The sequence below is a fragment of the Orussus abietinus genome, unplaced genomic scaffold (genome assembly GCF_000612105.2).
Source record: "Orussus abietinus isolate OABI.00-Male unplaced genomic scaffold, Oabi_2.0 scaffold15, whole genome shotgun sequence".
In the NCBI taxonomy this organism is placed as follows: Eukaryota; Metazoa; Arthropoda; class Insecta; order Hymenoptera; family Orussidae; genus Orussus; species Orussus abietinus.
The window spans coordinates 1,884,236-2,028,414 of NW_019396010.1; the positions used below are offsets into that span (position 1 = coordinate 1,884,236).

Here is a 144,179-nt window from a genome sequence, read left to right on the forward strand (position 1 = left end):
CAATGTAGTTTGGCAATATTTTCGTACGCTTCATCATTTTTTTTTTTTCTAACGATAGTTTGGCAATTTGGTTTGGCAATATTTTAGCAATGTCATTTTACGTACGTTTCATAATTTTTTTTTTTTAACGATACTTTGGCAATATCGTTTAACAATACCAGTGAAATAATTAGATAAGAACAAGTGACATCAAGATCAGGATTTTTAGCTAAAAGAAGAGGTTTCGAACGTCATCCCGGTAATGAGAAACTCGAGCTCTATTTGCGGATTACTCGGTACACGATTAAAGTGGCGTCTAAGATGTGCAACTAGGGGACAAGAAATGCGCATTACCATATTACATGTTACGTGCACGACATCTTTTTACCGCCGACCGTTTAACTGGAGCAAATCATCTGGTCGGCCATCTCTCCCTTAACAACATTGGACATAAAAGTATTACCCAACCGTCTAATCAATATTGATCCAAAGAGGGGATTTATTAATCCCGAGCGCTGATAACCGAGGCTCTTTACGAAACTCTCGAGGAAAGGAGTTCGCCTCCCGGGATATCTTTTCTCCCCCGATTTTAATTCTAATTATATAGAAATTCTCGCTTTATCGGCGCATTTTCAATGTTAGCCAGGTCGTTGGATTTTATTCCACTGCCGGGAATTAATTATAATTAACCAAGGCGAGACGGGCGGCGTGCTTTTTTTTCTGAGCCCTCGGCGGATCCTCCTCTTTTTTCTTGCTCGAGCCACAATGGCCACTGCGGTGGAGGAAACCGGGATTTTGCATAAAAGAAGGATGAGACCCGTCCCGAGGAAATCAGTGCGATTAGTCCATCGAGAAGAGGCGAGGGACGAGAATGACTCTCGAGAGATTAAAACGGCCTCGACATTATATAAGGTCGCCCGGTTTAAATCGACGTGGAGAGGGATTGTTTGCATTTAAGTGCATCGAGGAGAAGGGATCGACTTGCTTCCTCCTCGATGCTCGCCAAACGGAACCGTCTTTTTTTGCTTCTTTGTGAAGACAAAGGGAAAAAAAAAATAGCCGCGAGATCTGAGTAACATTCCCGAAATTCGCGACCGATTCGCGATAGCGTCAATTTTCACGGAACAATCGATGACTTTTCCACCGTGGAATCGCAAATTGTTAAATGAAAGGCAAGGAAAAAAAATTATTCGCCTCGTAATTGGTATGGATGTTTTTTCTTAATGTTGGACTACTAATTCGAACGGATTTGAGGAAAACGGAGCAGATGAGCCTAGATGAAAGATCATCGATTTTCTGACATATCATGAACTAGTTAATTCAACCTTTCGCCTCGGATCACTTCTCAAGAATTAATTTGAACGGATTTGAGGAAAACGGAGCAGATGACGTTTCTCGAAATTAGGTATAGACATGAAAGATCATCGATTTTCTGATCAATCATCAACTAGTCAATTCGACCTTTCGCCTCCGAGCGCTTCTCGAGAATTAATTTGAACGGATTTAAGGAAAACGGAGCAGATGACGTTGCTCGAAATTAGGTATAGACATGAAAGATCATCGATTTTCTGATCAATCATCAACTAGTCAATTCGACCTTTCGCCTCCGAGCGCTTCTCAAGAATTAATTTGAACGGATTTGAGAAAAACGGAGCAGATGACGTTTCTGGAAATTAGATATAGGCATGAAAGATCATCGATTTTCTGACCAATCATCAAATGATACCACCACCAGTCAATTCGACCTTTCGCCTCCGATCGCTTCTCTAGAATCCCCACCTGAGATTTGAGATTTGCTATATGCCTCCGACTGTTACGTGTATGTCCGGACCAGTCACAGGTGAACGCGTGTACATATACCCATTGCTGTTTGCCACTTATTGACGCATACAACGAGCTGGTTGCGCAATCGACGGACTCGTGAGTAAGAAGTCGTTTCTTGCTCTTCTTTCACTCGGAGTATACCAGCTCGTTCCAATCACGGGAAAGAACATCCTCGTACGATCTGATTTAACCTAAGTACGCCCCGAGAATAAGTGATAATCGAGAGCAAAATCTCCCACGGATGCCTAATTAAAAAAAAAGAAAAGAGGTATTTGCCTAGTAGTCTTTTACTTATTTCTACATTTTTTCATTTAGTCGAAAGTATTTCACTATTAATTCCCGTAAGAAAGTAATTATTTCAACCACCGAAAGTTTCACTCGAGTCAAACTTCCGATTTTTAAATAGGTACATTTATTTCATTTCAAGTACCTCATTTTTCTCAGGATATGCATATTAAGCGGTTAGAAGAGACTCCTTAAGATCCAGGAAAAGAGGTATTTGAAATTTGCGCTACGCACTTGGCATTGCTAATGCCGACTCGGTGTCTAGAATGCGAGATCACGGCGTACCTGGATTTACGATTGACATTATTGGCCGCAATCGGTCCGGGCAAAAAGGAAGAAAAAGAAAAAAAGGAAACCGAGTAGGAGATCGAGAAAAAGGTCGCGAGCGAGGAAGCGGCGAATCGCGGATGATTTCACTCGATGAAAATCGCCACCTTTCCCCGGAGTCGCTTTTTGCGCCTCTTTCTCTCTCTCTCATTAACTTGGCCACGTGCTTCGCGAAAAAGGAGCGGACACTCCGTCTCCGCGGTACTTCGCGAAGATTCACGGAGGGGCGCACCAAGATCGATTCCGATCGATCCTCGGAAACAAGGTGATCGGCGAACGGCCGCGGATTACCGTAAACAGAAACGTGAATGACCCATGTACCGTAGAAATCGCAATGACGAGTATTGCCATTAGTCAAAGGACATGGGAACAGTGTGCCAATTTTCGGGATGCACACCCTAGTAGCAGAAAATATTTCTCCTATATTTTCTATATATTTAACGAATATCGTGCGTTTTGTTAATATTTATCAGACATTTGAAAGATTTGAAAAAGGTTTACCTTNACAATCAAATTCACACGTTTCGCTCCTATAATGAAATAGCGGAACGAAAATCCTAGAAAAATTTCTCGTCTTTCTTGATACCAAATGAAGTGTCCGATAACAGTCGCGAAGTAAAAAATGTATCTTTATATCTAATAAAATCTACAAGAAATCTTGAAAAATCTGTCGCTTGAGATATTTAGCAAAGATTACAAAGAAATATTTAGAAATTATTTTATGTTACTAGGGGATAAACAAAATTAATATTTATGACACAGAGCATGTCCGGGATATTACGTTCCGTCCCAATAAACAAGAAATAGTGCAATACACGTTTACAAGTGTAATCGGTATTCCATTATCGGTACAACACGATTGCAGGATTTCCACGTATGGAATCATCGGGCAAGGTCGTGTCATGGCGTTTAGAGGGGAAAAAAAAAAAATCCGAGAAACTGAGGAATCAACCTTGAACCCTGAGACCGATCTCCGAGGATGAGATCGAAGTCGTGCAATTCACGCGACGTCTACGCGTGAGCGATCTAATCACCTGTGCAATTATGCGTGCACGTACTCGAGACGGAAATCGGACTTCAATTTCCTCCCCGTCTACATAACACCGAGTTACAAAAAAAAAAAAATGTACTTAATAAACATTGAAACCTAAAGGGTGAAATCATTATAATTTCGAATTTAATATACGGCATACCGTAAATACCACACTTTAAGTCATAATTTTACGTCTGAGAGACTTAATAATCCGTGCGATTACAAAAAGAAAGTACTTAACAAACGATAAAAAACTCTACATAACACCGACGAGTTACAAAAAAAAAAGTATTTAATAAACGTTAAAACCTAAAGGGTGAAATCATTATAATTTCGAATTTAATATACGGCATACCGTAAATCCCACATTTGAAGTCATAATTTTACGTCTGAGCGACTTAACAATCCATGCTATTACAAAAAGAAAGTACTTAATAAACGATAAAAACCAAAGGGGTGAAATCATTTTCGAATTCGTCATACGGCATGCGATAAGTCCCACACTTGAAGTGAATTTTACAAGATTCGAAGTAATATTATTATATTAATACCTAGGTAGCAACGTGCAATAAAGCGATATTACTACTCGTAATTACCCGGGAAGCAATTAAACCGGAGTTGAACTGCCTCGGCGAGTAACAACGTGGCCGGCAATTCTCGACATTTAATATTACCTTTCAATACCGGTAAACAGTTACCTTTATAGAGCACGGATGCTTGCGACAACGAACTGTCATTCAATCACCTATTCCTCCTAGTCATTCCTGCACTTGCACTCCTGCATTGCTTAGGTGCGGTATGCACCGCCCCTGTGCACCAACGCACGTAATACCTGCCGTCGCCGATATCAATCAATCTTATAAAAACTACATCCTAAACACTCATTGACACAATATATTTCAATAATTTTACATCCATTACTAAAATAAAAATTAAACAAAAAAAGTCTGAGGCAGCTAAGAGTACCCGAGTTGAAAAGTTGACACTACTTAGAACCTGGAAGGTCATAAATTTCATAGCCTAATTCTTAGACCAGCGGCAAAAAAATGCATTTTTAATTCAAAGAATAATGACGGGCCCAAATAAACTGCGACACTTCGAAAGAAACCTCGCATTTAATTAATTCCACTTCACTTCGGTCAAATAGTAATATTTTTTTAATTAAAATATACCCTTGGTACTACTCAAAGAAATATTTCATTGGTTTAAAGAACAACTTTTCTAGCATATAGAATGGAGATTAAACCACGAGTAGAAAGATGACAATTTTGAAAATTTTGCCGACAGGCTATCCGATATTTTGAAAAAAAGCAAGGATCGTCCTATCGAAGTCGCAAGAGCGAAAGAGGAGCGATGGAACGTTCAAACAACGTATATCCTCCGTCTATGAGGTAACTCTCGTTGCTTTTCACAACGAACATCATTTCCAGCATATAGACCCCGAATGGAAATTAAACCACGAGTAGAAAGATGACAATTTAAAAAATTTTGCCGACAAGCTATAAGGATAAAAATAAAGCAAGGATCGTCCTATCGAAGTCGCAAGCGCGAAAGAGGAGCGATGGAACGTTCAAACAACGTATATCCTCCGTCTACGGGGTATCTCTCGTTGCTGGAGAGCAACGAGTGCCGCAAAGAGCATCTCGCCATGTAACTGGAGTGGAAGTTAAAGAGCCGAGGCGTAAAGTCGAGGTCGATCTCTTACCGAATCGCTTTGAAATTCTGCCCTCGTCGCCGTTTAAGGCCGCGCGGGGTACCTCGGATAGGCGGATAGGTGGTATCAGGAGGAAATCTTGCCGATTATATCCGAGCGGTGCGCACGCCCCCGTAGAACGGTGCCTGGCCCTACCTACGTGGCCAGCATCCCGAGGAGCATCCCGAAGTGCATCCCGCGAGATGCGCCGCTGCACCGTAATATTATTAGATAAACGGCGCATCGGTAGATAGTGTGCGCTCGTATGTGGTTTACATAAGCGGCTGTGACCCTGGGCCCTTTGCCCGTGGTGTGGAAAAGCCCGGTCCGACCGGAGGTGCTGTGGGTACCGAGAGTACCACTGGGTACCGCTCGGTACCGTACCAAGAGCTTGTCGCTCGGTACCGTACCAAGAGCTTGTCGCTCGGTACCGACCTCCTCTCCTCCGCGTTTTTACCTCCTCCATAAATGCGTACGCGTATTTCACGGTTATTCCTCCGAGTCGAAATTTTCATTCTACACTTCTAAAAAAAAAAAAAAAATAAGAACCCTCATTGAACCAAAAAAATTCTACCAAACGTCTCGTTAATTACGAGAATAATTATTTCGCTCAAAATAAATTCCCGCAACTACGAAGAATCCGCGTCCAATTAATATCTCATATTTTTCATTCTCGCCATTGTTGGCAATGATGTCCTTGGAAATCATCGATTTTAAGGCTGACTGTTGGTTGTCATCGAAATCCATTGTCATTCGTCGGACGAAGTGGAAAGCAGTCTGTTCTCGAAGAAGGGCTTCCCTGGTTTCCTCGGTGAAAACGAAACCTGGCAGTGCGTCCTTGTCCCTGCAGTAGGTCCTGCAGGATTCCCATTGGAAATCATCGATTTCAAGGCCGTTGCTTGTCATCGAAATCCATTGTCATTCATCGGACGAAGTCGAGAGCAATCCGTTCTCGAAGAAGGCCTTCCCTGATTTCCTCGGTGAAAACGAAACCTGGCAGTGCGTCCTTGTCCCTACAGTAAGTCCTGCAGGATTCCCATTGGAAATCATCAATTTCAAGGCCGTTGCTTGTCATCGAAACCCATTGTCATTCGTCGGGCGAAGTCGAAGAGCAATCCGTTCTCGAAGAAGGGCTTCCCTGACTTCCTCGGTGAAAACGAAACCTGGCAGTGCGTCCTTGTCCCTGCAGTAGGTCCTGCAGGATTCCCATGGCGGTTCACGCGTGGTCCGGGTTCACCCGCGATCGCAATTATCCAATTCACGGTTCGTGCCTCGGTATCCTTGCGGGCATCGCGGCCATTACGTGCCTGGACGGCTGAGGTAGGTGGCAGGTACGTACATGTAGGTACCCTAGGTACTATCGGGTACGTAGCTGGTACGTAGCAAGTAGGAGACAGGTATGCACGGATGCGTCCGCTCCTCGTAATACGCTCAAACGTGTGAGACCAGAGATAGGTGAGACGCATCGGTTACGGACTGGTCCCGGCCAGTCCTGGAATATAATTGGCTGTCCATCCATTCTGGAGTACTTCTTCGCTTTGGTATCATTAGACGCACGCACGCCTCCGTCCCGAGACGTCTTCATCATCGTCATTATCGTTATCATCGTAATCATCCTCGTAATCATCATCATCGTCATCGGCACAATCTAGTCGGGGGGCTATCCCAAAGCTTTCCGGTAGGGAGAACTCTTTCCCACCTTTCTGGGAACCACCCCCTCGGGCAGGTGGAGAGTCTGGGAAACCTGCCCCCCACGGAGATGAGGTCTTCCCGAGTTTCACTCCCACGGGGTTCGGGGGTTGGTCAGGGGAGATTAACGCTAGGAGTCGTCATTTTTTAGGTACCTCAAGGAAGAGAGACGAGACTCAAATCTCCAGGGGCATGGAATAAATTGAAACAATTGCTCAGGAGGTATTACTTTTAATAGGTACCGAACGGGTCCAGAGTGTTTTGCCCCGTAATTATCCCCCCCCATTACGGATATCCATAATCTGGAATACGAGTCTACATATCGGTCTTTGCCGCAATTCTTAATAATCGACACCGAATTAAGAATGAATCTTATCACCCGATTTATCGCGGGTTCTTAAGGGATTATCCGAAATCTGGAAATCTTATCCCAGGAGACGTGCAAGTACTCATCCAGTAATAAAAATGAATTACACGTAACATACCGTACAGACAATCAGCGTTGACCCCTCGGGTGACCCCGAATAATAATTCCTGGATTCTCCATATTTCATCGTGCCCTCGCTTCCCGATAATAAATACACATCGACAGGTTTTTCGAATTCCCCGCTGAAGATCTGCCCCACCTGAATTTATCCCCGCATCGATGCTTATTTATCCGCGATCGTGGTAATAATTTTCCCATATCGCGGCAATATTTCCGCGATAATACGAACCGGAGACCGCGTACACTAGGAGACATCGATGCCCTCCCGTCCTGCATAGGCGATGTCGCGTCTGTAGGGGAGGCGCCATTGTACGTTGGGCAAGATTCCTCAAATTATAATGGAATTACAAATTGACCGGTCGATAAGGAATTGATTTCCACCACCGGTTACCATGTTCCACTAACGGCAGTCACCTAGGAGTCCCATAAAAGCGAGAAGAGAAGGAGAGAAGGAAAGACGTGGCGCGCGACAGTGAAAAGTCGCACGACTTTGAGGCCAATTTATCGGGGAGAAAAGAGGAGGAAACTGCCGTGGCTTAATGAGCCGATCGCTGCATTTATTAGTGGTCATTCGAGGCGATTAATTACGTATCTTGTCAAATTTGTCAGCGGGCGGGAACCGGCCGTTGACATAATGATCCCAGGCGGCCGGCCGGTCGCGCGCCTTCCTCTCCTGGAGTTGCGATTACGAAACCGAGGGAGAGATCTCTCCCGTGGACCGGGAATCGGTCGCATACGTGGAAATCTACTCGGCCAGATGGTTCTTCCATTTTGGTCCGGTCTCCAATCTCGCGATTCGCCGCCTTTCCCACCTTTGGGAGTATCGAGCCGACTTGGGAGAAGAAATTCGTACCGAGAGGAACTCTCGACGGAATCCGGAATCGAGGAGGAATCGAAATTTGATAACGGGTTGATAGGAAATTAATGTAGACTGGTGAGAGAGGAAGAAGTAGAGGCGATACTGTCGCGGTTAATTTGTTTAGATGGGGTGTGGGTAATTTCAAACTGGTTAAAAGCTTAGAAAGGTTTTGGAATGATATCGAGGATCTCTTCATCTCACCTCGATCACTCGGAACTTAAGAAAACCGATTTCCCTTGATTTCATATGATAAGCGACAATACGATTAGGGAGCAAGTGATAGTGGGCCTTAAGATAGAAGCGGGCTTAGGTGATTTTCAACGATTTCAGTGATTTCCATATGATATTCACGATTAATATCCACGATTAATATCCACGAATAGTATCCACGATTAATATCCACGATATCCTGAGTGAATACCCCCACTAATCCGCCTCGTCCCGATAATTAAAATTCATCCGACCACTAAACTATCCGTTTGGTGATTTCCAACGGTTTTAATCATTTCCACGATTAATATCCACGATATCCTGAGTGAACACCCCCACTGATCCGCCACGTCCCGATAATTAAAATTCATCCGATCACTAAACGTTTGGTGATTTCCAACGATTTCGATGATCTCGACGATTAATATCGACGATTAATATCCACGATATCCTAAGTGAATACCCCCACTAATCCGCCTCGTCTCAATAATTAAGATTCATCCGACCACTATCCATCCGTTTGGTGATTTCCAACGACTCTGATAATTTCGACGATATCCTGAATGAATACACTGATCCGCCCCGTCCCGTTAATTAAAATTCATCCAACAACTAAACTATCCGTTTAGTGATATCGAAAGATTTCGATGATTTCCATCCGACATCCCCGATTAATATCCCCGATATTCCGAGTGAATTCTCTAGGGGGAGTTTTTTTTTATTATCGAGGAGCCGGATTAGGGGATCCGGCTCCTCGATAATAAAAAAAAAATTCTCCCAACCAGTGAACGAGCCGTTTTCGGATGCAGAGGGTGTCGTCGCGCGTCCCGACAAATCCGCCCCCGGTGGCAGTCGGGGTCAGGTGTAGAAGTCCAGGAGTCCGGGTGTGCCCAGACGTGTAATCGACACGTCCGATAATCGGTATACCCGGGGCGTCCGTCGGGTTTCCTTAGGCGAAACCGGGGCCGGCCGGTTCTCACCGAGAGGGCAATCTCCCGGCAGTCGAATTTTTCCTCGAGGAGGTACGAAAGGCTCCCTCCGGGCCGGCGTCGGCGCATCCTCGATCGCCAATTTACGGTCGCCTCGGCGTTAAACGGCGACGGGGCAACGGAGGAGAGCGGCCCAATTACTTTAAATTAAGTTATAACCGGATCAAATTGCCGATAATTGGCGATTGCATAGCTTAATCAGGCACCCCTCGCCGCAACCCTCGGCCGTATGAAGTTATTCCGCAAAGTGGGGCCTTTAAACCCGGGCCCCCCCCGTCCTCCCCCCGGCACCCGCTATCGCCTTCTACCTCGACAATACAAATTGCTGATTATGCGCCCAGCTTTTACGTGCCTTCTAATTGGGCCGCCGAGCTCTCTGGGAAAGATCTTATACGATCGGCCCTCGTTAACCCCGTGCCCGGTCACGGCGTTCGCGGGGGGTCCTGGGGATACGTCAACCCGGGTAACCGACTTCGACGCTCGTGAGCTCCGGAGCTCGAATTTATTACCTGGAAAATCTCGCCTCGTAAAATCTATACCCCGGGAAAGGGATAGGGAAAATATTCAAATGTCACGGAAAATCTACGCCGAGTTACCTCGGTAATTGCAACGTACTGGTATGCAGGATTTATACCTGGTGGAAATGTTATGTCGGGGTAAAAAATAAATGTCTATTTTATGTTATATATATATTTGGTTGATATTTAAGCTCGGCTGGATTTTCCCGTTTTTTTTTAGGCTCGTTATAAATCGTATGAAATTAAGCCTCGTTATGGTTTTATGTTGATTTGATGGATATAAGATGATTTTTTTTAAGTAAATGCAACGTGTCATAGACGTTCGCTAATTTAGTGTATTTTGCGGATATTTAAACGGTTTAAATGCGTCCTCTTTTGTACTTGGTTAAAAAATGTAAAATAGACGTAAATTTATGTAACGATGATTTTATTACACTTCTTAACGTGTATTGCAGTATTTCTTGTTTATTGGGACGGAACGTAATATCCCGGACATGCTCTGTGTCATAATTATTAATTTTGTTTATACGTTTGAGGGGGCTTATGGTACTATCTAGGAATTTCTCTGAAATTTCGAGACCGAGCACTTTTATTTTAGAGACCATTCTCCGACAGGACACGTTGATTATCGGACGTAATTATCACTGACATGCAATTACCGCCTACATACAATAATTACTACCTACGCCCAACGACTCTTGCGACGATTGCGCTTCTGCCCTTCTTCGACTGACGGAAATGTAATCACGTATGGGCGCGAATATTTATACTGACTTCAATTACTGTGGATTGACAGCCAGAGAATACCGAAAGAGAAAGAGAGTCGACCGTAACTGGGAAGCTTTTTCGCAATAAGGGATTGTTATCTGCACTAGTTCCTAATAATAAACCGACAGGCCGTAATAAAATAAAATGAAGGAAATTATTCAAGCCACATTACTCCGTAATGTATTGCTTCTCATTTACAATATTCCCTTTACCTTCGGTAAATAACAATTATTGAATCGTTCCATAAGTTTGCGAATAAATTATTTTCTAAAAATAAAAAAATAAATAAACTATTTTCCATCGAATTTCCCTTGGAAAACAATTGCATTCTTAACTCCGTCTAACAGTGACAAGAAATGATCAACAAAAAAATAAATTGTTGAACTTTTACTAATCTCTAGGTCGGAATAGAATAAAATGAAGGAAATTATTCAAGCCAAATTACTCCGTAATGCATTGCTTCTCACATTTACAATATTCCTCAGTTTTGGTAATTAACAATTATTCACGAATAAATTATTTTCTATCAAATTTCCCTTGGAAAACAATTGCATTCTTAACTCCTCGTAAAAGCGAGGAGAAGTGATCAACGTCCCCGAAGAAGACATTATCAATTAATGTGGTTTGATTTGATGCAAAAAAATAATTGTTGAACTTTTATGAATCTCTGCGCTAACTTATGGATCGAAATCAATAGATCTTGCGACATAATGGATTTTATTTAGAATTATTCATTGAAATTCTTATCTGATAAGTCGATGATTCTCTCCTCGATCATTGAGAAGATGGCAAACGGCATACGACGTCGTTGGATCTTTGTTCACCTCCCTGGATTTTTGTTTACTACGGCACGTCTGTTCTCGTCCCACGTTCCTGATAGACTGACCGACCTTGTGTTATCACGAGCCCCTAAGCCCCTCACCCATATCAGCCTGACACCTCTCGGTGAAAATATCAACAAAGACGTCTCACAGGCCATTCAAATGAATGTTAGACTTTACTCCTTAGCCCGACCAATAATTGAAATAATAAATAGCTTGGATTAATTAAATGAATAGAATTTGCGTAATATAAATACTGATCGAATAATCATTTATATAGTATGCAATGCAATATTAGCAAATGCGAGGTTAATTAAATAAATAAAAATTGCGTAATATAAATACTGATCGAATAATCATTTACATAGTATACAATGCAGTATTAGCAAATTCAGGATTAATTACATAAATAAAAATTGTGAAATAAATACTAATCAAATCGACTATTTATATGATACATAGTGTAATGTACAATGGCGGACATGAATCCCTCCTCTGCAGATACGACATCGCCTGTGCAGGATGGGAGGGCATTGATGTCTCCCAGTGTACAGTAATATGCGAAGTGCAGGGTGTCGAACGAATCAAAGAGAATCTCTAAAGAAAGTAATGAAGGAAGCAAGTACGTAGGTTCTCTGTATCTTCTCCTGAATATCCTCAAAAAGCCATTGACATTGCATCAGACATTATGCTGGTTTTTTATCCCCACGTTATGCCAGTCCACAGGAAAGAGAAGTTCTGATTTCCGCAATAGCTCCTTCTTTCGTATATAGAAAAATGAAATGGCAACGGGAGGCGTCATAGCCTTTCTGAATCAGCCGCTAGTAATGCACGCATGAGAACTGCACATTGCACAATGCGTCCGCGATTGTTTACAGAAGGAATCCGATCGTAGGCAGCAATTATGCGGCGAACCAACAGCGAGGCCCATCGCACTTCAGGGTGTGTTTCCACGGTATGGCAATTTAGTAGTTCCATCGCTATTTCATCTCTAGGATATCTATACGTGACAATTTAATGAACGAAACATTAACGAGTAACAAGAAATTAATTAACAAAACGTCCCAACATGAACTAGAATTTCTAGAGCGTCATCATCGGAGAATCGGCATTTTCTCATAAAATCCCAGAGGCAAGTATTTCCACTCTCCCCGAGTACTTTCTTGATCTCTCATTTCCTTGACTAATCCTCGAGTTCCTGAAATAAATGTCAGGTACGCGAGGAATCTCCAAGGTAATGAATAATGAACCTTGGCTGTATAATTGTGCAATCGCGCATCCACCTGTTCCACGGCGTGCAGAAATTAATCCTGAATATTAATCTTCACCTAATCTAAACAATTCCAGTCCAACTGCATAGTAGAATGGCGGACACGAATGCCTCCCCTGCAGGTACGGCATCGCCTGTGCAGGTTGGGAGGGCATTGATGTCTCCCAGTGTACGATCAATAGGCAGAGTACAATGTACCAGCAGTGAGATTGCGATTCCAGGCCACTTCCTTCTTCGGCACTTCTATATATACAGAGAGATAAGCGACAGCATCCCTATTATCGAGCCTTATCAGCCTCGAATTTCGCCGATTGGATTTTTCCTCGCCATTGGCATCAGCCGGAGGAGCGTGAGAATCCCGGGACACATTAGCGAGGGCATGCACTTGGGAATTCAACCGTAGGCCGCAATTATGCAGAATGCACCTATAACGTGACCGATCTCCGTCTCTGTCGGTCCCCTGGGTGTGTTTCCACCTCTCTTTGTCCCCGGGATCACTCTCGCCAGATAAAGAAAGAGACTCGTGTGTCGCGGTTTCGACCGGTGTCTAACCCCGCTATTAATATTACTTCGCAAGAGAGTCAACCAGGAGTCAATGCGCGGGTTAAGTCGTCGCATATATGTGCCTCGTAGTTGCCCAACGTCATGCATAGAGTCATGACGAGGCCTAGCGATTGCTTATTGCTGGGACGTGGAGTAACCAGTCGGCGAAGAGTCGCAAAGACGCATTGCCCCCGGTAGAGACGTTTGTTGTGCCCTGGTCCCTTCTTTGGAAAGAAATCCCCCCCAGGAAAGACCCCGAAGAAAAGTCCTCACCCGAGGGCTTCGGTTTCGAAACGGGCGGAGTAAAGATGGCGATTCGATCGACTTCGGAGGTCTACCGCTTGATTGTGCAATCGTGCCTCCGATAAGGCAACCTCTTAGAGCGTTTTATGGTGCAGTTTGGAAAGGAGAAAAAACGCCTGACTATAGGGATTTTTTCGTCTTATGACACCTGATTCCTTCCTTTGTCACCTATGCCAGGAACTCAGACCGAGGTCGATGACAAGGAAGGTTCTAATGAACACCAAATGAATAATGTGAACATTTCATTTTTGTAATTACAGTGTAATATCGTCTATGAAACGTCTATAGTACGTATATGAATAGTTTACGTGGTTTAATATGTGTAATTTGGCTACCTACTGTCATCGTGGATTTATTCAGATGATTTCATATCATTGTTCTTGTGGTCAGTAGCGCGCGTCTTCTGGTCTTTCGCGGTACTTCGTTCGTTTAGAAGCGAACCTTAGATTTGTTCTTTCTTTTTTCTTTCCTTTTTTCTTCGGTTAAAGGCAACCTCGCGCATAATCGACCTATCCTTTCCGTCCCGGATGCGAGTCGAAAGACTCGCGATGGAAAGAATCGTGACTTAACCCGGCAAGGCCGAACGTCACGATGGCGGGGCCAGGGCATCCGTAACTCGAGTGCGGATTTCGCAATCGAAGCTACCTGGTGCAATTGATTAATGGCATTCGCCTTGGCTCTCGTGGTAGATGTTGGTACGTACCTGTACCTCGGGTCAGCAGGGACGCGTAAAGGCGTCCACCTCTCAAGGCTGCGCGTGGGTACGGAACCCTTCCAGCATCCTCCTCTCCTCGCATCTTCTCGCTTTCAGGAACGCATCCGCAAGGTGTCGGAATTTGCATCGGTCATTCGTCTCTGGTAGAGACTACGAGAGGGACTATTCACTTGGAAATCCGTGGAAATGATTTCCTCCTATGAAAACAGATCGTTCCTGATTTCATGTGATTTGGTAACAAGGAATGTCGATGTGGAAATGTTAACAGTAATGAATTTGCATCGGTCATTCGTCTCTGGTAGCGACTATGAGAGGGACTATTCACTTGGAAATCCGTGGAAATGATTTCCTCCTATGAAAACAGATCGTTTCTGATTTCATGTGATGGACTATGTAATTTGGTAACAAGGAATGTCGACGTGGAAATGTTAACAGTAATGAATTTGCATCGGTCATTCGTCTCTGGTAGCGACTATGAGAAGGACTATTCACTTGGAAATCCGTGGAAAGGATTTTCTCCTATGAAAACAGATCGTTTCTGATTTCATGTGATGGACTATGTGATTCGGTAACAAGGGACATCGGCATGAAAATGTTAACATTAATGATTTCCAGTGATTTCATTTTGCACTTTTACGTGATTTCCAGTATTAAAATCGACGATTACCTGATTACGTCTTCGGTTCGCGATTTTCCGCTCGTGGAAGCGCGAAGAATGACAGAGAAAATGTACCAATAATTCCGGAAAGGATGAAACTGTTCATTATCATTTTTCGATGGGTCTCCCTTTCTAGGATCCCTAATTATATATTTCAAGTAGGTTTTAACATGATATACTTTAATGTATGAAATTCTCCTTCAGACCTCAATGGTAGAAATTTCCATATCTTCTCGTAGGCATAAAGTAGACCTCGTTGAAATAAATTAGAAAATAATAGAGGGAAGCAGGACGAAAAGAGGTCCTTCTCGGGGTCATGAAATTGTGGCTGGATTAAGGAAGAGCAATGTAAAGGGGGAATAATCAGTAGACGTCGCTAATAGATTAAAGAAAAATATTTATATCGTTGCTTTCGTCGTCGCCATTGCGGACTTACCATAGAATATTTACATGAAGGATCGCATCTTAGCTTAGTGGAGGACATTGCGCCGGAAGTAGAAGCAAAATGGCGATATCGCGATTATAGGGCTCACTAACGATATCCCTGTCCGACTATATACATCGAGGACTATATACATCGACGACCTAATTCGCGACGTTTATCACTCTTCCGGGCGTATCCTCCCTCGGACGTTCCATGGATTCCGCTCGTCTAATTTTTTCTTTTCCATCTTCTTTACTACTGCGGACAATTAGTATGAATTTTGTGTCACATACTGTGAGTCGAAATTCCGTGATTAAAATTAAAAGAAAATTAACAATGGGGAAACTGACGCGTATGACGTCTTCGACGAGACGACTCGATGCCTCGTCCGAGCGAAGTATATATATTTTCTGTATAAGTATACATAGAATATTTATATTTATATATATTAAGGCACTCCGCTACTTGACCAAGTATCCACGAGTCTATGAACGTATATATACACGTATATATTGCCTGCAGCACCCTCGTTCATGTACATATAAACGCGTAAGTATGTATAATGTACCCCCTCATCCTAGGGGAAATCCTCCAAGTTAAAAAACCTACGTCACTCATTCCTCCACGCATCCCTCCTCTCGCACACCGAATGCCCTAGTATCTACTCGGGAAGAAGAAAATAAATTAATCAGCGCGCGTGTATGACAATGGCGATATGTACAGGTTGAACACATTTCATGATGGGGTTGCAACTGGCCCCCCGGCATCCCTCCATCGCGGTGGATCATCTGTCTCCCGAGGATCCAGATCTGCCAAAATGATGGTGGAGACTCGCAAAGATCGGGAAAACATCCCTTGGCAGATGTAGGACTCCGTCAGGTCGAGGAAGTCACCATGGGAAGGGGAGTCGAGGCGACAAAAATCGGGACCAGCCCAGCTCCCAAGGCTAGGGAGATTCCCTAGAGGGACAGGGGCACCTCGGCAGGCCTCTTGACGCCGAGGGTGAGGTCGAGGGGTTTGCTCTTGGCAGCGGTGGTCTCCTCCTTGGCCTGGTCCTGGTTGCCCCCGGAGTCCGGGGCCCCATGATCAGGGCGATGGGTGGGTTGGCTGGGTCTAGGGGAACTCCTGGTGGACCTCACGCTCAGGTCGATGGGCTCGTCCTGTTCCACGGCGAGTCCTCCAGGACTGGGGCTGACCAGCAGCAGGTCGCCACCCCGCGGCGAGTGCTGGGACGCGGCCGGGGTGACCAGTCCAGGTGGAGGGTAGATCAGTCCCAGGCCCTGGTGGGGATGGTAGCCGGTGGTCAGCGTCACCGTGGCGTTGATCTTCCTAGGGGGGAACTCCCTCTCGGACAACGGCGGCGAGGTGCTGGCCTTGAAGTAGCTCAGGGCGGAGTTGCTCCTGGACTCGTCGTGCTCGCCGTCGACGGAGGACGCGCCGCTGTCGCTGGGGGTGTCGGCCGCCCTCTTGTAGCTGGGCAGGAACGGTCTGAAGACCTCCGGGGGACTCGTCGAGGTGTCCTTCTGGGCGAAGTTGACGGGGAACATGGGCGAGGAGGAGGCAGGGTGCTTGTAGAAGCCCGCGGGTGGAGTTGCCTCCCGAGGTGGCGTCCCTGGGGGTTGCTGCTGACTCGCCCTCTCGCGCTCCTTCTGCCAGGCCAGCAACCTCAACTGGTTCTGCAGGGCGATGTCGTCCGGGTGAGGGGACTTGTTACCTCGTTCCCTTTCCTGTTTCAGCATGGCCACGTGCAGCAGGTGCGACTGGAGCGCCAGGTCTTCCTGGCTCGGAGAGGCGCGCTCTTTGCCGTCCTTGGAGTAGATCCCCGGCTGGCCTTGGCCTCCCTGAGGGGGCAGGAAACCCGGCAGAAAGCCTGGCCCGAATGGCCCTCCTGGTGCCCCTGGACTCTGCCCCCCGTTCGTCTGCTCCTGCAGCAGGCAGTGGATCTTGAACCAGTTCGACCTGCGACCGTATCGAGAGCCCGACTTTGACATGCCCACCATCAGGCACTTCCGCAGGCGGCAGGCCTTGCACGCGGTGCGGTTCTTCTTGTTGATTACGCAGACGCCTCCGTTTTTGCACTCCGATATGCTGTTCAGGTTGTTGTACGTCCTTCCAAAAAACGACTGCAACAGATAAAGTTCGAGCTTGGTCATTTTTTGGTCCCCCTTTCAATATTTCATATCAATGATCTTAATAAGTAGGGAATCGCGGTGAACGGCGTTTAATCTACCCCAGTTATCGAATCATGGTTTTTGGTATAGTACTGATTTCAATCGTCGGTACGTTGGACGAATCTTCGACCCTTCCCTACTCGGCCTACACAAACCACTCCATTATGAATTCACATCGTTAATTTTAACGACCCGAAGTACCGAATCGCCGTTAAAGCATTTTGACATTTAAGACCCATTAAAATTAACAATATGGTCACAATATCAATAACGGAAACGACGCCTTCTCGAGGACCCACGCATTGGATCAACGCCATGAGTGAAAATAGAGGATTGCAGCGACACATACTCCACACAATAATCATCCAATCCCAAACTATCAATTCCCTAAAAGATTGCCGACGTGTCAATGATTGATATCATTCTCACTAATCCTACGTAATAGTAATGACTTTTAATCCAGTGCCACGTATCGTCGAGACTATTCAAGATACAGCAAGGTCCATCTCTGTACTTTTGCTTAATTGTGGTACTTAGACGCCAGGTATTTAATGACAACGCTGGTAAGACCCACGTGATTGAAAAATATGGACGAGATAAACGTAACGACACATCCAGGACCTAAAAGATTACCGACGTGTCAATGATTGATATTTTCACTAATCCTACCTAATAGTAATGACTTTTAATCCAGTGCCACGTATCGTCGAGACTATTCCAGATACAGAAAGGTCCATCTCTGTACTTTGACTTAATTGCGCTACGATGACGCTGGTAAGACCCACGTGACTAAAAAATATGGACGAGATAAACGTAACGCTAAGGAAGAGGAATCGAAAGACCCGGGGGGCAGATCGGCAACGAGGAAGCAACCGGGGAAGCTTCCCCGGAGTAACGTAACCAGCCTCCGCGATAAACGTCCGTATGATCTCGGGATGATCTGAAATATCGCTTTTCGAAGCCGCCAAGTGCGCCGAATGGAGCTAGGATCTCTAATGGCGAAGGGTTCGCTGCTCGCGGCGTCTCTGGGCACGGCCGAACCGTAAAGGGTCGACGGTACCTAAACGCCACGCGCGTTTCTACCGGATTAAACGTCAGGATTTAATGTTACGCACGTCACGAGAATTAGCATGCCCGTGCCTAGGTGAGCATACGGCGTGGTCGCTCGTAAAGTTAAACGCTTGTCGGCCGGCGATAAAACTACCCGAAGATCCCGCCGTCCGAAGCCACGGCCCCGAGCTCGCACGGTCATCGAGCACTAATTTACGATCCTGCCTTTGACTCTTTCTAAGCGCTCGGATCCCGTGAGCTTCGATCGACCCGACTTCGATATTCGACCATTTACTAGGCCCAGCAAACGCCAAGAAGAGCTGCGCCCTGAGTCGCGAAGCGTTTCCAGGATCAACTGAAAGTTTAGCGCTCCTTCGAGCCTGCGTATGACCTCTTTTGGTCCTGCTTCGCTCTTTTAAGTCCTCGTCCCAACACGTCCTGTTTTGTTCGAATAAAGTCCTACTTTAGGTTCTTTTGGTCCTGCTTAGCTGTTTTAAGTCTTCGTCCCAGCTTTACACGTCCTGCTTTGTTCGAATGAAGTCCTACTTTAGGCTCTTTTGATCCTGCTTCGCTGTTTTAAGTCCTCGTCCTAACTTTACACGTTCTGCTTCGCTGTTTTAAGTCCTCATCCTAACTTTGCACGTCCTGCTTCGCTCTTTTAAGTCCTCGTCCCAACTTTGCACGTCCTCCTTTGTTCGAATGAAGTCCTACTTTAGGCTCTTTTGATCCTGCTTCGCTGTTTTAAGTCTTCGTCCTAACTTTACACGTTCTGCTTCGCTCTTTTAAGTCCTCATCCTAACTTTGCACGTCCTGCTTCGCTCTTTTAAGTCCCCATCTCAACCTTGCACGTCCTGCTTTGTTCGAATGAAGTTCTACTTTAGGGTTACGAGAAGAAAAAACGGAAATGTCTGCTACATTAAATGTCCAAAGTTGGACCTCAAACCTATGAAAGTATATCTTGTTAAAATCAATTTGAGACCAACAGAGGTCCTAAGTTAATTCCGACTCTTCTGATCCTATTTCAGCTTTCATGCGTTGCTGTTAAATCCCGCGTGTTGTACAATGGCGGACATGAATGCCTCCCCTGCAGATGCGGCATCGCCTGTGCAGGATGGGAGGGCATTGATGTCTCCCAGTGCCCTAGTACAAAAATTAAGTCTGAGTTCAGGTGTATAACTAGAAGGACTGGAAATATCTCGCATTTCAATTAAGGCTAACCATTACAGGTTTTAAGTAGACTTATGGCTCATCTTCCTTAACGATTTCCGGATTGCTTTTCAAATCGATTGCCTTCGTTTGAATTCGCTGCTTCATTAGTTTGTTTTGGATCTTCTGATCTTAGATCAGTAATCTTGAGATCGAAGTCTACTGCGTGGAGGTCCTGGAAGTGACTCGTGTATGTGGAAGTTACGCTGGAAAAGGTTCCTTGGTGCTGATCAGGTGAATTAAGTTGATCTCCAAATTGGACAGGTTTAACTGACAAATAGCCGCCGAGATCGGATCGGGGAAATTGTGCAAATTGCTCGCAATTAGCATAGTGTCTCCCAGACAGAGGACGGACTTCAGGAGTGCACAATTCACGGCGTCGCGTTAAATTGTAAGATCGAACGACCGTGTCGGATGTTAGAAGAGTCGCTGAATGCGAGGGTATCGTTTTATCAATGGTCCCCGGAATGATGGTATGACCGTTCTCGGAGTTCTAAGTGCCGACAAATGTAAAACCTACTTTATGGCAAGCGGGACCAATAAAGTGAACCTTCCATTCGGTGGTATTTAGTGCCTTTTAGCGGGTGAAGCTTCGGATATATGTAATAAATTATAGAATCGATTAGATAAGTACGACTGGAGATTCGAACGGGCCTAGATTGTAGATTCTTCTTCGAAACCACGCAATACCCATCCTGTCGCTCCTAGGAGATTTCCTCAGAAACTGTTCACAGTTCACTCCTATGGAGCAATCCCAAGCAATGTTCGTAACTTAAACTAAGCGATTAGAAATTGCCCCATTGAATTGAAAATCGATAAAGTTCACCCGACAAATCCCTGAGATCATTTGGAAGAATCGTTGGAAGATCATAAGGGATTTTGTGCGCCCAGTTGGAATAAAGGTTTCAGGAAGATGTTTCATGATTAGCGGCCGTAATTAACTATCGTTAACCATGGTTGACCATCTCGTCCATCGATGGCCATCTTTGACCGTCACCGCTCCTTGTCTGAGCACAGGGTCCCTAGATTGCATTAAGACGTCACACGTATGGCGCACTCGTTAAAGATCCTCGAGTCATCAAAGAGTTAAGTCACGTCTGGGAGTAATTAGCGAGGTGGACGTCGCCTCGCGAGTGATATCCCTGGAAAGCCAGAAGGAGAGTTTTCGAGCGTTCGCTTTGCGCAATCTTCCGGTAGCGATCTCGAGATCGTCTGGTCCGAGTGGATGCTGAGGGGAATCGAGAATGGTTCTCGTACGCCAGATGATCCGTGGCTGTCACTGCGGCTGTGTGAAAGAGGTCATGGTGCCATCTTGCCCGAGAAACCGAGCGTCATCGCGTACCTTGCCGTTGCAGCAACCGTTGCTAGGGACGCTTCCTGCTCTCAGGGGGCACCCATTATCTCCCCGGGCGATATCTCGTCGTTTATCCTCAGAGAGAGCTCCAGCATCCGATTCCACGGGCTCGAGGATTCCCATCGACCCCAACTTTGACCCCGGCCAAGTGAAATCCCAATTGTCTATCACCGACCTTTGTTCTAATAATCCCAAGATAGTTAAGACGATTTGGAACTGCCGTCAGAGAGTTCTCATGAGACTTTTCCCCAAACTAATTTCCCAGAATCGATTGAAACATTACTCATGAAATTTCCATATATATATTTTTAAAATTTGTTGTAAACTAAGAAACTTCATCAGCGCCAGGACCTTCCTTACAGCCTCATGTTGGAAGTTTGAAACGACTCGGTACCCTCGATTCGTAATTCATGAATGGCTCTTCGGATGCCACTTTCACATCCCCTTCGGGATTTGTTTAAATTTTCGGACCCTTTTCTTTTAAGTTGGACTTATCAGGGTTGGTCACTTCGATCTGTGGATCGCTGATAGTTTTGACTTGGACGAGCATCTTTCTCTAGGAGCAATCGGAGTGATCCAACCGCGACGTGGAACACAACTACGGTAGCTGGTAGCTACCAGTTCCCGTTGCGTCTCTTTCATCTCCCGAGAACACCTGTTGCCATCTCTATAGAAGTGTCTATTATCTCCGCAGGCGATATCTCGTTATCGTGGCTCCCCCTCGAGGCTTCGATTCGAGTGAACGAGGCGTCGAATTGCCACACTTCGACACCTCCTATAGAAGAATCCTGCGTCCCATGGCGACGCACCTCGAGGTGTAAATCCTGTCACGCTCTCAAATTAACCGCAGTTACTTCTGCAATCTCCCTGCTATTTTCCCCAGTTACATACAATTGTTAAAAGTAGGCCCTTTCTTTGGTGTAATTGGTGGCTGGGTGAATCCATTTTGAGGAATAAACGAAACTAACAGGTTTATTTTAATGTGTGTATATGGCAATGCACCTCGAGGTGTAAATCCTGTCACGCTCTCAAATTAACCGCAGTTACTTCTGCAATCTCCCTGCCATTTTTCCCAGTTACATACAATTGTTTAAACTACGCCCTTTCGTCGCTGGAATTGGTGGCTGGGTGAATCCATTTTGAGGAACAAACGAAATTAATAGGTTCATTTTAATGTTTCGGTGATGTAGACGTTTCTGTCATGTTGAGTTTTGTTTATGGCACTTTTTTTCTTACAACCAGAGCTGTTCAGATAGATAAATTCGGAAATCGTGGAAACTTGGTTTTCTTCGACTCTAATCGGTTCTCTGACTTTAGAGAAATTCAGAACCTCGAAAATGTTAAAATGGTTGGTGGTGACTCTACTACTGACCTAGGGTATAATCTGCCTGAGTATGCCGATACATAAAAAATGGAGCTAGCCTTGACAGACAGGAAAATTCAGAGCCTTCCAGAACCTCAAGCACATTAAAATGGTTGGTGGGGACTCCACCACTGACCTAGGGCATAATCTGCCTGGGTATGCCGATACATAAAAAATGGAGCTAGCCTTGACAGCTAGAAAAATTCAGAGCCTCCCACACCCTCAAAAACATTAAAATGGTTGGTGGGGACTCCACTACTGACCTAGGGCATGATCTGCCTGGGCATGCCGATACATAAAAATAGAAGTAGCCTTGACAGCTAGGAAAATCCAGATCCTCCCAGAAGTTTCTTAAATGTTAAAATGGTTGGTGGTGACTCCACCACTGACCTAGGGCATGATCTGCCTGGGTATGCCGACACATAAAAATAGAGCTAGCCTTGACAGCTAGGAAAATCCCGATCCTCCCAGAAGTTTCTTAAATGTTAAAATGGTCGTTGGTGACTCCACCACTGACCTAGGGCAACGGGATTCGCGGATTGCATAAGGTGGCGGGTTGCACGGACGGTCTTGCAACTTTTTGCAGTTCCTTGAGTCCGGTCCGCCGTGGAACAGGTCCCGCGGCGAACGCGAAAGGACTCGGCTCGGGATCTGCGCCCATCTACGGGGGGCGACAAATCGGCCGCCAAGCCTTACTCCAAGCCGGGGATTATCTCAAATCAGCTGGAACGTAAGGAATCCCGAACCGATTTGTAGCGCCATAACGCGGCCCGGAAAAGCTTTGTCCGGTCTTAGCAGGCGCAACCATCATGGGCCCCCTGGAGACGCGTTTTTTGCCCTCGGCCGACTCGGCTCGCGAGTTTCTTTCCCCGGACGGCTGCGGAAAGGGGGTTGCGAAAATTTCCCGGGAAACTGGAATTCCGGGCGGTCCAGGCCGCAGGGCGGTTGGTCAATAGATGATCCAGCCGACCCGAGGAATGCCATCGGTATGACGGGCCGGTAAGTCGATCACTCGCGCGGCGACAATTTCCTAGGAAAAAAAAGGAAAAAAGACCGCCTAGTGCAGGACATTTTCCCGCGCGTGACCGGAATCTGTCGCGGGTTTCTAAACCAGAAGTCGACGAGGTAAACAAGGCGTCACATTGTGGGCCACCGCCACCGACGACGCCTCCTGGTAATCCTTCGGATTTTTCTAATTATGACAATTCGAGGGAAATAATGATTATCCGAATGAGCAAAATATATCTTTTCTTCAATGAATATTTGTTTTTTCTCCGGGACGGGGAAGAGGACGTTATCGATCACGTGGTTTCCCGATTTTTCCCCGGTCGTCGCGGGGAGACAAAAAGGTCAGCGGCATCATCTCGTGATAAAGGGCACGATAAACCACGGATTCGCCACATTCGGCCGTAAAGACGGTGGGAGAAGCTTTCGGAAATTGGCAGGCGTTAATGTCGCGACCCGCGGGTCGCTCTCGCTCGATCGCGCTTGGTTCCGCTGGTCCCCTCCTCGTCGCTCTCTCCGAGCGCGCAGCACCTGTGCCCCGAGTGTCGCCCTCTCTCTCCAACTCCCGGCGGCCCGCATGGGTGCCTCTCTCTCGCACTCACACGACCCGGCCGCCGCGAACCATTTCTCTCGTCTCGCCTTAATCCGCGGCATCTCCGCCGCCGCCGAGACATCGTTCTCTCCTTCTCCCTCCCGCGCGCGCTCCCTACATCCGTCTCTCTCTGCCGCGCGTATCAACAATCTATATTAAGGACGTGGGAATGTGAAATGGCCTGTCCGGCGTGCTAAGGCCGCGAGAGCTAGAGAGAAGTCGGCGCTGCCGGTCGTGTCCGACGTGAGGTCGAGGTGAGAGGGTCTTATGTCACGCGTCCGCGGGTCGACCTAAAGCCGCTCCTCGACCTCCGACCTCCGACTACCGGGCGCTTCTCCTTCTCAGTTCCCGGCCGAGGGTGGAATCCTTCGAGAGGGAAATTTCAAGGAAATCATTCAAAGAGGCAAAGGGAATTATCAGAGGTCCATGGGCGGGCCTCTTACAAGAATCATGGCTGGGAAAACGAGAGAATTGTTTTTTGCTACATTGTTTAAACAATTGATACGGATAGACCAAGACTGTCCCTACAGTGGACAGGAATTGCACTTGGTCGAGGATCATAGAACGGAACACTTGGATGCATTTTATGTACGTCTCCTTGAGGATTATACATGTGGCTTTGAATAATAAGCCGATTAATATTCTGTAAATATAGGAAAGTATAGACTCGTTAACAGTGGTTTCGCTTCGGTAATTTCACCTACAAATTGTCTCCGAGAAAGGAGATCCATTTCTAGATTCATTGACGGACTTCGTCTTGGCGGGGTCGAGGGACCTCCACCAGGATCAGCTGATCGATGAAGATCGAAGTATCCGAAATCGTTGAAAATGTCCTATCTGGGGCTCAATTAATTGGCAACGTTTGAAATGACCAAAATCATGGAAAAACTTGTAAAACCAAAGCTTTACTAATTCTCAGGGACTTCATTTTATTTCTTGAAGACTCCACTATGGTCGCAACCAGTTCCAGGATGAAGTGCGAGTTCAAACGATTGGGCGCAGGTCGAGATTAAATGTGCCCATAATTATGAAAGTGGTCTAAGTCATATATATTTTGTTTCGAAATTACATTGAATTAATTTAATTTCAAATAATGTGGCGTGAAATAACTGATAAACTCATTTTTTTTTTTTCAATTTTGACTTAGACCACTTTCATAATTATGGGCACAAATGTCCCATCTGACGCTTAATTAATTGGCAACGTTCGAAACGACCAAAATCATGGAAAAACTTGTAAAATCAAAGCTTTACTAATCCTCAGGGACTTCATTTTATTTCTTGAAGACCTCACCGTGGTCGCAACCAGCTCCAGGATCGAGCACAAGTTCAAACGATTGGGCGCAGGTCGACCTGCAGAGATCTCAATGCGTGGCTTAATGTCCAGCTTGAACTTATAGGGAATGATGGTTCGGATGTCCAAGGCCTGGGGGATCTACAGCTGGATCAATTTCTCGTTAGGGAACCTCGAAGGGGTTCACACTGGGTGCGTAGGACGCATCGACACGCGAATGCTCCTCTTCCGTCGCCGTGACCCTGATGTACGATCTCGTGCACGGTCACGACGTCCTCAGGGCTTCCAAGAAAGCCGCGTCATCCGCTCCTCTTTCCCGCTAATCCTCCTTCGTCTTCCTTCCTCGACGGCATTCCCCGCGATGACTCGCCTCTCGACGTTGCCCGACTTTGGACTCGGCGTTAGTCGCCTCGATCCACTTCCAGAAAGGGATCCGGAATCGTTTCTGCCGATATCCTCCTCGAGTCGTTTCATGGAAACACCCGCGGCATAAGTGCGCCTCCGATGATCCCGGCACCGAGATATTAAAACGGGAATTCCAGGAAATTCCGATTAACGAAATGCCTCTCCGGAGAGCCGAGATTTGCCCTTCCTCCACGTCGTCCATTTTATTGTTTGTGTTTTAACGAGCTCTGAAGAGCTTCGGACTTTGCTCTTTCTCTTCGTCTCGACGAGTTGCCTGGTTTCAATATTCCTATTTTCGCATTTTTGTATTTTTTTTTTTGCGTTTTTTACCTCCAGAAACGCTTCTACCTTGCATACCAATTCTCGAATTTATGCGAGCAACTTTCGCACGCGAAATTAATAGTTTCGTAGAAGACTTCCAAATGTTCATCAGTGACGCGACATTGCAACCAAACATGTTTGAAATGGATGCTCGTATAATCTTCATCTCGAAGAGTTGCCTAGTTTCCAATATTCCTATTTTCGTGTTTTTTTTTGCTTTTTTTACATCGAGAAACGCTTCTACCTTGCATACCAATTCTTGAATTTATGCGATTAATTTTCGCACGCGACATTGCAACCAAACATGTTTGAAATGGATGCTCATATAATCTTCATCCCGAGAAATTGCCTAGTTTCCAATATTCATATTTTCGCGTTTTCTTTTTTTTTTCTATTTTTTTTACCTCCAGAAACGCTTTTACCTTGCATACCAATTCTCGAGTTCATGCAATCAACTTTCGCACGCGACATTGCAACCAAACATGTTTGAAATGGATACTCGTATAATCTTCATCTCGAAGAGTTGCCTAGTTTCCAAAATTCCTATTTTCGCGTTTTTTTTTTCTTTTTTTACATCGAGAAACGCTTCTACCTTGCAAACCAATTCTCGAGTTCATGCAATCAACTTTCGCACGCGACATTGCAACCAAACATGTTTGATATGGATACTTATATAATCTTCATCTCGAAGAGTTGCCTAGTTTCCAATATTTTTTATTTTCGTGTTATTTTTTTTTTCTTTTTTTACATCGAGAAACGCTTCTACCTTGCAAACCAATTCTCGAGTTCATGCAATCAACATTCGCACGCGAAATTAACAGTTTCGTGCAAGACTTCCAAATGTTGATCAATGACGCGACATTGCAAACATGTTCGTATGGTCTTCAAGCCCAATACGCGAAACCAAGGAGTACTATACGGAATAGTTGAAGATCTATAGAAAATGTTAGTTAAGTTGGCCAAGCTGTCCATCGGATACTTAAGTCCAGAACAGGCGCTGCAAAAGCATCGCAACCGTACCAGGAATGTACGATAATTATTCGTGGAACGCGGTATGGGAGTGGGAATGTCGAATCCGTCGACGTATCATTTCTCCTTTTTCCGAGGGTATGTGCTGAATAATTTACACTTCGTGCCGAACCACTTGGCGCCGAGTCGAGCGGACTCCTGGAACTCCGATCGGGCAGGATTCCGCAAAAGTTTCGCAACGGATCGTGAGGAGAGTACTCCAGAATCCGCCGATCGAGATCCGGCAGAGGACCCAGAAACCTTGGATGGAGAGCCCCGACGTCTGGGGACATAATTTGAGCTAACTGATATCGATGACAAGCCATCGGTGTCGGTGATAACGAGGAGTGTCACCGCGGTCGGCATTAATCTTCGGAGCCGACCTTTCGAAACTTCCCCCCCGACCGGATCCAGATCCGATCGATCCATCGAGTGCCTTCGAGTCGAGATTAATCATGAAATTATTTCATCGAAGCTAACCTAGTAGCGTAGAATAATTTCTATATATTTCTTTGCAATCTTTGCTAAATATCTCGAGCGAGGAATTTTTTCAGATTTCTTGTGGATTTCATTAAAAGATATCTCAAACATTTCTTCAAAATCTCAATGACATGTTTGGTTTCAATCATTTATAAACATATAGAGATATTATATTTTTTTAATTTATGAACATGTAATAAAAATACATTTTTTACTTCACGACTGTTATTGGACACATTTTTTTTTTAATATTTTCATTCCGCTAATTCATTATGGGAGCAAAACGTGTGATTGTGATTTTAAATATTTTCAAAACGTTTATAATGTATTCGGCAGATAATATTTAAATTAATACTTAAATTGACAATTTCTTGTAGTTGACTTTGCAACAATGGAAACTTCTTCAAGGGAATCATCTACTCGTCCACGAGAAAACAAATCCATGATGATGATATGAACTCGAGAATCGGACCAAGGATCCATCGGAAGTTTCCGAGAGGATCATCAACGAGTTTTCGGCTTTCCGAGGGGACTACGGGGAGGTCTTTCAAAACTAGTCCCCAGGATCTGGTCCGGGTCGGACGAGATTCCAGGAGCTTTCGAAACCGAGGTCCAGCAAGGTCCGCGGGGCCGAGGAGGGGTCCTGGATCTCGACACTCCGAGATGGAGGATCCTGGCGTGGGCGGGTCGCCGATTCGGCGAAGGACTTCGGCAGAGAGAATTCCCGGACACCGGTTGACCGGTCCTGGAATGATTTTTGGCGCCGTCCCAAGAACCTCGGCAACTGGAACACGGCGCCAGCAAATCCTCCGAACGGGTCTGATGTCATCCCGAGAGGACCTTGGCTGCTCTTCGCATGCCCGATCGCTCCGGGGAGCACTCTTGTTTTCGTTGCGTGGCAATTTGCGTGCCAATTTACCTTGTAAATTGGTACGTAAGGTAATAAGAGGTACCCCCGACATTTTGGACCGACTTGTCACGGGACGGTCCCCTCTCGAGATCGATGCTCCTGTTTTCGAGGCACCAACAGGTGCCTCTGGAGATAAGGCGACTTTGTGTCGTCCCTCGGCGAGTATTATCCTCTCACTTGCCGATACATTTTATGGATTCGTGTTGTAAGTAACCAGTCGAGAGTGGAATAAAAGATCCTCTTTACAGAGACGGAGCAGTTCCTCCGAACGACTCTTCGGGAGATCATCCTTTCCCGAGGTCGCTACCAGGGTTGGGTAAGTATAATACGTCATGTAATATACGTGCTTTTCTTCGCGTATATTACAACGTATAATACGTCATGTAATATACGTGGTTTCCTCCTGGTATATTACAACGTATAATAGTCTTCTACGCGAGCGCAAAGTATATTACGCCCTTCCTTTTATAAACAGAATATAACATATCCAATTAGAAATGTGATATCAAACAGGGTTAATATCTTTAGCGGGTTTAATTGCAACGAATAATCCTGGAATACCTTATCCGACCTATCGAAAGAAATGGTACGATGGTATGAAAATATATTTCATTTCTTTGAATGGAATTGGAAGAAATTAAGATACGATCAATGCAATATTCATTTGGATCGTACGCTGGGAGACATCAATGCCCTCCCATCCTGCACAGGCGATGTCGTCTCTGCAGGGGAGGCATTCATGTCCGCCATTGTACAATAGAATTTTGGTAGAAAGATCGTGTAAGAAATGCAAGGAAATATCTGTTCTTCCTCCAAGTAAATGTTAACCTTCGGTGAATTTCTTAATAACTTTATCGGGTTTAATTGCAACGAATAATCCTGGAATACCTTATCCGACCTATCGAAAGAAATGATACGATGGTATGAAAATGTATTTCATTTCTTTGAATGGAATTAGAAGAAATTAAGGTACAATCAATGCATGAAAGAGGTGCCTTAGAGATTAAGGTGGTTTTGTGATCCAGGGTGGATCTTCAAGGTCCTCCTTGTGTCCTAAGATCAATGGACGATCTGGATAGAAGATTCCTCTTCTCGAGTTACGAGCTCCGCGGGGTACCAGTAAATGACAAACGCCATTGAAAAATCATATTTCACTCGGTATACAACCAAAAAAGTGGAACATGGAATCCATGGGGACGAACTCTAAGAGCAAGAAAACCTTCCCCCGCGCGTTAACGGGCACCTAGAAGATTTATGCAGAGTAGAAGCACCAATAAATGAGCGCTTAAGCGTGCGGTAAAACTGATAAACGACCCGACTTCTAACTTGAAATACCTTAAAACGAGCACCTATCACAACAAACGCCTATCGATTCCCTGCGGCGTTAACTTGGCGCATCTGAAAACGTCAAGTCACCTGAGCTGCACTTCGCCGATCGAATGACTCCAATTTGGCCTCCAGTTTCACTTTTAACGCCCGCGTCGCTATTCTATCCCTCCCGGCCGTAATTCATTCCAGGTACCAATTTAAACGAGGCTCCCATCCTGATTTACTGTAATGGAAACTGCGGGAAAATAATCACACCGTCCTGGGCGGTAAGGAGTAAATCTTTTCTCAAGCCGGTCAATTATTAACGTAATCGTGGGATCGAGTGTACGCGCATTTCCTCAGCCAGAATTTTATCCAGGATCCCCTCAGCACTACACTGTTAGAAATATCCATAAAATTCCTACACTTTTACCACACAAGCATTTTATACAACTAGTACACTAGATATCTGAATAATACTTCCAAAGAAAATATTATAATATTATGAAATTTTTCTTTTACTCTTTGGGTACTAAGAGCGTCTAAAGGCGCCCGACGTTCGGTCCAATATTGCCTACACGGTCGGAGGAATTTCGCCCATATGTCGAAATGGTCCCGTGTTCAAGGGGTCGCCAACATTATCAGTCCCCTCGAAACTCCTAGCCAAATCTCAGGATTTCTGGGAGATGGACGATAAAGAAGCGTTTGAAGCCTCGAGCACCTAGGATGACATCCAGGAAGACGTCTTCGGGCAACAGACACCCGGAAGCTGCTCGTTCTTCGGGTCAGAGTGCAACGACTCAATGATTCGCCAGTCCCAGCAGCCTGATCCATTTGCATGGGGTCGAAATAAGAAGTAAACCTTCCCGAGCACTCTCTCCCTTTTCTTCGGTTCCGTCTTTCTCCAGCTCGAGGAAGATGCAACTCTCCATCTCGGCTCGCTTCTTGGTGCAGCCTGAATGCGGAATAAAGAGGCGCCTCGCCGAGAGCCGGTGAAGTTCGAGTTATCCCACGGTTATGGTCAGCCTCGGGAGCGGCAAGATCGTACGTCAGGATTTTTCCTCGGCTACCAATATGGCCGGGGAGGATTTGTCTTCGTACCTATTTGCTTGCATTAGTTTCTCGATTGCCCGTAACCCAGCGGCCCAGGAAAACGCGACTGCCGGCTAGGAGTCTTCTTGAAAGGAACGGCGATCTCGCTCCTGGGGCCTTCGCCTCCGGATTGATGCACGAGCCTGATCCCAGTATGCTCGAGAGATGCATCGCGGCGCTTTCGATGTCCTTAGATATCCTCCGATAGCTGGAGAGCCGCGAGCGTTGCTGGATCTGAGGCATTTCCAGTGGGAACCAAAATGGCAGCGCCAGGACCAATTTCCTCCTTCGTGGAAAATAGTCCCTAGCACTGGATAATTCCTTAGAATAAATATCACTTCCTCGAAGATATCGGTTATCAACTGATTGCCTCAACGCTTAGGGCATCACTGGAACCGATTTTCTCCTTCGCAGAAAGGAGAAGAACCCTCGGAAATTCTTCCCATCAGGATGAATTACATTTCCCCAGGGATATCAACAGTCTGGTCGATTAGAATTTCGTTTCAACGACGGATGAAGATCCTAAAAGTCCACGCGAGTCGCGACGTGCATGTGTTAAGCAATGAGGATCCTTGAATCGCGTCCGTGCAGAGCGTCGAGATCGAAAGGATGTTTAAAAAGTCCGAAGTCAGGGTGAAGGAAGAATTGCAAGGCGAGTACTCCTTGATCTCCTTGCAAGGATGGGAGCATCGGTGCCCACCACGAACGTCACGTTGGTCACCATCCTCATTCAAACTACATGAGGCACCTTGGGCAATGAGGATCCTTGGGATCCATTCGCGGAAAGCGTCGAAATCGAAAAGTTCTTTCAAAATTGGGGGTCAGGATGAAGGGCGAGTACTCCTTGATCCTCTTCCAAGGATCGAAGCATCGGTGCCCACCATGAACGTGACCATCCTCATTCAAACTACATGAGGCACCTTGGGCAATGAGGATCCTTGGGACCCATTCGCGGAAAGCGTCGAAATCGAAGTTCTTTCAAAATTGTGGGTTAGGATAGAGGAAGATCTGCAAGGCGAGTACTCCTTGATCCTCTTCCAAGGATCCAATCATCGGTGCCCAACATGAACGTGCTCATCCTCTTTCACACTACATGAGGCACCTTGGGCAATGAGGATCCTTGAGACCCATTCGCGGAAAGCATCGAAATCGAAAAGTTCTTTCAAAATTGGGGGTTAGGATACAGGATGATCTGCAAGGCGAGTACTCCTTGATGTCCTTCCATGGATCCAATCATCGGTGCCCAACATGAACGTGCTCATCCTCTCTCACACTACACGAGGCACCTTGGGCAATGAGGATCCTTGAGACCCATTCGCGTAAAGCGTCGAAATCGAAAAGTTCTTTCAAAATTCCGAGGTCAGGGCGAGGGAGGAATTCGAATGCGGCTCGGCGATTCCGTTTGGTCCCCCGAAGATTGCCCAACATGAGTGAACGATTGTTCTCGAAAGATCGCGTTCGGTATAATATACGCGCAGGACGAAGACGTGAGGTCATTAGCGTTGCGCGAAGGAACGGCGTAGAATGTTAAGTGACATCTCCAAGGGCGATGCCGCTCAACTTTGCGGGACGCAGCGAGGATCGTGCCTGGTAAACTGGGGCAGCTACGTGGTCGGTTTTGAGCAAATCGTTGCCCAACTCGCCCATATCCTGTCCCGTAAAACACCCATGCCCTGGGATGGTCCGCAGGCTGGTGTCGAAACGAAAAGGAGTTCAAAGGAGCCCCGGATAACTTGTCGAAACCATCCAGAGTGGGTCACAGCCCGGGCGCAATTGTTGCCCCGTAAACGTGGACATCATTCATGTACCCCGAAGATGTAATCGTTCCCCAGGGTACCATCCAGCCTCTTAAGCTCTGTCATATAGAAACAATAAACTCTTAACAACCAATGGGCGATATTTCTTTCCAGCCCAAATACGGTAGCATCGTTATCCCTGGACTTTAACAAGATGGACAATTATCGCTATTGATTTATATTATATATAAAAAATATATATTAATTCAATTGATAGGGATTGTCGATCATCACCGCAGGGATTTGAGGAACCTCTTGATAGCGACCAGGGAAGGGCGTCACCTGTTCCCGCGATCGCTGATCGATTGTCTAATGGCGTTAGGGTTCCTTTCGTGGTCGGCTGCCCTCGATAGACCGATAGATCGCTTCATAGAAGGGAATTTATTGGCTCGTAAAGCCGCAGTAAAGCCGGCGCCGAGGAGGTTTGGCCCACATACGCACTTCGGCTCCTTCTTCCCAACCCCGAGCTTTCCCGGCTCTTGGACTGCAACGGAGGAAGGCCGTAAATCGCTCGCTTATGGACGCGAGATGTGGTTCGCGGTTTCCTCCCCGAGTCGGGACTTTTATGTCCTTTGCCAGCGCCGCCACAAAGGAGTTGGACTCCTTTTCTACGCGGACAAGCTTCCGAGAGGTCGGACCTCTGGCCTCGACGGAGGTGAAGGTACCCACAAAGGATGGGCTCCAAACTTCGAAAGGGACCCCAAACTTCATCCTGGCACTTGATCCCCTATGCGTCACGATAACACGTATCGATTTGAATCCGGGGAGATCATAGAAATTCTACAACGTCCACGCGTTGAGTCGTTGCAGTCACCTTTAAGGGGATGTGAAAATGGCACCCGAAAGCTCAATCGTTCATAAAACATTTCTCCGAACTGGGTGTCTCAAATCGTTTCATACTTTAAAACGTGAATATGGAGACCCTAAGGTAGCTCCTGAAACTCGGGAAATTTCATTTTTTATAAAATATTTTTAAAATACCTAGGAAGAAATTTGAAAAGAATTGAAATTTCATGAGCTTCAGGACCTTCCTTATAGGCTCCCTGTTGAGGCATTCATGTTGTAAAGCTTCAAATTATTCGGTAAATCGAGTTGGGAGAAAAGTTTTATAAACCAACCCTCTTCGACGCCACTTTCATATCACCTTAAGCGTAACTAACATTCGCGAAGAAGAAGAACCTCCTACCTTTGAACCCACGGTAAACGTGAACCCTTTGGACTCACGTGGGAACGCAATTGACGTCTATACGTGCACTTATCTTCTTGGTCTCTCTTATCGGTCCCCCATTATACTTTTTATCGCAACTCCAGAGACACTTAGGCACCTTCCATGCAAGTATGGCGCTAGGGTACGAGATGACAGCCATGACCACCACGTGGGTGCCTCCCTACATTCATATCCTAGATGCACTTAATGATGAATATAATTCTGCAAATTTACCCAGGTGTTTCCCGACCTTACCTAACCTCGGCTTGGGTGGTCAAGGTGCGTTTCATCGGAGATACCTTAACCTAGGTCACCAGCACTCGCGTTGACTCCACGGAGGAGGTCCCCCACCCGGGAGTGGTCATCGCCGGTCAGACGAGTTGCCGTTTCCAGAGAACAATCGGGAATTGACCGTTGCTGGATTTTCCCTCGTAGTTCCTTGTCGGAAGTGCCGACTCGAGGGTTCCTTCCTCGATAGACGTCGACGTGCCCGATTGCGATCTGCACGAGACATTGGCTCCGGTCGGGAATGTATTGCCTTGGGTGGACGCGCCTCGTCCAAGAAGAGGTCGCCTCTTCTGTTCCAGAGATTCCTTCTCGACGTCCGTTCTGACGAGTGGCCTTGTAAAGTCCGTGTCGTCCTGCTTGCAACCGATGTCCAAGGATTTTTCCTCCTTTCATATTTTACCGGTCTCCTACAATTCGACGCCCATCCGACGCGGACTTGCGCATGTCTCTCTATACCCATGTAACCAATTCCCAAACGTCAAATTTCATGTCAAGCCGAAATGAAATCCTTCTTTACATCCCCCACTATGCAATTTCATATTTTAACCATTTCCAGCCCAAAATGTACCATTTTTTCACGCTTCTCGTGAAGATGGATGCGAGAGTCCTGTGTTGCTCGTGTCCGTTGTTGTCCATTTCTCTTTTTTTTTCCCACCTTATCGATTAAATATGAAGTGGAGGAGATATGTTCATGTGCCTCATTTTACATGCAAATAGCGTTGCCAAATCTTTCGTTAACCGCGGTTTCGCACCTCCAGTCACGATCTCGGTCTGCAGATCTAAATTTAGATCAGCATCTATCTCGATTCCTCATCTATCTAGTCCTCCGGGTCTGCAGTCACGATTTATTACCACATTTTTCCCACTATCTTCTTGGCATCTCCAGTCACGCGATTCGCGTCGCGTCTCCGGTGTCTATCGAATCTTTTCCCCGCGTACACAGAGCGTCCCCGAAACGTCACTCTTGCAGATGGTCGTCGTTCAAGAGACGAGGACGAGTCGGGGCCGAAGAGACCGCAACGAGCGGACACGCTTTGACGATTGTCTCCAAAGTCTCAGACTTTACCAACGTGGCTTCTAAAGCGTCTTAAGGTGATATGAAAGGCTCATTCTACGTGTCAAAATATGAAAATGTATATAAAACTTTTCTCCAAACCGAGAGCGAATTATTTGGAAATTTAGCACGTGATAGGAAGACCCTCAGAAAGAAAGTGATGATCGTGAAATTTCATCTTTCAATCTTTAAATTCCAAATTTCAAATTTCATCTTTCAAAAAACTTTACCAACGTGGCTTCTAAAACGTGTTAAGGTCATATGAAAGGCTCATTCTACATGACAAAATATGAAAATGTATATAAAACTTTTCTCCAAACCGAGCAGCGAATCATTTGGAAATTTAGCACGTGATAGGAAGACCCTCAGAAAGAAAGTGATGATCGTGAAATTTCATCTTTCAAAAAACTTTACCAACGTGGCTTCTAAAACGTGTTAAGGTCATATGAAAGGCTCATTCTACATGACAAAATATGAAAATGTATATAAAACTTTTCTCCAAACCGAGCAGCGAATCATTTGTAAATTTAGCACGTGATAGGAAGGCCCTAAGAAAGAACGTGATGCTCGTAAAATGTCATCTTTCAATCTTTAAATTTCAAATTTCATCTTTTAAAAAACTTTACCAACGTGGCTTCTAAAGCGTCTTAAGGTGATATGAAAGGCTCATTCTACATGTCAAAATATGAAAATGTATATAAAACTTTTCTCCAAACTGAGGATCGAATCATTAGGAATTTCAGCACGTAATAGGAAGGCCCTAAGGAAGAACGTGATGCTCGTAAAATGTCATTTTTCACTCTTTAAATTCCAAACTTCAATTTTCAAAACATATATATGTAGATTTACAAATATACAATAGAAAACTGTCGTAGGACCTCCTCCTAAAATTGTTCCTTCATGGAACATTTTTACGCGACGTTATCAGCCACGTCAGAGCCGGATCCGAAGGTCTTCTAGGGCCTCATCGTGTCCCCAGGAAACTCCGTAACTTTACGAGCCATTTCCTCGGCCATGGCGATTATTTATAAAAACGTAACTTAACGCGATGATAGAGTCGTCCTTAAATGCATTAACCTACTAAAAGGACTTTCCCTCCCCATAGAAAAATCCCAAAAGAGATTGCGCGGTACTTTAATTTCTAATTCATTTTTAATATGGAACGAAACCTGGCCCAGCTTAAATTAACATATATATGTAGATTTATAAATATACAATAGAAAACTGTCGTAGGACCTCCTCCTAAAATTGTTCCTTCATGGAACATTTTTTTGCGATGTTATCAGCCACATCAGAGCCGGATCCGAAGGTCTTCTAGGGCCTCATCGTGTCCCCAGGAAACTCCGTAACTTTACGAGCCATTTCCTCGGCCATGGCAAAGTTGGCCGAGGAAAAAGTGAGTCGCGTTAACTCGCGAGCGATCGGCGCCCGGGATGCGACCATCAAAACTTAATGGACGCGGCCGGGCCCGTTCTCTTTGCAATCGCAATTGGCACTTAGGCCCCGCAAGGAACGATAGCGAAACTCGGCTGTCCGCCAGGTGGACGCGCCGGTGCGCCCGCGAGATATCTCGAATCTATTCGCGGCACCGGTATTTAAATGGCGGGCAATTAGGACGTAATAGCACGGCAGTTAGGGGAGCGAGTCGGGGACTTATATCCGAGAGGTTGGAGGGCCTCGTGCCGGTGCGGCCCCTAGGACGCGGAGACGCTCGCGGATTCCCCGCGTGTGTTAACACGCGCCCGGCTTACCGGCGCGATGTCTCTTTATGAGCGAGCTAATTGTCCCGAGAGAGATATCGCGCCGCCGATTGGCTCGGTAATCGAGTTTACGGCACTCTTAGGGCCCCAGAACACATCCGCCCCCCGGACCGGGGGGACCCCGTCCTCTTCCGAGATGACGGGCTCCTCCACCAGGATGCGAGAACCACCGCCCCAAAGATTAAGGGCCCGTCTAGGAAATGATATCAAAGTGAGGGAAATATCGCCCTAAAGGTTAGGGGCCCATCTGGGAAATCATCTCAAAGGAAAATGTCATGTAAAAGTGCAACGCTAACAGCGCGAAGTTTCCTGACCTACGTTAACCTCGTATCTTTGAACTTCATTGCCGATCCGGGGAGAGTCCAGTGATTTTCCTAGACATAAACCCTCTTGCTGATAAAAGGCTAGAAAGTGGCACTTTAAGAGACACTACCGACCTGCCCATCCACTTCAGGAGGAACATCCATTTCCCTAGCGACACGCTGGAAGTCTTCCAACCGAGACGCGAAGTTTCCTGACCTACGTTACATCGTACCTTCCAAGTTCAGTGCCGATCCGGGGAGAGTCCAGTGATTTTCCTAGATATAAACCCTCTCGCTGATAAAAGGCTAGAAAGTGCACTTTAAGAGTCACTACCGACCTGCCCATCCACTTCAGGAGGAACATCCATTTCCCTAGCGACACCCTGGAAGTCTTCCAACCCAGATACAAAGTTTCCTGACCTACGTTACACCTCGTACCTTCCAACTTCATTGCCGGTCTTGGGAGAATCCAGTGATTCTCCTAGACAAAAACCCTCCCGCTGATAACAGACTACAAAGTGGCACTTTAACAGTCACTACCAACCTGCCCATCCACTTCAGGAGGAACATCCATTTCCCTAGCGACCCCCTGAAAGTCTTCCAACCCAGAATCCGGATCAGCGATGCAAGTCCACCGGAAGTCCGCAATGTCTGGTCACCAGCCTAAGTGCCTTTTCGAATCGCCGGAAGCATCGGGAATTCCAGGCTGCGTGCGCAATAAAGAACTCCGCGTAAGCGGCATTGTCGCTTCCTTTCCTCCTCTCGTCTCTCCCTAAAAGACAGCGTCGTCCTCGATTCGCGACCGCCATTGTCAACCCCGAGGACAATCGCGCTGGATTTCTCGGACGCTTTATGAATAACGCGTTTTTCTGAATCACGGGTCCGTTCCTTTCGGGCCCCAGGGTGCGCCGGAATCGCTGGACGAGTGCGGAATCGCCTCTCTTTTCGGCTGAGAGACAATGCCACCGCAATCCGCGATTTGCATCACAGGCGCGACCCGAATCTCCACAAGTTTCCTTAACGAGTCCCCACCAAAAGGACCCCGGACCTTGCAAATTGGTGCACTAAAAGTGCGCGTTAATATTCAGATCTGCTCCTCGGGCCACTTTTGTACTCCGAGGATGAGCACTGCATTCGAGGTCTTGCCATGCACTCGCATGCATCACTCAGGGGTCTTACGATGCACTCGCCTGCATCACTCAAGGTATCGAAAAGGTGGCGAAGGTCGCTAAATGCCGACTCAGAGTTTACGAAAGAGACTAACTTTCGCCTTTGTTAATATTCCTGGGGAAAATTTAGGAGATCGGCTCTGATGAGCCATTTAAACAAAAATCGGGCTCTGATCGGTCTATTCCCTAGTAGCAGAAAATATTTCTCCTATATTTTCTAGATATTTAACGAATATCCTACATTTTGTTAATATTTACCAGACATTTGAAATATTATCTTTATAATATTTACATGATATTACCTCCATGTGTTTTCATAATATTTATCTAGCAGATATACAAAACGTTTCGTTTCAATTTAATACGAGTATTTTCTTAACCTAAAATTGTTCCTTCATGGAACATTTTTACGCGACGTTATCAGCCACGTCAGAGCCGGATCCGAAGGTCTTCTAGGGCCTCATCGTGTCCCCAGGAAACTCCGTAACTTTNGAAACTAAATATGTCATTGAGATTTTCAAGAAATATTTCAAATATCTTCGAATGAAATCCACAAGAAATCTTAAAAGATCTGCCGCTTGAGATATTTAGCAAAGATTGCAAAGAAATATTTAGAAATTATTCCATGCTACTAGGGTTGGAGGGGGGAATTTTTTAAAATTTGTTTATCACTCGAAGTGATTGCGACTCGACGTTTGAGAGATGAGTCGGACCTTCGATAAAGAAGTGGCGAGGAAAGCTGGGCGAGAGTATGAAAACTTTCTCGGACGACCCTCCCACCCATCGGATTTCTACGCGAGGCTGGAATCCCTGACCTAGGTCACGGCGCTGCACCCCGAGGCGGCTTTCCACCTGTTCTTAACAGGAAAGGCGTTTTTATTTCGCCTTATCAGCCCAGAGACTCTCGTCCCGAGGTACAGGACTGACATAAGCAGTCGTTTCTCACCGAGTCCACGTTTATTTTCCACTTTTCCGTCATCCTTCCGGACTCGTGCGCTTCTTCAAAGCCTCCGACGCATTGAGTCGTCGATCAGGCCCAATCAAGACTGGGGATTTAATCGATACCCGGGATTTTCTCGTCACTGTCCAGGGTAATTGTCTTCATGCACTTTTTATACCCACCTTAGGATGATTCACGGATTTCAAATGCAATGAAATCCTACCTAGCGGAGTACGCTGTTAAAAGTGTCGACAAGACTCGTACACTGGGAGACATCAATGCCTTCCCATCCTGCACAAGCGATGTCGTATCTGCAGGGAAGGCATTCTTGTCCGCCATTGTACACATTTGGTACCTCGGACTCTACCCTAGTAGCACAAAATATTTCTCCTATATTTTCTATATATTTAACGAATATCGTATATTTTGTAAATTTTACCAGACATTTGGAATATTTGTCAAACGTTTACGGATTTCAAATGCAATTAAATTCTACCTAGCGGAGTACGCTGTTAAAAGTGTCCACAATACTTTTACACATTAGGTACCTCGGACTCCACTATAACTAAATTAATCCTATCAAAAGTGAATTTTAATATCGATTCCTAAATAAATGTACGATCTTACACCGTCGTGCCATAATTCCCCAGAACATAGTAAGAAACTCAATCCCTTGCCCTGTTTTACGAGAAATTTGTCTAATATTTTCGTTCCGCTATTTCATTATGGGAGCAAAACGTGTGAATTTGATTTTAAATATTTTCAAAACGTTTATACTGCATTCGGCACATAATATTTAAAAAATACTTGTATTAAAATGAAACGAAATGTTTCGTATATCTGGTAGAAAAATATTATGAAAACACATGGAGGTAATATCATGTAAATATTATAAAGANATATATAAAATATAGGAGAAATATTTTCTGTTACTAGGGCACCGTCTAGAGCCGATCGATCGATCGATAAACTAATTATCGACGCGGCGGACAAAGTGGAGCCGCATAATTCGTCGGTCCTCTTCTTCCTCGGGAGAAAAATCTCTCCCAGGCGAGAGAGAAAGAGAGATTCGACCTTCCGCACGGGTTCTCCGTGCAGGTGAGTTCCAAAAAAGGAGGAGCGAAAGGTGGCCGCGAACCGAGCGGAGGGGAATCCTCTGGATGTTACGCGGAGAGTTCGAGGCAGTCGTTAGTATGCTAATGAGCAGAGCCGCTCGTCCGTGGCTGCGAGGAGCGTCCGCTAAATTATTTAAAATATTCCCGAATGTCGTTCTAATTGGTGCTAGAGTCACGTGTGCGACCCGACCGGTGGTCGTCGTCCATCCCGGGGACTCTAAGAGCTTGTGCTTTCGTCTCTAACTACCAGCCTCCCTGGTCCTTCACGTCCGAAATGGACCATGCTCTACGGTGATCTCTAACGAGGAGATACCTCGACCTCGATACCCCATCAGGCCCATCAAACTACGGGGACACTAAAGATCTAATCAGCCGTAGAAACTCGGCATGAAAAAGTCGAGACGGGACTCTTTTCTGAAATCCCTTAACACGGTTCGAGATTAGTCTCTTAACGAGATGGTGCCCCTCAATTCCCGACTTTCCTCTTAAATTAATTGTCTTAGAGGTGTCTCTGCAGATCTTTCGAATTACCTAAGGTGGTATTACGCTTTAATGCATGTCAGTTCGTTTTGCCGTTTGCAACAAAATTTTCTTTTAAGGGTATTGGACCAAACTCTCCGAAACTTTGTCACATGACTGGTGATCATCTAAGAATTGTCCTGACACATTCAAAATTTGGATTTTTGGAAAACATTTCTTAACTTAACCCGGACCAGAACCAAAATGACGTCGAGCTCTCATATTTCGATCAATATACAATTGGAGAGGCAATATACAATCGAAGGCTTTGATATAAGAAACTAAAGGGTCAGGACAATTTTACGACAATTTAGAACACTCTGGTAATTGATAAACTCGCATTTTTTTTCTCCTTTATCGACGTCGATCAAGTTCCTCGACGTCTTTCACTTCACCTTAATCGTTTCAAGTATCAGGAAACGGGAGGAGATATTCCTCCCGATTCAGATTTGTATAATGGCGGACATGAATGCCTCCCCTGCAGATACGGCATCGCCTGTGCAGGATGAGAGGGCATCGATGTCTCTCAGTGTACAATGGCGGACATGAATGCCTCCCCTGCAGATACGGCATCGCCTGTGCAGGATGGGAGGGCATTGATGTCTCCCAGTGTAGACTCCAGAAGTATTATCAGTTTTGGGGGACAAGGCTCACGGATTGCACGGCTTTATCGGAACAATGCAGGACTCGAAAGCCTAGGATATCTTAGGCAGCTCTGATTTCGAACTTCCGGTCGGTTTAATTCCTTATTTTATTTTGTTAAGCCCTTCCTCCAGGCATTATCCTGCGCACCCTTCTAGTAGCTTGATTGCATCTCACCTATCGACTTATTAAAAAAAAAAGAAAAATGTACAAATGGACAAGAACATTGTATAACCCTACCACCAACGCGTCTCCCACTTGTATAGTTTTGATTCAAACCTCAATCAACAAGAAATAAAACGTCAATCCCGAAATTCAGATATCGTCAGAATCATTCACGGGATCATCGCGATCGTCAGAATAATTCAGAATAATTAAGAATAATTCTTTAATCCTTCCCGAACTCCCGCAACAGCAATAGTAAAAAGGAACAAGAATTATCGCATCGTGTAAATTGATCGAGTAGAAGGTAATTTCTATAGTAAGTTGAACGACAAACGGCAAGGATAAATATCCTTGCATCTCGAAACGCACTCTTAAACGGTATGTTACAACAAATAAGCGCATTACAGTTCCGGTGCACGATTCCCGCAAATCGTCCCGACGTTTCGAGAGCCTCTTTCCCGGAGTCGGTTCCATTTCCTCGTCCAGTAAGCTGGAGGAAAGTTATCTCCGAAGAAGGCACTGCGGGAGAGAGAACCGACTTTCTCAGGATCCCGCAAACAGGATTAAAATACATAAGCAAAACGTCACCGGTGGCGTGCGCGGACTCGATAATCAGGAGTAATAATGCCGATACCTCGAGGATAAGAGCAGAGGGCCCAGAGAGAAGGACTGCCTCAGGACGTCCATATTTATTGCTGGTCCAGGTGTCCCCATGTTCCCCGGGTCCCTAATTTACCTAAACCGCGTTATCTCGAGCCTTCAGGAAACGGTCGAACTGTCGCCCCGTTGTTGCCCTAATGAGGTCCAATTACTATCGCATGGTCCGGGACCGATATTCCGCCATGTACCATATTAGTGTCCCAAGAGCCAAGGGTCAACACCCCATCGACTGGAAGAGGCATGGTCGACTCTTAACGAGACTCCGAGGAGTCGATTCTCGTGTCCCTTCCGCCCGTCCTAGCGACGACTCTATCGATAAGATCCCGATAGATCGATTCCCTCCCCCCCCAAATTTTTAGAGATACATCTTCGGACACGCACCCAACGACAAGGACCCCTGACCAATGGAAATGTGATGAATCTTTGACTCTGGAGTTCATTCTCACCCTGACCATGTTCATTAGATCGACGGACAGGACATCTAGTTTCCTCTTCCCCCAAAATGACTTACGCGTCGTTATATGAAAATGTTAATTTTCATTTTTTAACTGGATTTAAGTTAAATTAAGTTCCTCAGATGGGCGATCTGGTCCAGCTGAGTTTGTGGTGGAGGTTCCGCTAGACCCATGAGTTAACCCTTTCTTTATACGAATGAAGACTTGTCATGGGAATCGGCTCTCAAATAAGGAAATCGCTTTCACTGGCGTTCAATTGATTAGACTCTCGGCCTCGCCATATCAGCATTTTCTTCCTCAAATTGTTCATCGAAATATGCAAATCGAGCCCTGATCCAAGAACGAGACTAGCCATCCGGACATTTCATTTTTATTGTTTATGGCAATCGCGCTATTGGAATTTAATTCGTAAGGCAAGGGATTAATCGGGGTTAAACGTGAACAAAACGTGGGAGAGACGTGATACGTCAATCGGGCCAAACAATACGTATGAGAGACGCGTAAGACTTTGTACGTTCAGCGAAACCGTGAAATGGCCCGATGTATGACCGACATTTTTATTGTTTATGGCAATCGCGCTATTGGAATTGAAATCGTAAGGCGAGGGATTAATCGATACCGGCCAGGTGTTTCTAAGATCGTATACACCGGTCTAATGCGAATCCGGCCCCGATCTGGAAACGAAGACGGGCCGGATGCCACACAAGAAGGCAACAATGGCGGCCCGCGATTGCGACGGCGAGTCGATATAAGAGGACGATCCGAGATAATCGATTCTTCGCGCTCGATTCTCCCGTCCACTTATGGATTCGAGACGGGGTGGGACTTTTTTCGACCTATCGCACCTCCACCTAGACGTCCAGCGGCTACCCCGTCGAGCGTGGCCGATTGGTCCCGCCTTATTAACTCTCGCGAGCGAGACTGTTTCCGGCGAAACTGGAGTAACCCTTTGAACACCCTGCCCTTCAATCCAAAGAGTCCGATTTAATAAAACCTGCCTGCAGAAACCATCTGCTCCGAGGCCGAAGATGTCTTCGTCCTCCCCGATCGGATAAAGGTTATGCGATTGTCAGAATAATTCATAATAATTCATAATAATTTATAACAATTCAGAATAATTCTCTAATCCTTCCCGAACTCCCGCAACAGCAATGGTACAATGGCGGACATGAATGCCTCCCCTGCAGATACGGCATCGCCTATGCAGGATGGGAGGGCATTGATGTCTCCCAGTGTACAAAAGGTACACGAATTATCGTGACTTATTTATTTGAAAGGGGATGAGATGGGTGACTTTAAACGCCATGTCAAATGATATTTCATTGTCTCGGGTCTTCAAGGTCTCGGTCCGTTAGATTAAGAACACGTTGAACGGTTTCGAGGGGATCATTAAGGAGCGACGCAGCATCTCCGGACCACCGAGGGCCTCGTACCTCTTTTTGAGGTTAATTTTCACGTACCGTAAGGCGTCGCGTCCCCCCGACGGTTTCAGCGAACCGATTAGTCCGCATCTTCCCGGAATACTTAATTAATTGGCGGCTTAACGCCCGCGATAAACTCGAGCGAAGTGCAAGGTGGGCTTTTATCGAACCTGTCCGCCCGTTCCCCTCCATATTGCCGCCTCCTCCTCCTCGGAAAAATTTATAGCCAAGAATGGCGAGAACCCGGGGAGCGTAATTCCGGACAATCCGAGGCCTTACATCAAGAGCGAACAGCGTCGCGACGTCGTGTTCCTCCTTTTTTCCCGGCCCCTCCGAAAATAAATGCTCCCAAAACGAAACGGAGCCGCCCACCTTAATCGTATCACGATAAGAGCTCACGCGGATTACAGCCTCGGACATGAGCCGGTAATTAAAGAGACGTGGAAGAATTGAATATTAAACATTTACAGGTGGTGATTTTTTATCCTGATTACGAGATAATAGAGAATCTGCTATCGAGGGATTACACGCCGTGTGCGTCAGGTTAATGTTAAATGAGATCTCTGTGCGTGGAACTTTGCGTATAATGCATAACGACGGGTGAGAACACATTTTTATCCGGATAGCTCGTATAATTTGTACCAGTTTCTTTTCTTTTTTTTTTTTTTTTCTGTACTCGAGAGCAGGTTATCTACTCCTCTCCTGTACTCGTATCTTCTCCTTTCTTACCTTGCAACCCTCACACGTGAACGCTCCGAAATGGAAACCAGCCGCCGGCTCGCCGCAGACCTTGCACTGTTGGTTCATCTGCAATTACAGAAATTACATTATTCGTCAGGAGTGCTCAAAGTCTCATGCGGAATCATCCTTGAAGGTGGATGAGAACGAGGATGCAGAATGAGAAAGGGTTAAGGGGCACGGAAGGGAAAGAAAGGAAATCCAAGAGGGAGGAACCGGTTCTCTATGTTCGGATTGGTTTTTACTCTCGTAGAAGACGTTTTAGAGAGTCGAACTCAATTCCGAGGGCGACCCTGACTTGGCACTTGGAAGCATTGAAATTGGATATTAATAACGACGTCGTTATGATTATTTAAATATATTAACATTGATATCCATCTCCTCGCCTCCTCCAGATATGATGCATTGTCAGGCATTTTATTTAAATATATTTTAACTGCAGTTTACCCGATCATTAAGTTACACCCTGGGTTCTATTAAACTGAATCTTTCAAACCCACTCGCCATGAGAATTTATTCGTACAATGACTTGAGAAAAGATCATACTTTTGCAGAGAGCTCTTTGATGCGGTTCAGGGTAAAATGTCCGCCCGTGAATAACGTAGAACTGAAATTTCTATACCTGCATTAGGCGGCTCCGCGTTCGAATCGTCGCCGTTTTAACGAGAAACCGAAAAGAACTTGTTTCTGACGTCAGCCTCCCATAAATCAGCACTATCTTACCGACCGAGCCATCTGCTGTTGTCAGGCTGGCACGATTCAGGAGAGTACGCTTCTCTGGACGCTCCACGGAATAAAATTAGAACGAACGCGATCTTCGATAAGCAGGAGGTCTTTACACGTGGAGGAGTGACGTAATTGGCTAGTATTAATGCCGGAGAAATTTCTTTTTCTAGGAGACAAAGCGCTAATGCACCGGAGACTCTTCGGAGACTTCAACGCGTGGCGAACTGCAAAGGCGAGATCGATGCTCAGGCCATATGGAATTATTTCATTAAATGTAAAATCAAGTCATTATAAAAGGACTTGAACCGTTTAGGCTAGTATTAATTCCGGAGAAATTTCATTTTCTAGGAGACAAAGCGCTAATGCACCGGAGACTCTTCGGAGACTTCAACGCGTGGCGAACTGCAAAGGCGAGATCGATGCTCAGGCCATATGGAATTATTTCATTAAATTTAAAATCAAGGCATTATAAAAGGACTTGAACCATTTATAATTATTAATTGACGTTTCTTTGTTAATCTGAGTGGAAAGGAAAATTAATTTATCCCATAAAAATTGAAAATGATTTCCCTGAACGTTGTATAGGAGGCGAAACGGAACTCTCGCGTACGTGCGCCGATTCCACCGTCTCTTTTTCTTTTTCGGTAATTATACGAGAAGTTGTCAAGTGAAATTACTTGCGTTTGACATCTGGAGTTATTGCCATGACGTAAGTGCATTGGTTTTCCGTTGTTTCATGCTCCGATTACCGCCGAACGTGTGTGGCACACGAACGAGACAGGGATCGGACAAAGGTCTCACCTCGCACTTTCATACGCGATATTAAGTCGAATTAATAATTCTCTGAACATGCCCGATCGCACCTTACCTTTCGCGTCGTTAATGGGGTAATAAATGTTGTCATTAACACTTTTAATTAAGAGTAATCTCGAAAGATGCGAGATCGTCCGATGGCATCCCTATCTCGCGGCGCCTCCGACATTTTACCAGAGTTTAACGGCGGTTATGCGAAGCGTGTAAACATACTAGGAATACCACTAGGTTAAAGTACATCATTAATAATGCCAGAACAGACCCTAGTGGCAGAAAATATTTGTCCTATATTTTCTATATATTTAACGAATATCCTACATTTTCTTAATATTTACCAGACATTTGAAATATTTGCCGAACGTTTACTTTATAATATTATCTCTATAATATTTATATAATATTACCTCCATGTGTTTTCATAAAAATCTACAAGAAATCTTGAAAAACCCGTCGCTTGAGATATTTAGCAAAGATTACAAAGAAATAGTTAGAAATTATTCTATGCCACTAGGGGAACTGACTGTACCCCCTTTTAATTCACCGATTTTCATTATTTGCAATGACAATTGCTTGGACAAATCTGCCCGAAGAATTACTTTAATTGGCACTTGGATAATTATCTAATCCCTGTACCCTCTTATCCGATGGACGTTTCTATCGGAATGTGGATCTGGAGCTTCTGGCAAGGAAGGAATCTGACGAAATTATTAAAAGGACTAAAAGGAAACCCCAGAAAGACAGGAGACAAAAAATCCATATCTGTGTTCGGAGGTCCTGACGAGTTTCCGCGTTTTTTCTCGCATCGCCGCCATATCTTAACGAGGGTATTTTAACGAGAAGTCGCGATGCCGGTAATTGGGGCTCAGGACGCGACCTCGTAACGACACGATGTTCACATTTAAGTATTTATAATTGTCCCGTATAATTACCGCTCGAATCCGAGCCTCCAGGAGCTCGTTAAACTCCTTTTCTTCTCTCAGAATCCTTATTTACACGCAACAAGCACATATCAACTTACAAAGATGAGGACCACGTGCCCAAACATTATCTCCGAATTTTCGCACAATGCAAAAATAAGCGAAAAAAATTATCTGCGATTAGAAAAAAAAAATTAAATTCTGCTCGCTCTAATTTTTACGTTTATCTATACATTTTTAATAATCAAGAAACGAATTTTATCGATGCACGTGCGAGTGGTGGACATGTGACGTTTTTAAGTGACATCGGTAAGCTTCATTAATTAGACTATGATCTCTAAATGCGATGTGATTTACTGAAATCCCATTAAGGTGTACTGTAAATAAAGCAGCTGGTCTCCTTGCAATTTAAACCTGATATACACAATTTATTGTGCCGGGTATAAGAGCAAGGCACAGAAAATTGCTTAGTGAGATAATGTTATTATCGTCGATCCGTAGCGAACACGGTGGAATAGCGTAAGGTAATTTGGCGATCGCGTGAGGTATCGGCTAACAATTTTTCACGTAATCCCAAGGTGGGGGAGAAAAAAAGGAAATTACGGGCCGAGCGGTATAGAAAAAGGGGAAATCGCCATCAATAATCCAGTGACAAACTCGCAAAACCACCTCGGAGAATCGTCTCGGGTTAGAGGTTGTCGCTAAATCGTCCACGTCACGATACCCGCAATTGGAAATAAGATCGACGCAATTGCCCCCAGCATATTGATCTCAGGAATAAACCTAACATCCCGGTATAATCCCGGCATTTCTCCGTCGCCATAAAAAATAGTCACTTTAGGGATGCACCAGCAAGGAAGAAAAATTTTCTCGACCATCTAGGCTTTATTAAATGGCGCTAAACCACTCTTTCTCAGGGTCCACCATAAAAACTAGTCATTTTAGAGACGCACCAGCAAGCAAGACAAATTTTCTCGACCATCCAGACTTTATTAAATGGTGCTAAACCACATTTTCTCAGGGTGCACCATGAAAACTAGTCATTTTAGAGACGCATCAGCAAGAAATAAAAATTTCCCCGACCATCCAGGTTTTACTAAACGGCGCTAAACCACTCTTTCTCAGGGTGTACCATTAAAAATAGTCACTTTAGGGACGCACCAGTAAGCAAGAAAATTTCCCCGACCATCCAGGTTTTACTAAACGGCGCTAAACCACTTTTTCTCAGGGTCCACCACGAAAACTAGTCATTTCAGAGACGCACCAGCAAGAAATAAAAATTCCCCGACTATCCAGGTTTTACTAAACGGCGCTAAACCACTTTTCTCAGGGTCCACCATGAAAACTAGTCATTTCAAGGACGCACCAGCAAGAAATAAAAATTTCCCCGACCATCTAGGTTTTACTAAACGGCGCTAAACCACTTTTGTCGGGGTCCACTGGTCCAGATCCGAAAGTTAACGTCCAAGCTAAACGAGTTGTTAAAAGCCAAACGAGGAAGTCAAATTTGCCGGGATATCTCGGTCCCTACCCCGGCGAGAGATTTCACGAAGACGTTACACATTTAGCACCCTCGAAAGTCAGTCGAAGCAATTATTCGGTGACGACCGACCTCACCGACAAAGCCCCATCCTGACCCAGTCCACCTTTTCCATCCTGGAGGAAGATAAACGCCTCTTACCCCAGTTTCCATAAGCAGAGCGTCAATATTTGCCGACACTTGTACGTTAATGAAGTCGATCGACTCGGCGGTCTCTCTTTGGGCCCCTGCTCCGAATATCGACTTACTCGGTCACCAGAAGGGGAACCAACCTGACGAGGTTCCGACCTTAGACGAGCCCCGGGTCCTGGTGCCTACGTGTGTCTCTTCGGGGCTACCCTGAAAGGCAGCCCCGCTACGGCGCGTTTACGCGCCATTAAACCCCGCTCTCTTGACGTTTATCCCCTTTATCATTTTTTTTATGCCACACGTCACTCTCTTTTCATCTCCTCGACCCTCCGCCGTCGGCCCCGGTGCCCTCCTTCGCTTCTCCGAGTTTTTTACAATGACCCTTCTCGAGATGAGCGCACATGGCCGGCGTCAGATCTCAACAGATCTCAATAGATGTTTGGACGTGATCCGATCATACGTAAATTGTAAAAATCATACATGTAATGGATCTTACGCGTGAATTTCGTTCGGTTTTCAAGTTTAGATGTTGGAATCTAGAGATGACGTTCCTTGGATGATCCTAGATCTTTCTATCTAAAGGAACTTCAAGTACTTTGCGACGTCTCTTGATAGAGCAGCTCCAACTCGCCAGTCAATTTGCGTAACTTCACATCCAAAACCGTGTACATAATGGCAAGGGCTCTCTTAAGTTCTACATGCACTTGTCATTTATTTTATATTACTATTAGACCGTTAAAAAAGGCGGTAAAGTCTGCAGCGACGACCAACAGAAGGAAATTTGGAAAACGGTCGGAACCGAGGAGTCACGTTCAGACCTCGTTTGACGTCCCTTCTCACCGTGGCCCTTGTGAATTCGACAATTGAAAAGTATTTTGTAGGACGGACCACCGAGACCCTGGGTCCCATGGGTCCCTAGGGTCCCTAGGTCCCTCTCCTGGTCCAGAAAATGGGAAAACCCGTCGACACAATGAGGCCATCCTAGACGTTCCTAGTCTCGCCGAGGATGACCATGCGTTTCGCGCAATTTGTATCGGCGGATGCGTTTTTAACGATCCACTTGATGGATGGTCCAGAATATCCAGTCTCCCTCGAGTCCTTGAAAAATGATCCCGGGTACAGAGGCAGAGGGCCTCCTCCGGTTAATGTTTTCGCGATCCACAATGCCCATAGTCGGGAGCCAAAGACAATTAATAACCTCCCGGTGTACCATCTATCGCGACAGTTTAGGCCCAGAAGAGGAACGGAAGAGATCCGGGACCGCCGAATGGGCATCCATCCCGACATTGTTCAGCTCCTCGAGTGCGTGACCGATCCAATTTTTAACAGCACACCGGAGACGCCATGAGACACCTCTACGTGCACCCTGAAGAGCGGACAAACGGAGCGGTTGCATCGCGGAATGAAATCGGAGGTCCTGAATCCTCATCCCGGATGCCCTCGAGGACCTCTTCGTCCAACCCTTTGGACGTCTTCATCCCCGGATTGGCTATGCTCGCGTATAAATCGAGCAGCTGTTCTCCAACACCCTGGGCCCCCAAAGCCGAGAAGAGGGTTGCGTCTCTTTTTTGAGACACTTCGTGCGTCACGTGTCGCCGGGACGCCTTAACTTCTGAGTCCACCCATGAATGCGAACTGCCGATTTGGTAATCCCATTTTAATCCAATGAATAGTAATCCTGCGTATCTTGGCACGAGGTGTGGAAACAGGGGGAACAACTCGCCTCCTCTCTCGATATTCCGACCGATTGATGCGCGTTAACGTAAACGGCCGTCTAAGTGCGACGATGTGCGCAAATTAGCTAACGAGGAAAATTGCCGCGAGCCGGATACTCGGTTTATGCAAAAAAGGAGAAACGAGCGCGGGGATTAGCCTTAGACCGAGCCTCGACATAGCTGCGATACGTGGATGACATTTTATGGTAATCGCCTTTGTGCCTTCGGAGAACTGGAATAAACATTATTCCGGGTTAAGACGTTACTTGGGAGCGATTAATTATTTAAATGCCGCGGCCGACTGTAATTCATTCGTACGCGTGGAAGGGGAAGGTCTCTTTAGGGAGCAATTGCATTGAGGGGTCTTACTTCTGGATCCACGAATTACGTCCCGGATAATGGATTAATGCGCATATGTTAACGTACTGCGTGGTTCTTTATTTATTTATTTTTCTTTTTTAATTATTTAAATGTGAAAATGGTGCAAGCGGGTAGGAGAGATTTTGGCGGGAATTTGTAAGTCGACTCGAGAATTTTTATTTCATTGTTTTTTCATTTTTTCGTAAAATAAATTGCGCAACGGGAGAATCGATTTATCGAGGAAGATCCGTGATTAGAATCGTGTGCTGATGCTGATTCACGAGTAAGTACCTCGGGACGAGGAAACAAACGTGGAAGATGGAGCAACGGAGATGAGTAAGACGGACCAAAGACAACAATCGCGGTAAGTCAGGTTTTATTAACTGCAAATCGCCAGAGGGGATATAACTAGGTAGGCACTTTTGTGAAATAAACAAATCTCGATTGGAATGAAGCAGTCAATCGTTATAATCGGTAATGGCGGCAAACACGATTACCCTGTCCCAACGACCACGATACTTGATCTGTTCCGCAAGAACGTGCTAAAGAACCAACCCAGCCCAAGAATGGAATCTTTGATACGGATTCGAGTTAAGGAATTCATTGATAGTGTAACCGAGAAATCCGAATTATCAGGCTTAACCCTGCAAATGAGACGCTAACTCCTGGCATAGCCTGTAATCAGTCCACTCCTCGCAATTACATATTTCTCCCGATATTTTCCCGTTCCATATCGAATCAATTAGTACCCATCACGGAGCCATTACCCGAAGTAAAATCCGAAATAGAACGAAATTATCAGGCACCCGACTAATTGTCCGTTCACCGCCACCACTTGGGACCAGAATTACAGGTCTTGCAGGAAGATTCCAGAGTCGGGTTTGATAGTTACCTGTAGTACCTTCCACAGTGCATTACCTTGCAGGGCAAATCCCGAGGTGAGAAAATGCTTCCCATAAGACTCGCTTTGTCCTGAGATTTCAAATCCCAATTTCTAGGATTTTAAGTCTGATTTGATTTCACATCAAAACCCAATGAAAGGATCTCTGCGTACAAGAGTGCCCTGGGAGACATCAATGCCCTCCCATCCTGCATAGGCGATGCCGCATCTGCATGGGAAGCACCATGTCCGCCATTGTACATAGAAATCCGTAAAATTCAGTAAAATCAGTCGAAAATTAAATCCCTATCACTAGAAACAAATTCATCCAGCTGATATAGCCATCCGAAGCAGCACATCGTTCCCACGATTACATTGAAATTGACACAATGACGTCGTACTCCAATCAGAGTTGCGCAAAACGCCGTGCGTCCTTTCAATAAAGTAACTTTCAATACATCAGAGCAAATCTCGAGAGATCTGGATTCGTGATATTTTTTTTTTTTTAATATTATAAGTGCGATAGCGCAGTCGAAATTTCCGGGTCCGATGGACCGGTGGGGTCCCTAGGGGGTCACGGAATACGGTATACAGGGGTAAAGGGGTACGTGGGAGTCCATACCGGACGTGCCACCGACATGGGCCTTAAGTGCGCGCCGGTGCAATTTAATCTCTCTCCTTTTATTTGGCGATTAAGCGCGCTCGCGCGCCCGTTGATTTACAATCTCGTAAACGCCCGAACGCGCGCGGGGCCCCCAACGGACGGCCCTGGCCGAGCCGAGCCGACCTGCGAAACTTATAAGCCAGACTATGAATTTCAAAGTAGCCACTCCGAAGCAAACTAAATTCTATTTCCCGATAGTCCTCGTCTGGCTGTCCTTTAATAGCCCTTGGAGAACCGCGGCGCGACCCCTGGATTGCCGTACCGAGTAACGAGCGGATTGCGCACCGCAGGAAAGGGGGAAGACGGGGAAACCGCTAAAAAGGGCATATCTCGCAGTTGGGGATAAAATAGTAATCCTGAAGATACAAGATTGGGGATGGCCAACTTCCTATCAGGCACCCTATCAAGGATTCTGGTACATCTCTCGGCACTTTTTTCCCCGCAGTAAATGATAACAATTTCCGCGCCTCCGAAGCGGTATTTCTCTTTTTTTGTTAAGCCATATGAAATAAATACTTGTTTCTGAAACTTATATGGGGATGGCCAACTTCCTATCAGGTACTCCTATCGGTCACCTTATCAAGGATTCTGGTACTTCTCTCGGCACTTTTTTCCCCGCAGTAAATGATAACAATTTCTGCACTTACGAAGCGGTATTTCCTTTTTTTGTTAAGCCATATGAAATAAACACTTGTTTCTGAAACTTATATGGGGATGGCCAACATCCTATCAGGTACTCCTATCGGTCACCTTATCAAGGATTCTAGTACACCCCTCGGCACTTCTTGGGGAGGTATTCATTTCTCTGGGTGATGTTCATTTTCTTATTTTTATTTTTTTAGAGAGTTATACCCTTTTGAGCAATTACTTAGTGCGCCTACAATTTCGTTTCGCTGTGCAGCATGCCTGGGAGGATTTTAATACCTTCACTTGGGATGCACCGGAGAGCTAGGCCAGGAAGCGTCATCTGTTATGCGTTTACGAATACCAAATGCGCGTAATATCCCGGCCATGCATCACGCCTTGGAGAGTGACGCTGATATTCCCAAGATTGCCGCAATATCGTATATTAAGGAGAAAACGGCCGACCCTTGTACGACAGCAGGGAAATCGTAATCGTAGGTAAAGGACTGTCTGTCGCTTTTACGCGACGTTAAACGTAATGACGTAGAACATTGTTGAGAGAAAAAAAAAATCGTAAAGACAAACGTAATAACGTAGAACATTGTCGAGAAAAAGAAATCCTAGACCTTAAACGTAATGACGTTTAGAACATTGTTGAAAAAAAAAAATCGTAAAGACAAACGTAATAACGTAGAACATTGTTGAAAAAAAAAATCGTAAAGACAAACGTAATAACGTAGAACATTGTCGAAAAAAGAAATCGTAAGGACGTTAAACGTAATTGTCGAAAGAAAAAAAAAAGAACAATCAGCCAGTCGTAATCCATTTACATGTACCACCATGGCCCATGTTGCAATAAATGGGAAGTCACTTTTTAATCGATAAGGTACGCTTTATTGAAATTGTTATTAAATGTTAGATCTTGCCGTAAAAGGGGAAGAAATGGAAAATGTTAGAGTTTATCTTGTGCGACTAAAAAAAGAGAGGGTCATGCCTTAAAGGAAGTGGTACCGTTTCAGGATCTCCCGTTCCTGGACAGAGGAAATCAAAGTGTCCGTCGATACTTGTATAGTGCCTTTTTGTGTAGTAAGGAATTATCTCGAGCAAGTGTCAGATAAAAGCCGAATGATAACGGGGAACGGTACATGTCGTGTGCACGGGTACACTGGACCGTTAACTCTTTAAAGCCCGCGCATCTTTAAACAGGTGGCAACATTCACTGAATTAGGTACAAAAGACCTCTAGAAGTCTGCACGCCGAGAAAAAATGGCCGAAGAGGTTGCCGACCGTCCCCAGGAACAATCTCACGTGGAGACATAATAAAAAAAATAAAAAAAAATGAGGAAAAGAAGACGGAAGAAGCGCGCACCTTATCACGAGGTCCAGTCAAAAAAGGAAATACACAAAGACCCGCTATCACTAAGCAATAAGATATAAACAAGGAACAACACACTGAATAATGTTGAAAGATCAATGCAAAAGCTTCACCTTGCATTTATTGTACTTAATTAAAGTCGGCAGTAATTTAACGTTCAATTTAATCGACCCCAGTCACTGAACGATTGTTATATATCGATGTCAATATGACATTCGTAATAAAGCCTTTATTATTTACTTATTAATTTTTTTTTTCTTTATCGGCGGTATTAATAAGTCCAATGCAATTATTTCCGTGTCGATCGCTCGCTCCGCAGAGAAGAATTGATAAAATGGTGAGTTGGATAAACCTGATAAAAAGGTCGGCGGCAGCCATTATCAGACATACGCGGACGGTCCGATAAGAATTCATTCCTCGTCCTCCAGCTCGTCGGTCGAAGTGCGCGACCGAGTAAGGAAGTAAGTACAATACCGGACAAGGTTACCGACCGGTGCGTCCCTGTCGAGGATACCAGGACAAAGGAGGGAAGAAAGGCCGAGAGTGGGGAGACGGCGCGCGAGCGAAAGAGAAAGAGAAAGCAGGAGAGGGGCGAAAAGGCGTTAAGTCGGATCGCGACCCCAAGGACCAGGGCCGAAGGGGTTAAAATGCAAATGGCGCCGATCTCGGAGTTTCCGCGGGAGTACAAGTGGGGTAATAACCGTATGAAAGGGTAACAATGCGGCCCGACATACCGCAGCCGGGCGGAAGAAAGAACACCGAGGGGTAGGGGGCAATAAATATATTTTGACATGGGAGAGCCCACGACGGCCGCTCTCTTGGCCGCGGGCCTCGAATAATAATTGCAACTCTCTCTCTCTTACCGTGGTGTCACTTTACGCGCCCTTTGTCGGGACCCGCGAGGCCCGAATTACGATGTCGCCCGTGTTGGGCCAAATATTGTAACAACAGCTGAGGGGAGATGGGTTATGTTTTCATTTGCGGCGGGGAAGCGGAAACGCTCGCGAGTGCCCCAACCTATGGGTCTCTCTCACTTTCTCATTCATTTTCAGACCCCCCCGAAAGGCGCTAAGTCGACCCATTGTCACGAATTTCATACACCGATAAGAAAATATTAACATACTCAATCATTGGTTACTTCTAAGTCACAATAAATTCTGGTAAAATTACCATTTCTATGTAATATATCGCGTTCAGAATAAAAATTAACGAAAATTACAACGGAATATTGCGTCAATTAGATATCAAATCGATGCACCGGCACGAGGTCACGTAAATCCAGGGACATGGATAAAAATTTCCATAACCACCGAAACCGTAAGAAACAATCATTAGTTCCCCCCTCGGAGACTTCAATGCGCGCAAGAAGAGTCGGAGTTCACTCAATCATTGGTTATTCCTAAGCCCCAATAAATTCTGCTACAATTACCATTTCTATGTAATATATCGCGTTCAGAATAAAAATTAACGAAAATTACAACGTAATATTGCGTCAATGAAATGTCAAATCGATGCACCGGCACGAGGTCATGGGTAAAAATTTGCATAACCACCGAAGCCGTAAGAAACAATCATTAGTTCCCCCCTCGGAGACTTCAATGCGCGCAAGAAGAGTCGGAGTTCCCGCGGTCCATCGTGAGACTCGTAGATGAATTAAATCAAGACGAGGAGGGGGGGAGGGCAGTTACCGATAACTTTTTCGAGATGGAAGTGGACCGGCGGTAATTAGAGAGGAGACTCGAATTTTTCTTTCTTTTTTTTTTTTCATGGCGTGACGTCAGAGGCTATAACAAACCCGAAGGACCACTTAAAGGGCCCTTTGCGCAATCCGGGAGGACTTGGGGGGCATGAAGGGGGGCATGGGGGGGGGCGGTCCTTGGCAAAGCATTAGTAGCGTAATCGCGGTGATTGATTCGCCCGGGTCTCGGGTTTAAAGTCTCGCGTCCTCCGGTTGCGCAAGTGCCATTAATCAGCACCCGAGCGATATTCCTACCCTCTCTAATCCAAATGATTAAGGTCATGTCTCACCTTTGCATTTAAATAAATGAAATTGTACCCGGGGTATAATTACGGACTCACGCGCGGGGAATACATCGGCTTTATCCCTTAATATAAATCAAGAATACGAGCGTTTCCCCCTCGTCGGAGATACGGCGATAAAAATGACTCATCCCGGGATCTATTTCATCTCGGCTCGCTTTCCCGAGACCCTCCGCGTCTCGTGTGAGACCTCCTATGCCCTCCACTCTTTGCTCCGTACATTGAACCGACGTTCACTGAAATAAGTCCAAATCCTCCGCGTCCCGAATTGCCGCGCTGAGAAAAAATGAGGCACTTGAAAGGAAATAAATGTGCAAGTGAGATTTTCAATGGTTGAAATAATCATTACTTTACGGGAATTAAAAGTGAAGTACTTTCAACTAAACGAAAGATGTAGTAATAAATAAAAGCCTATTAGGTTTGTATATGGCTAAAATTTATTCGCCTCCAGTTGAACATTTTTCTCAGAGCGATCGGCGTCGCGTTTAAATCGTTGCAAAGGTGAGACGAAGTTAAAAGGAAAAATTGAGAACTCGATGCATCTAAATGGATTGTTAAACGTTATGGTTGAATGTCTGCTCGAGTGCGATGTACCTTAAGGGAGCACTTTTTATTGGGGAAACCATGCTGGAAACGATAATTCGACTTTTTGTAGGTATTCGTAGATTGTTAGGGATATCCTGGGAGCACGCCGCGAGGTAAAATCTTAATTTACTTTCTAGGCACGGTTTAATCTCGAATTAACGCGTATTCTGAATTAAGGGACACGGTGGATGGCGACACGCGTCGCGTCAGATCGCGGAGACTTCGACGCCCGGTCGCACGTGCGTCGCCCCACCCGAGTCGCCGCCATGAACGGAGGATACAAATGCCCCGATCGCTCTTTTTCATATTTTCTAATAAAGAATAAAAAAGGAAAATAAATAAAATGCAAAGAAGGGAGGATCAAGAGCGATGCCCGAGAGACGTATCGCTTCTCACGGTCGATTATTCCGAATTCTTATATTTTCTAATAAAGAATAAAAAGAAATGAATAAAATGCAAAGAAGGGAGGATAAAGAGCAATTATCGAAAGACGTATCGCTTCTCACGGTCGATTATTCCGAATTCTTATACTTTCTAATAAAGAATAAAAAGAAATAAATAAAATGCAAAGGGAGGATCAAGAGCGATGGTCGAGAGACGTATCGCTTCTCACGGTCGATTATTCCGAATTCNCCATTACCCCACGAGTGCCCGAGAACAAATGTTTAACTCTTCTAAAATAAAATTCCCTCCAACTTGTAATTTTTTGTTTCTATCAGAAAATTTCATCCGTGATTATCAGTGATTACAATTACGATGGTACCAAAAATCATCTACAGCTGCATAAATACCAAGAGCGATGGTCGATAGACATATCTCTTCTCACGGTCGATTATTCCAAATTTTGATATTTTCAAATAAAGAATAAAAAATAAATAAAATGCAAAGAGAGGATCAAGAGCGATGGTCGATAGAGATATCTCTTCTCACGTTCGATTATTCCAAATCAAAGGGAAATAGATAAAAAAGGATCGTCCCCGTTCTCCGTCCCTCAAACTGACTGCCGGTCGATTCGGAGTTCTAGATCGATATCCTAAATCCATAGATCCTGCCACGGGGTAGCAGGTCGCAGGTCGCAGGTCTCACCTTTGCCGGGGCGAGATGAAGTCCTGGTTGGTGCCGGCGCGGTCCAGAGAGGTGCCGACAGGTCCTAGGAGGTCCTTGGATCTCGACGAGGCCCCTTGGTCCTAGCTGGCCGATGGACAGCGATCCCAGGAACGAGGTCCCCGTCAGTATTACATGGCACGCACCGAGGAACGCGATCACGAATCCCGGAAGTCAACTTTAACTCGGTTCCTTGGGGGTGGAGGTGGGTGGAGTGTCCGGAGTGCCCCAAAGTCGGGGTCGAAGGGTCCCAGGGGGGCTCAGGATCCGCGGCCCGACGACCCACGAATCCGACGAACCTCGACGATCCGTCAGCCGGGCCTTCCGTCGGGCTTCCTCCGCGGCGGCTCACTTCCGGTTCGCCGCGCGGGGCAACCTGCCCCCGTAGCTCGGTTCTGCGGCTGCGCAGACGTTAACTCCTGCGGCCGAGCAGGTGTCGCTAATCGATTGGCTGCTCGATCGGCCGGCCTTTCCACGCGAAGCACGATGCAGCCGCGTCGATGGACGGGAGAGGACTGCCGCTTCGCGATCCGCGACCTGTTCGACTGCCGAAGGTGCCCGACCGATCCGATTTTACCTGGGCAGGGGTAACCTGCCCGCCCCTGTTCACGCCTGCCGATGGGCCCGCCAATGGCACACAGGCCGACGGGACCCGGGACCAATCCCCGGGTCCAGGTTCCCCGAGACCGGTCCCCGGCCCTCCCATCTCTCGTTCTCGGCCCCCCCAGTCCCGGTCGGCAGGGGGACCCAGGGTATGGACCCCGGCTCGTGCCCAGGTGAGCTCCGAGACGCCGACCGGACCCCTGAAACCGATCGCGCCAATCCGTCGCTCGTTTGCCCGGGATTTAATCGCCGTTCTTTCGGGATATTTAGGATCCTACTTTTAAGAGACAACGCCGGGACTATAATGGAAACTTTGGATATTGCCGTTTGTTGCGCGGAAGACGCAGGGACGTTTGCGGAAGCGTGGAAGCATTCGACTCTGCGTTTCAAGTCGGTGGATGTTTAGTCACGGTATTTCCTCACGTCGTGCACTTTTTGACGTTTAGGGTGTACTTTTAGGAGATGTAATGTTAGGTAAATAATGGAAACTATGGCTGGCCTCTGGATATTGGCGTTCGTTGTACTGAGGACGAAGAACCCTCGTGACCGCAAGTCTTGGACTTTACATTTGATGTTGTTATATTTAGTGACAAACGTCGTACACTTTTTGACGTTTAGGATGTACTTTTAGGAGATGTAATGTTAGGTAAATAATGGAAGCTATGGCTGGCCTCTGGATATTGGCGTTCGTTGTACTGAGGACGAAGAACACTCGTGACCGCAAGTCTTGGACTTTACATTTGATGTTATTATATTTATTAACAAACGTCGGGCATTCTTTGACGTTTAGGATCTTCTCTTAGGAGATAACACCGGTTAAATAAGGGAACGGCGTATAGTCTCCATATGTTACCGTTCGTGGTGCCAAGGACGAAGGACGCTTCTCTGCGCCCGACATTTTGGACTCTACATTTGAAGTCATTATATTTATTGACGAATGTCGAGCATTCTACGGGTCCCTTTTTCAGTATTTACCTGAGTACTTTACCTGCTCCGAATGTCCGAATAGGAGACAGACGCGAAGAAAGCGAGTAGCTTAGGAGCGGTCTTAAAACGATGAACGATGGGACTTTCTCGACGCCAGAAAGTTTAAACATCGTCCCGAATGTTCCTCAAAATGAGGAAAAAAGATGCTAATGAATTATATCCAGGTGTGAAGAGGGTCTTGATTTAATATTCCTTCGGGAAATCGAGATTCGGTGAAGTAATTCGGGCACGGCAGGACATCGGAGCGACCCGCCGGATCTCCGACGGAGACTTCAATGCCGGCAATACCGACCGAATTAACTGTACAGCAAGTACGGAGTCATTGTCGGGCGTACTTACCACTACCGTTTGGTCAACCAGCCTTTATGGGGATTTTCTACCCCCTGAATCGTTGGCATAATTTATTGAAACTTCATTGAAACCGGACGTACGATTATTGCGCGCCCCCGCAGGGCCGCCACAAAGGGCCACTTCAGAGAATGCTCCAGTTTCGTGGCACCAAGGGGCCTAATTGCCATTGTTAAGAGACGCCACGAGCGGAGTTCGCAATTGTCAACCGAACAACACCGAGAATCGCTTCCTTGAAGGAAGGTGTCACAATTTCGAGTTACGAGCCCACTCCCGGAAGAGTCCTCGAAGTCCCGAATCGTAAACTTCGACTTTAATATCGAGTATTCCAGTATTTCACGAGATGACGCTTTCGCATTGTGTAATTTTCATTATTCTTCGATAATTATAGATATAATTAATTAATATACTATATACTAATAATAATAAAATAATATAATACATAATTCACGGGATAACCCATTCTAATGTTCGTTCAAAATGGCTCCGTATCCCTGCTTCGTCCTCTCGCAGGGAAAAGAATTTAATTCCTGTTATCAGGGGGCAGTTAAGGTATCGCGGCTATGTAAATGACAAGAATGATAAGGCTACCCACATCGAGTGATAATTCTTTCCTACCTTTTATCGTAAATTCTAACTTCTCGAGTGATATTAAAGGACAACGTGCCCGTAATGTCGGGGTTAATAACTGTCGGTCACATTGCGAGATATGAATTTCGCAAAGTGCCTAAGCACCGACCTTACCGATCGTTAATTCCACGGGAATTAATTACTCATCCTTCGATGACTAATTTCCCAATCGGCCGTGTCCCAGAAATCAGGAGGAATTCCGTCCTCGGGTTCGTCATTTGACTTATTTTAAGCGGTTCTCCTTAATCGAGGGAATTTATCGGACCGTTTCCTGCGAGATGGACGCCATTAAAGCGCTCGTTTTACGAGCCAATTATCGGACGAGTTGTCACACAGCGTGCGCTAATTACGAGGGAGAGAGTAAGTCGGATGCGCGGGATCTTGAGAGGGAGAAAAAGAAAAAATGAAGAGGAAGAAAAGAAAAGGAAAGAAAAAGGGGCTTGCGAAATGCCGGGGCGATTAGAGGGGGGATTTATTTATTCCAGAGGAACCGGTCCCGTTTTCTCCTCTCCCCGGTGGGCCGGAGAGATCTTCCCGAATGGTCCCGAAAATGCCCGGGGAAATTAGGATTAGGAACTGGAGGATGCGATAAAAATACGGTGGCCCGAGGATTCCAGGACAGCGGGGGGAGGGGACCACGCGATAAATTAGACGAAGACGTCCCACCTGTAGAAATTAACCGAGGGAAACTGGTTTCGGGATGAGGAACCCTCGGGAGCTCCGGCTCCTCCACCTTCTCCTACGTGGTTCCTCGCATTTGGATTTGCGCCTTCCTTTCCGATCTCTCACGCTCGTCTCGCTCCTTTTCTCCCCCTTTATCGGCCCCCCTCTCGCCCGATTCTATTCGTCATTACCTCGCCTCCACCCTTCTGGGTGAATGGCACCGACGAGGAAGCTTTGACCTCGGCCTTATCCGACAGAATTCACGAAATTCCAAGGCGAAACCCAGAAGCCGGGAACGGGTCGAGGTGCGATCTCTCGTACGGGGAGAAAGGAGAGACCGGGACCGTCGTCTACGTTTCTCGACCTTCCTGGTATCGGCTTTAGTTAACCAAGTTAAACCTATACGTTGGGTATGAGTTCCTCGGATAAAGTTAAGCCTACACGTTGGGTATTAATTTTTCGGATAAAGTTAAGCGTATACGTTGGGTATTAATTCTTCGGATAAAATTAAATCTATACGTTGGGTATTAATTCTTCGGATAAAGTTAAACCTATACGTTGTGTATTCATTTCTTGGATATAGTTAAACCTATACGTTGGGTATTAATTCCTCAGATAAAGTTAAACTTATACGTTGTGTATTAATTTTTTGGATAAAGTTAAATCTATACGTTGTGTATTAATTCTTCGGATAAAGTTAAACCTATACGTTGAATATTAATTCCTCGGATAAAGTTAAACCTATACGTTGTGTATTAATTTAGTTCACTCTGAGAAGATGAACATTTGATTACAATGTCAATCTCGGATATATGTAATTCCATCTTTTCGTGAACAATTTCGCTGCTAAACCAATAGAAATCCTATCGGAGGAATAATCGCCTTAACTACTTAACGACGTAAAATATAAACATTCCATATTAATTCCTCAAACAAGCGACATACAAAACCAAGTTCCCTATCAAATCCCTCTGAGAAGATGATAACATATAAAAAGAAAATGGCAATCCCGGATATATTTAATTCCACCTTTTGGTGAGCAATTTCGCCGCTTGAGAAGCTTAACAAATAATTGAAAAATCGAGTCGATTTAAAAAAACCTCCAGCAATTTCCCCTAGCGAATAGATAGCCTGCATAGAAAATCTGTCCAAGAGGAGAACCATAAACTATGCGGCTCTAAACCAATAGAAATCCTATCGGAGGAACAATCGCCTCATATAAAAAGAAAATGGCAATCCCGGATATATTAATTCCACCTTTTGGTGATCAATTTCGCCGCTTGCGGAGGTCAAGAAATGATTTAAAAATCGAGTCGATTAAAAAAAACCTCTAGCAATTTCCCCTAGCGAATAGATAGCCTGCATAGAAAATCTATCCAAGAGGAGAACCATAAACTATGCGGCTCTAAACCAATAGAAATCCTATCGGAGGAATAATATGGACCGCGGCGGCGACCCTCCGACGCGCGCGGTATGTCAGGCGAATCTAAGATCTCACTTGCGCGGGCATTCCAATAAACCGCGGTACCTTATCCCCGGTCACCCGCGAGATTTAATCGAGCCCCACGCGGCCGATTAATCCCCGGAATTAACGGGTAGGAAATTTCCTAGGAATCCATCGGGGGAGGGGAAGCCCTGGAAGGCGTCCCGCGTTCCAGAGGGGGACGCCGCCGGTCGTTCCTCCGCATGAGAAAATAAAAAAGGGAAAAAGAAAAAGGACATTCGCGCTCCCAGCAAAGGCATTGCCGATCAAATTCTGCTCCTGGGACAATAATTGCACCAACGATAGAAATCTTCGCAATAGTCTCTACGTTCGGAGCACTCTCGAATATGGAGACTTCAATGCCACGGATGAAAACAGAACAAACGTGTAGGTACCACGTTTCGATAAAGTGTACTGACAAGTTCCGGAGGAAATGGGATGATTTTCCTGCGTCGAGCAGGTGGAATTTCTTCGGCATGATTTTCTTTTTTTATTTCCGCAGGGATTTTTCATTTATTGGGGTTATCTCCGATGAAAGGAAGCCCGCGTAAATCCGGCGATGTATGGGCAACAGGAGGAGGCACGCCGGTCAATTGGCTGTGCATAATCCGGATGTAGTTCCATGGCGCGATCCAAAAGCACCCCAATGCACCAGGGCGGTCATGCAGAAGCGCATCCACCGGCAGATGGGACGCAGCCTCATAGTGCGGACTCGATTCCACCCGAAGATGAACTCATTCTTCCGCTCGGCGAGGGAAGGTGTCGCGTGTTCAGCGACTCGTGAACCGAGAAGATTTATCTCGCCGCTCTCCTTCGTGTCCTGACTCCGAAGAGTCCTCCGGATCCTGCAGGGGGATCGGCAGGACCCACTCCCGGAATGCCCGGACTCGAAATTCGAGAGGTGAGACCCTGGGATGGGGATGGGAATAGGAAATAGGGATGAGGATAGGAGATGGGGCAAGGACGTCGCTCTGGTTCCGACTAGGGGGTTGTTGGAGGGTTGCCATTTTGGAGAGTGGACGGAGAGGAAGGGTGGAATTCAATTTTTGCACGGAGGAATGTGCGAATAAACTTGATAAAATGATGAGAAAATAGGAAATAGGGATGAGGATAGAAGATGGGGCAAGGAGGAAGCTCGGACGTCGCTCTGGTTCCGACTAGGGGGTTGTTGGAGGGTTGCCATTTTGGAGAGTGGACAGAAAGAAAGGGTGGAATTAAATTTTTGCACGCAGGAACGTGCGAGTAAAACATTTGATAAAATAATGAGAGAGGTACATTGATAACTGCAATCATCAAACGTCAACTATCGATTCGAGTTTTGTCATGAAGGAAGTATAGAGTCGTACCATTTTGCAAAATGTAGAGAGAGAGAGGAGTGCAACTTTTGAAACATGGAATAACATTTTCATAGAAATTGCAAACATGAAAGGATGCGACGATATCATTTAGTATCGCAGAACACGATTATTATATATAGCCTCGGGTTATCATTTACCATGGAGGACTGGAGTTAATTTTTTAATACACGGACATGTACGTATAAAATTCAATATCAAATAAAAGAATACAAAATTACGGTAGGAACATGACAAGGATCATGGAACGTGAAGTATTCCCAGCATCCGGAGGTTCGTCTCGGCAACTTTGAACTCGTTGCGAGATACATTGTATAATTTGAGATATAGCCGAAGCGTTCCGTTACAACGCCTAGACGTCACTCTACCTATAGGTCAACTCAATTTTCATTGGTGAGGAATAAACATTTCTCCTGGTGGAGATGAAAACCAGGAGAGGTGAGGCGGAGAAATCGGCGACGCGACCTGCGGTCGCGGTATTTCACGGTGTCGCGCTTCTAGGCGATGAAAACGCGCCTTCGGGAAGAAACCGCGAGGCCAGACTCTTTCACGCTCGTAAAATGGACCGTAAGTGTAAAAACCCTCCCGGGGTCGTCGCAATATATATTTCCTCGGTTTGCCGAACTCGAGAAAGAGTTCCGAGAAAGGGATAAGAAGAAAAGAGGCGAGCGAGTGTGCGCTCCTCGAGCGAGATGAGAACAGGGTCATGGAGATGACTGAAACCTCCTCCATTACCCCACGAGTGCCCGAGAACAAATGTTTAACTCTTCTAAAATATAATTCCTTCCAACTTGTAATTTTTTTATTTTTTTATTATCAGAAAATTTCACGATTTAATTTCATCCTCGAGCGAGATGAGAACAGGGTATGGAGATGACTGAAACCTCCTCCATTACCCCACGAGTGCCCGAGAACAAATGTTTAACTCTTCTAAAATAAAATTCCCTCCAACTTGTAATTTTTTGTTTCTATCAGAAAATTTCATCCGTGATTATCAGTGATTACAATTACGATGGTACCAAAAATCATCTACAGCTGCATAAATACTCACGATCGAGATGAAAAATCGAAAAATGGATTTTATGAAATCATCCCCTGCCCCGATGAAGATGCATGGAAATTCCCATCGTTTTTTATCACCGTCCACTTTGAGTGAATAATTCGCGGAGTGACGTAAAGTTGTAAAAAGTCGCTTGAAATTATTCACGCGTCCTGGGACATTCGGCCGTCCTCGATCGAGGCGATTACTTTTCAACTTTATTCATTTACTTTTTCGTCCTCGTTTCACGGGATCGTCAAGTACCTGCGAAAATCCGTCGCAAATTGTGCGAGCGATATCGGTACGGCGAGCCGGAGAAAGAGTTCCGAGAAAGCGAGGAGGAGAAAAGAGGTCCGTCCATCTTCCATACGAGGACGAGGACGAGGACGACGTCGAGGTGGAGGCACCCTCAATGGGAGCATCCACACCAAGAATGCGAGGTTACACAACCGTCTGATTCCAAGCTTTATGAGCCCTAAATCCTTGAAGTGGACCAGTTGTCCCCGAGGCTGGATTTTACGAGCGAAGAAATCCTGAACAAGCCCATGGGAACGAATGCTCTTTCCATACGAAACTATTCATCTAGTCCCATCTCCCCCAGCCAATCAATTCCTCCGCCATCTTAGAAAAAATGCCCGCAAAATCGAGCCCCGCAGTAAAACCAAAAATTTGCAATAATTCCTTGCGAAACGGTACCACCATAAATGGATTTTACGAGCGAAGAAATCCTGAACAAGCCCATGGGAACGAATGCTCTTTCCATACGAAACTATTCATCTAGTCCCATCTCCCCCAGCCAATCAATTCCTCCGCCATCTTAGAAAAAATGCCCGCAAAATCGAGCCCCGCAGTAAAACCAAAAATTTGCAATAATTCCTTGCGAAACGGTACTACAATAAATAGCAAATTACGTGGACTTATTAACGCCATTTTGAATAATTCCTGTATAAATGATAATTAACAGTGGTTTGATATGTACGCCTTAGGGTATGGAATATCTACGCGAGAGTTAACAACAAATTGCGTTGCCGGTAATCGGGTGGAAAACAAGGCGGCTAGTTTTGTTGCAGCCGTATAAAACGCGACGACCGCAACGCCGTTGACTTACTGGGCACTATAATTACAAGTATTGCGCAGCTAAGTAATTAATTAGCCGCCTCTGCGGCGCTCGTAAAGCTTCGGTAGGAAGCGTTTCCCAGTCCTCAGCAAACGTCCACCTTTCGTCCTGAATTTTTTTCCCACCGCGAAAGGGACTTGGCATCGACGGAACGTACACTGGGAGACATCAATGCCCTCCGATCCTGCACAGGCGATGCCGTATCTGCAGTTGAGGCATTCATGTTCCGCCAGTGTACAGCAGCGGTTTAGCGAAAGTATTATTCTCGGTACGAGAAAGCTGCATAATGCAAATCGACCGTCTTACGACGAGGAAGTCCCGTCGAGTGGGACTCTTCGTGCAGAAAAAAAAAAAAACACAAATGACACTTGCACAGGCCGCAAGGAACAAGTATATGAATTTCAGGAGGCATGAACTCCAACCCCAAAGCCTTTTAACTACAAATTATTGATCATATCTCTATGAAAATTCACAGAGAATAACGTACAATGGAAAATGTTTGTCAGCCATGAGACGCGTACATGAAAACTCGGATACTTTTGTACACCGGGAGACATCAATGCCCTCGCATCCTGCACAGGCGATGCCGTATCTGCAGGGCAGGCATTCATGTCCGCCATTGTACCTTGATATTCAAACATGTACACATATGCAATTGTACGTATTTTAGAAAAACTTGTTGCAGTACATTCCTAAATATCAATACTAATTTCTATTCTCATTGCACATGATAGACTTTCATGTTTGCGGTTCTACTTCAGAGGTTAAAGGTGGATTCCCATTTCTTCGACTCATAGACCTCCATTAGGACTTCATTCGAATAAAGTAGGACGAGAAAAGGTCTCACTTGCGTTCCGCGAGTTTAAAGACATACATTTGGGATAAATTTGCATACGAAAGCGTTCGAGATATCGGAACGTTAGCTTTTTACGTATTCTCCGAAGTTGCTATCCAAAAGGATCCGCCGTCCGGCTCGGAGCGATCGTAAAAACCGTCCTAATAAAAGAAGGACTCGCCCGGTAGGAAAAGTCGAAGGTGTGGAAGAGGGAGAAGGAAGACCAGGGAAAGAAGGAGAGGGAGAAAAGGATGTACGCGGTAACCCGAAAGGTTCACTCGACAAGGACATGGGGCAATAAAGCCGCGATTGAATTTATACGAGAGGTGGACCTCCTTTCGGGATACCGTCCGCACCCTCCCCAGAAGACCGGCCACATCCTGTGGGCAAACATCCTTTGGTCACGGCTACCCTGTCCAGGACCCTGCCTCGAATTGACCCCCTAACCCGGAGAAAAAGAGGGAAAAAATAGGAGGGAGGTCCTGAAAGTGGCGAGGATTCTAAAGCCGACAGCTCGAAACGCCACTTAGCTAAGGACCTTTCGACAGGATCGGATGGACCTCTGGGAGATCTGCGGTCTGCAAAAGGGATCCTATTAGGATTCGTTAAAGCGTATTTCACTCGGCTGCTTTGACTCGGTCCTGGAAACGCCCTAAGCCCGGCTTGGCAAGAGGTCCTTTTTACCCCTTTCGACTCTTTCCATCGAAGAAGGAAAAAGGAAGCTTTTCCGGTGCGCTTGTTTACAGCCGACAGGACGATCCAGTCCTTCCTGGGGCCTTCCGTTCCCTCGTTCCCGTCTTCAAGGACCTGGAGGGGACTTCCTGGCGTCCCGCGAAGCGGTATCATACGTGAAACGCGAGGCGAGATACTTTTAAAGATGCACCGCGTGCGCAGTTGCACGTGCGCAGATGAGCGCTCTTCGGCGTCGGGGCCGCGACTCGGATGTCGCGGGTAACGCGAGCCTCCCGGTCGCAACCGGATACGCGTCTCCAAAATGGCGGCGTAATTGAAATTCAGCCGCGAAGAGGGCTAGGTGGGTTCAGCGATTCCCGATTTGCGGGGCTCTCGCGAGCAAGGGCGTGGGCGAATCTCCGATCTCGCGAGCCGAGTTGGAAGTCACCCCGAGGACGACCCCGCGGGAACTGGAAGCGGGCGCGTATCTCGAATCTGCTTTATGTCCTTCCACCGTCGAGCCGGTACAGGTACACACCGCCGGAGATACGTTTCAATGATCTATGGCTAACCTGACCGACAACTCCAGGCGCACCACGCGTTCCTCCGGTTCCACCGGGGGATATCCCAGATCGCGGAGGATCTCGGGAACGCGAGCCTGCCTTCGATTTAGGGACCTCTTTTTTCCCAGGACTCTGAAGAAGGACTTCCTCCCCTGGAAGATGGAACGACGCTACCGTAGAACGGCTGAGATATTTAGAGGTACACTGGGAGACATCAATGCCCTCCCTTCCTGCACAGGCGATGCCGTATCTGCAGGGGAAGCATTCATGTCCGCCATTGTACTTATGAGTCTTGCTCCGAGTTCATCCGAACATCTGACTCGAAATGAAACACACGATTTCCTGAATTAGGTATCGAAGCAGACAAGTCGTACACTGGGAGACATCAATGCCCTCCCATCCTGCACAGGCGATGCCGTATCTGCAGGGGAGGCATTTATGTCCGCCATTGTACACTGGGAGACATCAATGCCCTCCCATCCTGCACAGGCGATGCCGTATCTGCAGGAGAGGCATTCATGTCCGCCATTGTACTTTTACCACATCTTCGAGGAACTATTCGCTCGAATATCCGTCAGGACGATGTCCTTCGAGAATCGCTTGTTACTAATTTCGCGTGACAAACGATCCTGCAATTAAGAAAGAATTCCGATTTTCTTCGTACCAAGTGACAAGTCCTGACAAATCCTCCCGGATTGATGACAATTAACAGTCGCTTCCAATAACCGTACAAATGATCTCAGATTATTGCAGGAGCTAATTGACTTCTCCAGTCCTTCTCTAAAGTACAAACGTGAGAAGACCTTGTTCACCCTGGCGGTAAAAAGCACCCCGGACGGTTCGCGGAGGAAGTGGTTGAAAAATCGTCTCTGTCGCTATATTTCTCCCGGTGTATGGACCCGGTTGACAACGATGACGCACGATTTTGGCACCCAACGATTGTTTGGTGCAACAAAGTGCCAACTGAACGAGGCCTAACGAGGCTCCCGACATCTGTCGATTCGACGCGGCCCGCTTTTCCGCATGATATTCCAGGACGCGTTTCGAGGTGTCCTGCCTGTGAATAATTGGTGAATGACGCTAATGAGAGTCTAGTGTCGATCCGCGAATCGATCATGGCCTCGCGACCCTGACGAATCGAGGAATCGACCCTGTTGCATTGGTTTCCTCTCTCTCGAGACACATTGTACGCACATCTTTCCCTCCCTTCGCGGTTCGTATGCATTTATGACTCGCGTAATAATGTATGTTCATACCGGAAGATTGATGCCGCCAACAATACGCACTAACAAATCGAACCGATCGATTGTGACGGAACGACTTTGGAGATAAGTCTTTGAATAGAGGCTTTGCTAATTATCCACCACCGGCATGTACCAATATTGAAACAATCTCTCCAACAATGGTAATTACCGTAATCAAGGGGATAACGACTGCAGTGCTTTCCTTGATAGGCAATATAAATAATTAATCAAAAGTGGAGCTTAAGTTGGATTTAGGAAATCAAGGGGTGAAACTTGACAATTGTTGCAACTATTTTCTAAGTGAAGATCCGAGGACTTGTCACTCGGTGATAAGACGCGTTGTACTTATTTTTGCGATATCTCCTTTTGTAACTGCACTTAAATTCCATAATAGGCAATATAAATAATTAATCAAAAGTGGAGCTTAAGTTGGATTTAGCAATCAAGGGGTGAAACTTGACAATTGTTGCAATTATTTTCTAATCCGAGGACTTGTCACTCGGTGATAAAACGCGTTGTACTTATTTTTGCGATATCTCCTCCTGTAACTGCACTTTGCTCGAGATAGATTCCAAGTCGGCTAAGAAATGCATTGATTTTTAATATTTTTACTAAATAATAATTTGTCAGGGTAGCTCAGATTTAAAATCCGCAAATAGATAATAACTATAGTGAAGTAATATCTGCCCCTAATTCATTCGAACTCGTTTGCATCGCTGAATCTTCCCGCTGGGAAACGCGACATTCCCCGCCATTTACGATGAGATCAATCAAATTTACGATGCAGGTCGCAATTAACATTTTTTAAGCCCACAATGGATACATTTCCTCACCATATCGCCGCGTTGTGCCCGTTCCACCCATTAAATATAATTAACTCCTATACATAATACATTTCCTGTGCACAACGCGGAGCTACTTTGTTAACCAAATGACAGCGATGGGCTTAACTATGGGCCTAGACATTTACAGGCTTATGGACTAGCCACAAGTGCAGGACCAACATTACGGGACTAACAGTAAATTAAATTAAAAATGAACGGGGTTCATTATTCATCTTCGGTCACTTAGGAGGAACCATTTCGATCGCGCGTCCGCCATGTGCGATCGGAAATGTGAAAGTCTGCCGAGTAAACAGCGTTAAATTAATTAAACCGATTAAACAAAGTCCCTGGCATAGAAAAACTGTGATTTAAGGGAACTACACCCAAGCCCCCCCTTTTAGATCCACCCCTAGTAGCATAGAATAATTTATAAATATTTCTTTTCAATCTTTGCTAAATATCTCAAGCGACAGATCTTTCAAGACTTCTTGAAAATCTCAATATTTAGTTTCAATTATTTATAAACATATAGAGAAATATTCATTAACTGGTTAACATAATAAAAATACATTTTTTACTTCACGACTATTGTCGGACACTTCATTTGGTATAAAAAAACACGAGAGATTTTTCTAATATTTTCGTTCCGCTATTTCATTATGGGAGCAAAACGTGTGATTTTGATTTTAAATATTTTTACAAAGTTTATAATGTTTTCGGCAGATAATATTTAAAGAATACATGTATTAAAACGAAACGAAATGTTTTGTATATCCGGTAGAAAAATATCATGAAAACACATGGAGGTAATATTATATAAATATTATAGAGATAATATTCCAAAGTAAACGTCTTGCAAATATTTCAAATAATATTAACAAAATGTAGGATATTCGTTAAATATATAGAAAATATAGGAGAAATATTTTGTGCTACTAGGGACCGGATGGCAACTATAAACTACGAGTAGAGGACATGTTCCTGTAAATTGAACTAAAAATGAAGGCGGTTCATTATTCATCTTCGGCCACATCAAAGGAACCATTTCGATCCGTTCGGTTTCCGGCATCCGAGTTTATAGTTACAGTTGACGTCTCGTCGGTTTTGGGCCCCCTTTTAGATCCACTTAACGGATGACAACTATAAACTACGAGGAGAGTACATAACACGGAACCGCATACACGAGGGTCGTCGTTCCGGACGATTGAGCTCCCTTATGCGAAACCGGAGTCGACACCAAGCCAGGGTTGCAACCCCTGGTCCTGGAAGAGCCAGGACACCAACCCCAGGGTCCTATGAAGAGCCATGACACCAACCCCTAGGTCCTATGAAGAGCCAGGACCCACCCTGACGTCCTCTGCAGTGTCATTACCAAGTCCACATTGTTTCTGTCCCGCTCCCCCGAAATCAAATGCACCCCATCGAATCGGTCCTTTGGCCCGAAGGATGGGTCAGTCCCATGAATACCGACATCAAGGTGCGATCCTGGGAGTAACTCCGATCGAGGAAAAGAAAAGAAGAGAAAAAAAAAGAAGAAAACCACCGTTGAAAGGGGGAAGAAAGGACCAGGAGGAAACCAAGCGGAAACCCACATCGAAGTCACCCCTTTACTCCTAGGAAGGGTAGCGTCACAAGATGCCCGGTGAAGAAGGACCTTCCAATATCTCCACAGGGTTTAATGCGATAAAAGGATGTCGGCAAGATTATCAGAATCGCGGTTTACATTATAATGTCAATGGAGAAATTTGAGGCGTCAAGTCCGGGGAGAAGTTGATGAAAGGATATCGTCCAAGGATCATCCGAAGAATCAAGCAGGAGACACACGTCAGTGGATCATCTTTGATATTAACAGAAAGTTGATAAATCAGTATCGGGGATATTATCATCTGATAAAACGTCACCGAATGTGAAATTTTGCGCATCAGCGGAAACACTTGCGATGTTGGGTCCAGTTTTGAGGAAAAGTTGAGGGAACGGCATCGGCGAGATCAGAGGCCGCGTTTAGGATCATCGACTTTTGCCTCGTCCTAGGGATTAATGGTCGGTACTCTCATTATCAGCAATAAGAGAATGTCTCGCAATGAACTTTCCAGTATCAATGGCGGACTCTGAAAGCTCCCCAAGCGTGGTCGCTGGCTCGGAAAAGGCCCGATGGCCGAGTACATTAATTTCCAGCGCATCGGGGCAAGGATAACATCGCGCCGGCGAACAAAACGTCGCGACCTGCGTAATTGCCTTCTGCTCGAGAGGTCCTTTATGCTCGCACAAAACGTCAAAAGCCACAAATCCCGACCACAACGCCGATGTTTCGTAGGCCGGCGGCGACACATCGCTCGATAAATCTGCGAGGCCGCAATGTCGCATTGAGTGAATGGCGTTACGGGCCGACGAGCATGCTGAATGCCGTCCACAGTTGACATTGTTGACACCACTGACACCGTTGACACGCGAAGTCAAAATATTGGGGGAGTGCGTGGACGCCGTTGGCCATTTTTTCTTTTTTCTTTTCGGGGCCCCCCATTCAGCAGTTAAATTCATCGAAAATTGAAAGACCGTGGATCGCGAAGGATGCGGCGAAAATCGACCCTGAAGACCGAAGTGGCGGGGAAAGGACGAATCCAAAGAGGCTGGTCGCGAGTCCTCGAAACCTTCGGGTCGATTTCCAAAAAAAACCCGTAAAATCGGGAAGAAGTCCATTCGGGGAGACCGACCTCCCAAGAGTCCTTTCATATTTCATTATTTTCCCCGATAATGGATTCCCCACGGCATGAAAAAACCTGTAGGTTCTCAGGTCTCAGACATAGAAGTCTATTGAATGCGTACGCAGTTGCGTGCATTTGGCGCGAAACTCTACCGAGTTTCCTGACAGGAAGGATTACGTGCACGGATATTTGCAACATCTTTCTTAACTGTGACACGAAATCAATGGAAATTTGCCCTGGGAGACATCAATGCCCTCCCATCCTGCACAAGCGATGTCGCATTTGTAGGGGAGGCATTCACGTCCGCCATTGTACATACAATTTTGCGGCACTTTATCGTGGGATCAAAATAACCAACAATTCAGTGTGTACATTTACACGTGCATTCTTATCAATGAACGACGTTTGTCCAAGTGAATTAATTTTGATATTTGCAACATCTTTCTTAACTCTGGCACAAAGTCAATGGAAATTTACCCTGGGAGACACCAATGCCCTCCCATCCTGCACAGGCGATGTCGTATCTGTAGGGGAGGCATTCACGTCCGCCATTGTACATACAATTTTGCGGCACTTCATCGTGGGATCAAAACAACCAACAATTGAATGTGTACATTTACACGTGCATTCTTATCAATGAACGACGTTTGTCCAAGTGAATTAATTTTTATCCCCCGGAGATGTGACTTTTCATTATTTATCGTTATATTAACGAGCGGCCAGCAGTAAAGTGACCGGGGAAGAAATGTCTGCATTAACTCTCGATTATTAATCGAAGGGTTTAACATTTTCCGCAAAAGGGTTACGACTTCCATATTCGGGCGTTAAGGCGGATCGCTTTTATTGCGCGAGTGGGATATGGTCCTAAGGGCATATTTGCCATTAACTTTATGGGATCGGTAAATTCCCGAAGCCGTAATTAAAACTGCGGCGCCGGCGTAATTCTATACAAAATGTACTCTTTACGATTTCGCCGTGTAATGAAAAAAACCTCCTGGTGCTTTATTTCGGTCTCCTCCGAGGCTCGCCCCACTCTTCCCGTAACCCGCCTCGTTGAGGACAAATTACAGCGATTATTATTATTGCAGAGCCATTGTAAATTAAGGTGCGATCTCGCTGTAAATAATTCCTCGGCCGATCGTCGCTTTACGAGCGTTCTCATGGCCGTCGTCCCTTCGCGGCCGCGTTTTAAGTGCGGCCGCGTTTCCAACGCACGTCACGCATACCGGTGCACGGGTACACGACTTACAGCAATATAAAAAAAGAGAGAGAGAGAGAGGAAAAAAAATAGCAAACCGCGATAAAAGAGGGGGAATTTAACGATCATCGGCCTTTAAACTAAAAAATCCCCCTCCTGAGGTCAACAATTATAACTTCTGGACGGAGGGGATTCTTCCCTGGGATGCGTATTTCTAAATTTCATTAACCTTTCTCCCCATAATTACAAATTTCAACATGCATATACATGTATAATTTCTAAATATTTCTTTGTAATCTTTGCTAAGTATCTCAAGCGACAGATTTTTTTTAAGATTTCTTGTGGATTTCATTCGAAGATATTTGAAATATTTCTTGAAAATCTCAATGACATATTTAGTTTCAATAATTTATAAACATATATAGAAATTATATTTTTTAATTTATGAACATAATAAAAATACATTTTTTACTTCACGACCATTATCGGACACTTCATTTGGTATAAAAAAAAACGGAGAAATTTGTCTAACATTTTCGTACCGTTATTTCATTACGGAAGCAAAACGTGTGATTGTGATTTTAAATATTTTTAATACGTTTATAATGTATTCGACAGATAATATTTAACAAAATAGAGATAATATTCTAAAGTAAACGTTTGGCAAATGTTTCAAATGTCTGGTAAATATTTACAAAACGTACGATATTCATTAAATACATAAAAAAATAAGACAAATATTTTGTGCTACTAGGGTAATTTCATATATGACTAAAATTAATTCCCCACGATTGGCAATTATTTCAAATGTCCGGTAAGCATTAACAAAACATACGATGTTCATTAAATATATAGAAAATATTTTGTGCTACCATGGTAGGTACATATATGACTAAAATTAATTCCCCGCCAGTTGTACATTTCTCTCGGGGTACGTGGGTAACATATCCCACTCAGGCATTGTTAATACTAGAAATAAATAAAAATGCCACGAGGTCTCGCATCAGCTGGCCGTATTTCCGCGGCCCACCCCGGTAACTCCGAAGACGGACGTCAGGATATCACGGATGGACATCCGTTATTGACCCGTTGAGAGCTGGCGCATTTGTCCTTGATTTATGGGGGATTCGGCGTAAATTTCCTCGGCATTCTACGTAGGATAATCGGTCAGCGACGATGCGAGTCAAGTGCGATGCAAGTGTCGTAAATTTCGCGAGGAGAGAGACCCGAGCGCCGTGGGCGGCCCTGCCCCCTAGACATACATTCCGGCCTTTCGGTAAAGGGTTAAATAAACTTGTTAAACGGGGAGCGAGGGACTGCCAAGGGGACCCGTGGGTGGCGCAAAACTCTTACGGCGTCAAAGGGTTAAGGACTTGTGGGTGGAGCTCCGTTGTCCCTATCGAGAGAAGCTTCGCCGAAGGGCCGAGGAGAATTTGTCGTACGCCGACCAGCTGTAGAGACCCCCTTCTGTCGATTTCCCTAAATCCCGGAATAATGCCTAATCTCCGAGACAATCGACACGGGCCATGCACCTTTCATTAAGGCTTAAGGTTAAGTGAAACGCGTCGAGGAACTTGATCGACTTCGATAAAGAGTTTTATATGTACCTACGTTGCCGACGTTGGTTTTTATATTGACAGCTGGGTCGAATTATATTGGGTGTTGTACTAAATGGCATACTCCACATATCGTTTTCGTACATTAATTGTAAAGAATACATACGTTGCCGACGTTGCTTTTTATATTGACGGCTGGGTATTTTCAAAAGTGTTGGGTCGATGCATAATGGCGTATCTTTTTCTTTTCTTTTTTCTTTATATACATTACATGACGCCAATATTACATGTGTTTGACTTAACTGGCGGTAGACTTCTTATTTATTTTTCTGAATCTTTATCTGAATCCGAAATTGCAAACAATGGCCCGGTGAAAATAAATCAAAGGAGCGGCGCAGCGGAAAAGAAAATCGAAATCCGTGACGGGTACTTGTCTAGGGACGTTTAGCTTAAGTTTGTACTTAAATTCATTAAAGGGGACAACCCACAGTCCCCGGGGGAGGCGGAAAATTCTTTTAGTGGAAGGCCGTAGTCAAGGGTTGGTGGGTGGAGCAGTTGTTAAAATCGGCGAAAGCTTCAGGGAAATGGTCGGGAATTTGTCGTACGTCGAACCACAACCCTTTCCCCCGATTTACCTGACGAATTACGCACTCGAAATAACCGGAATAACTAGAGTTAGAATAACCGCAAGACAACCCCATAAGGCCAGCAGCTGCATCGTTCGCGTGCACAAGAAAAATAAAAAACAAAAAAAAAAAGAAAGAAAACTATCTGTACGAACTGTAAATTATTAATATCCTCAATATTGTACCCTGTTAAAAGTATGCATAAAATTCATACACTTCTGGTACGTAAGATTGTGGTGAAATTTTAATTACACGTCAGAAAAGTGAATTGTTATACATTCATGGCAAACTTCAAGATATATTTGTTATCTAGAAACGCCATGTTGGAAGTTTGTGAAATTTTGCGGTAAACTGAGGACACTTGCGTCTTAGATTTATAATATGTGATATAAATGTTGTTCGGGCATGTGGTGAAATTAGTATACCGTGTATGAAGGTTTTGCAACTTTGAGGGAAAAAGAGGATACCTCCACCTTTACTGCAATTGGCTTCTAAGAAGTGCAGGTATTACTAATTCCTGCAGTGCCACCGAACTACCGCAGTGCTAGTTTAAGGGGATGTTTGAGGCAGAACGAGACGTCACTTAAATGTCAATACAAGGTGTTAACGGTATGTCGTCTCAAGATACCCCGTCGGTATACAAACAGCGAGATTAGGATGCCTTGATAATGGGAATTCCTGACAAGTATGGTCTCCTTTTAACTAGCCTTCCTCGTATAATGGCGGACATGAATGCCTCCCCTGCAGACACGGCATCGCCTGTGCAGGATGGGAGGGCATTGATGTCTCCCAGTGTACCTTCCTAACGAACCCCGTTCGGCCTACATACAGTGTACTTGATATTTATACAAAGTAACTCTTAAGCAGAATTTAATATTCCCAGATATATGAAACAAGTAAAAGTCGAATAACCTTCCAGCAACACTGACGGTAATGCCATTTATAAAATCCTGAAAATTATTCCTAGCCGAGGAATGGCATTGTCGAAATCAATTATCTCAACCTTTCTTATCCGCGTCGCCGATTTTATTTACTACTGAATTTTTTCGTAAATAAATTAGACACTGAAAGTACAATGGCGGGCATGAATGCCTCCCCTGAAGATACGACATCGCCTGTGCAGGATGGGAGGGCATTGATGTCTCCCAGTGTACATTGTGGACATGAATGCCTGCCCTGCAGGTACGACATCGCCTGTGCAGGATGGGAGGGCATTGATGTCTCCCAGTGTACCTTCCTAACGAACCGCGTTCGGCCTACATACAGTGTACTGGATATTTACACAAAGTTACCCTTAAGCAGAATTTAATATTCCCAGATATATGAAACAAGTAAAAGTCGAATAACCTTCCAGCAACACTGACGGTAATGCCATTTATAAAATCCTGAAAATTATTCCTAGCCGAGGAATGGCATTGTCGAAATCAATTATCTCAACCTTCCTTATCCCCGTCGCCGATTTTATTTACTACTGAATCTTTTCGCAAATAAACTAGATACCGAAGGTACATACAACACGTAATTCTGATTTATAGTAACAGGTGAAATGAAAAAAAAAAGAAAGCGTTCCAATCGAACTAACTTAGAACGTACCTGCGATTATCCTGCTGAATTCTCCAGGCTGGACTTTTTCAGATCCATCGGGATGGTCGGTTGAGGCAGGTCGTTGAATTCTTCCATTTTCGAGGGCTTTATGCTTCGGTGTTGACGGTGCCGGCATTTTCTTCCCGAGATCTTACCCGTGGGATTAAACCTAATCCCGATCTCTGGTGCCCCGCCCAACGGCGCGCTAACCTTCTTTGTGTGATCTATTTAAATTGGGATTAGGATTATACCCGGGCGTAATTCCTCTCTCTTTTGGCATCTTCTATCTCCCTCTCTTCCCCGTCGAAGAGCCTCCGGCTCTTCTTCTTGTCCTTTTCTCACCGCCAAGCCGATACGCATCCGTCAGGTTACTCCGGTCTTCCAATTTGCGATATTGGTTTAAGATTAGCCGGGCTCGAGATCAGTTGGGATTTCGGTCAATACGAGGATTACCTTCGACCTCAGCGTCGCAGTTAACCAGATTGCTGGTCGAAGTCCTGCGGATTTATCCTGAGGATGAGCACCAAGAGACCCGAACAATTTACAGCCGCGCCGGAAGGTGTTGCCCGAGGAAACAAACGTCGACTTTAACTCCAGATCTGTAGAAATAAAATGACGTTTCTTTGAATACGGATTGCACATTCATATCTAAAATGCGGTACGACTTAAATCGACTCGAGTGAACATGACATTCAGTGCATACGCTATTATTAATTATTTATTAATGATATTCAAAATCTTTATTTTCCGGGGCTGACCATGATGCACCAACATGTACCAAGGAATTATTCTGTTACACTTTACTCATCGACTTGATGTGAATAAAGGTTACAGGCAATACACTCAGAATTTTTTCGGTGATTCGTTTATTCTTTAATTTCATTCATTAGTCTAGTTCCTCGATACTAAAAAAGATCCGTTCGCCCGAAGAGGATCATTATTCTACCAAATGATCCATCGCTTCGTGTCTTGCCCAATTGGCGTTGATCTTATTCCTTAATTTCATTTTTCTATCAAATGATTCCATCGCTTACTGCCTTGCCCAATTGCCTTCGATCTTATTCCTTAATTTCACCCTTCACCCAATTTCCTCGATACCAAAAAAGATCCGTTCGCCCGAAGAGGATCATTCTACTACCAAATGATCCATTGCTTCCTGCCTTGCCCAATTGGCGTCGATCTTATTCCTTAATTTCAATCTTCTACCAAATGATTCCATCGCTTCCTGCCTTGCCTAATTGCCTTCAATCTTATCCCTTAAATTCATTCTTCATCCAATTTCCTCGATACCAGAAGAGATCCGTCCGCCCGAAGAGGATCATTCTTCTACCAAGTGATCCATCGCATCTTATTCCTTAATTTCACCCTTCACCCAATATCCTCGATACCAGAAAAGATCCGTCCGCCCTTAGCGCATCACTCTCCTGGAAAATGATACCCCCGCTAATTGCAAAGAGCCGCAAGAAATGGCGTTCCCAAGGTGCGGAGGATTCGTCTCGACCCCCTTGCCCAAATTGGCGTCTTTAACGGTAGTAGTCCAAACAATGCTGCGAAGAAACGGCGCTTAAGTGCGTCCCCCAAGGGAGCTGGACCTTGACCCGTCTGCAGAAGAGACGCGGCGTCAGGGCCGAGGAAGAGTCGGGTCGGGTCCGTCGAGGGACACGAGGAGGCCCAAAGAGGCGTCGCCAGGGAGGAACATTTCGAAATGGGATTATCCTAATACTGGTAAATACGCGGAGGAAGGGCCCCCAGGCGACAATAGTGTCCTCTGGTGGGGCGAACTCCCCCCGTGGGGCGAACTCCCCCGTAACTGTACAGCGCGTGGTGCGCAATCGGGAGGTGCAACTGTAAATCTCCGTCCCGGTGCACGCGGAAGGCCATTATGCAGACCGGACAAATTTTATTTAGGGCTTTCGCCCCCCTGCAACCCTTTGTCGGGGGGGGTCCGGGTGCGAGAGAAGGACGGCGCGTGGTTTGGAAAGCGAGAGCGAGAGAGAAATCCGAGACCGTAACACTCGCGGTTAGGCTGCGCTAATCTCCGTCGCAACTTATTTACGACTGGCAAACCGCGCTCCTTTCGTGCCCTTAAGGCGCCCTTAAGGTGCCCTTAAGGTGCCCTTAAGGTGCCCCGCAACCGGTACCCAAGGGGCGGCCCCTAATCCGGGAACTCATTTCCAGACTTCGAGGAAGCTGATACTCTCCCTAGATATCAGACATGAAGTCGGTGATAAGGTACGATAAATTAAACTTGTGTTCTTTCCCTTTAATTCAAGTCGATCTCTGTACATATCGTTTTGTAAACTCGCAAATCAATTTTTGTATTAGTCTTTAACTTGATCGTCTCGTTGATTAAATTCTCATTCGAGATACCCCGTATTCTCGATAAAAATTACATTTAATTACGATCACTCTAATTAAATTCTCATTCGAGCCTTCTATGACGTAAATGGACTGAATTCGTTTCGGCTGCTAATGACACATTAATTAGTCATCGAATGTGACAACAGACACTTTCCAGTGTGGGTCATCGCGGAGTACCCGGTATTCTCGATAAAAATTACATTTAATTACGATCACTCTAATTAAATTCTCATTCGAGCCTTCTATGACGTAAATGGACTGAATTCGTTTCGGCTGCTAATGACACATTAATTAGTCATCGAATGTGACAACAGACACTTTCCAGTGTGGGTCATCGCGGAGTACCCGGTATTCTCGATAAAAATTACATTTAATGGCGATCGCTCTATTAAATCCGAGACCTCGTTCAGATGTTTTTTGTCCAGCCTTTGAGATCCGGCATAAAGGTCCCTAAGAGATTTTTTGGCTGGCACCGTCCTACTTTCTAATTACCCGTAAATTATAGTATCCGAGTCTAATGTACTCCCATGGAGAAAGACGGGCAAGCTTTCCTAGTAGCTTCCAACCTCTCGATCCTTTAATAGTCGAATATGTATAACGGTAGCCGGGCATTAACCGAGCGAAATGACTATTAAGAAGTCTGTTGACTTCTTGCCGTAATTACGATCGGCACATTGCGCCGCTCTGCAAGCCGTCGCCATACCTCCTCTCTAATAACACGGTCCAGATCGTTTTGCAATCCCAGACTGGGAGAAGGAAAAAAGAAAAAGAAATAAAAATGAAGATAAAAATCGACCAGGCGGAAGAAAAAAACCTCGAGAAATGTCTCTCGACTCCCACCGCGGAAGAGATCTCTCATGCCCGTGATTTATGGGAACGGCAATAATTATTGATTTATGAGTTCCGAGTCGAAGGCCCCTGATGGAACGGAGGAAGTCCCTGGGCCGCTCCGATTTCTTCATCGGGCGAGATTCCGGAGCCAACGGCCTCTTTTAGTTGTTTAAATGGAGTTTAATGCTCCCCGCTGTCCATGTCTGGTTCCCAACCGTTCCGGACACGTTAGATGGATGGACGTCCGACGTCGTTGCGTTCTTCTCCGGACAAACTTTCGACCCCCGGGTGCTCCTTCATTCCCAGACACGAGCGGTCTTGAGCGGATCGACTTTACAGGAGATTACTATTCTATGTTGACTCAACAGAGTCCCGGCGAGAGCAAGACGGATCGACGGATCATCGGATATCGATGGAGATCGATACGTGTCGTTGACATTAGCGTGTAATCATCCCTGTCGACGACGCCGGACCACCCGACCACCGTCCTCGTAACGTCGATCTGGTAGACGAAGTTTTCAAATTTCCTATTTCCACTTTGCCCGATCCAGTGTTGTCCATGTATGGATTTCTCACTTTGGATGTTCCTACAGGAGTTACTTTAGAATCCGCATCTCGATATCTACTTTTATCCGTCCTTTACATCACCAGTCGATCTAGAACCTTTCTGGTCCCTAGGTTACCACGATCAAGGTGCTGTCCGACATACCGTCACAAGACGTTCCAATGAAGGCCCAATTCGCGTTTACATCGATATCTATATCAGTCTAGTCTACTATTACATATAAAAGAAATGAAATCGAAGAGATCGACCAGGGATACCTTCCTTGTTAGAACCTTCCTGGTCCCTAGGTTACCACGACCACGCTGCCATCCGACATACCGTCACAAGACGTCCCAATAAAGTCCCGATTCGCGTTTACATCGATATCTATATCCGAGTTCCTTAAGAATCTGCCTGGCCGTCGCATCTCGATATCTACTTTTATCCGTCCTTTACATCTCCAGTCGACCTAGAACCTTTCTGGTCCCTAGGTTACCACGATCAAGGTACTGTCCGACATACCGTCACAAGACGTCCCAACGAAGTCCCGATTCGCGTTTACATCGATATCTATATCCGAAAATGTACGAAGGACGAAAAATCGCCTCTCTCCCCCGACTCTCCAGGAACAAAGGCCGAGAAGGAAGTGGAGTCGATCGAGATCGTCCCGGAGGATCTTCCCCGATATCTCGGTATCCAATCCCATCGTTTAACACCTCGGTCGCGTATCTATGGCCGATCTAGCGTTTCCTCGGTTCCCAGGTTAGCCTTGGCCGAGGGCTTGGGCGAAACGGAGGATGCCGTGGAGAACGGGAGCCGGCTACTAGGCACGAGGCTAGTTAAGATAGCGATCCCCACGGGACGTGGAACAATGCCGTAAAGAAGCTCGGTGGCAGTGAATCAGGCCTTATGGCGAAAACGTGAACGATTAGTGCCGATCTGCGTTTACACGGGCCCGGGAGACTTGAGGCCATACGCCACCGAGGTGGCCCAGCGGGGCCATGAGTCTCCCGTAGGTACGCCAAGGAGCCTCGGCACCGTATGGGCGTAAGTTCTCCCGGTGTAATTGCGAAATCCCGGCGTATTGGCGCCGTAATCCAATAAATCGGCGCACCCCGCGCGCGGGTGGTCCCCAGATTTTTCCGGGGGATCGTTGCGTGCAGGACGCCGGCCACCGCGACGCCTCCGACGTCGTGTGCCCTCTTCGCGAACGAGTTCTCTTTCTTCTGATCTACGCGGTGGTGGTCTCGGGCGACTTAAGTGCCCGAGGTCCCCGCAAGAACTGATCGCCGTGGTTGCTGGTCATCCGGGACCAGACGCAAGTGTTCTTCAAAAGGTGGACCCGAATTTAAGATCGCCATCCGCGATGATAAAAGTATTCGAAGGCTGGACAATTGTAGTACACGATGTTCCAGTCAAATTGTACCATCGTTCGAGGCGCCGGGGAAAGAGGAGGCGTATTTACGGAATGATCCATCATGTGCACTGGGAGACATCAATGCCCTCCCATCCTGCACAGGCGATGCCGTATCTGCAGGGGAGGCATTTATGTCCGCCATTGTACACTGGGAGACATCAATGCCCTCCCATCCTGCACAGGCGATGCCGTATCTGCGGGGAGGCATTCATGCCCGCCATTGTACTTTCAGTGTCTAATTTATTTACGTTAAAATTCCGTAGTAAATAAAATCGGCGACGCGGATAAGGAAGGTTAAGATAATTGATTCCGACAATGCCATTCTTCGGTTAGAAATAATTTTCAGGATTTTATAAATGGCATTACCGTCAGTGTTGCTGGAAGGTTATTCGACTTTTACTTGTTTCATATATCTGAGTATATTAAATTCTGCTTAAGGGTAACATTGTATAAATATCGAGTACACTGTATGTAGGCCGAACGCGGTTCGTTAGGAAGGTACACTCGGAGACATCAATGCCCTCCCACCCTGCACAGGCGATGCCGTATCTGCAGGGGAGGCATTCATGTCCGCAATTGTACAATATTTAACAAATTCGCGACCACTTACGTGAATTCACGTCTTTTCAAGTTCTATTCCTGGTTGCCGCTTACGTGAATTCACGTCATTTTAAATTCTATTCCTGATTGCCGCCGACGTGAATCACGTCCATGACGATACACCATACAAGTTTGCGGCAACCAGTTACAGAATTTCATTATTTTCCCCGGTACTCGGTGTTTGGAACGGAAGAAATTTCCCGGTCGCGAATGTGTTAATAAATCTATCGCAAAGATGAGTTTTACATCTGACTGGCAAGAAGTACATCGACTGTAACCGAGGGACACTTGTTGCAATTCGAAGAGTGCCGAGAAGACGCAGGGGTACTTATCGCCTACATTAATTATCCCATCGGTATCGTAATACAGGGAGTCCTTGCAGAGGAGGGAACATTTATAGAGTGATTAATGACACGTAAGGTTTAATGAATCAAGCGAAGCTATGAGGGGTTTGTTCCCAACCCCAGACTCGAGTGGGGCGCCTCGAGGTGTCCATTACTACAATCCCAGTTCCCCATTTCCTAAAAATGGAAAAAAGAAAGACAGTTGCCTGTAACATCCGAAAACCTCGCTGGATAATTGCAGGGATTTCCGGCAAATGATTAATCGCGCCCAGGAGCGAGGCATTGGAAAAAAAAAAAAATTCGTTCATGACGTCCAGGACTCTGAGCACGTGTTTCTCTCTCAGGATTCGCGTACTAGGTCGAAGTCGAGATCACGAGCGGGTCAAGAGATTTTTTATCCTGCCCGAGTGGCGTGCACGTCCTGGTAATCGAACCCTGAAGAGAACCCAACGGTCTAGGTCGAGTTCTTCTGGCACTCGGGTCCCTCGGAAACGACAATCGCTCGTCAAGCGCCCGTCAAAACATCCCCGAGGATCCGTGGCGAATCACTCGGAAAGCTCGCCGACATTATCCCAGGAGCTCCCCGAGGAAGTTTGGATGGCTAGGAAGCTTCCCGAGGACTCCAAGAGTCGCCCTTCGCTGCGATGTGACCGCAAACAAACGAGCGGCAGCGATAGGGGGCGCCAGTCGGCATTCAGCCCGGACAGACTGTCATTTGTCACGTCTTTCAGGCTCTCTAATGACACGCATTGCTTTTTGGACGCCTTCTTATGCCAACTGGCACCTGGCACTGGCTCTTTATTATTATTCTCCTTCCCTCGGCCTCCTCTGGCATCCGCCCTGAAGAGTGCGGCGACGCAACGAGCGACTCCGACGGTTGGACTCGATTTGTTAGGATTAGGAAAAAGAGACCGGATCAGGAGCATCTTCCTGGATTTTAATTCTTTCCCCATTCATCCATTTCCTTCGCCAGGAATCTCTGTATCCTTCGTCGTGTAGATCGCCCTTCGCGCTGCTCTTCGACGAAGTCGAGACGTTCATCTACTAGGTCTATGAAATGTGTTCCTTTTTAGCATGATCCGACGCACCCTGAAGAGCTAACCCTCGATGGCAGTCAGAAATCTTCAAGAGCCAGATATGAGAACCTACCATCAAACTTGACGTCGCTTTTACAGAATTTAGTATTTAACAATCCTAATTAGTCCGCGTTTCTCTGCATGTCGAGGATATCTTCCATTTGGTACTTGCGAATGAGACCAATGACACCCACCATCAAACCCTGAACTTGATGTCGTCTTTAGAATTTAGTATTTAACAACTTAACGGTCCTAATTAATCTGCATTTCTCTATACGTCACCGATATCTTCCATTTGGTACTTCGAATGAAACCACGAAACCCTAAACTTGACGTCTTTAGAATTTAGTATTTGACAACTTGACAATCCTAATTAATCCGCGTTTCTCTGCACGTCACCGATATCTTTAATTTGGTATTTTCGAATGAGACCACGAAACCCTAAACTTGACGAATTTAGAATTTAGTATTTGACAACTTGACAATCCTAATTAATCCGCGTTTCTCTGCACGTCATCGATATCTTCAATTTAGTACTTTGGAATGAGACCACCAAACCTTAAATTTGACATCGTCTTTAGAATTTAGTATTTGACAATTTGACAATGCTAATTAATCGGCCTTTCTTTGCATGTCGCCAATATCTTCCATTTGGTACTTGCGAATGAGACCAATGAGACCCACCATCAAGCCCCAAACTTGACGTCGCCTTTATAGAATTTAGTATTTAACAATCCTAATTAATCCGCCTTTCTCCGAACGTCACCGATGTCTTCAATTAGGTACTTGCGAATCCAGGTAAAACGAGAAAAATATGGAGGAAGGGAGGAAAGACTCGCGTCGCTGGTTCTAACGGTAATGCCATTCGCGCCGACTCTCGGTAGGGAAATTCTTCCAGCAAGTATGTGCCTACGTTACGGTGATATTTTTAGCTACTCCTATTATTTAGCTGCAAAACGTTGGGACTTACTCCAGGCGGTGCCTCGAAGCTCGCATGATTTAAACTTATTGGGTGCCATATCCGCGCGCTTAAGGCCGACACGCACACCCGCGCCGGTCCCAACGACCGCCATCTTTGCGACCACGTACCCACCCATCTGGTAGCTGCCCGTTAAAGCCTTCTGTCTTTCTCCTTGAGGGTCCTTTTGGAGGCTCCTCCGACTTCCCGGGGCCGTCCCCGGGAAGCCTCGTGAAAATGAAAGATCGACGGATCGGCTGATCGAGTGGACAGGGTGTCGGAGATTCCTACCCGCGGTTTCCATTTTTTACGTATCGGCATAGCCCGAGGCAGATTATCGCCGGACCTTCCCTCTTAAAATTGGCAAATGATGATCCTAGACTTGCCGGGAGTCGCGGGAGGTCCTTCGAGGATGACCTGCCAACAACCGAGGGAGAGGGAAGATGACTCTTCAGGGTGGATGGGCTCTTCAGGGTGGACGGGTTCTCAGTCATCGCTTGTCGAAAGCGATGGGCGTGTTTCTTCGGGCGTTCGTTCTGCATATTGAGAATCCCTTCCCCCATTGTGATCCAACTCGCACGAATCTTCGTTGTCCGGATGATCGGATTTAACATTGCCCATGCGTGTTGCCAAAAGGAATGAGAACGTCTTGTTGAAGTTTTTAATCTATGTCTCGTCTGACAGTCACACGAAGTTGACAATTTCGCATGCCAAAGTTGTTCGTATGTACTCGAGGATCGGATAGCATCGAAGGGTGCAAAGCGTATCAGTTTCCTTCAAGACTGATGCTAGTCTCATCCGTTGCTGGGCCATCGAAGAGCAAATAAGTTATCAGCTACACTTTGCGCGAATGATTTGGCATTGTTGCGAAGTCGAAATTGTCAACTTTGCATGCCAAAGTTGATCGTATGAACTCAAGAATCGGATCCCTGATGGCATCGAAGGGTGCAAAGTGTCTCAGTGTCCTTCGAGTCTGATGCTGGTCTCATCCGTTGCTGGGCCATCGAAGAGAAAACAAATTGTCAGCTACACTTTGCGCGAATAATTTGGCATTGTTGCGAAGTCGAAATTGTCAAATTCGCATGCCAAAGTTGATCGTATGAACTCAAGGATCGGATAGCATCGAAGGGTGCAAAGCGTATCAGTTTCCTTCGAGTCTGATGCTGGTCTCATCCATTGCTGGGCCATTGGAGAGCAAACAAATTGTCAGCTACACTTTGCGCAAATGATTTCGCATTGTTGCGAAGTCGAAATGGTCAAATTCGCATGCCAAAGTTGATCGTATGAAGTCAAGGATCGAATAGCATCGAAGGGTGCAAAGCGTATCAGTTTCCTTCGAGTCTGATGCTGGTCTCATCCGTTGCTGGGCCATCGGAGAGCAAACAAGTTGTCCGCTACACTTTGCGCTTTCGGACGCATGCCTCTCCGAGCATGGCCTCACCGTTTCGGCCCATAAAACCAGGAGTTATGGTTATTTAAAAACTTATTGGCCCGCCCATGCGCTGCGGTTTGCATGGGGGCGAAACGCCGTGACCCAGGTGAGATAAATCAAAGGATATTAAGACCGCTCGGGAGTTCTTAGTCGAATGCATTACCAGGAGGCAGAGGGCTCCCATAAAACTATCCCGACTTCCAGCGGGCACGCTCGCGATCGCGATTATTTCTTACCGATGATTGCCCGAAGAATTGACGAGTCCACGGTGAGATCCAAAGACGAGGCCGAAACGCTTTTACGAGGGCCGCTATGAGAGAGAATTTGCAGACCAAGTCTGAAAGTCACTTCCTAGTCTAGAATTGGCCAGGAAGAACGGACACAGAGAAGAAATCTTACTTTCTGATGAATGCTCAGGGACTTGGACTACACCGTCATCCGGGGAACCCTAGCGATGTGGATGGGTCTGCCCAACATTATCATCGTCAAGGAAAACGAAATGAGGAAAGGACAAGTGCGCGAATGACCAACAATAACAGATCATCGACTGTCCGCGACCCGTCTAAGTTATTAATTTCTGATTTTAGGAGAAATATCGGACACATTGTTTAATTGTAATACCTATTAGGGGCCTCTATCAGGACGTGTTATTCGTCAAGAGCTGCGAGCGATTACAATAGATCATGCTCATGGATTTGGACTATACCGTCTTCCGGGGACACTATCAGACATCCGGGGACAATATCGGACACATTGTTTAATTATGATACCTATTAGGGGCCTCTATCAGGACGTGTTATCCGTCGAAAGCTGCGAGCGATTACCATACACCATACTCATGGACTTGGACTATACCGTCATCCGGGGAACCCTTGCAACTTTGATAAGTCTGCCCACCATTATCATCGTCTAGGAAAACGAAATGAGGAGAGCACAAGTGCGCGGAATGACCAACAATAAAAGATCATCAACTGTCCGCAACCCGGCTAAGTTATTAATTTCTGATTTTAGGAGAAACATCGGACACATTGTTTAATTGTGATACCTATTAGGGGCCTTTATCAGGACGCGTTATCCGTCGAGAGCTGCGAGTGTACTCGCGATCGACGGACCTCTCGATAATACAGATCTCAGGAATAATTTCCACCTAAGCATCGGTAGGCCCGAATGTGGACGTGCACGGACGTCGGACGTGGCCGCGGGACGGGAGAAGATGAGGAGGATTAATGAGTGCATCTCAATCCGGTGATTTTTCCACGTCGGACGAGTAATGCACGAACCGCAGGGGGCGACCAGGGTATATTGCCTGATCAATCAAAATAAGCCGGCCCTGGTAACTGCTGTCTATCTCGCGATCCTTTCGGTAAGACCTTCCGCACCTGGGCCGGCTTGCCCGAAGATGAAAACCGAGCCCAGGATGGATTTTCCTCCTCCCCTGGAATCCGGGGAGGGCTCGTCCAGGAAGGATCGAGGAGTCCTCCAGAATCCAGGAGATAGATCCATCGAGTGGTCAATACTTTCCGCGGGGATGCTCTTCGACGTGCAAAGGATGAGTCGCCGTAGGTTGGAGGTAGGCGCGGACACGTTCCATTGACGTTTCAACAGGTGACCTTCCTTCTGGACGGCTTCCAACCCCGAAGACGGTGGACGCAAACAGGATTCGGGATTAATTAATAAAATGCGAATAACTAAATGCGTACCCTGGCTGGAGGAATAACCACTTTCCCGGACTGATATGGATGGGGTCGGAAGAGGTGATAGTGGGTTATCGAAAAAGCAAGGTATTCCTGATCGATCTTTCCGATTTCTTTTATAATATGTTATAGTAGACTAAAAACTAAACGACACGTATTTTTTTTTTAACTGCCATTACATACTATAAGGGGGTGAAACCACTATCCAAAGTAAGGCATGCGGCATGCAAGGCTAAGGATTACCTGGCCAGGATCGACCACGCCTACGAGGGACAAAAGACCCGCGTGTGAAAGTCCTGGCGAAATGGGCCCTTTGTCCGCGAGTCAAAACGTTTGTCGTCCCTGCCGATCTCGAGTCCTTTCTTCTTTCCCCGAAGGAGCGGAATCGAGTGTTACGGATTTTTCACGAATCATCCCCGGGGTCCTGGGACTCCCATTTTTGTTTCTTTTTAGCCCCCTCCCTATCTCCTGCCTCTGTAGACCTGGTCCTTAATTTAACTCACATGCTCAATGTGACATTACGGAGACAATGTGATTCTACTGGAATTTATCCTGCCACCAATATGACATGACTGACTCAGATGCTGAATGTGACATTACAGAGACAATATAATTCTACTGGAATTTATCCTGGCACCAAAATGACATGGCTGACTCATATGCTGAATGTGACATTATAATTCTACTGGAATTTATCCTACTGCCAAAGTGACATGACTGACTCATGCTGAATGTGACATTACAGAGACAATGTGATTCTACTGGAATTTTTCCTGGCACCAAAATGACATGGCTGACTCACATGCTGAATGTGACATTACAGAGACAATGTGATTCTACTGGAATTTATCCTGCCACCAAAATGACATGGCCGACTCATATGCTGAATGTGACATTACAGAAACAATGTAATTCCACTGGAATTTATCCTGGCATAAAAATGACCAATGAAATTCAGGGGGTAAATTTACATGGGCGTTATTATCAGGGTGTTGACCAAGTGAACTAAGAAATGTACGATTCAATGAATTAACCCAAGTGAAGATGTTATACGTCTTTCAACTCTGGCCGAGGGATTCGCTTCTCCTTTTGGAACGACTTTTGGCTACCGTGACCGGAAGTCACGTTCTCCAGAATCAGAAGGTCGACGCGCGCCGTGAAGACGCGCGTGGCTTTTCGATTGCTGGTCTGCCGAATCGTATAAGGCCAGGGCCCGAATGTATTTCTAATTTCAGGTCTGCCGGTCCAATCTCGGGCAGGACCACCTCGATGGTGGGCTTCGAAATCGAAATTGTCCTTAGACGTTCATCATCCTGCACGCCGATCTGCAACTGACGTTATTACAGACACCGGCGAGATCTTCCGGACGGATTTCTATCTAATTCCTAATAATTTTCTTCTATCATGGTATGCCTCGTTTCTGAGCGATTACAATTGAAATTAGTTAATAAGCCAGTCCGAGGGAATTATTTGTTTGAACAGAACATCCCGAAAATATATACGTGAATTATTGTGAATTATTGAATGAAACCGATATGTTAAATGAATTTTATACATCGAATGAAATTCAAACTGATTTTCTTCTTTCATGGTGTACTTCGGTTCTTTGTGACGAAGCAATGAAAATTGAAATTAGTTAATAAGTCAGTCCGGGGGAATTATTTGTTAGAACGGAACTTAGTGCATTATAATTATTAGTGAAAGGAGGGCAGGCAAAATATGTATGTAAATCTTTGAAAAAGAAAAAATGGCAGAGAAATAAGAATCTTCTTGGTAAAGAACAAGGTGATCTCAATGAGCCTCGTTGAAAGGGAACTGTAACGTTAATCGCGGTTCAGCGAAAAGTAAACGCAGACGGTTTCTCTCTGCGGAAGATCGATGCGATCCCGCCTCTGCCTTACCTAATGAGCAGACTAATTGTTTCAGACCACACAGTGATTAATCGTGGGAAGAACTCTCGACGAAACGACTCCGCTTCTTCTTTAAGCCTTCGGCTGCAATCGGACTACATACCTCGATCCGATTCTGTCAGAGTTCATCTGCATACTTAATATGTATATCTTGCAATAAAAATAAATGTAACACCATAAGACGCGATACAAACTTCAGAAAGACACTTGACTTAATGATTAATCGACAATTACTGAAACGATCCGAGGAAAAATAAATGTAACACTGTAAGACGCGATACAAACTTCAGAAAGGCACTTGACTTAATGATTAATCGGCAATTACTGACACGATCCACAATCCGAGGAATTTAATTACCTTCAATTTTTGAAATTTATCGTATTTCATGTTCCTTGTATGGAATAATTCCCGAAAGTACTCAAGATTAGTTAGTGATTAAGTTTTCATATCATCTGAAGTAGGGAGTAAAAATATAAATATTGAGTATATCAACGATCCAACTTCCATACGTAACGATGGTTCCATTAATCCATGGTTAGATCATTACAATAAGATGAGTAAAAATTGCGCCATCGTTAAAAACATGATACAGTGTTCATAATAAAGAACAATGACGTTTGTTGATTTTAACGATGGTTCCATTAATCCAGGGTTAAATTATTACAATAAGATGAGTAAAAATTACGCCATAGTTAAAAACATCATACAGTGTTCATGATGAAGAACAATGACGTTTGTTGATTTTAACGATGGCTCCATTAATCCAGGGTTAGATCATTAAAATAAAATGAGTAAAAATTGCGCCATCGTTAAAAACATGATACAGTGTTCATGATGAAGAACAATGACGTTTGTTGATTTTAACGATGGTTCCATTAATCCAGGATTATATCATTACAATAAGATGAGTAAAAATTACGCCATCGTTAAAAACATGATACAGTGTTCACGATGAAGAACAATGACGTTTGTTGATTTTAACCAAGGAATAAAATGATTTAGAAGTTCAGCTGGCTCTGTACGTCAATGATCCAGCTTGCATGCGTGTAGTGATTGCATTAGACCATTAGGTAATGGAAAGTTACCAGTGAAATGTACGAATGAACAGGCAGCTGGGTGCGATCTAATTGAACGGATCGGAAACAAATCGACCATCGCCCACACTCATAGCAAAGCTGCATCAATTATGGTTTCCCATCCATTCATACGTCACATTGGCTGATGATGTCAGGGATGATCGAAAGCGGCTCTTCTTTCAACGTTTCGATAGCACCTACGAAAGGAAAGCCGTCGACCCACCTGATATAATATTTAATATCGACTCGATCGGGAAGAATGGACGATCAGCTGATTGCAATACCAGTCCGACAAGTAATGGGATGTGGTAACGCAACTTCATCAGGTGATATTCATTGAGGGCTCTCTCGCTACAGTACTGGCTATTGTTTTACGCGGCAAAGGTACCTCGATGGTCGGGTACTAAATTACGAGTACCTAAAGTAAGGCACACCATCGAGAGTCGAGGGATCGATCCCGGAGCTCGATTTGTGGTCACGAGGGCCGAGCAAGGACCACATCGGACATCCCACAATCGGCCCCGAGGATAATCATCCCGAACTCTCATCCCGCGATCCTTTCCTTTGATTGATCTGATTAGTCCGGCCGGAGCAACCCGACCGGTAAATGATCCGAGCGATCTCAATCAGCTTCTGAAAAAACAATAAAACGGCACTCCCCCTCGATAATGACCGCCTCCCACGTGGAAGGGAATTTCTACCGGTCTGAAAAACTCGACCTCTTGGGTGCACGACCATACCCTGAACCCGACCAACTTTCCCTCTCATTGCGGGACTCTGCACAGCTAAGTGCATTGTCACAAATTTCCTAAATCCCCATCACGCGATAACACCGGTACCGCAACATCAGGAGGTTAGATAAGTCTTCCGATTAAATGTAGATCTGTCTGGAAATAAGAAGAGATCATCCCTAGGAAACGATGCCTAGGTACCATTAGACCATTCGACTGGGTACGATATCATCATCCATCAAAATGCCGGCATTAACCGCGGCTCTCCTGCACGCAAAGTCACATCCGATCAGTAGCTCCATTCCGCGACGAACCTTTTTTAACCCCTTCATCCGCCATCTTGGCCCCGTTCCTGCCACGCCTCGCATTCTGCCGACTTTCCAGGTGACACTGCACGCCGGGGGACTGAAAGCGGCTTCCCATGAAACGTTTAATTGCAAAATGTTCCGTCCTTCCCCCCTCGGATCGTGATAACGAGCCGGACGCGTGTTTACATGAATGTCGGTCCGTCCATCCGTCACAGGGTTCCGCGTTTCGCGTACCGCGTCTCTTGCGCGGTCGTTGAAGTCTCCCATTGGCGAGGCCGTTCCTAGCTCGAGGTACCGCTCGGACGTGTCAGCAATCCGCTTCCTGGACCACGCCAATGATCCCGAACGGAAGAATCGTTGACCGCGGCTCTTCCTTAAGAAGGTTAGAGAGTACCCTCCAGAGGAATTCCCTCCAGGGACGGCGCGTCTCGCGCCGCCATCTTGGAGAACGCGTGGAGGTCGCCGCGGGAAATCGGGCGGCCTCGCCTCCTTTCATCTCGATATCTCGAAATTAAATTCCCACCTACTGGTGTCGGATCGTCAATAGTTTTGCCGAGTCCTCCGAGACACTCGTTACGTCGTTAGACATGGCTGATTATTCGAACGTGCTTACGCATAGTTTGCGAAGCCGGCCGCCCCATTGTTCCGCAGCCGGGTACGCACGAGGTGTCCCAGTTCGCGCGTTCCGGGCTCGTTCCCCGCGGTCTTAAATCCCGGAACATTCGCGGAAGGAGAGAGCCAACCTCGCTTGGGAACTTGACCAAGCCGGAGAGTTCGATGCCTTCGCTTTCGGAGCGATGCGTGGCGGAACGCGAGGGTGGCGTTTCAGGAATTGCGGGATTCGGGGCGCGGCTTTCATCCCGACGTGGAGCTCGACCGAATGGGAAAGAACCCTAGTAGCACAAAATATTTGTCCTATACTTCCTATATATTTAACGAACATCGAATAATACATTTTGTAAATATTTACCAGACATTTGAAATATCTGCCAAACGTTTACTTTAGAATATTATCTCTATAATATTTATATAATATTACCTCCGGGTGTTTTCATAATATTTTTCTACCAGATATACAAAACATTTCGTTTCATTTTTATACAAGTATTTTTTAAATATTATCCCCCGAATACATTATAAACGTTTTATAGATATTTAAAATCAAAATCACACGTTTTCCTCCCATAATGAAATAGCGGAACGAAAATATTAGAAAAATTTGTCGGGTTTTTTGATACCAAATGAAGTGTCCGATAATAGTCGTGAAGTGAAAAATGTATCTTTATTATGTTAATAAGTTAAAAAATATAATTTCTATATATGTGTATAAATTATTGAAACTATATATGTCGTTGAGAATTTCAAGAAATATTTCAAATATATTCGCATGAAATCTATAAGGAATCTTGAAGAATCTGTCGCTTGAGATATTTAGCAAAGATTACAAAGAAATATTTAGAAATTATTATATGCTACTAGGGAAGGGGCTTGGAAAACTGGAGCTGGACGCGATAACATCCCCCGAGCCCCTCGGATCCCCCTTTAGAAAGACCGATCGAAGCCACGAAGGAAACTTCTCTCTTTTATGCACCCCTACGTGCTACCTTACCCTCGGCGGGCAGAATTTTCGGGAATCGGATGATTAATTGCTCATAAATCCTCCCTAAAATCAAGGAAACAGGAAAAAGCTTCATTGTATAAAAAAAAAAAATTCAATAATCGAGACAAGGGGCAGCCATGATAATCGAGGGTGCAACTAGTCGTGCTAGTAATAGTAATAAATCGTCCTGAAATCAACGTGGAAACAAGGAAAGAGGATACGCTTTGTTATCTAAATAATGATTTTTAACGATCCTAATAAGGGGAGAGCTATGATAATCGAGGGTACCACTCCACCGTGCTCCTTCTCAAATTCCACTCCACCCTGAATTGTTTCTACGAGTTTCCACCCTCGTCCTTTATAACGCTTTGCTCCTGGGCATAAATGCCTCAGGGATTACGAGACAATGGTCTGGGATTCGCAGGGGTTGGTCGGCTCCCGTCGGAGGTCCGCTCCATGAATCAAGGGTGCCACTCGAAGGGAGCTCGTTCCATGGGTGGTTGGACGTTCCACGGCGCAAATGGTGGTACGTCCGAGGAAACTGAGTCGTCTTTCGGTGTGACAGGCAAGAGAGTCTGCGGTGAGTACGAAGCAATTATCCGTCAGGGTGGTCCGAGCCGTTGCGGTCTCGCAGCCGAGAAGGTCCGGCTCGGAGAGGACTTTTTGAATTTCGCGCCACCGTCCCAAGATGGCGGCGAAGGCGGCAGCCGAGAGGGGTGCCAAGGCCATCGCCGGCGGAAAAGAAATTCAATTCCATCGGCAGAATTCTAACCTGGGATGGCCCATTAAAAATGTATCCAAATCTCCTAGTTACTCTAAAATTGCACATTTTATCCGGTGAGACTAAAATAAGGGACAAAGAAGTTTGGAATTCTCGCGCCACTATCGGAAATCCTTTTGCAACCCAGCTTGTAAAGTGATATTGCCCCTGCATTAAATACACCCACGAGTGGGAATATTAAATTCTGCTTATGGGTGACTTTGTATAAATATCGAGTACACTGTATGTAGGCCGAACGCTGTTCGTTAGGAAGATACACTGGGAGACATCAATGCCCTCCCATCCTGCACAGGCGATGCCGTATCTGCAGGGGAGGCATTCATGTCCGCCATTGTACTTATCAGTCTTGCTCCGAGTTCATCCGAACATCTGACTCGAAATGAAACGCACGATTTCCTGAATTAGGTATCAAAGCAGACAAGTCGTACACTGGGAGACATCAATGCCCTCCCATCCCGCACAGGCGATGCCGTATCTACAGGGGAGGCATTCATGTCCGCCATTGTACATCGTGTATTTATTACACTTTTTAAACCGATGCCCATGAAGAAGAAGGAAACAAAGAAAGAACCAAGAAATTCAGCCATTCACGCGTAATATTCCTGTAAATCCTTTCATTTGCCGACTCGGATCAAGGATCGACGGGGCTGATCAGATCATCAGAACTTTAGGGACAAATGTAACAAATGTAGTGGGACTTTTGGTAGGTCCAGGGCCAGAGGTAGGTCCTGGAGGTCCCTGGAAGACAGCGACGCAGGAGTGCCGAGAAAGTGGGAGGAAACGAGCCGAGTCCCGAAGGAGATCAGTCAGGAGAGAGAAGCTGCCCAGGATCGATCCTGGCCATTAGTGGGCGCCACGTAGGAAGGAAGCTGAGGAGCGAAGGAAGGACAGGAGAGCATGGAGGGTAGCAGCCGAGATGCATTTCGTGGATTAAGGATGTTACCGGGCGGTCTCACGGTGAGCCGGCGCGGTAGGAGTCTAATAAGATGTAACTAAATTATGATTGGATTCATCATTGCTGCAGGTAGGAGTGGAATTGTCGATCGGGCCTGGGGCCGTATATGGCGCCGAGCGCCTCACGGCCTGGTCAATAATTCATCGGGCGATGCCCATTCTATATGAAGCGTGATATACCGTGATCTCGAATGAGCGATTGCCGGCGGTAAAGCGAGACGGAAGATGATCCCTCCTCGGGTCTGCGTACTTCTGTTTCTGCACGGAGGTCTCACCAGGGACCCGATTCTCGAGTTCATGTGGATGTTTTTTTACCAATATGAACAGATTCGCATGAATAACGTGGCATGGTCATGATCGCGAAGACGCATTGGTCGACGTTTCAAAGTCATACGAAATTGTGAATTTTGTAAGTGAATGTTCGTAGCATGAACTCCCAGGGACTCAATTCTCGCGTTCATATGGAATTCTTTCCCAATATGAAAAGATTCGCATGAATAATGTGGCATGATCGCGAAGACGATCAACGTTTTAAAGTCATACGAAATTGTCAAATTCGCATGCGAATGTTCATAGTATGAACTCCCAGGGACACGATTCTCGAATTCATACTTATTTTTTTCGAGTATGAACAGATTTCCGTGAATAATTTGGCATGACACGAAGGAAAAAAGAAAATAAAAAGTGGAATAATCAACAACAGTAATATGAACTACGGGAATGAATTCGACCGTTTTCATATGACATCTCGTGCAGTCCGAGGACGAGGTCGACCCATTAGATGGATCTAGCCTCGACAAAAGTCCCAGGAAACGCGTCCCCGTGTCATATCTGATTTCCACGGTGGTCGTAGGAGTTCCGTCGTGACTTTTCCATAAAGATATCCGGAGCGAATTCCTCGCAGAGGTCCCCACTTATCCGAGGCACGATCGGCTCTCGATCTTCCCTCGAGACATCGGTATTCACGAGGTTCTCCTACCCGAGGAAGAGCGACTACCACGTGACTCGGCAGTTATGCAAAACGCGAGTAAACGTCCGTTTTGTTGGTCGAATTAGCCCGTCGAGGCCTTTCGGTAGGGTTCTGCCCTTATTCGGGCCAGTCATCCTCCGAGGAGGTCCTGAGGGGCCTCCTTTTCGACCTAAGGGTGATTTTTGCATGTCACGTGGGCAAACGGACCCCTTTTGAATGCTCGTCGTTAGACCCTCCTTGTGCCTTCGTGGATCGGCTCGAAACCATTCGTGAGAATGTGTGTGATCCTTCTGTGAGAATGCCTGCACCGAGATCGGCACTTTCGGGACATTGTGCATAAGGATAAATAATTAATAACTGGGAAATATAAGATTTGTTTAGCAATGGGGGAGATTGGGTACAATTGTACGCGATATAGTTGGTTACATCGGGTATGAGTACTTCAAATTTATATGTAAAAATGTGTGCTTCTCTGAGAATATTTGCACCGAGATCGTCACTTTCGGGACATTGTACATAAGGATAAATAATTAATAACTGGGAAATATAAGATTTGTTTAGAAATGGGGGAGATTGGGTACAATTGTACGCGATATAGTTGGTTACATCGGGTATGAGTACTTGAAATTTGTACGTAAAAATCGTTACTCCCTCCTTGTGCCTTCATGGATCGGGTCGAAACATTTTTCTCCAAAATGTCGATAGAAATTCAGTAGAAAAACGTCATCGCAAAAGTACCCAGATCTCCTTTACTTCGCTTTTACTTGACCTAAGTTGAACCTTCATGGAAATGCGCCATTTTTATAAGCCACCTCTGAGAATTCGTCATGGCGTCCCGTTCGACCACGTCTACGAGTCTAGTCCGTCGAAACGGCATAAGAAAAAAAAAGGAAGAAAAATAGGAAAAAAAATGGCGTCGCCCGAAAAAAGCAGTATACTCTTGCCGTAAAAATTGTGATTTTCCGAAGTACCCTAATAAGGGTCGGAAAAGGTAGCACTAGGGCGGGGAGGAACCCTTTGCTCGGGCGCGCCTTTACGGCTCGACCTAGATTTTATTTTCCCGAGGGAAGCCTGGACGCCAGTCGGGGACTTCGGGGCCGAAAAAGGGCGTTCCATAAAAATGTTAAAACCGTAGGATTTTCTTTGGGACACCGGTCGAGGAGAAAAGCACGTCCCGTTGCAAAAAGACACGGGGGTGGCGAACCGTTAGGCGAACCCCCGTCGTGGAACCAGGAGAAATTTTTATGTCCTTCGAGTTTTTAGGTTTATGGCCGCCTAAGGGAAGCATAATCTAGTTGGGGCCGGATAATCCGAGAAGAACTTTCCACCCTCGTAAAGAAACATCCAATTCGCCCCCGAGCGCTTTTTTATCCCTCGCGCGTCTCCGTCGATCCCCTAAAATTGTTTATTGCAAGAGGTTCGTGTCCTCGATTACGGTCAAAGTGACGCGAAAAGACTGAATGTCTTTTTAAAATGACCTCCATGATTAAAAGTGCCACAAGAGGTGAATTTCTTCGGCTTTTTAAAATGACCTCCATGATTAAAAGTGCCACAAGAGGTGAATTTCTTCGGCTAAAATTCCAACTCTTAACCTGTATAAGATAAATTAACTTAATATCACCGTTCGCGTTTCATATTTCTCTTTGACTATGCCCTAGTAGCACAGAATAATTTCTAAATATTTCTTTGTAATCTTCGCTAAATATCTCAAGCGACAGATATTTTGAGATTTCTTGTAGATTTCATTCGAAGATATTTGTAATATTTCTTCAAAGTCTCAATGACATATTTAGTTTCAATAATTTCTAAACATATAGAGAAATATTTTTAAAACGTTTACAATCTATTCGGCAGAGAATATTAAANATTTCACGATTATTATTGGACACTTCATTTGGTATCAAAAAACACAAGAAATTTGTCTAATATTTTCGTACCTCTATTTCATTATGGGAGCGAAACGTGTGATTTTGATTTTAAATCATTTTAAAACGTTTATAATATATTCCGCAGATAATATTTAAAAAATACTTGTACTAAAATGAAACGAAACGTTTTGCATATCTGGTAGAAAAATATTATGAAAACACACGGAGCTAATATTATACAAATATTATAGAGATAATATTCTAAAGTAAACGTTTGGCAAATATTTCCAATGTGTGGTAAATATTAACTAAATGTAGGATATTCGTTAAATATATAGAAAATCTAGGAGAAATATTTCGTGCTACTAGGGTGAGTTTCGCCCGAATTCGATTTCTTCGATCGACGACTTTCGGGACTGCGTAAACCTGGGAGGGATTTCTTCGATATAAACGCAGGTAAACGTCGGCCTACCTTCCGTTACTTATTTTCTCTCTACATCCCTTCCAATTTCTTTTTTTACAATCAGTCCTCCTCATCGACCGTCATAAAGGTTGTCGCCAATGCCGCGGCCAGTATCGAACAATGGGACCGGTGAATAGGTAATAATCGATTCTATTGTTATCGGGGATCAGGATGGTTTTGGGCTGCCCCGAAATACCTGAAATCGCGTCCTCAAGACCTCGGAACGAGGTACGAGTGCATTTTCAAATTGTCGAAGTGTCCTGTCCTCCTGTGTCGGAAGTTCCCAACACCCCGGCTACCGTAAACGAAATTGCCGTACCTGAGGAAACCAAATTCCTCGGAATTTCCTACTTTTTCATGACACTCTTGCCAGAGAGCGGTAGAAATAGAAGAACTTCCCGATTAAAGGAAACGGCGAGGAAAGGAAAATTGGGCAATGAAAAACTCATATACTCGAAGAAACATACTGCCAAGGTGAGGGATGATTTTTTTATCCGTCCCGAGGTTGCGGTTATTCATACTTCGTCCATTTTAGTCTTTCTTTTGTAAGCTAGCATCGATATCTCCACGTAGAGGCGTGCGAATCTCCGAAAAAGAGGACGCCGAAAACAAAAAGCGCGCTTTTTTCAAGCTTTGTTTACTAAAGGTGCGTTTTCTTTCAAGCTTCGTTCATTCAAGATGCGTTTTCTTTCAAGCTTCGTTTGTTAAAACTACGTTTTCTTTCAAGCTTCGTTCACTTCAACTCCTTATCTCGGTTCCATTCGAAGAGACATCCCCTACGCAAGCATCGAAATCTCCACGTAGAGGCGTGCGAATCTCCGAGCAAAAGACCGCCGAAAACAAAAGGCGCGCTTTTTTCGAGATTTGTTCATTAAAGGTGCGTTTTCTTTCAAGCTTCGTTCGTTAAAAGTACGCTTTCTTTCAAGCTTCGTTCATTTCGACTCTTTATCTCGGTTCCGTTCAAAGAGACATCCCCTACGCAAGCATCGAAATCTCCACGTAGAGGCGTGCGAATCTCCGAGCAAAAGACCGCCGAAAACAAAAGGCGCGCTTTTTCAAGCTTTGTTCATTAAAAGTGCGTTTCCTTTCAAGCTTCGTTCACTTCAACTCCTTATCTCGGTTCCATTCGAAGAGACATCCCCTACGCAAGCATCGATATCTCCACGTATAGGCGTGCGAATCTTCGAGCAAGAGGGCGCCAAAAACAAAAGGCACGCATATACGCGTCCCTCGTCTCTCGAATGACGCAGCAGCCCGTCTCGATTGCTTCTTGATGAGCAAGACGAGAGTCGTCGTTCGTCGATTCGAGATATCGATACCCGACCCCGGCGACCCGCGATGGGACGCCGAGACACGCGAGACGCTGCAGGTCTGATTGCCTCACGCAGGTGACGGGACTCGAATTTGTCAAGACACCGAGGTAGAGTTTTGGCATGCCACGAGCTCCTGCCTAATTTGCCTGCCACCCTGAAAACCGATGCCCCAATTTCACCTGACCTGCACCTGAAGAGAGCCAACCGGGACGGGAGTTTATGGCTCCTCGTAATGGCGCCAGCCGATGTTGCACCATATGAAATCTATCTTGTACTCGTCGGGGGGTATGCTAAGTGTCAAAGAATTCACCGGAGATTATCCGAACCTGCTTTCGTATCACATATTTGATGATGTGGATTAATATTCCATTTTCACCGATACACCTGGCCAGGTATGGAGTCCTTGACGAAGAGTAATGAATCTGGGGCGAGTGATTTCACCCAGGAAATGTGATTACCTAAAAGGTTGTAAGAAAGTAAATAAGTGTTGTCCACTTATGGGGGAGTGAGAATTATAAATCATAAGTAACGATCAAGATTATTTCCTTCTAATTGACAAGCGGTTTGATGGGTATGTCGTACCAAGCAGGGTGATAACGAAGCGAGAAGACGAATAAGAATTACTAGAATTATTCCTAGAGGGTAGAAAGCCTTTCCTAGGTGTGCATGATCCGTTCGGTTGACACTTAGACCGATCGGATCAGATTTGATTACTGGATACCATAAATGGTAGTACCTATCACCCGTGTAATTAGACGCGGCAAAACATGTCGGGTCTCCTTCGACTCTGCCGACGCTCATGATCGTCCGAGGTTTGATTCGGCATAGTTTTAAGGCGGAAACTTCTGACTATCTGACTGAAAGTTGCGTCGTAAGGAGAGTTTGCTTGACCCTGCAAAATTCAGTCATAAATGATGCTACCGGCTTGCATGTAGAGATGATGGCGGTGCCCCTCCGACTTACACGGAAACTAGTGGAGACTCCGTTCGAAGAAACTTCCATCGAAGACCTTTGGTTTAAATCAAAGCGAAAGTTACACGCGTGGCTCATCGACTGGTAACACGCGTGAGCAGGATATGCCTTTTCCTGGACATTACGAAGAAGCTATCCTTACGACTGGATGGTCATTTCCCATCATCTGCTAATAAGCCGTTCTCGGACGCACCGAAAAGTACAATTTCCAATCCCGTACGATAAATCCTAAAGTCGCGGTACAAACTTCGTACCATAAAAAGTGTTACGTCTTCCGAAAATGCCAGCCCGCCATGTTTGGTGTCCTTTCCCGAGTCGAAAATATGAATTTCAGGTGAATTCTTAAATCCCCGATCTAGTCAAGCATCATTTCCACAACCGCTCGACGAATAACGAGATCACGTAATCGAGAGAACGTTACATCGTCAGAAAATGCCAGCCCCCTCCATATTTGGTCCCCATCCCCGAGTCGAAATTATGAATTTCAGGTGAATCCTTGAATCCCCGATTTAGCCAAGCATCGAAAAGCATCATGAACCGCTCGACAAATCACAAGATCACGTAATCGAGAAAACGTAACATCTTCAGAAAATGCCAGCCTTCCCGTTGGTGAAAAGCCGTCCCACATAAATCCACAATCAACGCCAAGTCGATCTTCCCGATCCAGGCTTACCACATGTAACGGAGCAAAAAGTGCCCCGAAATCCAGGTAAACACCCTAAACCGATAATCCCACATTACCGAGATCCGTCGATCGCCCTCCACCCCGTAAAGTGCCTCATAGCCCCATAAGAAAGCTCCTCCGAGCTTTCATTTTTCCAGGCCGACCCGATCCGTCAGGCTGGACAAAGGAGGAGAGAAAAAGTCCCTGACCTCGGTCAGGTTCGACCGACTTTCCGAGGAATTCCGACACTTTTCCCCTAGCCCTGCCAGCTAAGCCACCTGCTGGGAAGCTGCTCGATGCCCTGGGGAGGGTATTCATCGGTTAGATCAGGCCGGGCCCAGTTATTTGCATCATCCATCAGGCAAAAAAGAGGGTGGAGAGAAGATATGCCCCGCACCCCCGCAGAAAGACGTCGCCGAGAGGGCATCGAAGTCTCCAGGGATGCGAGCTCATTGTTCCCCTAGGATGGTGATATTTTATTAGGTTTATGGCGTCATTAATCTGATCCAGGACCCCGCCCACGGGCTTAATCGGGGACAAAACTGGACGGTGCTGAGGTACCTGCCTCGTCATCTGGGAATCCTGGTGAACCTGGTGCAGATTTCCATCGGATAGGCCGCCCTTGTGTACTCTTATTCTTCCCCCCGTCATCCTGGATCTTTTCCCCGCCCTCGGGACATAAACCGCGTGCTTTACGAGAGGTTTCGGCAGATCCTGCCAAGGCCCGGAAAGGATTGACGATCTTTAAGGGAAATTAATGGATGCTGCTATGGGAGCATGGTGCCACGTGGAAAGCGGCGGGTATCCTTGGAGAACCAGGACATGGGGCTTAAATGAGCCTCTTCAAAGGCTACGCCTTGAAGGAATCCATGGAAATATATATCAAGCCCTGGGAAATGTTAAACGGAGATTCCGTTACCGGGAGGTGACGTGATCCCATATCATTCTGGACCATTACACCCTGATGGGGATCCTGAACGATTCAGGACCGATCCACCTGCATCTTTCGTAATACATATCGAGTAACAATTTATAAAACCGTCTCTTTTATTGAAATCGTGGTCCGAGCTTTGCTAAATATCACAATGCGACAAATCTCTTCAAGATGTCTCGTATGGTATCAAGAAACCCAACAAATTTCTTCAATTATTTTCCTCCCTCTTCGCTGCGGTAGCAAAACGTGTGAGTTTCAATTGAAATATTTTAACAATGTGCATTCGGCAACTAATATTTAATAAATACTGAATATAGAGGAAATATAAGTAATGTTTTGTGCTACTAAAGTTGACACCCATCATCCGCATCAGCAGCGTTAGGAGAGACCCATCAAAGGAAACGTTGGGAAACCGATCCAGGCCCGAAAGAAATGATTGAAAAATTGTAGGAAAATTATTCCCGGTTTCTATTTCGGTCACAATGTCGTGGAAGTACTGTAGGGCCCGGTAAAGAAAAATCGGAAACTCCAGGAAGGTTGGCTCTGACCCTGGACCAGCTCAGGGTGGAGGACGCTATCGAGCGAGATCGCTCGGCAGCCGATTGTAGAGCCGCACAATGAGAAATTAAGATAGCAATCGACGCGTCCGATACGCGATCGTTGTGTACGAAAACGATCGAAATAAACGAGCCTGGTTGAATCGTTGCGAAACGAGAAGAGCGAGAGAGATCCGATCTGCCTTCCGGGCCCTCTTCGTCATCCTTTTTCTCATTGATCGGCACCTATTATGCGACATGAGTTTCCCCACAGACCGTCCAAGGTGGCAAAACGTCTAGCAAAGGTACAAACGGTCCTTGGGGGAAAAGAAATGAAAAAAATATCGAGATTGAATCGCGCCGATCGCCCAATAGATACCGATAGACATCCTAACGACCGGAGCAGGAAACGCACCTTGCGGGGGCGCTTTATGAGCTTTGTACCGATTATTTGTAGCTAGGGTTACGTGGAACCCTTTCCAAGAAGCTCCGCCACCGTTTCGCCGATTCCTTCCAGACCTCATAAGGATCGGATTCGATCGCGATCGATGGATCGATGGAGAGGCTGGTCGGAGGAAGAAGAATACCCTGAAGGGAGGTGCCTCTTTCCATTGGTCCCTGCCTGAATCAGCACATCCTTTGATAACGAGACCAGCTGTTCGTACCAGCAGAGATGGATCATGGGGTTGCGCCATTTTGGGGCTTCACGGGGATATCGTGAATATATAAATATATTTCGGTCTTCGGAGCAGGAATAAATTCCTTGAATAATTTCAGAGAAATTCTGATAATAACTGGAAATTCTGCAATTATGATCGACTCGATGCGAAAGTTTTACCTTGTTTAGAAACTCTAATTGCAGATTTTATACGAATTTTGGGGTAATATGCGGAAGGTTAATTTTCACGCAATTGTCTGTATATCTTAAGGGTCATTTTTATGCAATTTAGGTTTTACTTTAAATCTTAAAAGGACATTATTTATATTTCTTTACTTAAAGGACTTAAAGGAGCAGTCTTGGGAACCGGCGTTGGGACGATTCTGGAACGACCGATTCCCATTGTCCAGGACGACAAGAAACGATCGTTAACACGATCTCCTGCTGCTAGATCGGTGGATCGCCGATCTCTCGTGGTACAGGGATCTATTGATCCTGGACAACGGCGCACACGCACGATCTACTTGCGATCTGCGATCTCGAAGGATACTTCCCCATAATATACCGCAATTCCGAGCTATAAGGACCACTTGAACGAAGGCTACATTTCATAATTTGTTATAAAATATTGATATAGTCATTCAAGAACTGTTAATTGCTGCTAAGACATTCTAAATGCCACTTAACGGCCGAATAAAATTGGCCGGAATTCCCTGAAAGAATAAATAAACATTTCCGCAATGTTCCGGTAAATTGACCGAAGAAACTCGAAAGCTCGGAGATGAGAAAGTTAAAACGTGATAACCTGCGTTTCTGGGATTTGGGAGAAGACCATTTACAGAGAGTCTTAATACAGGGCATGAGAAGGAAAAATCGGGCAAACAAGATCGAAGGCGACAAGGTGGCCATCTTGTCGGAAACCTGTTGACTTAGGTCGCCCTTGGGATAATAAAACCCTGAAAAAGGAAGCCGGGACAATGGCGTGTCTTTCCTTCTCGAGCTAGCCTGACTTATTCTACGGTCCATCCGATTTCGTAAAATAAACAAAACCTGACCGGCGGTCTTAATAGGTGTGCCGATTTTATAAACAAAGCCTCCTAGGAAGGAATTCCTCTTTCACGCGTTCTGTACATAATAGCGTTGTCAGACTCTCTCGTAAAGTCATTACTCCTGAATTTCAGCATCAAGAGTCGCAATTTCTATCTAGCAAAGTACCTACAACCCCTTCCGGGTCCTTCCAAAATTTCCTCTAGTTACATTTGACGTAACATTGACATTTGCCGATTTTACATTCGACGCAAACAGATGAATGAATTTCAGCATCAAGGGTCACAGTTTTTATCTAGCAAAGTACCTACAACTCCTTCCGGGTCCTTCCAAAATTTCCTCTAGTTACATTTGACGTAACATTGACATGCGACGATTTTACATTCGACGCAAACAGATGAATGAATTTCAGCATCAAGGGTCGCAATTTCTATCTAGCAAAGTACCTACAACCCCTTCCGGGTCCTTCCAAAATTTAGAGTGTTTCATTTCATTTTCACTTACCAGGATTTATTTTCTTCAGCGCTTCTGAGGGTGAAAATCTGCATCGCGTTGCACTTGGCACATGAATGAAAGATCGGCTCGGAAATTCAATTTAAAAATGAAGAAACTTTCGCGTAACCGCACGTGTTGATAAGAGGACGGCCGAATTGGGACTGACTCCTCTTTGTTTATGTTCGAGATCCCCCTCTCTTCTCAAAAGGGCCGGCTCACGTTATCGAGACTAAAGCCGCGTACACATATGAACGCAAACACGTACAAAGCAAGGCGAGGCAGAAAGTTCTGATGTTCATGAACCTTATTTAACCAATTTTCATCATTAGCGTATATATACGATCAATTGTCCTGGTCACTATCACCGGAGCGTATATATACGCTCAATTTTCCTGGTCACTATCATTCAGCCTGAAATTTGGTGATAAGGACCTTTTTTTTCGTATCCTCATTAGCGTATATATACGCTTGGTTTTCCTGATCACTATAATCGGAGCGTATATATACGCTCAATTTTCCTGGTCACTATCATTCAGCCTGAAATTTGGTGATAAGGACCCTCTCCTTCGTACTTTCTTATAATGAAAATGGGGTAAACAATACGATGAAAATGAAAATTTCATGAAATTTTCTCATGGGACACCCAGTTTGGAAAAAAGTCTCGTAAACGATTGAAGTCCGAGATGCCACTTCTCACATCATGGGTGTCCCATGCAATTTTTTCATGGGACACTCATGAAATTTCTCATGGGACACCGATGAAAATGTTTCTTTTTCATCGATATGTTTAAAACACGCGCACCTACATCTGAACACGAGGCATTTCTTCTGCCTCGTCTTGCTTCGTACGCGTTTGCGTTAAGATGTGTTCGCGGCTTTAGTCTCGATAACATGCGCGAACCTTGTTGGAAGAGAGGGGATATCGAACACAAACAAAGAAGAGTCAGTCCCAACTTGGCCGCCCTCTTATCAACACGTGCGGTTACGCGAAAGTTTCTTCATTTTTAAATTGAATTTCCGAACCGATCTTTCATTCACGTGCCAAGTGCAACGCGATGGAAATTTTCACCCTCAGAAGCGCCGAAGAAAATAAATCCTGGTAAGTGAAAATGAAATGAAACACTCTAAATTGCGAATACTTATATATATATACACATATATAGTTAATAGAACTATATATATATATAAATACCAATTTTATCAATCCGTCCCTAGGATATAAGGAGGAAAATGTTGCTATCCCTAGTAGCACAGAATATTTGTCATATATTATAAGAGGTCGTTAGGTCGGGTTAATGGGTAGCAGTTGGTCTCAGTTGGTCTCAGCAACCTTTATCAGCTCGTGACGGATGCGGCAGGTCGAAGTACGTTCCGTTTTCCCGGATGTTCCCGGCCCCGAGGTCCATGGGCCGATCTTCGGCACGAATTACACGGGGCAAAGAGCACCGCTCGCCGGCAAGATGGCGCCTGTTCTAAATTCAAAACAAGGGGCTACTTAGCATATACATATCCCTGCCCGAGCCGCCGCGGCACGCTATGACATTCGCAATTCAAATGGTACATTTCTATTACCATTTTAATTCAAGGCCGCCTCTGGGAGCTTATATACGATTGACACCGTTTTATGTCTCCATTCGCATGCGAAAGAATCGCGTTACAACGCCGCAAGCGAGCCGAGGGAAATCGCAACCACAGGGATCGGTAGGCCGCGTAAACCTCGTAAACCCCGACGCGGACGTCGCGACGCCCTCGGCGGCCCTCTTGGACCAGCTCCGGGATTGTATGCAATCGCAATTACGGGACTTGCGCGACTACCCTCTCAGAGAATAGTACATACACCTTATGGGGTAGGCTTAACCGTTTGTGTCCGCGTCGCTTTCGCTCTCTTCAGATTTCATGTATAAAATACCCAGTGTGTTTGAACGGTACCGAAAATTCATTCGCAATCACAATCGCGCACTCACAATCTGATGAAATGCGCTCAACATTTAAGACGAATTTTTCGACAGAGGGTATAATGAGCGTTTGGATCTTTTCGCATCACATTCGGAAAGCGCCATTGCGCTGCTAGGCTTTTTTCGACTGTGTTTTCTTAATGACCTCTGGTACTCAAATGGTTAAGTTAACCCTTAACGCTCCGACTTTTAATTGTGAATATCGTCCGGCAACTCCAACACACTGGGAGTAGAACGCCGCACATCGGTGGTGCTTGAGTGGCACACTTTGAGTAGAACGCCACACATCGGTGGTGCTTCAGAGGCACACTTGGAGCGTTAAGGGTTAATTGTGAATATTGACCGGCAACTGTAACACACTTGGAGTAGAATGCCGCACATCGGTGGTGCCTGAGAGACACACTTGGAGTAGAACGCCGCACATTGGTAGTGCTTGAGAGGCACACTTTGAGTAGAACGCCGCACATCGGTGGTGCTTGAGAGGCACACTTGGAGCGTTAAGGGTTAATTGTGAATATTGAGTGGCAATTCCAACACACTTGGAGTAGATTGCCGCACATCGGTGGTGCCTAACACACTTGGAGTAGAAGCCGCACATTGGTAGTGCGTGAGAGGCACACTTTGAGTAGAACGCCACACATCGGTGGTGCTTCAGAGGCACACTTGGCGCGTTAAGGGTTAATTATGAATATCGATCGGCAACTCCAACACACTTGAAGTAGAATGCCGCACATTGGTAGTACTTGAGAGGCACACTTTGAGCGTTAAGGGTTAATGTGTGAAATCAGAAATCACTGAATGTTGTTGGAAGTCTCCAAGATGTTGCCAGACCTTTAAGATCGACAGTCACTTGTTACCAGATCCCATTGTTTACCGAATGAAATCAAAGAGAATCGGTTCTTAAAGATAGAAATCGTTTCGTTGAGTTCCGAAGGAAATAGCCTTTCGGCAGGAGCAGAACTACGATCGGTAGTTCCATTTTACGAGGAACATAATTAAAAGCGTCCCGACGCCGCTCCAAGGCTCACCCTCGAAAATCCCGGAAGCTGGTCGACGCCGCACCCAGGGATGCGATTTTTTACGGGCCGGGTATTACCGGTCATTCGGCGTCTTAGCTAGAGGTCGGATCGGTCGAAGACCGGGACGGCGTTTCGAGGATGATCGACGACCCGGAATACCAACGACATAAAATTATTAACGATCCAGGCTCCGCAGCTCGAGGCGCTCCCGTGCTCCTTTACGAGCCCCTCGCGATCCCCTGACGGCGACAGCTGATCGTCGCTCGCTCCTCTAATTACCATGAAAATAAGAATTCGATTGGGACGCCCGTGTATACGGATAAAAAAATGTATCGATCACGTAGATTCCCGTCGACTAGAAGCTCGGCATACGACCAACCGGTACCTTTTTATAGGAATTCTCGAAGGGCTATTCACTCGCAGATCAATGAAAACGATTTCCTTACTTGAGAACCGATTGCCTTCGATTTCATGTGATAAACAATGAGATTCGGTGACAGGTGACGTTCGGCCTTAATATTGTTATAGTGTTTCGATGATTTTCACGGGATTTCGAGTGTCAAAATTCATGATTTTCTCCTTTAAGTGCCGATTGCCTTCGATTTCATGTGATAAACAATGCAATTTGGTAACAGGTGACGTTCGGCCTTCATATTGTTGTAGTGTTTCGGTAATTTCCAACGACGTCCAGATGCTTTTCATGGGATTTCGAGCGTCAAAATCCATGATTTCTTTATTTAAGGAGCGATTGCCTTTGATTTCATGTGATAAACAATGCGATTCGGTAACAGGTGACGTTCGGCCTTAAAATAGTGATAGTTTTCGGTGATTTTCGACGATTTTCAGGGGTTTTTACTTCCGATTTCCATCTGATTTCCACAGAATTTCCAGCATAAAAATCCATGATTTTCTTCTTTAAGTACCGAGTGCCTTTCATTTCATATGATAAATGAAGAAACTCGGTAGAATTTCCCGCCAAATATACACAATAGAGGTGCGAAAATCAGACTATTTTTTTTTTTTTTTTTCATTACTTGCCATGTTAGGTTGGCGTTGATGAATTCCCGACATTCGGGTCCTCACCCTTGACGAGGTTTCCCTATCGGCATAGATAGTCGCAAATAGTCATCCTCGGAGGCAATATCTCTGGTGATAGTGCATCTTCCCCGAGATAAGCGTATGCATGCGTGCCAGGAGCCGTAAATATCCTCCTGCATGGTAAATATCCTTCGCCCTATCCTGAAGTGGCGCCCAGGGGACGTCCCGCCGAGGTGCCGATCGACGCCCAGGTTTGACGTCCCCGGTCCCGAAGGAGGCGATATTTCCGAGCCCAACACCTGGCGAAACCCCTTTGGAGGATCAGCGATGAAACTGACTCGTTCCCGCGAATTTATGGGTGGCGTCGGATTAGGACCCTCTGCTCCTTTTCCGCCGAGGCCTCCACCTTTGTCACACTTCCGTGTACTCGGTTACGCGTAATGAGATCGGAGGATTTCACGGAGACACCCTGTTGTCGGCGTTAATGATCCTGCTCGTGTGAACGGCAGATGCGACATCCCAGGCATTAACATCCGGAATTCCACGGCGTTCCTTTTGGGAGCTGGAATCCGCCCCGAGGAATCTCTACAAGGATCCTTCATTCTTCCTGAGAGGAAATCCCGGGAACGGGCGCGGAATTGGTCCGCGAGCTCTCTTTACTCTTTACCTCGGTGCCACTTTGAAATCTGTACCTTTTTAAATGGCTAAGCAATTATCCAGGAATTTATACCTCGTTTCGAAGGATTCACCCTCGGATCCCGGAATCCTGCGAGGAGGCGATCTCCGGGCAGCTCGATTTCTTTAATTCTTTAATTCTTTAATTCTAATTTCTTTAATTCTTTAGTTCGAATTTCTTTAATTGTTTAATTCTTTAATTCTAATTTCTTGAATTCTAATTTCTTTATGTCTAATTTCTTTACGTCTAATTTCTTTACGTCTAATTTCTTTACGTCTAATTTCTTTGCGTCTAATTTCTTTGCGTCTAATTTCTTTACGTCTAATTTCTTTGCGTCTAATTTCTTTATGTCTAATTTCTTTATGTCTAATTTCTTTATGTCTAATTTCCTTATGTCTAATTTCTTTAATTCTTTAATTCTTTAATTCTAATTTCTTTAATTCTCTGTACCTCGGTGCTACTTTGAAATTCGTACTTTTTAAATGGCTCCACAATTATCCAGGAATTTATACCTCGTTTCAAAGGAACCACTCTCTGATCCGAGAATCCTGCAAGGAGGCGATTTTCCGGGCAGGTGGATTTCTTTAATCAGTACCTCGGGTTTAAATATAAATAAACGAGGGTTATATACAAATCTAATCAGTACTTCGAGGAAATAAAATACATATCTTTGTATTGAAATTCTCGGATGCCTCGTTTTGAATTTATGAAATGTTATGAAATCCGGCAGGGGAAAACAAATCGACAGGATCCTTGGCTGAATCGCAAAACCTAGAATGCGTAAATTATTAATCGCTAATTTTTAATTTTTATTCAACATTCAGTTTTGACGCCTAGGTCGTTAAGAGGTACGAATTACGTTTAAAGTGAAACTGGATTAAAGTGACAGCATTTATTTATTTATTTATTTTAAGAGGTACGAATTACGTTTAAAGTGAAACTGGATTAAAGTGACAGCATTTATTTATTTATTTATTTTAAGAGGTACGAATTACGTTTATAGCGAGACTGGATTAAGGTGAGAACATTATGAAGGTGTCAAGTTCGGTGGAAAATACTCGGTACTGAATTAAAGTAACTCGGTGAGCACTTTCTTATTCCCTATCCAGACTGCTGTTGAAAAAAGCTCTCCCTCTTCCTTGATGGTGATGTTGACTGATAACCTGCCATCTTTGCAGCGGCATACGTCGAAGCTTCGCAAGATTATGAGTCGGTTCAGGGTCGCCCAGGGTCCATTCATCAGGACCTTGTTAATTTCTTGTTATGAATCGATGTCAGACCGACTACCGTGCCGACCTGAATGTCTTTAATAAGAGGAACGGGATAAAAAGACGAGCCAAACCGTTTAAAGGTGCCTGCACATTGCCGAGAGATATGGATTGCTCGCGATTGTGACTGGCGGCCATGACTAATGGCGGCGATCAAAGTCAGGGATCTGCCCCTAAAAAATTCAATGTGCAATCAGCGAAACCCTAGATAAACGTTTCTCTTTTAATTCCCCGATCGTCGAACCAAATTCCCATGAGAAATCTTTACCATTTCTGGCTAAAAAACGCCTTTTGTCGATGCAGGACGCGCTCAGTTGAGGACTTTTTTTGAAAAATCCTAATTTTTAATGTGTCGGGACAATTCTTAGAGGATCTCGTGATCGAGTCATGTGGCAATGTTTGGTCCAATACCCTTAAAACAAAGGGTTGCCTTTGAATCGATCGATTTGAGGGGGATTTCACTTCACCTTAAGGGGATGTGAAAGTGGCATCCGAAAGCTCAATCGTTCATAAAACTTTTCTACGATCTGGGTGTCTCAGATCGTTTCATACTTTGAAACGTGAATATGGAGACCCTAAAATACATCCTGCAACTCGTGAAATTTCATTTTTTATCAACTATTTTTAAAATGCCTATAAACAAATTTGAAAAGAATTGAAATATCACGAGTTTCAGGACCTTCCTTATAGTCTCCCTATTCATGTTGTAAAGTTTCAAACTATTCGGTAAACCGAGTTGGGAGAAAAGTTCTATAAACAAAACCTCTTCGACGCCATTTTCACTTCACCTTAAACGCGAGTTCTCTCGTCTTTTTCAAATCCTGAAGAGATCCGCTCAGAGTTCTGTTTCGTGGAGCAAGTAGGTATTACCGTGAGCGTTTACACGCCAAATTTGTCTAGGCAGAAACAAATCTCGAGTCATCTCGATCAATTTGAGTCTCGGCGTAGGTGCAAACATTTCGGAGCTGTCGGACCAGCTTAGAGAAGCGCTCGTTAGCGTCGGTGAGCAATCTCTTAAACGTCAAACGGCGCGTGGTGAGACATCTTAACGGGATGTAAATCCACCGTGTCAGATTCGGCATCTCGGCTGTAATAACACCCTTTAGGAACGTTAGATGTTCGCAGGACTCCCAATTGTCCGGACAGCGCGCCATTGACCGGAAAGTTCCAAGCCCACCAGGTGGTTCAAAGAACGTAGAATTATCGATCTCGGTTGAACCTCTACATTTTTTTATTCTTTTCATCAGTTTGCCGACAGAAGTTCATGTAATTTACTTTCCAAGGGATCTCGGTGTTCATTTATATAATTGGAACCTCCGTCGGAATATTTATCGAAAATTTACAAATTTCGAAATATTAAGTGTAGGGGAAAATTCTATCGTTTTTCGAACACGTACATGTCTTTAGATAAAAACGACAGAATTTTCCTTTATACATGTTAGACCTGAAAATCTGCAAAGTACTAATTAATAGAACAAGGAAAGTGGGTACGTACCCTTTGAAGAACGTAGAATTTTCGATCTTGAACCTCTACATTTTTTTTTATTCCTTTCATTTGCCGACAAAAGTTCGTCTCATTTACTTTCCGAAGGACCTCGGTGTTCATTTATCTCATTACAACCTCCGTCGGAATATTTATCGAAAATTGATAAATCTCGAAATATTAAGTGTAAGAGTTCTGTCGTTTATCGAACATGTACAATGGCGGACATGAATGCCTCCCCTGCAGATACGGCATCGCCTGTGCAAGATGGGAGGGCATTGATGTCTCCCAGTATACACTGTGGACATGAATGCCTCCCCTGCAGATACGGCATCGCCTGTGCAAGATGGGAGGGCATTGATGTCTCCCAGTGTCTTTAGAAAATCGTCTACGTGTCTTTAGAAAAAAAAAATTACAGAATTTTCCCTTACACCTAATAGAATGGTTATTCCATTTTATACACGTTAGACCTGAAGATTTTCAAACTACTGACTGAAAGATGGGTGCTCTTTGAGGGATGTTCGATTACGGGTGATAGGGGGAGGAAATATGAGTTTGGGAAGAAGTCCGGAGTCTCGGGCGAAGGTGCTCGAGACCTCGTTTTCTCGGATAGACGAGGGCCCGGGGTGGCGGTACAGATTTTCAAAAGACTCGCCAGGACTCGGATAAATCGCCGACATGGCCGACCTTTCATGGAAACCAAGCGACAGGGCGAGTTAATTTATCGAGCTGTCCCGCCGACCCGCGAGATTCCTTTTTCAACTACCGTCCGGCCTGCTATCGCTCACTTTTTCGGGGATGCTGCGCCCCAACGCTTCGGAGATGAAGAGAGACGATCAGAGGTGGGAAGATGCTGCGGAAGGGAGAGGACCAGGGAAGATGGAGACCCGGTTGAAGAAAGATGGATGGAAAAGAGGACCAAGAGGCGAAGAGACGTCTCCACCCCCACTCGAAGGTGTCACGAGGTCCATTCAGGAAAACCAAAACATCCATTTTCGTTCCCCGGGGCAACAATGCGGACCCCGTTGACCAACGGATGACAATGGCGTCGGGATTCGCTGAAAGGGACCCGCTGGTCACCAATGGACTGACCCTGGTCCAGATCGCAGATAAATTTCGCATTTGTTAGGGCACCCTCCACTCTGGGCTGGTCCAGCTTCCTTCGAAAGTCTCACGAGTCGGACAATACCGCCGCGTTATCTTTTATTCCCGCAAATCGGTACCGACACCCACTGTCTCCGATCTGGCGATCTTCCAGCGATCTCTCGTGGGGGTTTATCTCCAAGACCCAGATTTCAGAACCGATAGATTACCGCAGAGATTTCATTTTCCTAGATCTTCGGCACTGGTCATTTACTCGGTACCCTTTGACAAGTACATACGTCGATTTGACGATCTTCCAGCGATCTCTCGTGGGGGTTTATCTCCAAGACACAGATTTCAGAATCGATAGATTACCGCAGAGATTTCATTTCCATGGATCTTCGGCACTGGTCATTTACTCGGTACCCTTTGACAAGTACACACGTCGATTTGACGATCTTCCAGCGATCTCTCGTGGGGGTTTATCTCCAAGACACAGATTTCAGAATCGATAGATTACCGCAGAGATTTCATTTCCCTGGATCTTTGGCACTGGTCATTTACTCGGCATCCTTTGAAAAGTACACTTCGGTTTTGTGCTTACCTGAATGGTGAAAGGAGGCATTTGTAAAGAGCTGAAAAGAGTATGGAAACATCGGAAAGGATTACTCATTCCTGAACGACATGCTTGAGGGTCTTGTAGAAGCGATCGATTGATCGATCGTTAGAGATAACCGATGAAATTTAAATAACGTTCCCTGAACAATAAGGCTATGGTTCTGGGATTTTCATTTACCCTCTCGGTTAATCATCTTTAATTGCAAATGTCACAGTTGTCGATTGATTATTAACCAGACGTCTATTAGTAGTAACCGATGACGTATTAATAATATTCTTTCAATGATAAGGGTTACTCTCTTAGGACTTTCATTTACGTTTTCATTTAATAATTTTATATTTTCATTTAATAATTTTATACTTTCATTTAATAATTTTATATTTTCATTTAATAATTTGATGTCTTCATAGAATAATTTTATATTTTCATTTAATAATTTGATGTCTTCATAGAATAATTTTATATTTTCATTTAATAATTTTTCATCATACCTTTTATACGTACTCAAGGTCTTAGAACGTAGGTAAATGTGTCTCAACTAGGAAGCGCAAACCCGGTATAGCTCTGCATGTAAGTATTAGAGAAGCTTCATGCTCAATCCACGACATGCGCGAGAGATCAGCTGCGAGGAAATGTTGTTTCAAGGTGTACACCGCGAGAGATGTACAGGTGCGAGAGATGCGCAAACTCGGCAGTCATTGAGAGGAGCAGCAGAGGCTCGGTGTTACCATAATATTTTCTTTGGAAATACCGGCTACCGTCGACGACGTGTGCTCTTCGTGGGAGGTCTAAACTCGATCTCGATCTACGGCACCATGTGCACCTTTAATTATCATAAAACGGATAGGAGGTTCCCTAAAAATGAGCATCTCACCTAGCGCAAGATCGCCACACCTGATCATACCTCTGAAACATCTCAAATCTTTCTACTAATTTTTATTCACTAGATATATAAAAATGTATGAACATTTTCCATCGATTCATATCAGTGCGCCATCTTGTATACGTCTACTTGCTCTCGTTAATTGGAATTATTTACATTTGGGAGAAAATAGCCATGAAGAAGATAATTGGACGAGGAAACTCAGGTAAGGTTTCGCACCAAGTGCGTACACACATGTACGTACAGTGGTGAAAACGAATGCCTCCCCTGCGGATGCGACATCGCCTGTGCGGGATGGGAGGGCATTGATGTCTCCCAGTATACGTATGCGCGATCGCCGCCGAATAACTTTCGGGCCAAGTTAGGACATGGAAAATTTGGAATACCTTCGTATATAAGTTTTGCAAGTGGTTGGTTATTGAGATACGTAAATAACAATGCAGTTAGCGTGTTACTGGAATTCCCGTTTGGGACTTATATGTAGAGGCATGGGCTTGTGTAAATGCGTTGCAAGCGTTACCAGCGAACGGAGCAAGTTTCCCAGTTGGAAAAGGTTCCACGTCGGCGGCAAATCCATTCTTCTGGATAATCGATGTAATCACTATCGATAATCTCCGACGGGAAGGTCTTCTCACGGGGTACATCTCGAGTTCCACCTCCACTCGGGTGTTCCTCCGTCTCTATGTTGAAGGCAATCTTTTCGCTCGCGAGTTGTCGCGCCACCAAGGACACGTGGGTACACGCGGATCCGCGGTCTCGGTAGCGTAGATCCATGTTAAAGGTTCGTTGCAGGTCATGAAGAAGACCTTGATCAAGAATTCCAGGCCTACGAGGAGCAAGAAGCACCGACTTTCTCACTCGTCTTCGATATGGAACGGAGCTAAAGCGCGCGGCGAGACACCAGACGTAAGACTTAAATCCAGAGATACGGGACGTAGAATCGGCTTCGATCTTCAATTGAAGTAATAATTCAAGCTTCCCTTAGTCTTACTCGAGCATTACCTCGAGGGATCCTTTCCTTAGCAAGAATGACCGTTTCGACATGACTTGGGGTGTTCTTCTTCTTCTTCGGCACCTACCAAGGCTCCATTCTCGGTTAAGTCATGGATTACCTAACCCTAGGTTAAAGTTAACGTCTAAGTTAATCATGGGTCAAGGAACGTAAATGTTCCCTACATTTATTTAGAGCGCAATTAATCAATTACAATTACCATTGTAACCGAGGATTAGTGTTTCGAGCAAGGTTAGGGGTACCAGGCATTAAAGTCTCCACAAGGATAACGCTAAATTAAAAACCAGATGAAGAAATCGGATAAATAAATTCCCCGTGAAATGATGCGAGGGGTCTTTGGAAATCGGCATAAGCCGAGTTGTGGCAACGCGAGGAGGCATTATCAGGAAATAAATAAGGGGCATCTCTTAATCACCTTTATGGCGGCCACGCGTTCTCCAATGTTCAGCCTTGATAGAGGCCATTCGGTGGAGATAAAAATCGAACGATTAAGTCGGTGCAGGCGAAAGTACTTCACCGCCGGCTCTTTCCGTTGACATGCATCTTTCGTCCGAAGCCGCTTATTAATTCCCCGGGTCCTTTAAAGTACATATCAGGGTGATGTTAATATGTCACTCGTGGAGGGTACAATTGGTCACCTCGGGGGATTCGTCCTGACTTAACGACCTCCCGTGCAAGGAGCGCTTAAAAAAGCTCCGAGATAAGGGAATGAAATTATAACTCAATCCGGCGTACTTCAGCCGGTACACCCTGTTCATTGTCCGGCGGAGAGTATGTACGTACCGAGAGTGCGTCCATCCCTATAAGGAGCCTTATCACGAGCGTTACTTTCAAGGCATCCCGCCTGGCCATCAATAGGAGCCCATGAAATTCCCACGGGATTCCTAGTCACCGGCCATATCCTCGTCCCCTACTTACAGCTATCAGCGGGGACCAGCCGTTGATACGGCGAGGTTTATGAAGTGTTCGCTGAGTACAAGTACCCCTTCCCCTGGGGGTACTCGAGGTACAGGACATTTGTCCTGCCGGTGTCCCTACTTTGTCGGCGTCGATTAGCCGGGATTAAATTCCTGAGTCGCCTTTCAAGTGAAACTTTCCTTCAAATCAATCGCTTCAAGTAACACACTTCTTTTTTTTTGTGTGAAAGTGGCATCCGAAAGCTCAATTGTTCATAAAACTTTTCATAGAACTGGGTGTCTCAAATCGTTTCATACTTTAAAACGTGAATATGGAGACCCTAAGGTAGGTCCTGAAACTCGCGAAATTTCATTTTTTATAACCTATTTTTAAAATACCTATAAACAAATTTGAAAAGAATAGAATCTTCATGAGTTTCAGGACCTTCCTTATAGTCTCCCTATTCACGTTGTAAAGTTTCACACTATTCGGTAAACCGAGTAGGGAGAAAAGTTTAATAAACAAAACCTATCACATCATCTTAATTCGTTTATTATAAACTGTCCTTAAAATGCCTATAAACAAATTTGAAAAGAATAGAAACTTCATGAGTTTCAGGACCTTCCTTATAGCCTCCCTATTCACATTGTAAAGTGTCAACCTATTCGGTGAACCGAGTAGGGAGAAAAGTTAAATAAGCAAAACCTCCGACGCCACTTTCACATCACCTTAATCCGAGCACTAGGCGTAGGTGCTCTGACCAAGTGCCCATTCCTAGTACGCGAGGAGTTAATTGCAATTACACACGTGTGGTCACACGCGGAATATGCCTGATCTTGAGAAGCTGCCCCGAGAGGAGCATGATGTATGGTACGCGCCATCTAGCGGGGGAGCCAAGGACGAGAGGTTCCTCTCACTCCTAAAGATCATCTTCGCAGGCGCTCGAGAGGAATCCTCCTCCATCTCCTTCGCATCCTGCGCCGGTCGAGTCCTTTGGTCGCACGGGGAACATCCTAGCAACAACGGGTACGACCAACCGACAGGATCCGTGTCCTGTCCGTTGGTTGTAAGCCCAGGACTGACCATTTACTAAACCTCCCCCTTCAAGGACCTCCTCGTTGCTAAACCTCCGGCTTGATTTCCGTGTCAATTCCTTATCACTGAGTTATCTGCACGGTTGGAAACGTTGGTGCGTCACTCCACGCGCGTTATAAGTGAAACCGCTAAGGTGAATTATTAGATATTGATAGGTATCATTAATTATTATCTATCATTCTTTCATTAGATTGTGTTACTTTTGTTTCACATCGGGAATTTAGTGAAGGGATGACGGCCTAACACTTGAGGGACGCTTTTACGCAAATTGTGTAGATATTAAAACGCATATATGAATATAAATGATAATAAAGGTAAATTATTAGACAATGATAGGTATCATTAATTATTCAGTATTATTATTTCATGAGATTTTGTTTCACCTCATGAATTCACTAAAGGGATAACGCCCAAACGCTTGAGGAACAGTTTTACGCAAATTGTGTAGATATTAAAACGCAGATATGAATTTAAATGATAATAAAGGTGAATTATTAGATATTGACTGGTATCACTAATTATTCTGTACCATTCTTTCATGAGATTATGTTACTATTGTTTCACTTCACGAGTTCACTGAAGGGATAACGCCCATGAGGAACCTTTTTTGCACAAATTGCGTAGATATTAAAACGCAAATATGAATATAAATGATAATTAGAGAGCGAAAGGAAGCGTTTCTTGAATTTAGTGCAAGTCGAGCTCGATGGATTTCCACGAGTGTTTGCCTTGATCTCGTTCTTGAAGACAGCCGCGATATTCCAGGACAAACAGTACTTACTCCAGAATGAGTGGTACGAGAACGGAGGGACCCTGAAGAGTCGGATTAGATACGACTCGTGCTAGAAGAGTCCTTACAGAAGTAGGATTCCCGTCCTGGAGTTTATTTATCACATTATCCTAATGAGTCCGCAGGATATCTGGCCGTCTTGATGCATCCGAACATCAAGTCCGACGTGTGAACTGCTCCTGCAGACGAATGTCCTTACAGGTGTTACCCCCAGGAGCAATCCTTGATGTCACCCCCATAAAGTAAATACCATCCACCATAACGATTATTCAGAGACATCCTCTCCTTACACTGATAACAATCGTTTACAGTTTACATACGCCTTTACCCACCTAATAACTGAAATATATCAGACAGAAAAGCACAAGATGGTAAAATGACGAATTAGAAATTGTCAAAATAAATGTATCGTATATGTAATTAAATGTAATACTAAATTATAATTTTCATTAACTTAACCGAGACATGGTAACTTTCCTGCAATTTCCCCTGGAAATAGCCGGTGATTAGGTGTGAACATTTTAATCAGTTCCTTCGAGGCACCCTTATCTATGGTCTTTTATCAAGAGAATTTCGCGTCCATCGGTACTGATATCACCTGGACGTGTTTTCGAAAAATCGGAAAAAATAACCACTCAAGGCAGTCTCGTCACCCGAGGGGAATAAAATATCGGAGTACATAAAAACCCGAAATAAAACTCGGGGACTAAATAAAAAGCTCAGTTTGATCCGGGCAGGTGGAGTGCGCTATCCATTGCGGTAAGGTAAACGTCGATATTAATCGCATAAATAAACGTTAAAATGAGTCTACGTTGATTCCAATTAAAGCCTCGGAGTAACGATACCAGGGAAAGCGGAATACCGATCCGAGTAATTTATCGGCTATGTAAAGGACTCGTTACTCCTTACTCCTTACAAGGAAGAGGAGCGCAAGGTCGGTGGTACTCATGTTGCAACTACTCCCACGTTACCTCTGCTTCATCGTGATCCGAGTCTTGTCGTCGTAAGGTCACGTGGTAAGATCGTAAGCGATCACTATCACGAGCACTCCTTCTACCGTATATAGACTCGATCGAACTTTTACGTTCTACATATCCCGGGGAAAAGAATCCCCGGAGGATCTTACATCGAGAGCTCTTTCGGTGAGTAACGTCGACTCGTAAACCCCGATCAATGCGTTTGGCTAAAGGTCCGGTAAATCGAGGCCATTTTATCGCACCCGTTTCGCTTCTCAAAAGGGGAAAGTGGGTCTCTTCGTGCTACCCTTCCCATTTCGCGTTTCGCGTTTCGATGGCGAATTTTTTGTGTCACGCAGTTCGTGGTAGTTTGCTTACTAAGAGGTGCGCGAGACACGTGTCGAAGCCGAACTTCTTTGTCGCGGTTCGTTAGTTTGAGATTTCTAATGAAACGGAAAAGTGAAACCTTGTAGAGGGATGTCGCTCTTTGGTACCAGATATTGGTACCAAGCTGGGGTTTCGTCTTTTCGATTCCTTCTCAACCTTGGGAAAGTGAAACCTTGCAGAGAAACGTCGCTCTTTGGTACCAGATATTGGTACCAAGCTGGGGTTTCGTCTTTTCGATTCCTTCTCAGCCTCGGAAAAGTGAAACCTTGTAGAGGGATGTCGCTCTTTGGTACCAGATACCCATACCAAGCTGAGGGGTTTCGCCTTTTCGTTTCCTTCTCAGCCTCGGAAAAGTGAAACCTTTGCAGAGGGACGTCGCTCTTTGGTACCAGATACCGATACCAAGCTGTAGGGGTTTCGCCTTTTCGTTTCCTTCTCAGCCTCCACTCATGGAGTCAGATTAATAATAACGTAGACTAATGTTTCGTATTCTCGTTTCGCTTACCGTTATTACACATTAATAACTATTTACCTTCATCTTTGTACGTTAGTACGTATCGTTATGTCCAAAACAATGAATATCAGGCATATAGAGGAATTTCGTAAAAGAATAATTCTAAACAATTAATAATAATTCTCTTTAACTTAGAAGTTTCACCTCCAACGCGTACGCGATCTTTAGCTCAACATTTTGATTTCCGAGGAGAAATTGATTAATTAAATTTCTCATACAGGCATTGTCTTTCATAGTTTAAAGTGACGAAGTTCCACGGCTTGTGCGCTCGGAAAAATTAATAATAAATATGATCGTTTTATGTACCTAACATGGGATCGTAACAATAGGGGGTGAGTTACGAGAAACGTTCTCTGGGAAAGGAAAAGGATACAAATAGTCATGAGTAAAGCACTTGTTCGAGTACCTGCATCTAATGGTGAGTATCAGTTTGTCTTCACCATTGTCCTCGCCGGCTGGTAGTTTGTTACCCTTGTGCAGAAAGCATTTCGCTAGAGCACAATTAAATTAACAAAGCAGTTAGGATCGTACCAGATCACATTACGAGGTCGCTTGACATGATTGCAACAAGAATAAATAAACCCAAAGTAAGTACTCTTATACCCTCTTGCGTACGTAGAGTACACAACCTTGTACATACCATGCAGAACAATAATTGCCGGAGATAATATTAATAGAATTGAATTAATAGAATAGATAATATTAATAGAATTGAATTAATAGAATAGATAATATTAATAGAAGAAAATGGCATACTCCACCCGTCGTTTTCGTACATTAATTATAAAGAAATCCAAGTAAAACTCCAGAAATCCTCTGGATTCGTGCTTTTTGAGGCCCTAATTGATTTCAGAGGGACCCCCTGCGCCATCTGTGATTTCCAGGGCAATTCAATTTTCAATCTGAGACCTCGTATTTCCATCGTTTTAGAGTAGAAGCGCATAAAACACTTTTTTTGCCTTTATCCCGTTGAAATGCGAGTTTATCGATTACCAGAATGTTCTGAATTGTCGTAAAATTGTCCTGACCCTTTCGTTTCTCGTATCAAAGCCTTCGATAATTGTATATTGATCCAACTTCGATAATTGTTTCCACTTCACCTTAAGAACTTCTCGGAAAGAAGCATCAATGTCCATATGTATAGCAACAAATTAACGTTTAATGGCCCTCGTTTCCAGATGAAGATTTTGAGTCGACGCCAAGTATTGTCGCCTTCGATAATTGTATGTTGATACAACTTCGATAATTGTATATTGATCCAACTTCGCTAATTGTATATTGATCGAAATATGAGAGCTCGACGGCATTTTGGTTCTGCTCTGAGCTGTCAAAAAATAATTTCCAAAAATCCAAATATTGAACCTGTCAAGACAATTCCTAGACGATCACGAGTCATGTGACAAAGTTTCGGGCAGTCTGGTCCAACACCCTTAAAAAAAAATATTGTATTCGAATCGATTGATTCGAAGGGAGTTCCACTTCACCTTAAGAACTTCTCGAAAAGAAGCATCAATGTCCATATGTATAGCAACAAATTAACGTTTAATGACCCTCGTTTCCAGATGGAGATTTTGAGTCGACGCCAAGTATTGTCGCCTTCGATAATTGTATGTTGATCCAACTTCGATAATTGTATATTAATCCAACTTCGCTAATTGTATATTGATCGAAATATGAGAGCTCGACGGCATTTTGGTTCTGCTCTGAGCTGTCAAAAAATAATTTCCAAAAATCCAAATATTGAACCTGTCAAGACAATTCCTAGACGATCACGAGTCATGTGACAAAGTTTCGGGCAGTCTGGTCCAACACCCTTAAAAAAAAAAATTGTATTCGAATCGACTGATTCGAAGGGGGTTTACCATCACCTTAATACGAGGAGAGTCGAAGATAATCTTCGCCTGGCGAAGCTGTAAAGGGCGAAGGAAAGAGAGAGGAGAGGAAGAGGAACGCACGCGGCTCTTCTGCGGCCGATTCCGCCAGGTATATCCTTAATGTCCTGGACGTTACATAAATGCGATTATGCTACGTCGGCCGGCACTGGCCGGTGATGAAACCCAGCCGAGAAGATGTCTCGTATCACCGGATGATCTTGAACTAACACCTTTCAGGGCATATTCCGCCATTTATTACGGCCACGAGGTGTTCCAATAATTGCGCAAACCGCTCGGGAGATTGCCTGCATACGTAAGTCATCGGTAATCGTTATTCGCTAGGCGAGGAAGGAAGACGGGGGGGCAAGCAGAGGAGGGGGAGGAAAAAAGAAAAAGAAAAAGATGAAAAATAGGCGGAGATGTGGAAAGAAGCGAGGCGCCTGATTCCAGGAGTGCGCCGGCCAAGTGGGTTGCCTCTTGTCATTTCTAGGCTCCGATACCGAGCTCGCGACCATTATCCTAGCCGCGACTATAAATTATTGAAATGGGTCTATTACGCCGTCCACGGTGACCGTGACGACCGTCTAGATTCCGCGATCGCGGCCATCATCTTCTCGATGCAGCGCCCAGTGCGCTGCATAGAAGGTCGCTCCCGGAAATTCGGAAAAGCTCGCCGTTTAAATGCCTCGGTAACGCGGTCGCGCTTGGATCTTGTAAAATGTAAAGAGATTCGACAAATTAAAAATCGATAATCTTAATTTATTTCGACGATGCAGCGCGCGCTCCAGCGGAAACGTCGTGAAGGGTGAGCCGGACTTTCCGCTGGAGCCATGGCCCAGCAGCTCGAACATTACTCCCGGAAATTCGGAACAGTTCACCGTTTAAATGGCCCGCTAATTCTTTTGCGCTCAGATCTTGTTGTAAAATGTAAAGAGAACCGATAAATTGAAAAACGCCAATCGTAATTGAAGCGATATGAAAGGGTCATTATATACGTGCCCATAATTATGAAAGTGGTCTAAGTCAAAATTGAAAAAAAAAAAAAAGAGTTTATCAGTCATTTCACGCCACATTGTTTCAAACGAAATTAATTCAATGTAATTTCAAAACGAAAAATATATGACTTAGACCACTTTCATAATTATGGGCACATATATAAAACATTTCCCCGAACTGAATGCACCGAATCGAAGGAAACTTCGACACGTGACAATTAAAAGCCCTAAGGAAGAACGTGGTGTTAATGAAACATCATATTTGATTAAAAAAAGAAAAGGTTCTTTTATTTAGCTCAAGCCATACTAGAACGAAGAATTCATATATCTTTCTTTTTTCTCAAATCTCAGGATCTCAATGTCTCGCCCAAAATTTACAAAATTCATTTAATATATACGTTTACGTACTACTTATTACACCACGTGCAGTACACGACGAAGTCATGTACTCCAGGGAGACATAATCGCCGAGGAGTCAATATCGCGGGGGTCTGGCGTTGAATGGGCAAATTGTCCGGCGACGAGCTAATTTCCCCGGGATTCCCGCGGGTTCGGGCAAATTCCCGGGTAACTGGAGCAGGGAACCGATGCCTAGTTCCCCGGGGAATCGGCTCGCGAGGCGTGCGAATCCGTGGGGAGGTATAATTCAGTGCGCTTGACTCTTGAATGGGCCGGCCTTCTTGTAAGGCTACGGGCAGGACCCTACTCAACCGGCTCGACTGAATGGGCGGTACTATATTCGTACGCGGCTAAAAAATCGAATTTATCGGCGAGGATTCCGCGCGATAAACCATCCGGACGCTTATAAAGGGGCCCCGCTAACGGGCGAAACAATTGACCGGTGATTAACGAATCGGCGCGGCTAATGGCCATCAGGGGTCACGACAATAATTGCCCGATCTCGTTGGTCAGCGCTCGCGGCCTCCTGGAGGGATGTTACAGAGATTGTTACATCGTCGTCAGGTTGCCGGCCGGATCTTAAATGGGCATTGACGGCGAGCGCCGATCGGGAATCGGCCTCTTAATGATTTCATTGTAATTATTCTGGGACACCGGCGAGATGGTCGCGATATCTTCCTTCGTTATCATTCGGTGGCCAGGACTTTTTCATGTGAAATGATTCGCCCGACATTGCGGGTACTTCCGCAATTTCATTGCTTCTTCCGGATGCGTCAATTCGTTCGCTGGCAATGATGAAATTTCATTATTTAAAATTTTTCAAAATACTCAAAAGATTTTTTGAAAATACTGAGGAAGTTGGAGCATGGACGTGGACGTATCTTTCAGACCCATATTTCGATGTTCAGATGTTCTGCCATTGAAGAGTTCGCTTCACTTCTTTCCGATGTTCATTTCGTTCTATTTTCTTCGACGTATCTATCAGACCCACATTTCGATGTTCAGGTGTCCTGCCATCGAAGAGTTCATTTCACTTCCTTCCGATGTTCATTTCTTTTTATTTTCTTCGTCGTATCTTTCAGACCCACATTTCGATGTTCAGATGTCCTGCCACCGAAAAGTTCGCTTCACTTCCTTCCGATGTTCATTTCTTTCTATTTTCTTCGACGTATCTTTCAGACCCACATTTCGATGTTCAGATGTCCTGCCATCGAAGAGTTCGCTTCACTTCTTTCCGATGTTCATTTCTTTCCATTCTGCGTATAGGATCGTGTCAGAGTTCTTTTTAGGAGTTCTCGTGGAGAAAAATGTCATTATCTCTCGGGGAAGGTAATTTGCATAGAGGGATGAGGCAGAAAACGTTAATGCCTGACCTACCTCTCTCGTTTAGGGCCTCGTCGCTTGTCAGGTCGGAGATCTTTACGAGGATTTCCGGGAGGTGGCAAAGTATACACATCGGAGAAACGATTATCCGTGATGGCCTCCCTCAGGAATCTTACCAATGTTGCGGAAGGTCGTTACCGTGGCCTTCGCGATGGGACGGCGAACTATCTAACCCGAAAGACCTCGGGGTGACACGATTGATCGTGGGACAGCCGACGAAGATGACTCGGGCCCGAATTGCTGGCAATCTTGCGAATTGGCCGGACACGAGCTCTTTTTTTTTCCACCGCAATTTCATGAGAGAGTCCCCCTTTTACCGCAATTTCATGAGAGAGGAGCCCCCTTTTTACCGCAGTTTCAAAAGTTAGTCTATTTTTTACCGCAGTTTCATGAGATAGCTCATTTTTTAACACAATTTCATGAGAGAGTCCCTTTTTTATTGCAATTTCATGAGAGATCTCCTGTTTACCGCAGTTTCATGAGAGAGCCCTTTTTTACCGCAATTTCATGAGACAGTCCCTTTTTTACCGCAATTTCATGAGAGAGCCCACTTTTTATCGCAGTTCCTAAAGATAGTCCATTTTTTATCACAATTTCATGAGAGAGTCCCTTTTTTATCGCAATTTCATGAGAGATCTCTTGTTTACCGCAGTTTCATGAGATAGCTCATTTTTTACCGCAATTTCATAAGAGAGTCCCCATTTTTTACGGCAATTTCATGAAATAGTCCATATTTTACCGCAGTTTCATGAGATAGCCCACTTTTTACCGCAGTTTCATGAGATAGCCCACTTTTTACCGCAATTTCATGAGATGGATCCATTTTTCACGAGTTCTTCCGGGAACTAGCAGGACCCTAGATTTGGTCCCACCCTGAAAAGCACCATCCTTTATCGCGGGGAAATTTGAAAAAGGACTTCGCACCATTCCCGGGTGCCGTTTAACGACACCTTCGATCATTTTCACTGATTGCGACACCTCCGAAAATACACCTCCGCGCGAAACGAGAGATTTTCTCCGCGAAGACTCGTAAAGACGAAATGACCTCGCAACGGCTTTCGCGTTTCAGGAGATCGAGGACATCGTGACACGGACCAGCCGTTAACGGCGCGTAAAATGTGTAAAACGTTAAGGCTGGTTCATACATCGATACCGTAGAAGAGGAAAAAAAAATTAGATAAGCCCAGTAGACCGAAAGTAAACCTCGACAAGATACCGATAACGAGAGTCAGCAGCCGCACCTTCGCTTGGGGGAAATAAAACGACTGGTTAATTCGACAAATTCAATGCCTCTAATTAACATGTCTATTAAAAAATTCGGTAATGGCATTGCAACGTCGAGGTTGCATAATGGCCGTTTACAAGTTTCGTTTCGCGCCTTCTTGGTTACAATATCGGTGGCCGCGGAATTTATCGGCGAAACATGGAAATTCGCCGACTTTAAAATCGTCTCTTGGGCTTATCATCGTTGAATGGTATTCAAATTAGAGAAAGGTATTTTACATACGCGTTGTGATAACGAGCGTTGAGATTGTCGGGGATTGGGGAGCTTTTCTTGCCCTAAAGATCCGAAAGAGAAACCATCCTGGTAGCTTAGAATAATTTCTAAATATTTCTTTGTAATCTTTGCTAAGATTTTTTCAAGATTTCTTGTAGATTTCATTAGAAGATATTTGAAATATTTCTAGAAAATCTCAATGACGTATTTAGTTTCAAGAATTTATAAACACAGAGAAATATTTTCTAACTTATTGACATGATAAAAATACATTTTTTACTTCATGACTATTATCGGACCCTTCATTTCTTATAAAAAAACACAGGAAATTTTTATATTTTCGCTCCGCTATTTCATTATGGGAGCAAACGTATGATTTTGATTTTAAATATTTTCAAAACGTTTATCATGTATTCGGCAGATAATATTTAAAAAATACTTGTATTAAAATGAAACGAAATGTTTCGTATANAGAGATAATATTCTAAAGTAAACGTTTTGGAAATATTTCAAATGTCTGGTAAATATTTGCAAAATGTAGGATATTCGTTAAATATATATAAAGTATCGGAGAAATATTTTGTGCTACTAGGGCTCGGTAATTCCGTATTCATGAAACTCTCTATGAACGTTTCCGTCGATTACCGAGATAGAAGCCATTTAGGTAATGCAATCAAGTTCCCACGTCAAGTGCCTCTATGAACCGGCCTTTACACTCGGCGTACGTCGACAGGTCGTCCGCGTTGCGATTCCGCGTGGGCGGGATTTTATGACGGAAAGAGCCGCACTCTCGGCCGGGATTTCGCGCAAAGCGGATTCCGCACCTTTCGGGATCCATGGCACTTCCGTTTGCGGCTGCGGAATCTTCGACACTCGCGAAATATCACTTACTTTTGCACTCCCGAAATTGGCGAAAGTATAAACTACACTTTTTATCAGAGAACATCTACCGAGACTTTTACCTTTTTTTCCTTTCCTTTTCTGGTCATTGATCGTTATCGATCGTACCAGATCGCGGACTGAAATCATTTCCGAATACGTGACTTTCAGGTAAACCCTCTAGAACGCCACGTGACTTTGACGTACGCATCTCAATTTGCATACATACACACTACAGACCCAACCTATGAAAGTATATCTTGTCAAAATCAATTTGAGACCAACAGAGGTCCTAAGTCGATTCGGTTTCTTCTGGTCCTATTTCAGCTTTCATGCGTTGCTGTTCATTCTGCGTGTTGTACAATGGCGGACATGAAAGCCTCCCCTGCAGATACGACATCGCCTATGCAGGATGGGAGGGCATTGATGTCTCCCAGTGTACGACTTTTCTGCTTCGATACCTAATTCAGGAAATCGTGCGTTTCATTTCGAGTCAGATGTTCAGATGAACTCGGAGCAAGGCTGATAAGTACAATGGTGGACATGAATGCCTCCCCTGCAGATACGGCATCGCCTGTGCAGGATGGGTGGGCATTGATGTCTCCCAGTGTACGACATTTCTGCTTCGATACCTAATTCAAGAAATCGTGCGTTTCATTTCGAGTCAGATGTTCAGATGAACTCGGAGCAAGACTGATAAGTACAATGGCGGACATGAATGCCTCCCCTGCAGATACGGCATCGCCTGTGCAGGGTGGGAGGGCATTGATGTCTCCAAGTGCACCTCGTGGGAGGATCGAAACGCGGAAGAATCGCGACGTATCGGCCGCACGTACCAACCGACCTGACGTAGGACGAACGAGGAGCATCTTGGTCTTTTATTTCCGAGCTACGAGTCAATCTCGGCCGTAATTGGTCGTCGTCCGTCGAAGTGGCTGACGCTAAAGTGGGTAACGCCACTCGGTGCTACCATCGGGGAGAGTCCTATAAAGTCGCACGCCAAGTCTTCTCCGACCGTGCTCTACGCTCACGAACCAGACCTAGGTCTACATCCGAGGTTGCACCTTGCGAAATCTTAATTGAGCATCTCTAAGTCAGCCGAGTTAGAAACCGGAGCGAGCGGTGCACCGAGGTGCAAGCGCTGCAGTGGGCAGAGCCTGCACAAAGGGAAATAAAGAGAAATTAAACGCCACCGATCCTGCCGGTGTTATCCGTGACGATAAACCGGTACACTCGGATAAAACACTGCTGACGGCCGATGGTACCTTTCGATGACTTCGCATCGCCACCAGGTGCAATTGCAATTGCGCCTCCGCTGCAAAGCAGCGCAACAATACCGCCCGAGACCAATTGTCGGATATATGCGTGTAATTGATACGCGTGGAATCCTTTGACGATACCGAAACTTCACTTTCATGGAATGAGATGATAAGTCCTTACAAAAGCTCGACTTTCGTATGGATGTTTGTTAAAGGATGTGCATTGCTATTCATTTTTCCTTTCGGACGAAAGCTCCAACTTTGGGGGCAACTTCTAATGTTAGTTCTTGAATTCTTTCGTAGGTAAATGATGTTACCATCGTCGGTAAATATTAAAACCAAGTGTCAGATATGCGCGTATAATCGATATACGTGTAATGCTTTGCCAATATCGAAACTTCACTTTCTCAGAATGAGAAGGTCTTTCTTATGGATCTTTGTTAAAGGATGTGCGTTACTATCAATGCTTCCTTTCGGACGAAAGCTCCAACTTTGGGGGCTACTTCTAATGTTAGTTCTTGAATTCTTTCATAGGTCAGTAATGTTATCATCGTCAATAAACATTAAGAGACTTTGGGGGAGTCTTGCGACCCCTCAAACCGATCCATTGCGTTTTGAGCCATTTATTTGCGATTCGGCCCTCCCCGCCGAACTTTGGAAGCAACTTCAATGTCGATTCTTGAATCCTTTCATAAGTCAGTAATGTTATCATCGTCAATAAACATTAAGAGACTTTGGGGGAGTCTTGCGACCCCTCAAACCGATCCGTCTCGTTTTGAGCCATTTATTTGCGATTCAGCCCTCCCCACCGAACTTCGCGCAGATAGCGTGGATCCTTTCGGACGAAAGCTCCAACTTTAAAGGCAATTTCCAATGTCGGTTCTTGAAACCTCTCGAAAGTCAGTAATGTTATCATCGTCAATAAACATTAAGAGACTTTGGGGGAGTCTTGCGACCCCTCAAACCGATTCGTCTCGTTTTGAGCCATTTATTTGCGAATCTATCAATGCTTCCTTTCGGACGAAAGCTCCAACTTTGGAGGCAATTTCCAATGTCAGTTCTTGAAACCTCTCGAAAGTCAGTAATGTCATCATCGTCAATAAACATTAAGAGACTTTGGGGGAGTCTTGCGACCCCTCAAACCGATCCGTCGCGTTTTGAGCCATTTATTTGCGATTCGGCCCTCTGCGCCGAACTTCTCCGCGCTGATAGCGCGGAGGCCTCGTCGAGGAATCGGATAAGATTCGCCGGGGACGGGGATAGCGATTCTCGATTCTTCGGACCATTCGAACGAGTCGTGTACTCGTACCCGAGTAGCGTGCAGCCTCGTTAAGCACCTTCGATCCGTTCTGGATCGCCACAGTGGCTCTCATCCGAGGCGACAACCATGTACGAACTAACGATGGGAACTTCGCGAACTCGGAGCTCCGGTCCGTGCAAGCACTTCGTTAGTTAAATTAACGCGCAGGCCAGGCCACTCTCGTTAACCCTTTCCGTCGAAGACGTCTATTTTGGTCCGCTCGCACCTGCCCTGGGCATTTTTTATATTCCCCCGCCTTTTTGGACGGACGGAAGTGAAAAAGAACCACCCCAAACTATCATTCGTACCTGTGCTTTCTTCTACTCCCTCGTTCATGGATGCAGGATGTAGGAATCATGATGGGACGTATGGACCCCATCTTCACATCCGAACACGAAGACGTAAGAGAGAAAGGGGCAGAGTATTCCTTATTTCTCTTTTTGTACGAAAAAGTTGCGAGAAAAGAAAATGGCGAGGGCGAGGGAGAAGGATAGCCCCTTGTTCGCTTTTCGTATATCAGACGTGGGAGGGACGGAACTCATCTATTTCCCTAGTAGCACAAAATATTTCTCCTATATTTTCTATATATTTAACGAATATCCCACATTTTGTAAAACGTTTACTTTAGAATATTATCTCTATAATATTTATATACAATATTACCTCCGGGTGATTTCATAATATATTTCTACCAGATATACACAACATTTCGTTTCATTTTAATACAAGTCTTTTTTAAATTATATCCGTCGAATATATTGTAAATGTTTTAAAAATATTTAAAATCAAAATTATACGTTTTGCTTCCACAATAAAATAGCGGAACGAAAATATTAGAATTATGGTCAATATTTAGATTTTTGACAGATTTATGTAGAAGATGTATGGCGTGGGCAATGCTTGTCGAGCTTTTTTCGAGGGTTTGAATAAATAATTCCTTTGTTCAATATTTTCAATTTGTTTTAATATTTCGAATATTTTCAATTGTTCAATATTTTCTATTAGCCTCCTTTAGAAGAGTATCGTTATCGCCGTACTCTCGTTATGGTCAATTTTTAGATTTTTCCCAGACTTAGGTAGAAGATGCATGACGTGGGCAATGCTTGTCGAGCTTTCTTCGAGAGTTTGAATAAATAATCATTTTCAATATTTTCAATATTTTCAATTGTTCAATATTTTCTATTAGCCTCCTTTAGAAGAGTATCGTTATCGCCGTACTTTTATTATGGTCAATTTTTAGATTTTTCCTAGACTTAGGTAGAAGATGTATGACGTGGGCAATACTTGTCGAGCTTTTTTAGAGAGTTTGCAAGCTCGAGTTATACATTTCGGTCCTGTTATTCCTCTTAGGTCGGTTGAGAACGTCTTCTAATGTCCCATGGCGTCCAGTCGCGAGTCGGCCCTAACAATGCCGCGATATTCCCATAGAAAATCAGTCGCGCGATTCTATCGGACAATGCGACTCCATTTGCCGCGTGAAAACCACCGGCGCGATTTAATCTCAATCGGGGAGACCTATCGCGAGTCCTCCTCCCTTTTCTCCCTGTCACAAAGAGAGGATACAATCAGACCCGACGTGGACCAACGACACTCTGACGAGAAAAATTCTCCCATTTTGTGGTTTCTCCCGTAGTAAATATTGTGGCATGGGGTCACAACCATGCCAACTCGCGTACTACCTTACGGCATTTAATATGCTGCTAAGATGCCGATTACAAATAAATATTTTACGTCTAATTGCGTTAACGCGTTTCAATGATTGTCTTCTTCGTGGTTTTTTTACTTGCGAGATAGTCAAGTATGGAAAGGCTTGGACCTCAACTAAAGTGGGACTGACGGATTTTTCGGCACCTACTACGAAGAGAGGAATCTCTGCATAATGGTACGCCAAAAGTGGGCCAAAGTTGATAAGGGTCACCCGAAGATGTATTCAGCGTTTTGACGTTTTAACGTCAGAATCCCGCATGGAGAAACGTTTATAGTTAAACTTCCCATGGTCGTATCGCGGTCGTAACTTACGCCTTTAATACGAGGTTCGGGACCGTATCGGAAAATGTACTCGCAGGGACGTTTCTCCTCCGTATTGTAAATCTTAGGAAACGGCTCTGCCCTGATGCGTGCATTCGAACTATGGGTTCAGATGGCAGAAAATACGTAGGACTTTTTGTCATAAACTCCTCTCCGTTTGGAATCCATAATCGCGCATTCATCCGCGAGAAATTCTGCATGATCTTCAGCAGAAGGAGTCGACCGAGACATCAGCCCATCACAAGATGAAGGCGTTTGGACCCCATCGGAGAAAATCTTAGAAAACGGCTCTGCCCTGATGCGTGCATTGGAACTATGGGATCAGATGGCAGAAGATACGTAGGACTTTTTCACGTGAATCCCTCTCCATTTTGAATCCATGATCGCGCATTCATCCGCGAGAAATTCTGCATGATCTTCAGCAGAAGGAGTCGACCGAGACATCAACCCATCACAAGATGAAGGCGTTTGGACCCCATCGGAGCATGAAACGTCGAAGGCAGCTTTCTCCGGCTCGAGTTCTCCAACCTTTCGGTTTCCCACAGTTTCTCAATTCCAAGTCATAACCAGAAATCCCGAGAACCATTCCCTGTCGATTCTCCATCGATCTTGTCTCATGGATGGAATCCACAAACTGAACCATACCCTTGATATCCTTGCGAAAGCTGCGGACAGAAAAAGAACGGATGTAAGGACCGTTCTTTCACCTCATCTCTCTATTTTCCCAACGGATGGAGTCATCGCCATATTTCGTTCCGAAACGGTTTCACGTACAAGTTTTGAGTAGCAAGATAACCGCCACTTTGTTTTCCTTTTTTCGTTCCCACTATCTTCAAACTCAGTTCACGGTGGGATCCAATTCTCGAGTTCATAAGATTAACTATAGCATGCGCAACTGACAGTTTCGTGTACGATGATCAATGACACTAGTTCGCAAGAATGCCAAATTTGGTATGCGAAAGAAATCCGCATGAATCGAAGAGTCGGGTCCCCACATTGATGGCCAGTCTTGGGATCAACCAAGGAACCAACCAATATCAGGAAATAGTAGTCGAACCCCATTTAAGCGTGGGAACCACCCCTGGGAGTGAACCCTGGATCGCAGTCCGACCTGGTCTCGGATCTTCGTCTCTGGTCGGCAAAGGGTGCGCGATCCACGCATGGAAGGAGCAAACGGCGGTCGCGTCGTCGTAACTCCATAGCACTGTAAATCACCGTGGACGCCTTCGTGCACCTATAGAAACGCTCATATTCGACCGGTACGGCCGTACCCACCGCGAAGACGCGGCTATATTTTAATAGTAACGATAAATTACTTACCACGAAGGGAGAAGAGCGGCTACGCGCCGACGAAACCCTTGCAAGCTGCGCAGCTTGCGAGGGCCGTCGTCGCGACGCCCACCGTCGGGCTCGTTCTCACGTTCCTTCGCCGTACCTCGCTTCGGGGAACTCCCTTATCCTCCCATATTTCCGGTCCGATTAATTTCAGGATTCAGGGACTCGATCCTTGAACTCATTTTGGACTCATTGCCGGCACCGAGACAGACTATCCTCTATCAATGAGACCCTTCCAACGTGACTTTATCGCGAGCATTACGGACATTCCGCTGATCGACCTTCCTACGGGGGTAATGAGAGAAGAATAAAAGTAAGAAATATAAAGTGGAAAATAAATAAAACGTTTCCGACATCTCTGCGCCATCTCGCTTGCGCAAGCGCGCCCACGTCCGGCAGCAAGGTGGTCCGGCATCCTTGACTTCGGCGTCGGATGCTTTTATGCTTCTAACTGGCAACGACAACGGGAACCTCCCAGAGTGCGTGGGCGTCTACGAGGACCTGCCGTCCTATCGTCGTTTACACTCCTTTATGCCGTTTACACCGTATCGATACACGATGGCCCGTTCTGCCGAGCCGCTACTTCGGATTCGGTTCCCAGAGGACGACTACCAGTGAGATTTAGTTCCGGATACTCTGTAATAATTCCTCCGGGGCAGAATATCCACCCCCAAAATGAGAGCAATCTTTTCTAAACGGAATTAAATCTAAGGATAACGCCCGCGCCGAAGAGAAAATTTCCTCACTCGAAGTAAATCGCTCGATCTTATTTGGCTAATTTATAGAAACGGCTGAGCGAATCGAATTCTTGTCGGGTAGTTTACCTAAAGTCGTTTACGTCGTTTCGTTAATTTCAGGAGGCACTTCGGTCAATAAATCGAATTTTAATAATTAAGGGAGAAAGAAATTATCTAGAGATGAAGATTCGTGAAATTTACCGCTCAGGATTTAAAGTAAAATCTCGCCGTGCACGATTAGAAAAATATTAATTTCGACCGGTGGAGTTCATTAAGATACATTTGTTAGGGGGGAACGACCTATATTTGTTTTAGTTAAACCGGTAGAGAGGGTGGAGAAAGTGACGTTACGTTTGGATGTAATTCCAATTCAAAGTCGATTGTTGGAGGACGGGGACCGGTAGCGTCTCACGTTGCAAGTAAACAATCTTTTTCATTAACGTTCTCCAATTACGTCGCCTCCCTGTTAACCGTAATGAACGCTCTCGAGCCTGGAATTTGCGTATGGAGCTCCAACACTTGGAGCATTCACCTCACAAAGTGTGGGCGGCCTCCTGGAAGCTGTTTTTCAACCCAAACGACCTGCCGGTTAGGTTACAACTTCCATAACCTGAATTTGAAGATGACAAGAAAGTCAAATAACGTTGGAAGTCGAGAACATCCCGTATTTTGTCGAAAAAGATAATCATCAACAATTTGGAACGTCAAACGCGACGCCACGTGTAGGTTGGTTAAGGCAAGGACCGAATCGCATGAAGTTTACAAATTTATGTAGAGAAAGGTGAAGTTTGCGTTATATCGGTTATGTTCCCATAAATTGTCAAGAGGACGAAAGCTGTCTGTAGAGTAATGTCAGCATTGGCTGTAGAACATCCTGGATTTTGACAAAAAATCATTAGCTATTTTGAACGTCAAACGCGACGGAGTACTTATCATCAGAAGGACTTGCAGATTAGGTTACAGCTATCACAACCCGAATTCGATGATGATGAGTAAGTCAAAGATCATTGAAAGTGTCGAACGACCCCAGGGTAAGCATTCACAAAGAAAGAAAAAAGAAAAAACGGTAGTCACTTGTCCATTCGATGTGTCATCCATGACGTACCGCCACGTGGACCCCGATTAATATAGTCGTAGGTCAGGACCAACGTCCTCGAAAACAAGAAATTCGAGTGGACGTAAAATATAGAAGTTTCCTCGATATTCCCGCGGTCTCTGGACCCAGGATCCCAATACGTGTACCTCGTCCAGCACCTCCGAGGTGTGGGCGTCCTCCTGGAAGCGGCGCACTTTTCAGCAAAGGAAACGATGGGTTAGGTTACTTTGAAAGCGATCAGGGAAAGGCCGAGAGCCGAGCGTAGCCGGACATAATTCGCCACCCTCGATCCGAACTCCTGACACTTTTTACTGGCCGTATATCACCTTGCCTTTCCTGCTCCACTCCGCGTTCGCGTTACCGACAGTTACCGCAGCTTCGGCCACCTAATCGCGTATAGGCTTTCCGAATTTATCTCGGCATTAAATAACCCGAGCGAAAGAGTCGGAAGAGCGGTAGTCCGTGTGGGAGGGCCGGGTGATGGTAAGTAAATTGAATCCGGCAAGATTTGTTATCCATTTAACGATAGGCGAGGATTTTACGATAAACCACCCAGGGTGCACGGTCGGGTCGTTGTCGTATGACGGCATAGTCGCCAAGAAAAACCATCCCCCATTTCGGGGAACTTCCGGGATCCGGATTTTGGTCCCGACTTCAAGGATCCCACCTAACCCTGATGGCTCCCACCTTCTAAAACGCGGCGCAATGTGGTACGCGGTGATGGAAGCGCTTCCCCAGGTTTCCTCTCGCACGGACGCCCATCCTTGGCGTACCCTCCACCAGGACCTGCCCGGCAGGTCCTGTCTTGGACCTGGGTGTGTATGTGTATTGTGCGCGAGCGCGTAACCGCGCCATTGTCGTTTGACGGCACAGTCGCTAAGAAAATCCATCCCCCATTTCGGGGAACTTCCAGGATCCGGATTTTGGTCCCGACTCCAAGGATCCCACCTAACCCTGATGGCTCCCACCTTCTAAAACGCGGCGCAATGTGGTACGCGGTGATGGAAGCACTTCCCTAGGTTTCCTCTCGCACGGACGCCCATCCTTGGCGTACCCTCCACCAGGACCTGCCCGGCAAGTCCTGTCTTGGACCTGGGTGTGTATGTGTGGGGTGCGCGAGCGCGTAACCGCGTCTCTCAGCCAGCTGTTTGTCTAACACCTCGTGTAGTTACGTACCTGTCCGGGATCACCTCCGAGACTCCTTAACGAAGGAACGATCAGTCTCCGTCGCGCGTCGACGTCCATTAATCCGCTCGATGGTGCTTCGCGCTCGTTCCCGCGGGTCTTCTTCCCGCGGGACCTGTTATTTCCTCGTGCCGCCTCGAGGGACCCCACGGTAGCCGACCCGATGCACGTGAGAATGCCTCGAATTGTACGATTTCGAAAATCCTCCCCTCCTTCCGTGTATCATCCTCCCCAATAACGAAAGGAAATCTTTTTCACATCTCTCCGATGGATCCAAAAGACTACATCGCTAGGCCTGATCTGAAAACGACGCGAAAGTTTCGCCCCAAGTTCATTTAAAAGCAGGCGCGATTAATTAACGCCAAAGTTCGGCACTTACATTCTATCATCCTAAAGATGAGGTGACATGAAAGTGTGATGTGTACATACCAAAGAGTCGAAGTTCTTATAAAACGTCTCTCCGAACTGGGTGCGCCAAATTATCTAAAACTAACACGTGAACCCGTGTCCGTGAAATTTCATTTTTCGCAAAAAGAGAAAGAAAAATATATATATATATATACATCTTTTTTGGTTCTTGTCCGAGATAAGTACACAATTTTTGTTAGAAAGGAGAAATTTCACGAGCAGCGCGTTATTCCTTAGGGCCTTCATAATCAGGCGTTAAAGCTTCAGATAATTCGGGGCACCCGGTTTGGATAAAAGTATTATAAATATTTTAATTTTTTGTTATGTATATATTACACTTTCGTGTTAACATTCGTCGTCTCAAAAGAATTAGGAGCATCGAGCGTAAAACTATGCCAAAAGGGTGCAATTATTTGAGTGATTGGAATGAAATATAGCGATGGACGGAAATGCGTAAAGTCCCTTTCCACGATGAAAGTGGAGGAGCGTCCTTCGGGAGGATCTCCGCAAATCCTCGATCCCTGGTACCCTTGGTGGCTCGGTTTGGAAAAAGTGAAGTCGAGGTAATAAATACATCCCTCGTTGCCAGTGCACTCTTATTGATATTCGCGGGTTCTTCTCGCCGGCTAATAACTTATCCAGCTGACTGGACGACGTCCGGTTCTTGCGAGTCTAAGGACTCCGAATGCGAGTAGAGTCCTTCCGCCGCGCCTAAGAGTCCTCTTTCCAAGTCCTGCCGGCGAGCGGGATGTTTTCTGGGCCCGCCGGCGCTCTGTGTGGTCCTCGTGTCAAAATGTGTCAAAACTCGAGTTCGGGCCGCGGGCAAGAAGCGGTCGGGCTGCTCGACAAATTAACGGGCCCTCCGAAGAAGTCTCGACACGATTTACCGATCTTCTCTCTTCCAGACTGCTCATCCGTACTTACGGATCCCCGAAAATCAGAACTGACCCTGCTTAGATTAGGGAAAAGTAAGGGACGACGAAGGACACCGGATGAAGGATGGAGGAGCAAATTATGGGCATCGGATTCCTAGAGTGAATTTAACTTAGAGGGTACTTCCCGACTGGCTCGCAAGTTAAAAAGCACGAGGAAAATAATGACTTCGTTTCAATTATTGGGGCGATATGGTTCAAATATTGTGGTCTTGTCATTTAAATCATACAAGTGCCACCGATATACGTGCTTAGGATTCCTGGAGTCTTGCGATAGAAATTTAACGAGGGTACTTTCCGACTATCTCACAAGTTAGAAAATATCAGCAAGATAATTATTTGGTTTCAATTATCGGGCATTGAAACGCAGGATGTCCTGAATTAGGTATCGAAGCAGAAAAGTCGTATACTGGGAGACATCAATGCCCTCTCATCCTGCATAGGCGATGCCGTATCTGCAGGGGAGGCATTCATGTCCCCCCTTGTACTTATCAGTCATGCTCCTAGTTCATCTGAACATCTGACTCGAAATGAAACGCACGATTTCCTGAATTAGGTATCGAAGCAGAAAAGTCGTACACTGGGAGACATCAATGCCCACCCATCCTGCATAGGCGATGCCGTTTCTGCAGGGGAGGTATTCATATCCACCATTGTACTTATCAGTCTTGCTCCGAGTTCATCTGAACATCTGACTCGAAAAGAGACGCACGATTTCCTGAATTAGGCATCGAAGCAGGAAAGTCCTACTGATCAGTCTTGCTCCTAGTTCACCCGAACATCTAACTCGAAGATCTCCGCCACCCAGGATGGCGGAGATCCGTCGACGAATCCGTCGATCCCAGGAAGCGACGCGCTCTGAAGGAGCGGCGTCGTTATCCACGACGCCTAGAGAAACGACCCGGTGAAATACGGCTCAATGAAAGGGCACTTTGAGACACTCTCGAGGCATTGTTCGAAACTGGCCCGCGGAATGGCCGATCCCGCGGCCAGCCCTGGGGCCGTGCGCCGCGCCGCGTTTCGCCGCGTTAGAGCCGCGCCGGAACGGCCGTAAAACCGCTTTCGTAGCGCCGAGCCACGAGGAGTTTTGCCTCTGCGCGACACCAATGACATCCCGGCAGTAAACGTCAGAATTATTGACGCGTGGCCCCTCGTCCGGCTTTTCAGGCCATCCTTGCGGCCGACCATGCGGAAATCGCACCCGAGACGCCAGACGGCCGCGCCCGCCGAATCGAGGCGAGAGCTTTCCTCGATCGAAGAATTAGGATATCATGTTTACACATCTATTCCTGGACATTGATACCCTCTCCATTTATAAACAATTATTTTTCACGCTTTTCTATGGGGGAGAGAATTTTCATACCGTTCGTACAAACAATGTTTGCATAATTTCACGTTATCATGGCACTTCCTCGGCTTGGAACAATAAATTGGGTCTTAGGGGGTTGACATCCGTGATAATCGACTGTTTTATCTTTTGCCACACGTATGCAGCAGAGGAATTAATTTTAATATTAAATTCAAGAGCAAATGAAATGTAAATCTCGTGAAAGCCCCTAAGAGTTAGAATTTTGGTGAATTTCACGTTATCATAGCATTTCCTTGATTTGGAAATAAATCGGGTCCTAGGGGGTTGACATCGGTGATAATCGACTGTTTTATCTTTTGCCACACATATGCAGCAGAGGAATTAATTTTAATATTAAATTCGAAAGCGAATAAAATGTAAATCTCATGAAAGCCTCCAGAAGTTAGAATTTCGGTGGGTAAAAATTCAATATCCACCACATTAGACGTCGAAATAAAAAGAGCGACGTTATCGGACGCGTTATCAGATATTAATATTAAATTCCATAGCAAATGAAATGTAAACCTCATGAAAGCCCCCAGGAGTTAGAATTTCGGTGGGTGAAAATACAATATCCACCACATTAGACGTCGAAATAAAAAGAGCGACGTTATCGGACGCGTTATCAGATATTAATGTTAAATTCCATAGCGAATGAAATGTAAACCTCATAAAAACCCCCAGGAGTTAGAATTTCGATGGGCAAAAATTCAATATCTACCACATTAGACGTCGAAATTCAAAGAATTCCGACATTATCAGATATTAATATTAAATTCAAGATGCAAATGAAATGTAAACCTCACGAAAGCCCCCAGAAGTTAGAATTTCGGTGGGTAAAAATTCAATATCCACCACGTAAGACGTCGAAATTCAAAGAGCTCCGACGTTATCAGACGCGTTATCAGGTCTGAAACCATCCCCTCGCGGCATATCTCATCCCCAACCATCTCCACCGTGGTTACAAGTACTCGGTGTTTCCCTTCCTCCCATAGTCCTTTTGTAAGCTCGCGTTCGCAAACGAGGACCGGTCGCCACAGCAGGGTCCCCAGGGCGTATCACGAATCCTGCCAATCACCGGACCGTAATCGATATATCGGTCCCTGGAGGAGGGAATCGATTGATACGATCGGCCCCGCCCCGGGCGTGTCGCCGGCCCGATCGATTTATAATGTTAATATCGACCAGCCGAGCGTGGCGTAAACTCGGGCGTTCTCGCGGGCCCTCCCCTGGACGGGCCCCTCCTGGGGGCCCCCTCTCTCATAGCCGGGGGACTTTTCCCCCCGATACCCTGCTGGAGGTGCTACTCCCTCAAAATTAGTGATAACGACTTCCTTCTGAAGAGAACCGATTGCCTCTCTAACTTCATATGACAAAAAATGATGCGACTCGGTAACAAGTTCGGCCTTAAGGCGTTAAAGTAGCGTCAAAGTATCGTACTCCCTGCGACAATGAAATCCTTCAATCCGTGCAAATAGTAGACGAGATTTTTTTAGATCGAGAATATCGGTTCCTCTCAACAGGATCATTGTTTCTTGCAATTATATGTGCCCATAATTATGAAAGTGGTCCAAGTCATGTATTTTTTGTCTCGAAATTACATTGAATTCATTTAGTTTAAAATAATGTGGCGTGAAATAACTGATAAACTCATTTTTTTTTTAATTTTGACTTAGACCACTTTCATAATTATGGGCACATATATGATTCGGGCAAAAATATATACGTGTCAACAAGGTGTACTTGAAGATTTCGCCGACAATGGACGCGGGTCATTCCCGAAAGCCACAATGAATGTAATGTTTCAGTGTCTTCATTTCATCAATTCATATACTTGTTTCAGTCAACCGATCTTTGTTTTTTTTTTCTCCAGATTTTTCTTTGTTGTATTCGAATCGACTGATTTGAAGGGGGTTTCATTTCACCTTAAGACTTGAAAGTAGCGTCAAAGCGGTCTTCCTACCCTAAGAGAAAGAATGTTGATCGACTTGATGGAATTACTCCTTGCAACAACGAAATCCTTCTTTTTTCTGTTTCTTGTAATGATATATGATTCGGGCAAAAACATATAGTGTCAACAAGGTGTACTTGAAGATTTCGTCGACAATGGACGCGGGTCATTCCCGAAAGCCACAATGAATTAAAGAACGTGTACTTGTTTCAGTCAACCGATCTTTTTTTCTTCTCTTTATGCGAGCAACTATTTTCAACTTCAATTCGCTTCATGAGCGTAGAAGAGTCTCCTCAGGTTTTTCTTCGAGTTTCTTGCGTCAATAGGATCTCACGGTGTTCACGCACGACTCCTTTCACCGGTCGGAATAGTGGGCCGCTTATCGACAAGGACTGCTCCAGGCAGCCAGGGTTTGGAGTAGTCTGGATGTTTGTCTTTCTCACGATACGGTTACCGGTGACTTGCACTCGTCATGGTGATTACCGAAGGTGGGCGAGATAGCTCGGTGGGCGCGTTCCAGGGTCCCAAGACGAGGCCGACCTGTCGGACGTCGAGGGCCTTCTTCTGGAAGTCCTAGACGCGCATTTCGAGACCCACTCGACCCTAAGGATGAGAGGGAGTCCCTTGGGATGGCCGCTAATCGGAAGCCCCGATGAAGGACCTGGAGATAGGAC

General features: G+C 45.3%; 1 protein-coding gene across 1 annotated transcript; it reads right to left on the reverse strand.

The window, feature by feature from the left end:
• Nucleotides 1-15,382: 15,382 nt before the first annotated feature.
• On the reverse strand, nucleotides 15,383-59,157 carry LOC105696554 (zygotic gap protein knirps). The gene is made up of 3 exons (XM_012419119.1): nucleotides 58,639-59,157; nucleotides 45,176-45,253; nucleotides 15,383-17,518 (listed from the first exon to the last, which is right to left on the reverse strand). Exons 2-3 carry the CDS (start codon nucleotides 45,251-45,253, stop codon nucleotides 16,355-16,357), a joined length of 1,242 nt encoding a protein of 413 aa, XP_012274542.1. The 5' UTR covers nucleotides 58,639-59,157; the 3' UTR covers nucleotides 15,383-16,354.
• Nucleotides 59,158-144,179: the final 85,022 nt, after the last annotated feature.

Bases quoted from the DNA above. Each gene is read 5' to 3' on its own strand.
- LOC105696554 (XM_012419119.1), bottom strand. From the start codon at position 45,253: ATGAACCAACAGTGCAAGGTCTGCGGCGAGCCGGCGGCTGGTTTCCAT. The intron at 17,519-45,175 runs GTAAGAAAGGAG...TATCTGTTGCAG, and splicing joins TCACGTGTGAGGGTTGCAAG to TCGTTTTTTGGAAGGACGTA.